This window comes from Gorilla gorilla, chromosome 15 (genome assembly GCF_029281585.2).
Source record: "Gorilla gorilla gorilla isolate KB3781 chromosome 15, NHGRI_mGorGor1-v2.1_pri, whole genome shotgun sequence".
Lineage (NCBI taxonomy): Eukaryota > Metazoa > Chordata > Mammalia > Primates > Hominidae > Gorilla > Gorilla gorilla.
In genome coordinates, this window is record NC_073239.2 from 73,532,030 (window position 1) to 73,663,810 (window position 131,781).

General features: G+C 40.1%; 1 protein-coding gene, 2 long non-coding RNA genes and 1 pseudogene across 6 annotated transcripts; 2 read left to right on the forward strand and 2 right to left on the reverse strand.

Moving 5' to 3' along the window:
- The first annotated feature begins 757 nt into the window (after positions 1–757).
- On the forward strand, positions 758–73,194 carry TMEM260 (transmembrane protein 260). Of its 4 annotated transcripts, none has more exons than XR_010130757.1 (17): positions 758–1,255; positions 6,189–6,220; positions 6,949–7,100; positions 24,683–24,860; positions 26,436–26,549; positions 29,975–30,154; positions 33,104–33,144; positions 36,787–36,870; positions 38,026–38,140; positions 39,450–39,619; positions 42,407–42,578; positions 46,255–46,403; positions 53,873–54,049; positions 55,748–55,801; positions 57,385–57,475; positions 68,531–69,240; positions 71,361–73,194. XR_010130757.1 is itself a non-coding variant. In XM_004055210.5 (16 exons), exons 1-16 carry the CDS (start codon positions 1,096–1,098, stop codon positions 68,783–68,785), a joined length of 2,124 nt encoding a protein of 707 aa, XP_004055258.4. In that variant the 5' UTR covers positions 758–1,095; the 3' UTR covers positions 68,786–73,194. The 4 variants fall into 4 exon arrangements, 2 of the variants coding, with proteins under 2 accessions (XP_004055258.4, XP_018865665.3); XR_010130758.1 differs by lacking the exon at positions 71,361–73,194 and adding an exon at positions 56,022–56,125 and having other exon boundaries at positions 963–1,255; positions 68,531–68,548; XM_004055210.5 differs by having other exon boundaries at positions 68,531–73,194.
- On the reverse strand, positions 52,721–59,562 carry LOC129526745 (uncharacterized). The gene is made up of 3 exons (XR_008671484.2): positions 59,442–59,562; positions 54,229–54,355; positions 52,721–53,167 (listed from the first exon to the last, which is right to left on the reverse strand). It is a non-coding gene; the product is annotated as an uncharacterized lncRNA (long non-coding RNA).
- Positions 73,195–81,940: 8,746 nt separating the features above from the next.
- On the forward strand, positions 81,941–84,580 carry LOC129526746 (uncharacterized). Its single transcript, XR_008671485.2, has 3 exons — positions 81,941–82,031; positions 82,518–82,699; positions 83,797–84,580. It is a non-coding gene; the product is annotated as an uncharacterized lncRNA (long non-coding RNA).
- A 14,131-nt stretch (positions 84,581–98,711) lies between these two features.
- On the reverse strand, positions 98,712–99,032 carry LOC109023277 (large ribosomal subunit protein eL42-like; annotated as a pseudogene).
- Positions 99,033–131,781: the final 32,749 nt, after the last annotated feature.

A 131,781-nucleotide genomic window follows, 5' to 3' on the forward strand; every position in this document is an offset into this window, starting at 1 on the left:
CCATGACCGTCAAGGTAGGTATATGTTACTCTATAGTCACTGTGTCTCTATCAAATTGCGCGTAACACGTTTGAGATTGTCACTGGTTTTCAGTGTGTCTTTGAGATACATTTTATGGGGGTTGCTCTCCTCCCCTCCCACTCCAGGATAATTGCTTTAATAATAAAACATAAGCTTAAAAAGCTTAACTGCGCTGTTATGTAGTTGTCCTTATTAACAGCTCCGATTCTTTTTTTTGCGTTACAGCTCATTGTAAAATATGGTGATTCAATTTCATTTTCCACTTTGCTGTGTTGAAAGCTCCAGCAAAACACTCCTCTTCATTAAACTAGGAGACACCTTTATCATGGTTTGAGTTATCTGCATGAATACAGGAACTCAAATTTCCCGACTCATCTACAGAGTTTTCATTATGCTATGGAATGAAAAAAAAAAAAAGACGCACTAGCATATTCTAATCTCTCTAAAAATTACTCAGTGATTTCATAAGTAGCACACAGACTTATTGTAATTAGTCATAGTAACGTAGTAAATCGTAATAAATACATAATTGCGATTAATGTATTTATTGGCTTACTTTGCACATACGGTAAATACACCACCCTTTTTTTTTTTTAGCACAGGTAGGGGCTCCTGGCTGATCGTGGCCCTTTTGTGCAGTTCCACCCCGCACCGTAGGGGGCAGGAGCAGCCCTTCCTCTCTCGCGGTTTTCGACGCTGCTTTGGTCTCTGTCAGACCCAACCAAGTCAGTATAAAAGGGGGGAATAGCCATGGAGACGGTAGGCCTGTGGCCGGGCTTGCTTTTTAAAGGGAATGCTCTCCTGGTGATTAGGAACCTTAAATCACATTATAAGTAGGTGAACGCTAATGCGTGGTGCACTGCGGGAAAACTCTCAGGGCCTGGCTCAAGGGAGGCCTGGCATTTTCTCCTCCCCGCGCTCAGGCGGAGAAAGGTGCGGTCCAACCCGCGGAGGCTCGACCCGGAAGCCGCCGTGGCCGCCGCACAAGCTGCGCTCGTCTCTCGGCTGGGGAGCTCCGTGTCGCACCGGGTTCTTGGGCCGGCCGTGTCCTCCTCCCTCGGTCGCCACTGGCCCATGAGTCCCCATGGCGACGGCAGGGGCCAGGCCCGGGGGCGGGCAGTCCGAGTGGGGCTGCGGCGCTCCGGAGGCATCCGCGGCGGCGTGGCGGTGTTCGCCGCCGTGGCCGCAGTGTTCACCTTCACCCTGCCCCCTTCGGTACCGGGGGGAGACTCCGGTAAAGTACTCGCAGGGTTGCCCCTTATGTCCCTCTCCCCTGGTCCCAGAACGGGCAGGGTCTGCGTCTGGCCCCTGCTCTTGGCATTCGGTCTGGTCAGCTCTGGGCGTCCATCCACCCGCCTGTGCACAGCGCACTATTGTGTGTTCCAGAGCCCACTTCTGTTTCCATTCCTGTCGTTGTGGTTTCTTTAGTTCTCAGGCTTTCGAGATGGGGCGTATTGTTGGTTTCGCCTGGTGGGGCTTATCGACCTCTCCACTTCCCCAGATCTTTTATCCTGGTCCTGAGTATTTACTTTCAGTGTTTTTTAGTCCACAGATATTAGTCACGGAGTCCTTATTATGTTTCAAACAAAAGAACAGTAGTGGCGAACAGATAATTGCTAGTGTTCCAGTGCGGTTAGACAATTCACAAGTTAATGAATAAACAGCATATTCACTGGTGATAAGTTACGGAGACAGTAGGAGGGAAATATGATTGAGAGTGGGGGTAAGTAGTGGGTCCTTCCGAATGGCTATTCAGGAAAGACCTCTGAAGAGGTGGTGTTTTAGTTGAAACCTGAATATTGAGAAGGAACTAGCCATGCAGAATATTTGCAGGAGAACTCTTAAAAAGGTGGAAGCCAGGTGCGGCTGTTTCTATGAAAAAGAAAAGCATGACTCATTGGCCCTTAAATCACACTAATTGTTTTGTATTTGATGCAAGAAACAAGATCCATGTTTTGTTTTTGGATTCCATAATGCCATATCATGGCCAGTAATTTTGTCAGAGTAGTGCTGTGATTTCAGGTAGTGAACCTATGGACTGAAGAAGCAGTTTTTGCTGCAAGACCAGTGATCCCCAAATTGAGCAGCTTAAACAGCAAACGTTTATCGTCTCTCGTTTCTGTAAATCAGGAATCTGGGTGCGGTTTAAGCTAGATGCTCGTACTCAGAACAAGGTTGCTGTCATGGTGAGCGATGGGGCTGCGGTCTTCTCAAGGCTCAATTTGGGGAGAAACGCAATCTGGTTCTTTGCTATGTGGGTCTCCATAAGTTAACTGACTTCTGTCAAGAAAAAGATGAAGGACACCTCTCTGTCTGACACCTCTGTCATTTTGTAACCTAATACTGTAAGTGATATACCACTTCTGCATTTTATTCCTGGAACTTCGTCAGTAAACCCAACCCATATTCAAGGGGGAAGGATTACACAGGTGAGAATACCAGGAGTTGGGGATTAGTGGGGATCATATTTAGGGCTGCCTACCACATTGAAGATCCTTGATGTTCCATCTTCAAATTGTTACCTTTCTTCTTTCAGGTCCTGTTGCACAAGTAGGGATAGTGTTTCATTCGTGTAGTAGGGAGTTTCTGTACCATGTTACCAAGATTGGTATTTCATAGTGGAAGTAACTTTATAGTTGTGAGAGTTTTGGTGCTGGAGAGCATTATTCAGAGGTTAGGTAGTTCTGTTACTTGTAAAAAAATAAAAAGATTGACAGCTACTTATGGTTGGTTGAGTGTGAAGGATGGGAGTGAGGTTTATAATAACTGACGTTTGTTGGGCACTTACTATGTGCCAGGCACTGTTCCAAGTGCTTTATATGGGTTGTTGTTTTAACCCTCCCGGCTACCCTTAAAAGTAGGTGCAATTATTATTTTCCTTTTATAAATGAGAAAACTAAGGCTAAGCTATGCCCAAAGTCACACAGAGTAGAGAAATCAGGAAAAGTATATTGACTTCAGAATATGCCCCCTTAACCTCTACTTTTCGTCAAAACATTTCATGAAATTCTTTTCTAAATCCACCATCACATATGTAGTGATGTTTAAAATTTATTTAAAATCATGATTATTGCCTTGCCTTTATTAATACTGTATTTTATTTTTTCCCAAAAGAATAAAGTTGTGTATTCACCTTGAGTTACCAAACTTTAGGTGCTTTAATTTTGTTTGGTTTGATGTTAAATAGTGGTTGCTTCTAATATTTTTATGTTCATTTTTGGGAATGATAAACTGTTTTCCAAGTATATGCCAATATGGAAAATTTGCTTTATCGTATATTTGATAATTGTGTTTACATGTTGAATGCACTATTCTTGAATGTTTATGAATTATATTTTCATCAATAAACAGAACACATCTCAAAACCAGTATAACGCATGTATTCTTCTTCCTGATAAGTCTTACATTTTACTCCATAGATTCATCACATTGTGTGGTCTTGCCAAAATTATTTTTTGTACCACTTGACACACAGTTCATTTATGGGCAGGGTGCTTGTGGTGCTTTTCGGGGAGGGGGTAGGAATCTGGCCTTCACTAAATTAGTTTGTACGTGAGTTTATTTCAAAGATACTGTCTTTAACAGATGTGATGTGTGACAGTCTAGTCTAATTAATATTGAGAAGTATGATATAAAGGGAGCTGGTTTTTGTAAAGGTTAAGCATCTGCTGACAACTCTGGGCTTGCCATTAGTTTGTATTGCAGACAACAAAGCCGTGGTTCTCAGACAGGAACGTACTTCAGAATTACCTGGGAAACTTGAGCCCCCAGTGCCAGTGGGTCTTAGTAGATTATGGAATTTGGAGGTGTGGGCAAGGAGTCTTCATTTTTAAAAAGCAGGTTAATTCTGATGCAGGTAGACACAACTCTGAGGAACCTTTCATGTAAAGGGTTGGGAGAAAGCCAAGACTCGGGAAGCTCGAGGTTTTTTTACTATTCACTTCCTCTTTTCTTTGTCACAGTCAATTTAAGAGTAGTATTTCCCTTTAGATCTTTATCAAGGTTACATTTAGAGGCTTTGAATGGGGACATCTTTTCTATTTCGATTTTAGTTTAACATTTGATAAGAATTGATGAAAGTTTGTCACATTCCAGATTTATCTTTATAGCAGCAGAAGTCTGGCAAATAATAACAGCACACTGACTTTTCCATGGTAAAAAGAAGTTAGAGAAAAACAGCCTATTTTTCTTAATGTTAAATGTAATTCTGAATACATTTTAAATGGAGGAGAATGAATATTGACCTTTGAAATTTTGAATTTATGGTGGCTTCGTTACAAAAAGATTACAAGAACAAAAAAATCGAAAATAGTTTGGAGCTAAAGACTTAAGAGCTAATCCATTATGGAGTAAACTATAAAATCATATCCTTTACAGTAGTTAACAAAGGGAACAGTTCTTTGAGACATTGTGAGACCATAAACTATTTAAAAAGAAGCATTTAGGATATAAAATGTGCTGGTTTCTAAGGTGCTCTTGAATATCTCTTAACAAATGTCCTTAAGTAATTGACTTAATCTGTCTTCAGGTGCCCTTGTAAGGCGTCCGTGATGCAGTCATCTAAGACTGGGGTGTCTTAGTAGCAAGGATGACAATGTGATGTGTCTTTTTGTTAACCTCTGTGTGTATGGCTTGAATTGATGCTTTGTGTGTGGCCAGAGGGGAGAGGTGGTGGTATCCTGGCACGATCGTGAAATGGATAGGATAATGTTTTTAAACTTAGTGGGAGAGAGAAATGAAAACCAACCAGAATATAAGGCCATCTAAAGTGCTAAATAGACTCAAGCAGGTTCTATGGAGGAGGAAGAAGTGATTAATTCTGATGGGGAGGCTGGAGAAGCAGGTGTCTAAGGAAAGGTTACCAAGAAGGTGGCAATTTAACTTGGCCTTGAAGGATTTAGGGGGAGAATGCTAGGGAAAATATTCCAGGGTGAGAAAATGAGTGAGAAGAGGTGCAAAAGAGGACCACTCCAGAGAAACAGTGGGTAATAAGATTTGGCTGGAGGGAACATAGGTTTCATGGATATAAGCCTAGAAAAGGGACCTTGAAACCATAGAAAGCTTGAACGTCATGCTGAGGAATCTGAACTTCAGTAAGCAGAGAGCAGCCACTGAGAAATTTTAAACTAGGGATGCAATCCAGCCTTTTATGTGTGTGTGTGTGTGTGTGTGTCTGTGTGTGTGTGTGTGTGTGTGTATGTGTTTAGGGGCATGGGGGAAGACAGGTGTTGATTATAAGTGATTTCAGTATGAAGATGAATTGAAGTAGGATTGGTCAAGTCTTTTGCCATAGTCCAGGCGAGAGAGTAAAGGTCTAAATTGTAGCTGGGACAGAAATTAAATGCAGAGTATTGCATCTATGAAAGGATAGGAAGTGGACAGTAGTACATTTCCTAATAGGTACTAGTAACTTTCATGAGTCATTCATCAATATTGATTCCTTACATTGTACGGTACTACAATGTACAGGGATGAGTCAGAAATAGTCCCTGTGCTCTGAATACATAAAAGTTTAACAAATAGGCATCAAATTACTGCATCATAATTTTAGAAATAGTCACTAATGGTGAGGAACTATAAAGGACTATGTAAAGAATATTATTTAATGGTTTGAAAAAATGTCTTACAGTGAACCTTACCAAAATAACCTGGACTTAATAAACACTTGGAAATCATTTAAAGATATCCAGTGCAATTAATGTGGAGAAGATACCCAAATGCCAGTTTTAGGGTAGTATGGGACATTTTATGGAGTGTCCAAACCTCAGATGTCTGCACATTTTACCTTACTGTAAGGTTGCATCTTTATAGACTTTCGTGCTAATTTCTTGAGGGATAATAAAGCATATTACACTAATGCTCCAACAGTATTTGTATATTTGCAAGTGGATACAACTTTCAAGAGGGAAAATAAGCATTTTTTAAAGACCAGAATGTACCTATATTTCCACTGACCACTTCTTAAAGGCTATCAAAGATAGTTTGTTCAATAAGACCTCAGGGAGAAAATATTCTTAGACTATTTCATGCTGTTAGATCTCCACAGATTTACAGTTTTATCCAGTCAAATTAATGCAAAACCCCAATGCAAGCATTTGGATTTTGAAAACTTTGGAGGAGTGTCATTCTCTAATAGTAATTATTGCTTTTACATTATTTTTTCACAGGGGAGCTGATCACAGCCGCACATGAGCTTGGAGTAAGTATTAGTTTTATTGTTTAATCAATGCTCTCATTAACAGTTTTAGGAATTAAGAAAGTTTAATTAAGCATGGAGTAAAGTAGATTAATTTATTTTCAAACCCCGGTTTTTAGTAACTTATAAGTACAGTACGTGACAATTTACTTTAAGTTTTAAATCCAATTAAACTAAATTATAAAGCAAAGCCTTTACTGTATATACAGTAGCTGCCTTATTATCACCCCAAATTTTGTATAAGCTGTGGAGAATAAAATAAATCGGGTTAACAGTTTTAATAAGTTTATTATTTAATAAACTTTATTATGGTGCATGATCCCTTTAGGCAAGACCTTACGACTGTCAGCATGGTGGTAATCCGATAGCAGTGTGGTCTTTCAACTTTCTAACCAATACGATATTTCAGAACCTGCTTTTTTTCAATAGCCTTTTAAATGACCCTAATGTACTGTGAACCCAGAGAACAAACTGCTTAAGAACTGACAATGAAATATGTCACCCTTTCTCTGGGTGACGCACCATGTGATAGACGCTGCCAAATCCACTAAAGAAAATATTTATTTGTATTGCCTCAAGAGGATTACAATAGAAAACCACTATTCAAACATTTAGTCATTGGTGCCTAATCTTTATAGTTGCTTGAGAAAAGGGCTACTTTTCAATTAAGGCCTGTGGGACTCTTCCTTTCCTAGATGAAAACCTTCTAACTGTTGCTAATTTTTCCGTAGGTTGCCCATCCTCCTGGCTATCCTTTGTTCACGCTGGTGGCTAAACTGGCAATTACACTGTTTCCTTTTGGTTCAGTTGCCTACCGTGTCAATCTTCTCTGTGGCTTATTTGGAGCAGTAGCTGCATCATTACTTTTTTTCACCGTTTTCAGGTAAAGTAGTTGATTAGTTAAAATTAATTTTGAGCAGCTGGAGATGTAGATTTCTTATGGCTCAAGTACATACATTAAAAAAATCTTTTGTTGCTTGGTTTCCCTAACACATGTGATTTCACTTTCTTAATTTATAATAATTTCATATGCATTTGACCCCTCAAATGATTACACAGTTGGTTTTGTTTCATACAATGGAGTGAAGGTGTCACCAGTTCATTATCACAATTCTCTGATTAGGCAGAACTAATGAGGTTTGTCATTTTATGAAGATGCAGATGGACCAGTTTAATTCAACAATATGAGGTTCATCTTTTGGTAAATGGTAAATATCATTTAATTACAGTATTGCTGACGAGCAGCTGCCTATCAGGTCCAGGGCTAATATCTAATTATATTGTATTCTAAATATGAACATGTTGTATACTTTCTGAAATAAGGATCTTAACTAAGGAAATCAATTTGGGATGTGGTTTTAGTAAGGTTTCACTCTGCTCCGTTATGGCTGTAGTAAAGGTAGGCAAATTAGATCCCAAGTAATTCATTGATAGAAGACTTTCTTAGGTTGGAAGGCTACCCTGCTTTTAAAACATTGGTCATTAGTTTAGAATGCTGGTAACCCATTTGTCTTTGATGTTTCTGTCTCCTTCATTCTTAACTCAGTGCATCCTATACCTAAGAGGATTATAGTGAAAAATAAAAATTACACTTTCTGCAAAAGGAAAAACCAAATTAAAACACTTTTTCTAAAAACTTTTGCATATCTTACTATAAAACAAATGATTTCTGTAGGTAAATATAATTTGAATAGGTACGATTTCAAATGTTTTTTTGGAGACCAATATTTTTATTTGTGTTAAAGTCATAATACTGCCCTTTAGCTAAATTCTAAATTCTTTTAATGATTTATAGAAAGATAAGAGTTAGTATAACTATAACTCTGAAGTTTACTTTTGATCTGTATGTGAAAAAACTTTCAGATTCAAGTATTATAACTGTTGATCTTTTCCCAAATTGTTATATTATTAAATTTGTTATTTTAGTCTTTATGAAATATTTAAAATAATGTTTCTGCTTAGATTCATTAGTACTATTAATATTTTTCTTTTTCTCAGTGGTTAGGATAATTTTTATTAGAATTGTTCCTTCTGAGTCTTTTGTAATTAAGAATCTGTCAGTATTTCCACTGAGAGAAAAAGTGTTTTTTTGTTTTTAAATATCTAGGCTGAACGGGAACTTCCTTGTTCTGTATTGAATGAGTATATTATTAATTTTCACAAGATACTTTAGAACAAAAACATTTAAAGAAGACTAATATATTCATTTTGATAGTCTGTATTTTAGATCATTTATGTAACATACATATATTTAAATGTTATGTAGCTATAAATAGCTCTTTGTGCAAGTAAAGGGATTCATTTTCTAAAACTTTTCCATGTTTTTCAACATTATTAATTGTTGATACCATTCCATATGAGAACCACTGTAAAAATCGTAAATAAAAATCTTAAAAATTTACAGAATCTAGATAGCTCTGGACAATACTTTTCTTTAAAAATAGCTTTTATTAATTATTATGATTAATTATAATGGTTTAGATTAGCATACTAGCCTATAACACTTTTCTTTTAATATGCATGGCTAATGATATATTTTATACTTGCTGACATGTGCTTTAAATTCAATCTCTTAATATGACTAAATTAGGTATTTGAGTGGTTTTAATAATATAGTATGTGCTTTGGAAAAGTTGCTTTCTTTCAGAAAAGGGATCTAACAATATTATCTCTTACATAATTTTAATATGAAAATACTTCATTATTTTGAATACAAATAATTGACAAGGTACACGTCCTTTGGGAATAACCTAGTTCAAGTGGCAAATCTGTTTTGTCAAACAATAGACACCCTTCAAAAAGGAGAAGCCATCTCTATGGTAATAGGACTAACAGTAGCCTATTGATTGAGTGGAAGAAGACATTATACAATGTCAGCTGGCTTGTTACAATTTCATTTGTTGTATGACCTGAACTTAACCTTTAAAACCTTTCTTCTGTGAATATAAACCCAACAGCAGGACACAGTTTTTGTACAACCATTACAGTGATGGCTTTTTTCCTGTCCCAGTGTACAGTAAATGTGTTTCTTTGCAGGTTGACTCCCTTATCAGAATTTGTTTAGGAGACGTTTCACTACTTTATTCATTTACAAACCAAATCATCATTCCATTTTGTTGTTGAATATTGAAGGGTTTTGATCCAGGAAACAGTTTTATTCTTTCTTTCCCCCATCACTTAAGAGACCATTACTGTACATGTAGGATTAGTGCTGACTGGTGTGCAGTAAATTAATTCTTTTAACAGGTTTAGGTTTTTTTCAGGTAATTGTTCACATAGCATTCACTATATTTAGCTCTTGGGGTGGACATAAAGACCTTCTGTACCTTTTAAACAAAGATTTTATTTCAAAAGCAAATTTATGTTTAAATGTGTTGATGTAAAAAGCTCCATTTTTTTCAGTAAACATGACTTAGATTGAAAGACCAATTTATTCGTTGTTTCCAATTACTATGTAATTTTTGCTTTTCTTGCATCTTTCTCTTGCTTTTAAAAGCTGTAAGATGTCATTAACACTGCATTTTTTGTCAGTCTTTCCTAATGGTTGGCAAGAACTCATTTATATTTGCTTTGCTCTAATGTAGAAAGCATATGAGTAAAACAGCACATTGAAAGCCGTATGTGTCACTGTAGTTTATTGAATTAAAAATAGTAAGATTGTGGCAGTTGTTTCTGTAAGTATTTATTTATGTATTGTCCCCTTAAGGAGTATTTTTAAGCATGCATTATGTTAGGGGAGTTTAATCTAGTACATTTCATTTATATGAAATAGTATTCATTTTATTAATGTGTACATCTGTGTTTCTAAGGCTGTAATATAGTTAGTGGTTTCTGGGAACTGGGGTTTTCTTTTTTAAGGCTATTAAAGTAAATGATTTTTAGATTTAATAGCATAATATTTAAAATGCCCTATTCTATTTGAAATTCACAAATCCTATTAATATAAAATTTTAAAGTTATAGGTAATATAAGTCATTAACATGAACACCATTTAACATTATTTAATGCTTGAATTTCAAAATTATTTTCTAGGAAATGTCAAACTAGGTCTTATTTACTGAATAAAGAAGGAGTACTGAAGTCACTATCATTAAACATCTATATTCTCATCCTTCATATGTTCCGGTATCACTAAAAGAGAAGGGAGCATGTTGATAGCATTGTATAAAAATTCTTTACCTCAGGGAAGATTTACATTGCTTATGATATCAGAGGAGGGTATATGTCATGTCATTTATTTTGGTAGTTACAGTGCAGGGGATGTATTTTCAACAGGCCTGAGAGTCAGCCTATACTTTTCAAACTATTACCGGCCAAATGGAACTATAGAATTCATTCCACAATATTTGTTGAAGACTCATGTGAATTGAAAGTAAAGCTCTTATTTTTTATAATCAAAATTCAGTGCTTATTTTAAAGAAAGTAATACAAAGTTACCATTAAATAGGCAGTTTTTCAAATATTTTTTCAAAAAGGTGTAGTTTCAGGAAACTCACATAAAAATACTTCCTAACATCATTAATATTGTGCAGTAAGACATCAGATCTCTTAACGTCAAGTAGATTACCTAGAATATAGGAATATTAATAATATTAAAGGTATATTGAAACTTTGCTTACTACAAAGAACGTACGATCAATTTCAGTAATTCTTAAATATCTTCTGGCAGATTGTTTTGTGCCAGTATTTAACTCATGGATTTTGTAATTTTATAACTTATATATTTTTAAACATTGTGTTGCTGCTAAAAATTAATTTGATTAAATTTTAGAAGGCGAAGACTTGATTCTGAGCACTGTGTCTGCTATTCTTAGAGCTTCAGCTAAGATTCCATTCAATAAAGAATAGAAAATTAAAATGCCATACCTTAGAGAATGCAGAATCTCTTGCTTAAGGGACATTTGGATTTTCCAGCTCAAAGAGTATTTTAGATTATTGCCATAGAGAATAATGTGAAGCTCTTCCTAATTTCAGAAGTAACTATGCATAAGTAACAAATAGTTACCAAGTTTTTGTAGTTGAAGAAGAATGGAAAGTACTGGAGCATTAATTTCCATTCAGGAGAATATCTGTCTTGATCCGTGGTTAATTGATCATATATTTCTCTCATACTTGTATTAAAATTGCATTGACTTAGACTGCTTAAGCATATTAAGAGCTTGGTTCATTTGCATTTTCTTATAAGTAGAGGGACATATTAGGCTCAAATAGCAGCGCTTCATTTTGAAGGGGAAAAAAGCAGGGCAAAAACTCTTTTTTAAGACTGTAGAGTCTTTTCTGACAGCTAGTCAGAGTTAGAATTAGTTCAAGGAAATGTTAATAATGCACTGCCTGGCCTAATCCCTTTGATATCACCAGGTATCCTCCTGTTCATGGGTTAATTGCTTTAAAAGCGAAGGCAATATTCTGAGCGGTGGGCCGCTTCACCTTTTCACAGCTGTTACCATTGAGTGACAACTAAATCCCATGTGTAAGATGAGGAAGAGCTCAATCTCCAATTGGGAGAAAATTTATGTAAACCACAATCCCTTCAGAATGTGCGGAAGTCATAGACTTTCTTGATTTACTCTGCTTTTCCCAGAAAGCTCTATTGTTCACTTTCCTAAGTCCCATCAACCCTTTGTAGCAGAATATCACAGCGGCAGCAGATAGCTTGAAATATATAAATGCTATCATAGCTCTGATTAATAGCAGTGCTTATGAGTCAAGTCTGATAACAGTGCAGCTCTCCACTCAATTTCAGATACTGCTAATGGAATCTGTCTTCTCCAATTGTAATATGAGAAGGCCTAATTTGCCATGGAGCTTGGAGCTGTCACCAGTAGGGGATTGTGGGGTCAGATGGGAGCTGCCAGGTTTTTGCCCTGCAGCTTGTATCTCTCACTTTGAATAGAGCAGCCCCCTGCCTGCCAGTTAGCTGATAGGCCGCCGTGGGGTTTATGCCACTATATACAATAGGAAAGGGCTACATAGGCTGACTTTATAATTGTGAAGCTAGCTCATATTTGCACAGTTACTGTGCTGCATAATTTCTAATAAGTGGTTTTAACAAATGTCAGATTATGAAAAGTTTCCTCAATTACAAAAACTTATAAAACATTTAAATTGCTAAATCTGTTTCCTGCCGAGATTTTGCCACTGGAACTAGTCATCAGTTATTATGGTTGTGATAATAAATGCACACATTTCTTTAAATTACAAATAAAATTATAGATCATAACTCATATAGATTTGGTGCTTTTCAGAGCCATAAAAATAGAAAATAGTCTTAATGAATTGAGATATTAAGATACACTTCATAACTTTGCATAAGACTACTTAATATTAAATCTGTATTGTTTATTAAGTTGGTTAGTATTGCTGATGAAAGTAGTTTAATACCCTCATTCTGTTGACTTCAGTTATTTGGATGTTCTACCTTGACTTCCTATACTTTTAGTATCTTAACATTCTAAGAATTACATAGCATCTTCTAAGTTTTCAGTTAAAAAGGACTTAGCGTGATGATATGCCTTGGCCGGTGCCTTTGAGAATACTCTGATGGAATATCCTTTTAACCAATTTCAGTCTTGCTCCTGAATGCAAAATACATTTTGAAGATTGAGTAACAAACTAATCTTGAGGTTTTATATGTTTTTATACATTTTAAACAAAATTGACTAGAATATGTAATTGGGGAGTTATTTTAAACCAGGCTGTACCATTGTGCAAGTTACCTGGCATACTGTGAAAACTTAGTAAAATGTGAAGTAAATTGCGGTTGTTCCTATAAAGCCTAGTTGAATGTTTTCTTCCACATATTCAGGAATAAGTTGATGGAGTATAATAAAATGAATTGTTTTAAACTTTAAATAGCTTCATCATTTAATAGCTAATGCACAACTCTTAATTCTAATGGAAATTGTGTGATTACATTTTATTTATGGGAGCTATTCCTAACCTTACTCCCTGCATTTTAGTTGTGCTTTTTTCCTTTTTGAAGGCTTTAAATTTTTTACTCTAATTTTATGTAGTGGTTTTGAATCAGGAATAATACTTTATACTTTTCCTTTTAGAGTACTGGTAGTGAATATTTATATAGATGAAAATTTTGAGTAAAACAGTTCTCCTTTTGATTAAACCTCATGAAGTAGAACTAACCTTAGTAAGTTTTTATCTGGAATGACAGTAAATTTTTCTAAAATGTGGAAGAAAGGACTTATTTGCAAATTCATTAAAGATGGAAATATTTCAAATTTTTTTAGGTTCAGTGGTGATGGCTTCACAGATGTACCTTTTATATCATGTCCTAAATTATTGATTTATGTTCTTAGGTCTAAACTTGACAATGAAAAGATTTATAATCTACTGCTCTTTCAGTGGCCTCATTATAATTTTCCCACAGAGTACCTGGCACGTGTTAGATACCCAGAACATATTTGTTGAAAGAATGTTGAGTGAGCTGCCACCAAAAGAAGGAGGCTTAGCAGAACTTAGGTTTTCAGTGACTTAGCTCCCTAGTTTCACCATTCTCCAGGTAGACTGGAGAGAGAAATACATGGTGTTGATTATATGAATAAGCCTGAAGGGAACTTTTATATCATTTTCATGACTAGGACCCAGAAAGATAAGAACGTGGAAGGATAAGGGTGGTAGATTTGCTGTTCATTTTATCCTCCTTTATCATACTTCTTCCCTGTAGTCAGCTGCACTATTTTAGTAGTCACTATGAATTGACACAAATAGTAATTTATTAAATAATAACGTTCAGATGCTGCACTGTGGTCTGCCCAGTCAAATTCCACTTCAAGTAGGAATTCTCAGTACACTCAGTATAGACGTAGGGCAGTGTACCTTCCGTGTTGGATTCTTTGCATGCAAGTAGCACTGAAGACAAATATATTCATTAATTTTATGAGGCATGTCAAATGTGTGTTCGGAAAGAATTTCAGGTTTCTGTTATTTGCCTTTTGATTAAGGGTTAGACAAACATGTGACTACACATGAAAATCAAATACTGTGTAGTGGAAAGAAAAATATACCTTATCAATAGCAAACCTGTGTCAATGGTGTAAATTGTAACCTCGTGATTTATCCATTGTGTCAACAGATGAATAGTATTCCATCAGTGAGAAAACTACTATGCAATCAGTACCTTTCTTAGGAATCTTATCTGGGTCTCATGAATTTTGTGGACCAAAAAAAGAAGACAGTTATGTTTTAAGCAGAGAATTCTGTTGCTCACATTTGATGCTTAATAGCATCACATCATCCTTACTCCAGTGGAGAATTTCTGTCATTTGCATGATCTGGGTGAGATTTTAAACACTTGACTGCCCTTCCCATACTATCTGTCATACTCTTGGTGTGTCTTTTTTTGTTGACTAAACACTGTGCTCTCCTGGAATGTGAATTACATGGTTTTATTGTTAACCTAAGTAAAAAGCAATCAGGAAGATTTATCTACTTCAAATATACTGTAAAGTATATTTTTTATATAAAGTATAAAATTATTTATATAAAACAAAATGTACTTCAATGACTTTTGGATTTGATATTTTGAATAATCTATATCAGTGCTTTCCCCCGTTATTATGAGATCTTAGAATTAAGTTTACCGCTCTAACAGTGTCAAAACTTGATTTTGATTATTGGTATTGACAGGTGAGTGTCTTTTATAATACAAGGGCTGTGTTATTAAAATTATCATAGTGGTGGTGGTTGAAGATTGTGATCTTTTCCTCATATGACCTAATATGATTTTTATCTTTCTGTAAGTCAGATTAGATGATTAAAATATGTATTTCATTTGAAGGAATACCTCATTTGACCTTGCTCTATTGAGGCTCTGTAAGAATTAGATTGAGAATGGAAAACATTTTTTTCTCATATCTAATTTATCATAAAGTGTTCTCAAGTTAAAATAGAAAATAGTTTAAACTATTAGCCATATATCTGTGAGTTCTGGTGAAAAGAGTTCTCATTTATTCACAACCTCATTTGAATTTCTCTTTTGCTTTTAGTTTGGTTGAAGTAATAATCAATTTCAGTTGGGAAAAAATGTCTTTTCACTTTAATGGGCTGATTTTAAGATTCTACTTTAGCATGTTATTAACTCCTTAGTTGCTTTTTAAAAATAATAAGCATATTTGTTCAAAAGAATAAAATGGAAATTGAAAACAGGTCTCCTGGATTGCCAAGTGAAAATACAATCATGTTTTTGATTATGTCATTTTTATTTGAAAAAAATCATCAGACTTACTCTGCGGGTAGATGACAATGGTTTGTCTGTCTTATTTTGGGTGTAGTTTTATTTACAGTTCATCTGCACTTTAGACTTTATGGAGTATACAAGATAGCTTGTTTTGTGAGCTCAGATTAACAATTTCATTTAAATCTCCTATTTAAATAATGTCAGGTTGGACATTCCTTCCATTTATTTTTAAAAGAAAGATTACTTAAATCAGAAATTTGGACTACCAATTCATTTAATAGTATTGTATGCAAAAGATTTATGAATAATATTTTGCTCTACGTGTATAATTTAACTCTGCCAAAAAAATTTTAAATATATGTTGTAGTCTTTCCAGGGGAAAAATTTTTTATAGAGTATGTCTCCTGATTAGAGTTATTCCCAAAAAGAGATTGCAACTAACTTGTCTGATCACTCACTCACAGGTTCCCTTCATTGATAGCGATGATAATTGGCCAGGATCATAAGATAATAAAGGCCCCAGTGATCAAAAAGGATAGTGGATTAATTGGAAGCTCTAGGAATTCTGTAAACTCATAGGAAAATTGCTTTCTTTTAAACTCATAATAAACAGATGATAAAAGTGCTTCTCAGTAATCTCTCTTAGCAAGTGTAAGACTAGATATGCCTTCAGATATATTTGCAGTTATGATTTTTGTAGCATCGCAACCTCATTTGAATTTCTGCACAGGTAAAAAAGCCTTCTGCACATTCAACTTTTTTTTTCTAGCTCCAATATATAGTGTCTTATTGATATGGAGGGTTCATTGTTGTTTGGCTCAATAAAATATAAAATGGGAAATTTGATGTGTTTTATTTGAAATTTCACAAAAGTTTGAGAAAATTAAGGAACTTTCTTTACAAATCAATGTGTGAAAGGCAATATGAGTAACTGTGAACCTATATTTAATTTAATTTTATTTTTTGGAGTCAAGGGTATCACTCTGTCACCCAGGCCAGAGTACAGTGATGCTATCATAGCTCACTGCAGCCTCAGCCTCCTGGGTTCAAGCCATCCTCCTGCTTCAGCCTCCCACATAGCTGGGACTACAGGCATGTGCACCACGCCCAGCTAATTTTTATTTATTTTTATTTTTTAGTAGAGATGAAATCTCACTATGTTGCCCAGGCTAGTTATGAACCCCCAAGCACAAGCGATCCTCTGCCTCAGCCTTGCAAAGTGCTGGGATTACAGGGATGAGCCACCATGCCCAGTCTATATTTTATTATTCTCTTTGAAAAATTTATTTTATAGACAAGGAATAAAGTAATATGAAAATAGAAAGTTTTTAAAAATAAATTATTACTTCTATACCCTTGCCAAAAGAATATTTAAACACTTGAATTAAGGTACAGAATGATAAAATAATATCCCTTAGTTTCTGGAAGATCTATCCATACAAACATCATTTTATTTAAGAAAAAAAATCAATGTAACAAGTTTAAAATGAATTCTTTAATTTTTCCCTTAATAGCATTTGTTACCAAGACACCATTTATATAGTAGTAAAAGACAGCAATAATAAAGGACATGGCTCTTAAACAAAATTTACCCCAAGACCAAAACATCTTTTGTCTTAATTTTTTGCAGTTTAAAAAAATATTTCTTTCCAAATAATGGCGTAAGTAATTTTATCAAGCATTATTTGAAAATGTTTGGACCTACATTGAGGTCATTAGAAACCATTTCTACTTGGAGGGCATTAAAAACTACAAATAAAGTATGTCTTAAATAATATATATATGGGAAACAATTAGTTTTTCAAAAAATCAAATAGTTTTTCTAGGGACACACACACATATATATGTGAGTGTGCGTGTGTGTGTGTATATATATATATATATATACACATATACATATATAGAGAGAGATATATTTTTAATTAAAAAATATATCAGGCCGGGCACGGTGGCTCACGCCTGTAATCCCAGCACTTTGGGAGGCCGAGGCGGGCGGATCACCTGAGGTCAGGAGTTCAAGACTAGCCTCAACATGGAGAAACCCTGTCTCTACTAAAAATACAAAATTAGCCAGGCGTGGTGGTGCATGCCTGTAATCCCAGCTACTTGGGAGGCTGAGGCAGGAGAATTGCTTGAACCTGAGAGGCGGAGGTTGTGGTGAGCCGAGATCGCACCATTGCACTCCAGCCTGGGCAATGAGCAAAACTCCGTCTCTGTCTCAAAAAAAAAAAAAAAAATATATATATATATATACACACACACACACACTAATATGCTGATAGGTTATCCAATATTATCAATAGTCCAAAAATAATTTTTTGACTTTGTAATACATTATATAGAAGATTTTAAGTTCTTAAAATCTGGTTTCTTTATAGTGTTTTGATTAGGTTACAGTTAAAAATTTATATTCCTCTGGGTCTTTTTAAAATAAATATAGAAAGATCTATTTCATACCTATTTATTGCGTTTAATTGGATGAGAACCTAGAGAAGGGGCAAGTATCCTAGTCTTAGAGAAAATATTTCAGAGAATACTTGCAAAAGACGATGCTTATATTGAGTTGTAAACAGTTACGTGGGAGTTAGCAAAGTGAAGGCAAAACAGTGTTCCACATACAGGTTAAACATCCCTAATCAAAAAATCCGAAATCTAGAATGTTCCAAAATCTGAAACTTTTTGAATACTGACATGATGCCCAAAGGAAGTGCTCATTGGAGCATATTGGATTTCAGATTTTCTGATTAGAAATGTTCAACTGATATGTGTTCTTCAGATATTCCAAAATCTGAAAAAATCCAAAATTTGAAACACTTCTGGTCCCAGGCATTTCAGATAAGGGATCCTCAACCTGTATAGAGAACCTCATTTGCAAAGAAACCCCGAAGTGGAGAAACAGCTTTTAAGTATAGGGACTTGCAAGTCATTTACTGTTGATGAAACATAAAGTTTGATGTGTTACGTTAAAAGACCAGATCATGAAAGGTTTTTTATGTCATGATGAGGGGCTTATATTATGTTTTATCATTAAAGGAGAGGTCATTAAAGGGTTGGAGTCAGAAATGTGAGGTCAGATGTTTTGAATCTCTTAATCTGTTGGCAATGGCGGGCATAGGACTAGGGGCAGATGGCTTACCATGTTGTTGGATTGATTTGAGTCTGAGGTGATGATAATAGCTAAAATGGGATGGTGGTGGTATGGATGGAGGGAAGATTAGCTTTAAAAATTATTATGAAATGAAATTGGCAGGATGTGCTATTTTCAACAGAGAGAGAGAGAGAGGGAAAAGAAGCTTGGATGATCACTACCAGGTCTCTTAATTAACTAGGTAGATAATGAAAGTCACTAAGATAGAGAATACAGGAGTAGGAAATCATTTTTAGAAAAGAGAATGAGAAATTAATTTTGTACGTGTTGACATTGAGGTTCTATGGGGCATCCAGAGTTGTACTGGCATTGGGGTGTACCATAGTTGGTTGGAAATATTTAAGTCCAACAGTACAGGAGAGTGCAGTGCTGGGAACAGATCTGTTTTTTTCAGTTTGTGGTTAGCAGTTGAAATCAAGATGGTGGATAAAGTGACTCTAGCCACCTAGAGTGTGTAGAGTGAGAAAAGCAATTGTCTGAGAATGAAATATGGGGAAATAACCAGCTTTAAAGAAATTAATGGAAAAAGAGGAGACATTCAGAAAAAAAACACAGAAGGAAGATCAAGAGCCAAAAAAGGAAAACCAGGGGGATATGCAGTCCCAGACATCAACTCAGTAAAGTGTGTCAAGGGGAGTGGTCATCAACAGGGATCAACACAGCAGAGAGGTCCAGAAAGCCTGTTGTCACTGGAGACCTCAGCAAGAGCAATTTCACTAGAAGGCTACAATGAGAAGAGAGGTAGAGGCTGCAGATGTGAACTTGTGAGGCTGATACTGAGCCTAGCCCTCACCCTGAAATATGTCTTCATGAAATCATCCCTGATGCCAACCTGCTTTGTAGTCATTTATCTTTGTCTCACTAAGGTGAAATGAAGCATGCTCAGATAATGCATAGGAAATATGACTTGAGCAGTATAATGAGACTATCTTCTTACAGAATCAATGAATTAACTGAAGACTTTCAAAGTCTTCAGAAAATCATCATCCTTATCACTACTGGCATCATCCTTTGATGTGTCAGCACAAATCACAGACATAACTTGCTGTGTCCTGACGGGGTCAACGGCTCCTTAGTAGCATGCATGTGAAGCCATGGCACTGGGCCACAGACCTGTGTTTCTACATTGCACTCAGCCTGCAGACTTACTAGTGCACATGTACCAACTACTGGCAGACTTTCAGGACAAATACTTAGTTTTATTGAAAATGTTAGGATTTTGAGAAAAGCTTTTTAAAACTCTGTTCCATCATTGGCTGCTTTCAACAGTAGAGTCTAATCTTGCTTAACTGGCCTGTTCCATCCACTAACAATTTGATGTTCCCTTCCCCAACCCACTTTTCACTCCCTGGTATGACTTTAGCTTTCATTTCACTCATTTCATTGATGGCTCACACTGTCTGCGGTGTAATTGGCACCCACAACCCTTTAAAGGCTCATCCTTCTTACCTCCTCCATTAGCTCCCTACTGGCTTTACTTCCTTTTCTATTCAGTCTAGGCCCCATGATTCATTACTTTAACTCCCACTCTTGACCTTCTGTCCTTTTGCCCTCCTGTCCCTCTGACCTAGTAAAGCCTCAAAGGATGGCTCCATCCAGCTTCTCCAGGATAAAATAATATTTTATTTTATTATTATAATAAAGCCTGGCTCAGGCTACTGCAGACCTATCCACAGCCATGTGTACTGATGCTGCTGCTCCATCTCCACAGTCTCTGTAGTCTTCAAACTCAGCTGAGCATTAATTGCTACCTACAAAGCCTTGTGTGTATCCTTCTTGAGCTGTGGAATTTTTCCATAACAGATGTTTCAAGTTATCTCAACTTCTTCATCCACTAGTTTGTATATGTTACATGGCAAGTAACTGTTGATTGATTCTGAGTCTTAGCATAAGGTAAACTTTAAAAAAAATTTGTATTAGCAGAGGAGTCTTCTTATACATGTAGCTCTTATAAACTGGCTCATGATCTTCATGATCTTCAGTATGTTTTCGTTGCTGCATAACTGGATAAGGTGTGAAGGGAAAACAAAAACAAACGAAAAACCTCCTGATTTGGAAGACTTAGCTGAACCTATCTTTGGAAACAGAATCAATTAAACATGTATGTGTTACTTGGACTAAATCCAACATAAGCCCATACAAAATGGTAGTTCAAGCATCTCAAGTTTTTTAGAGAATGTTAGAATCTATTGTTTAAATTGTCTGTCATCCTCTTTGCAAAAATCCAAAGTCATTTGGGTCTTAAAAATTATTTGGATAATTTTTCTTCCAAAATGAAAAGAGATGATGATTAGTCAGATACAGTAGACAATTTGGTCAACATTTAAATAAGCAGTAAATAGCCCACATATTAACTGTCATAAACTTTTAAAGGCAGTGTGTTGAAATATGTGCATTTTAAGGAGCATTCAGAGTTTGACTTATAAAAATCCTATTGAAATCAAAGAAATTCATACAGGCTTATCACATATAGATTATTGTACGAAAACATGAATACTGGGTCCTCCAAAACATTTCGTGTTCTGTATATCCTATGTATGGACATACACATGACTTTCTGCTCTTAGAGGCATACCTCCTCTCTTCTGTTTTGCGCAAGACTAGGAGAACAGGAGCATTTTATTTTCAGAATTTTTTCACACAGTTTTCCTTGAAAAAATAATGAGAAGTATACTAAAGAGGGAAGACAGTGTGTTTCAGTCAGGGTTCTTGGTTGCAAGCAGGTGACTCTAGCTGTGGTTAGCCGAAAAGAAACATAGTAAAATGAAGTCGGAAAGAACTCTACAATTCAATAATAAAAAAGCAAATAATCCAATTTAAGAAATGAGCAAAGGGTCTGAATAGACATTTCTTTAAGGGAGATATACAAATGGCCAGTAAACACAGAAAAAGATGCTCAGCAGCATTAGCCATTAGGAAAATGCAAATCCAAACTTCAGTGAGATGCCACTTCACACTGACTAGGATGGCTAGAATTAAAAAGCTAAATAGTAAGTGCTCACTAGGATGTGGAAAAATCAGACTCTCTTACACTGCTGTTGGGAAACAAACAAATTGAAAGATCCACTACGCTTTTGTGTGCAGTACATTAGGACTACAAGGCAAATTCCTGTAGACTTAGTTTGATTTCCAAGCAAGTTCATCTGATGCTAAAAAGGTTGAGATTTTAGATTTGATTTCCATTACTGGTTTCATAATCAGTTACCTTGTCTTCTTCTATTTTACTCAGCGGTTTCACAAATTATTTCTGTAATGCCAAGGAAAATCAGGTGAAACAGTACATGGATTGCAAAATCATCTTGACCTTAGTGGGGAGATGGAGAGAGAAAATTCAGATTATAGACCTTGCTGATATGGGATTAGTCTTCAGTAAAATACTCATGTACCTAACTTTGTGTAACAATCTGAGGTAACCAGATAAATGTTATCATCGAAGTCAAAAATTTTACTTTACATTCTTCAATTTTTAAAACCTTATGAAATATTTGAAAAGGCAGTTAATGTAGTTCATAATTCTAATATTTAATGTCAACAGTTCAAATGCTTTAAGATGCCTTTCTGAGTGTAAGAATATGTGTTAAAAATCATTGTAGATTAGTGAATGTTGAGTTTTCTTCCTGAGGATTCATTTATATCAGGATTTTATTCTGCTTAGCTTCAGGTAACACATTTCTGCAGGAATGTTATAGAAATGATGCTGTATTCTTTTCACTAGAATAGATTGGGAAGCATATGATGTTTGTCCTATTACTAATGCTGTTAATTTTGGTCCTGTGGTTAAGATTGTGTCTGACAGGTTTCACCACCGTAAAGTTACCATTTTTCCCTTGGTAATTCATCTGTTTATAGGAGGTACCTTGAGAGACTATACATATTCTGTTACTCCAAAACTTTTACCCACTAGTTTTGGTATTCATTGATTATTATTAAGATGGCTGCCAAAGGGTAATTTCTAATTCCATCATTTCTTCTACAATTATTAGTGACTTTCTATGGAAAGGCCAATGATGTCCTTCTCACCTATTTATTTATATCACTGGATTCATGGTTTCTTATGAATTAAGTGATTTACAAGCTGTTACTATAATTACTTTTGATGCTTAAATTATCCCAGATTTGCCCAGTGGGAGCCTCTTTAAGCTGGCTCCTGTGTCCTTCTGTCATGCCCCCATCATTCTTTGAGCACTTCTTTACTTTCTGGCACAAGATGTTTCAGACTAATTTTGTGCTAGAGCTACCCTGGCTCTAGAATCAGCCATTTCTCCAAGGATGCTAATTTCGGTTTTAAATAGAGGAAGGAATATTGTATCTTATGCTGACTTGAATAATATTGATATATGAAACATAGAAGTTCCTTTATAAATGTTAGAAATACTTTAATTTGTTCTTTCGTTCAGTAAGTTTCCTTTGTGTGTTTGGGGCTAGATACTTCCAATATAAATGAAATTTAACTCCAATTCACATTTCAAAAACAATGTTAAAGTAATTGTTACAGACAATTAAATACTATAGATGTACAGAATGGGCTAAAAACCTAGGAATTGAAGAAACATTTGAGAAAGAAGTAGGATTTAAATAAATAGAAAGGAGCAGGGAGGACTTTAGATTCAGGGGTACAGAATGAGCAAAGGTATAGTGCTAGGCATAGGCGTGTCTTATTAGGAAATTTTGATGAGCCTGACTAATTGGTGGAGAGAATAATGTTGATCATTAGTGAATGGGTGGGATCCAGTTTATTGGAAGCCTGGATTCTAGGCTGACTGATTTAGAACTTATCCCTCAAGCAGCGGAGAGTCCTTAAGGTTTTGGGCTGGGTAGTCATAAAGAATATGTTTTAGGAAACTTGATGTGATGTTATATTGCAGAATAGATTGAAAAACAGAAGACAAATTAGGGAACTCTTAAAATGATTAAGTGTAAGGCAGTAAAAATACAAATAGGAATGAGTAGACAGGAGAGTAATTTGGAAGGAAGAAATAATAATGTGTTGAATCAGGATCGCTGGAAGAACGGGAAGCTGAAAGAAATGGGAAACTGCTGATTTTTTAAGAGAAAGAAAACAGAAATAAATTGCAAACAGAAACTCAAAGTAAAAACAGGTTTACTGATATTGAGATTTTTATTTAATCATTTAAAAATAATGATTGACTAAAGCCATAGAACTACCCTGTAACTTTTTATACAAAAGGATACAGTTGAAAATCAATGGTTTGGAGCTATAGAATATGATAATTGTTGGACGCAGTAATGCTTGCTGAATTTTCTAACACTATTAGAAATAGGCATTTCATAATAGCTTTCATTTTCATAGTTTTAGATTAATAAGGAAATAGAAAGTTGTTTTGGTTTGATATGCCTAGTAAATTCATCCACACTACCAGTCTCAAATCAAATCTCTGAACTGAGATCCAGATTCCTGATTGTTTTAAGTGGTACGGGTTTTGTTGGCATTTGTGGGTGAGAAATTTGTTTCTGAGTGTAGCATCTGATTCTTCTGGTGTTACTGAAATTCACATTCCCATCTTCTTCTTTAGAAAAAAAATTAGTTTTAACTTCACCGTTGTCTAAAGAAAAAAAACGATTGCAAAGTAAGAACTGCACTGTATAAGATATTGAAATCATCAAATATTGTGATCAAGACATTCTTTGCCATATGCTGAGAGATGAAAATAGAAGGTACCTAGGTCCAAACATTCTACCTGAAGTGAGAATGCATTTTTCTGAATAAATATTTTTTCATTTCATTAATTTTTACAATCAAACATTTAGGTCTTAACTAGGCCATCCTTCTTCATGGATAGAGCAAGAAAATGACACAGGTTTGTTCTCTGTAGCTACTGTGTCTTCAGGTTTTCTGAACTGGCGTGAATCCTAGCAGTTAACATCTGAGGACTGAACCTCATTCTAGCCATAGGTTAGTTTATTTGTTCATTAATAGGTTAACATATGAACTTCCTAATTAAAATCTGTTGAAGGAAATTATTATATGAGGTAATGTATTAACCATATAATGTGTTGGAGTAGTGCTGGGTGACTATCATAATTTCTGCTGGTATAGTTTACCAAAAGGAAAATAAAGTTCTTTTTGTTGGGAAAGAAGATTTCATGTTATCTGTGTTTGCAGGCTTTCTGGCTCATCTGCTGGAGGAATCCTTGCTGCCGGGGTGTTTTCATTTTCTCGTCTAACATGGCAGTGGTCCATTGCAGCAGAGGTTTTTAGCTTAAACAATCTGTTTGTGGGGCTGCTTATGGCTCTTACTGTACATTTTGAGGAAGCAGCAACTGCTAAGGAGAGATCAAAGGTAACCTATTTTGATCAAAGTGAAATCAGTTTTTGTTTTAATTTTTAGACAGATGTATTTCTTTTTAACGTTGGCTTAAATACCTTTTATCTATTCTGATTACAGTCGGGATAATCTAGCATGCTGAGAGAGAAAATGATCTCAGTCTTTTTTATTATGGATGGAACCAGGATAGCCCTTATAAAACATGGCGCTTTTCTTCCCTCAGAGTTCAAAAGTTTTTTGGAGAATTAGAGGATTATAAAATCCCCTGTGTGTCCGGTGGGAAAGATAGGCTTGTTGGTTAATTCACCATCATTTGTTTGTGTATATTATCAGAAGGTGCCAAGCTCTACCCTGGCCCCCTTAAATTAGGATGCATTGACTCACTCCTTAATTGCCAAAAAAGGTCAAATTTGTAATTTACTAACTAAAAGAAGAGTATCAAATGTAAACCATGAAGTAGTTCAGAAGAGATTACAATGAATTTTAAGACAAACACTATTATCAAAATCACTTGACATGTGAAAGAACCCTATCTTCTAAGAACTTGCAGTCTACACATTGGGAAATGCCAAATCATCTTAGTATAGGCAGCTTTGTGTTGTTAAAGAGTGTAGAAAGAAAAGAACATCATGGTTTATATGTGGTTTCCTGTGATGCTATTAGAGGGGGTTTTTGGCTTAAAAATATCTGATTATGTTAAAAAATTATTCAATACACTTTTTAAAGAGTGAGAAGGCACACTGTTCAGGTTCAGGTATAGGGACAACTGCAATGGGGTTTTGTAGTAGGGGAAAGAAATCAGGCTCAACTCCAAATACAAGGAAAAGTGGGAATTTATAGCCAAGGAGCAGTGTGGGAGTCAGTGTATGGAAAATTACTGAGAGGAAGCATCAGCGGTAAAGGGAGATTTGACTGAATTCTTGCTGAAAGCAAGCCAGGGTGATCAGACATCACCTAGGGAATGGTAGTGGATGAAGAACTTGATCAGATATTGAGAATTAGTGTTCTGGCTAAACTGACTTGACAGGATTGATGCTAAAACTGGACAATGCAGAGATGAACATGGAAACTCAAAAGTCAGGACTTAATTGGGAAGAGTTCAGAGGAGCCTGACTTGAGTTTGGCCAACGAGAGAATCTTTGCCAGTTATGAAACTAACACATGTTGGAAAAACTCAAAACCAACACCCAGAGATAACCAGATTTCTAAATAAAAGAGGCTATATTTCATTTGTTTAATAGGAGAAAAAACAATTGCTGAATTTCAATTATAGATTTTACTTGAATAAGCATTACACAATACCCTATTACTATTACAACTTATCTATTTATCATACAGGATTTTCTAAAAGTTGGGTTGAAAACAGTTATTTAAGATCAAATTGCAATTATTTGATGAACTTGGAAAATATTAACAAAAATAATAGTAACAAATATGAATGATTATTAAAATAACTGCTTGCATCTTAGAGGTTGATTTTAACCTAACTTATGATACGAATGCTTGGTTTTAATATAAAAATGGCTTTTTATTATGTTCTTAGAGTTTTAGGTCAATTTTTTACTTAATTTTTTTTTAATTTATTTTCAGATAGCTAAAATTGGTGCTTTCTGCTGTGGCCTTAGTTTATGTAACCAGCACACAATAATACTCTATGTTTTGTGCATAATACCTTGGATTCTCTTTCAACTTTTAAAAAAGAAGGTACGTTTTTGAATTTTGTAAAAAAAATGTACAATATTTTACTTAGGTCTAATATAACATTTTTGTCATGAGAAAATTTCAGGCTTTAATTTTTCTTGGGTGTCATGTAAAGCATAAATAACCCTAGGGCCTAACAATATTGACTGAAAAAAATAGGATTTACAAAAATTATGCAGTATTGATTGCAGTGGCATCTGGCCTGTTCCATAATTTTATGACCGATTCTGAATAGCATCTTGATGAAAGTAGGCTGAAAGGACTTAAAGCAACAATATCAAATTTTCTTAATTATCGTTTTATACATTCTAAAACACAGAGTGGTGTGCCATCATACTTCATTTATTTAACTGTGTGCCGAGTCCTTGCCCTGTGCCATATGCTTGCTCCAGGTGCTGAAGAGTCAGCTCTCAACAAAACAGACATCGCTTCTATTGTGAACTAAATAATAAAATCTCTGGTAACAGTATTGTTTTCTCAAAACGGATTCCCTAGAATTAAAAATGATTTATTGTTATTTCTTCTTTCTCTGAAAGAAAAAAATGATTGTTAATTAAAATGGCAATATAAAGCAACAGGAAAATTACTTCATTAGGCAATGCGAGATTTAGGTGCCCAGAGGTTAAAATAGTCTATATACAAAGCCAGCACTAGAGTCTTTTTACCTTATTGTTTGTTTGTGCACAAACTCAGCTTTACTTATCCTTTTATTATTTGTTCATTATACCCAGCTATAATCAGAATTATAATAGAAAACATATAAAACAAAATTATTATCTAGAAATAGGGAAATAATTATACCAAAGCTTTAGATAACTATATTTACTGTACTTGAACACATTTTGCTTCTTAGCTTCTTAACAGTAAAGCAAAAAGGGTAACACGGAGGTTATAAAATTTTTACAATGTGATTAAAAAGTAAGTAAAAAGGGCTGGGTGCAGTGGTTCACGCCTGTAATCCTAGCACTTTGGGTGGCCAAGGCAGGCGGATTGCCTGAGCTCAGGAGTTCGAGACCAGCCTGGGCAACACGGTGAAAGTCTGTCTCTACTAAAAATACAAAAAAAAGTAGCTGGGCTTGGCAGTGTGCGCCTGTAGTCCCAGCTACTCGGGAGGCTGGGGCAGGAGAATCGCTTGAACCCGAGAGGCGGAGGTTGCAGTGAGCCGATATCGCACCACTGCGCTCCAGCCTGGGTGACAGAGCAAGACTCCGTCTCCAAAAAAATAAATAAATAAATAAAAAATAAGTAAAAGGGAAACATAGCAGTTGACAGGAAAGAACTTTTCCTTAGCACTGAATTTTGTGAAGTCAATCACGTAAGTCCTTATGTAAATCTTATTAAACAGCATAACAGGCAGTGTCTTTAACAGTGGTTTTATAGTGTATATAGCAAGTTCTTTATATGGCCTTTTATTATATAAACCTTGATTAAAAATGGAGATACGAAATATAACTCAGTGAAGCTTTTCTATGGAATACGAGAAAGAGGCCCAGATATTTCTCTTGTGAATCAGTGGGGGTGGATGGATACATCTCCCTCTAGTATCGGTCATCTTAGCCAGACTTCTGACCTGAGCAGACATCAGAGGGGTGCATTCTTAGCACATATTTCATGTTAATTGATTGAAAGGAGAGGCATATACTTTCTGTAAAACATGGAGGATTCAGAGTTGATAATTTCAGAGCCTGGACTAAGGGCCTGTTTTCCCTGTACTGAGGTAAGCTACCAGAGAGTGATGAAATTGTGAAAACTGTGACTCTTTATTTCCCATTAGTTAAAAAGCAGAGGCTAGAAAATAAGGCCTACCAATGAAGTAACAGGGTAGTTGGATCTCACTGGGAGATGATTGGAGACAGAGCAGAAAGTCCTGAGTCAGTTGGTTTCAACCCTGGCTGCTTACTTATCTGAGAAGCTTTTAAAAAGTCCGTGTTTGTTTGTGTGTATATATACACAGATGTACATATGTATATAGTAATGTAGGTACATATGTATATATCTGTATGTACATACATACATAGGGGCGTGTGTGTGTGTATATATATATATGTATGTATTTATGCTACAAATTGATTCTACCCCAAAATAATTCTGATATAAGTGATCTGGGCTGAGGCCCAGACATCGGTATTTTTAAGAAGCTCCCCAGGTGATTTTAATGTGCAGTTAGGATTAGGAGCCACTTATTCCCCAACTCTGCAATAGCTCTCATGCAATTGTCTCCCTGTTTATTTCTCACACAAAAGGAAAATTCTGCAGCAACTCATCTTACCATTCTAAATTCAACTGTATAATATGCAGAAACTGTGCAAAAATAAGCATTTACTTTTTTAAAAACTAATTTTAAGAATAGAAAAGGCATGTTGTTAGATTAGTTATTTCTTACGCTCCTTTCATGCCATCATTTTTTATGCATCTCATTACTGCTATAGAAATCTCAAATGAAATCAGTACTGTAATAAAACACTTCATTTTCAATTAAGAATGTTTATTTGAAAATGCTAACATAAATCAACTGCTTGTTCTACTTTGGTGAATGTGAACCTTGATTCTTACATTCATTCTCACATATGAATTTCTCTTTTTTTGTAAAGGAAAAATTGGCAATTTCCAAATACGATATTTGTGAGAGACTACCTTTCCCAGTTACTAAAGTAAGCAGTATTTGAATCTTGGTTCAGATACACAGGAATTGATTGAATATATCAGAATTCATATTATTTTGGATTTAATATTTATAAAACTTTGTCGATATTGTCCTTTAAGAAAAGTATTTTACAAATGAGAAATATATTTTCCCAAATAAGGTATATGAAGCAGCATTGTTATAACAACTAATTTTCTTTAATATTCTATCCTATATGTAAATTGAGGAGAAAAAAAGCATTTGCATGAGCTTGGAGTTTATATAAAAGCTAGTTTCATTTATGCCAAACATTTCTGTGAAATGTTCAAAACGCTTGTAGAAATAATTGTCAGCATATAATCATAGTAATATATATAGTTGAAGTCTACTCCTAATGATGATGACAAAGTGAATTGGTCTTAGAATTGTATTTTGGGCATATTCAAAATCAGCCAAACAACACATAATCACTTCAAAGCAGGTTATCTTAGCTGTGCAATGCTGCTTGTCATGACATGGTTTTAAATGTAAGTGATGCAATAAACATGATACTCATGAGCCTTTGCTAATATTATTTGCTTCACTCAGCTTTCACCTGCCATGCGAAGGAGTTCAGGCTGATGCAATTTTCTAGTAATCTGTAGTAATCAGAAGGTTTAACATAGTATTCTGTGGTGACTTAATATAAATTGGGAGATCAGCTCTGAGTAAACATATTTGATGTTTTCCTTGATATGTTCTTGAAGTTCCGGGATGAATCTACTAAAATAAACATTGTTATACCACCCAATGTGCTCTGATGCAGGAACTCTCCCTGGGCTCTTTGTTGAAGTTGAGCCTGTACTTCTCTGCTGGTTTGCTGCCCTATGTCCACCTTCCCATCTCATCTTACTTTAATCACGCCCGGTGGACCTGGGGAGACCAGACAACACTGCAAGGATTTTTGACACATTTTCTCAGGGAAGAATATGGAACCTTCAGCCTGGTAAATTCAGATTTAAAGCCCTTCTAAGGAAACAAGTGGCAAAACTTCAGTGCTCTGCCTGGGTCTTGATTAAAGAAACAATATTTATCAATGACAGTAGATCAAATGTTTGTTTTGGTTATTTATGTAACAAACTTGCCCCTTAGAATATGGCCTTTGATATATGTTAGAGAAAAGTCGGAATCACTTAATTTAACATCATGTAGTTGTATATCCTGAATATACTTTTTAGGATAGCAGTCATTAAAAAGTCTTCCACCTACAGTCGAAACATTTCAGTCTTGTTAGCAGTGAGTCACTATGGGTACTTGATCTGTGAATAAAACTATTTGGAAAAGATCGAAGGAAAAAAAAATCCTCAATTTAAAAAATTTTCCTTGACCAAACCACTTCTTCTTCTTATTTATTTTTTACATATTTCATGAACAGTTTTTATGTTAATGTCTAGTTTTTGAAACTCAAGACATATCTGTAAATGCCTCATGAGTTCACTAAATGGAAACAGTGTGCTCCAAAGAAGTTCAAAAGGCCTTGCTTTTCCTAAGACATATTAGAGGAACACATTAAATATAGTTGCAGTAAAGATTATCTGAAAAATGAAAGGATGAGCAGAAGATTTTTTATTTTCATATAGACAGTTATATCAGGTTTTTCTTTCTTGGTTTGTACTTTTGTGTCCTACTTAAGAAGGCAAGTCTCAGAAGAGTATGTAGTATATAATACCACTTATACAAAACTCTAAACCATGAGAAACTAAACAATCTATTGTTCAAGGGTACATACAAAAGTAGTAGAACTATATATTTATAAAAAATAGGGAAATAATTAACACCAAATTCAAGGTAGTAGTTACTACTGTGGGATAAGGAAGAAAAAGTCTTTGAGGGCTTTGGGAGATACCTTATGATATTGATGAGGTTTTGTTTCTTTTTAAAAAAAAGAATTTTTTTTATTTTATTTTGTTTTGTTTGTTTGAGATGGAGTCTCACTCTGTCACCCAGGCTGGAGTGCAGTGGCGCGATCTCAGCTCGCTGCAAGCTCCGCCTCCCGGGTTCACGCCATTCTGCTGCCTCAGCCTCCCCAGCAGCTGGGACTACAGACGCCCACCACCACACCCAGCTAATTTTTTTGTATTTTTAGTAGAGACGGGGTTTCACCATGTTAGCCAGGATGGTCTCGATCTCCTGACCTCATGATCCACCCTCCTCGGCCTCCCAAAGTGCGGGGATTACAGGCGTGAGCCACCGCGCCCGGCCAGTGAGGCTTTGTTTCTTAAATGAATGTTGGATCTGTAGATTTTTAAAAAGCTCTTTGACCCTTAAAGATGTATTATATGTTTTTTATATGTAGGAGATATTTCATAATGAAAAAGTATTAATTATTTTGACTTAGAGAGTTTGATACTTTACATTTATATTCTGCTTTAATTATTTTGGTTATTCCAGAAAAATATTGTCTGAAGACCATTCTAGATTTCAAATTTATGTAATTCATACATAATTGTGAAATTATAGGTGAACAAGTTATAATGAATTTTAATCAAAGTGCTCATAAAGAGCTTAAGGAAAGTCTATAATGGAAGTATAAAAAGGTTATTTATTAACATGTAAATCATTTTTGCTGGAATAGTTTAACTGATTTCTAGCCAAATATTCTTTTCTTTCTTTCTTTCTTTCTTTTTTTTTGAGACAGAGTCTCACTCTATCGCCCAGGCTGGTGTGCAGTGGTGTGATCTAGGCTCACTGCAACCTCCACCTCCTGGGTTCAAGTGATTCTCCTGCCTCAGCCTCCTCCTGAGTAGCTGGGATTACAGACATGCACCACCATGCCCGGGTAATTTTTTGTGTTTTTAGTAGAGACAGGGTTTCACCATGTTGGCCAGGCTGGTCTTGAACTCCTGACCTCGTGATCCGCCCACCTCGGCCTCCCAAAGTGCTGGGATTACAGGTGTGAGCCACCGCACCCAGCCTGCCAATTATTACTTCTAAAATTCTTCCTAAAGGGTGTCCAAATTAGTTTTCACTGACTTCTGTTTAAAAATTCAATAAGACTCTGAACTAAAGACTTTGAGTGAAGAGAAATGATACATTGTGCATTTAAAACCTGTGTCTTTTAGACATACAGCCAAAAAGCATATGAAAAAGTGCTCAATATCACTAATCATTAGAGAAATGAAAATTGGAACCACAATGAAATACCATCTCACACAAGTCAGAATGGCTATTATATGAAAAAGTCAAAAAACATGCTGGTGAGGTTTTGGAGAAAAGAGAATGCTTATACACTGCTGGTGGGAGCGTAAATTAGTTCAGCCATTGTGGAAAGCAATGTGGCGATTTCTGAAAGAACTTGAAACAGAATTACCATTCAACCCAGCAATCCCATTATTGGCTATATACCCAAAGGGATATAAATTGTTCTGCTCTAAAGATACATACACACGTATGTTCATCACAACACTATTCACAATAGAAAAGACATAGAATCAACCTAAATGCCCATCAATGGTAGACTGGATTTTTTTTAATGTGGTACATATACACCATGGAATACTACACAGCTATAAAAAAAGAATGAGTTAATGTCCTAAGCGAACTAATGCAGGAGCAGAAAACCAAATACCACATGTTCTCATTTATAAGTGGGAGCTAAACATTGAGTACACATGGACACATGTGTACTTAAGGGCAGAGGGTAGGAGGAGGGAATGGATTAAAAAAACTACCTATTGGGTACTATGCTTATTACCTGGGTGATGAAATAGTCTGTACACCAAACTCCCTTGACACGCAGTTTACCTGTGTAACAAACCTGTAGAGGTACCCCGAAACCTAAAATAAAAAAATTGTTTTAAGAAAACCCGAATCTTTTAAGATTATTAAAATTCAGTAGCCTAATAAAGCGTCAGTTTAATGCTTGTGCAGATAAACTTTTGTCTTTTGTGTTTAGGCCAAATCTGAAATAGGATCCAGTATGTCTGAAATACTGCTGTGAGTATGAAATATTTGAAACTATTTTAAAATGAATTCTCTATTAGTTCCTTTAAGTGATTTTAGGGATTTCTGAGTTCATCTCTTTGTAACAAAGTATGTCTGAGAAGTAGTTGTTACTTCTACAGTTAACAGTTATTTGTGTTTACAGTTGTCCCTCAGTATCCATGGGGTATTGGTTACAGGAACTCCTAAGGATATAAAAATCCATGGGTGCTCAAGTCCTGATATAAAATGGCATAATATTTGTATATAACCTACGTACATCCTCTTGTATACTTTTAATCATCTCTAGATAACTTATACCTAGTATAATGTAAATGCTATGTAAATAGTTGTTATGCTGTATTGTCTAGGGAATTATGACAAGAAAAAACATCTGTATATGTTTGTACAGACAGTTTTTTCCCCAACTTTTTTTTTTTTTTTTTGATTTAAGGTTAATTGAATCCATGGAGGCAGAACCCGTGGATACAGAGGGCCGACTGTACTGTCAAATATTTTTAGCACCTCCTTCAATAAGATAGAGCTTAAAATGAGCAATAAACACAACGGTGAATATTAGAATACTATATAGAGCATTTATAGAACTAAAATGTTTCAACCTTCAATTGAACAACTATTTTCTTGTTATTTTGGTTTTTAGTATTTCAGAGTTTAATTTATGTAATGTCTCCTATGACTTCTTTAGGCTATCCTTGCCATAAGCTCTATCTTTGGCTTACATATTTTTAACATCCAACCTTATTAGAGCTGGCTTAAGCAAATATATTTTCATGTATATTATTTAATAGTGTTCTTTGAAAACTGGGTTAATATTTGCTTTAAAACCTACAGATTAAGACAAGTGGAAAGATATCCATACCAACTTGATACAAAATTTTGGAAGAAAATAGGTTTCTACAACACTAAAGTGATGTCCTAACTAATTACTAATTTGGAACTCTTGGGGCTGTTTGAAAAAAAACTATGAGGAGAATATTTCAACTTTATATGTGAGGCAGTTTATGAGTTTTCACAGTTTTGGTGTAATTTACTTACTAGCTTGCTTTCTTCCAGCCATCTTTCCTTGCTTTCTTTTTAAACAACTTCTTTTTTCTACTTCAAAAAAGGTACATAAGCTTTATAGAAAACTTAGAAAATACAGGTAAGCAAAAATAAGAAAATTAAAACTACCTATAAATCCAACATGCAGAGATAACCACTGTTATTAATCTGTTAATGACTATATTTTTCTAATTTTTTAAGATTTTTATTTCTTTTTAAAAGTAGGATCATAGTAAACATACTGTTTTATTAGCCTGCTGTTTTTCACTTTACATTATATCTTGGAAATATCTCCTTGCCATCAGTTACTTTCACATAACCTTTTGATGGTTCTCACCATTGATTTTAAATATTTCTTTTTATGTGTGAGACTTTTGTGGCTTTCTCATTTTCGCTGGGGGAATGTAACAAGAAGCTTAGTTTTCTTTTCAAATATAAAAATGGCACTGAGTGCGGTGGCTAATGCCTGTAATCCCAGCACTTTGGGAAGCCAAAGTGGGAGGATCACTTGAGCGCAGGAGTTTCAGACCAGCCTGGGCAACGCAGTGAAACCTTGTCTCTGCAAAAAAAAAAAAAAAAAAGATTTTTTTTTTTTGAGATGGCGTCTTGCCCTGTCACCCAGGCTGGAGTGCAGTGGTGAGATCTCTGCTCACTGCAACCTCCGCCTCCCGGGTTCAAGTGATCCTTCCACCTCAGCCTCCTGAGTAGCTGGGATTACAGGTGTGTGCTACCACGCCCAGCTGATTTTTGTATTTTTAGTAGAGACAGAGTCTCACCATGTTGGCCAGGCTGGTCTCAAACTCCTGACCTCAGGTGATCCACCTGCCTTGGCCTCCCAAAGTGCTGGGATTACCAGAGTGAGCTAACACAAACAGCCTACAAAACATTAAAAAAAAAAAAAAATAGGCATGGTGGCATGCGCCTGTAGTTGCAGCTACTCAGGAGGCTGAGGTGGGAGGATCGCTTGAGCCCAGGAGGTCGAGGCTGCAGTGAGCCATCTTCATGCCACTCCAGCCTAGGCAACAGAGTGAGACTCTGTCTCAAAAAATAAGAAAATAAAGACAGTCAAATGTCATGTCAGTGTCTCTGAGCTTTCATTTTATTCTGCTTTGCTCCATGCAGGACTCACTGCCTGCTCTTTTCTATCTACCTTCCAGAGATTGTTACAGCATTAAGGATAACTGGTATATTTTGCCTTAGCAAACCCTACATGAACTCCAAAGAACTCTTGAGAGTAATCCTAGACCATATGTCTAACTTTTATTAGTTGCACATAAAAGTCATCTATTGGTACCCTTAAAGGCCTCCTTTACATTAAAATAATAGCAGGCTGTATACCCAGAAAAAAGACTTGACAAAAGTGATGACCACTCACACCCACACTTCTGTGTGGACCAAGTCATCATGTAGAATGAAGGCATAATCTTAGCACTCCCTGAATGAGAATGTCTAGTCTTTAATAGTTTCAGGTGGGCAGGAACATTGAAAAAGGCAACTCATAATTAACTTATGAGAAAATCCTTCAAAATGATAGAAGCTAATCATCTACCCTTTTCCAGTCAAGCAAATTAAATTTTTTCCCCATGCATATCTCTAAATTGCAATCCTGTACAAGGAAATTATTGAATCTAACCTTAGGCAGTGACCATCTTTTAGCGCTTACACTTAAGCAATAGATCTCCAAGAATAATTTTGAGACTGACTTCATTCCTTTTGAAGAATGGTTTGAAATGGGCCTCATGCTGGAATCAGTTTTTTCAAGTGTATTTGAAAATGAGTAAGGGTATCTTCTCATAGTAGATGAGTCTTCATTAGTAAAATACACATTGTATGGTTTCTATAATTATGGTATCACATTTTCTCCAGTAAAATTGCCGCTAGGGAGAAGAAAGTTCTTTGAGATGATGTATAGAGTCATTTCTTTTTTAACAATTGGAGACAGCTAGAGCAGAAGCTATTTTAGAACTCAAATTTTAACACCTGAAAATGCATATGAGTTAATGGAAGAATTTAGTTTATTTGTAGGAAAAAAACATAATACGTTTCTCTGAGATTGCTTAAATGTTTTTTGAACCAAAACAAATAATATAGAAAACAAGGAAACCAATTAAGGAAGAAGATAACCCACAAAAGAATGGCTGGGAATTATCTCTCATGGCCTTTATTTTCTTCATATTAGATCTCCAGAAATCTATTTGAATTAATTTTGTTATCATTTGCTAAATCACTGGAGGCCATGTCTACACTGCCAAGAGAAAAAAGTTCAAAAACTCATTTCAAACAGCTTCCTACCAAACCAGTCGGGGATATTCTATACAGTATACCAATATAAAAAATACAGAAGAATTATTTGTTCTGATCCTATTCCAAATTATATAAGTTGATAACCAAATGTTACCATTGGAAAACGTCTTGGAACTATTTAAGTCTTTTTATTGCACTTTTTCTTCCAACTTTAAAAGACAAAATTTTAAAATCTGACCCCAGCCCTTGTGATTGTTCAGTATATAATCAATGATATCTTACAAGGACTATTTTATTTGGAATTAATCAAATTTGTTTCCTGCCAACAATAAGTTAGGTTGTTTTTTGCAGTTCTCAAGTAACAAATATGAGGACCGAACTCTCATTCAACATCCAAGCCCTTGCAGTTTGTGCAAATATATGTTTAGCAAGAAAGTAAGTAATACAATTCCTTTTTCTGTTATTTTTCTATGTTCATGAATTGAATTAATGTTTTCAGTATGTCACTGTAGGACATTGCCAGTATTATTTTATACTCCAAATAAATGACTCTCCTAGTTGTCTATTAAGATAAGTGTGTATTGCTTTCTTCTATTCTGATTCTAAATAAATCAATGATTTCAAGAAATTAAGCATTATATTACATCTAAGTAGACAGTCATTTGATGTCCTAAACTTCAGGTTTGATCCCTTAACTCTGCTATAACCGATTATTATTGCTGATTTTAAAAAGAAGCAATAATTTAAATTCCTCTGATGATAACAGTGATCCCTGATGACAAAAGAAACCCTGAAAAATGTAGCACTGTAAATCTCCATTAATTTATTCATTTATGATCTAGTCTGTTGAATGTATTTGTATGTAAATGTATATTTGTACATTTATCTATAGTTTTGTTTACTTGACACAAACATTGTGAACATTTTCTCATACTATAAAAATACTTAAAATCATTTAAATGTCTATATAATAGAACATTCTATGACCACAGGAGAATTAATTTAACTGTTCTTCTGTTGAGAGGTCTTTAGATTGCTTCCACTTTTTCCACTATTATAAGTAATACCAAAGCATTTTTATGGATTAATCTTTATTTACATTTCTGGTTATTGCTTAAAGATTTATGCCTGCATGATAAATAACTGAGTCGATGATTATTAATATTTTTAAGGCTTCCGATATAGATATTATCAAATTAAATTTTCTGAAGGATTATACTAACATATATTGTCATACCACTGCACACCAACATTGAGAGTTATCGTTCTTAAATCTTTATTATTTCAAGCATGAAAATATTTGTTTTGCCTGTATTTGATCACTTCTGAAATTTAACAAAATCAGTAGTTTGCATCTCTTCTGTGAATGTTAGCTTTATATCCTTTACTGCGTAGTCCCAAGTTGTAGTTCAAATTTATTATTATATTTTGGTTATTTGTTTCAACTCAGATTTTAAAAACCGAAATCTCTCTTTGCTCCTAGTTAAAAATGGAAAGTTTTTATAGATCTAATAGTTTAAAGTCCTGTGATATTATATTTGACATTCATGTATCTAAATATTTTAGACATATTTTTATTATTTTTTGTAGGGACAGACAGAATCCATCATTAGTATGGCTTTTTACTGGAATGTTTTGCATTTATTCATTGTTCTTTGCTTGGAGAGCAAATTTAGATATTTCAAAACCACTTTTCATGGGTGTGGTAAGTTTTACTTAGATATATCCTTTGACCAGAAAGTTTGTGAAGAATGTGCAAATTTGCATTTCATAAATCTTGTAGAAGGGCAAATTACTTGAGGAATAGTTAAAATTTTATATACATTTTTATAAATCAAAGTTGAATTATTGAGTCAATACAGCTAAGGCCTCTTTTTAGGATAAAAAGAATGCAGTGTTTAATTAACACAGTTGTTAAATAGAAAAGTAAATGTAAAGTAGATTTAAGTCAGTCATTGTATGTGTGTGTGCTTGCAAATATAGGTACAACTGCATTTCTCCTGGAATTTTTTTAATAGCAAAAGAAATATGAATTGTAATTGAGGGCACTTAACAACATATTTCCTTATTTCTTACCTCCCCAGCCCCAGGCCTAGGCAAAAGAGCAACCGTATTTCTGTTTTCTTTGGCAGCAGTCTCTGAGATTAGAGTATTTCTTCTACTTACAATAGAATCTCTGTAAATGTCAATAGCACTTTTTTGACAGCTGAAACCAAGTCTGCGTATGTGTGTGTTCAGAAAGCCTAATAAATAATACCCTACTTGATCACCTGAGTTCTGAATCAATTGAGAAACAAGGTAATACAGTACAACGGGTGGGAGAATCACTTTCATTACTGATAATACTGAGATTGGAAATGCAGCTTATATCTGTAGCCAAGGGGGCTTCCTCTTCCAGCATCCCAGAATAGACAGATTTACCCACTAGTCATAGGCAGTGCTGTGCAGGTCAGGCCTCTTCCCTGTCTCCCCTACCCCACTGGTGCCACAGAGATAGACTCTAGCCCTGGACAAGTGCTTCCTGTGGGTAGCTCACTTCCAGGAGAAAGTGAGATGAAAAGGGAGGACGCTGCAGGCCCAGTCCCAGCTCCCAAACTCCCCAGTCAGATCAGTCCCTACATCCTACAGGAGGAAATACGTGAGGGGTCAGAGACAGGCCAGGACAGTGGAACTTCTCCATGTGGAAGGAAACATCAGGAGTAAAGCAAAAGCATTTCTCTAACTCCTTCAGCCTATATATTACTGGAGTTCAAGACTAAGGCCACAGTATTGAAATGAATGTGTGGATCTGAAAAGGGAGATGCACCTGTCAAACTGGGAAGGAAGAATGTTTGAAAATAGAAAAATAAAATGACCTGGGCTTGGATTGGGGAAATCAGTTAACAAAACCTGAATGACAACAGGCACACACAACTAGAACTAGGTGCATGCAGCATATTTAAAAAATATATGAGGAGCTGATTAATAGCATAAAATAGTCAACTGGACCCACTGGTTGCATGTCTCTTTCACAGGTGGAACGATTCTGGATGCAGAGCAATGCAGTAGTGGCCGTCCTCGCTGGCATTGGTTTGGCTGCAGTTGTGTCTGAGACTAACCGAGTGCTGAATAGCAATGGGCTTCAGTGCCTGGAATGGCTTTCTGCAACTCTTTTTGTAGTTTACCAAATATATTCTAATTACAGGTAACACGTGGTTATTTTTATGAAAAGTAGCTGTCAAGCCAGAGATACCTGAATATTTAGATTCTAACACTTTATTTCATTGTTAACTTCTACTGGTTTTCAAGACTCAAAGTGAGACAGCTTGGTTGAATGCAGTAGTTCTTTAACTTTTAGGGTCGTTAAACCTCCTGAACCAGAATCTCAGCATGGGCGATGAATGGTTTCAGGCCATTGCAAACAAGGGTTTAGGTGGTGCGTGTAGACAATTTGTATCTTTTTCTCTTAAGAACCCAAGAGATACTTTTAGAATCCCTAGTATCGGTAAAATTCCATGACCTAAAATACCACTTAGATGGAGAGTAAAATGATTTAGAGTTTTTTGTGTACCCTAAAATAATTCACTTTATGCTTCCCTTTATGTCCAGTTTACTCTGTAGTAGTAAATACTAATTTTTTTGAGACAAGGTCTTATTCTGTCCCCTAGGCTGGAGTACAGTGGCATGATCGTAGCTTACTACAGCCGTGAACTTCTGGGCTCAAGCAGTCCTCTGCCTCAGCCTCCTCAGTAGCTAGGACTATGGACACATGCCACCATTAGCATGCCTTTTTTCTATTTTTTTGTAGAGACAAGGTCTCACTATGTTGCCTAGGCTGGTCCTGAACTCCTGGTCTCAAGCAAGCCTCCCTCTTCAGCCTCCCAAAGTGCTGGAATTACAGGTGTGAACCACTATACCAGCCTTAATTATTTTTAAGTTCTAAAGTTTCTTAACTCATATATTATTAGTATTACATGTATTTTTCAAAAAATCTGTTTAATAACCATTACAATAAAAATCTCAGTCTAACATAAAAGACGTCTAAGTCTTAGACTATAGTTCGTTTATTTCCAGCAATATCAAGTACACATTATGGAAATGGAAGAGAGAGTCCCTTGGAATTTTGCTATAGTGAGATTGGACTGGTATTATTTTAAAGGATTAAGTTTTCTCTTTTAACTTAACTTGAAAAACCAATGTTCTTACCATTCAACCCTGCAATCTTATTACTGGGTATATACCCAAAGGAATATAAATCATTCTACCATAAAGACACATGCATGCGAATGTTTATTACAGTGCTATTCACAATAACAAAGACATGGAATCAACCTAAATGCCCATCAGTGGCAGATGGGAAAAAGAAAATGTGGTCCATATACACCATGGAACACTAGGCAGCCATAAAAAGAATGAGATGTCCTTTTTAGGAACATGGATGGAACTGGTGGCCATTATTCTTAGCAAATTAACAGAGGAACAGAAAACCTAATACTGCGTCTTCTCACTTATAAGTGGGAGCTAAATGATGAGAACTCATGGATACAATGAGGGAGAACAACAGACACTGGGGCCTACTTGAGAGTGGAGGCTGGGAGGAGGGAGAGGATCAGAAAAAAATAACTATTGTGTGCCAGGCTTAATACCTGGGTGACGAAATAATCTGTGCAACAAACCCTGTGACATGAATTTACCTTTATAACAACAAACCCACACGTGTACCCCGAACATAAAATAAAAGTTAAAAAAACCACAACATTGTTCTTTATAATACTGGGGTAGAGCTGGTGTTAGGAAGGCCACCAGGAGGCCTTGAGAGAAGGGGCTGCGTGTCCTGGACACAACATCATCGCTAGCTCAAGAAGGTGCACCAAGCCCACAGTGTGTTTCCCAACCTTTTCTTATCCCAGTCATCTCCTGGCTCAGGCCATTAGGGCAGTCCAGGTTCGACACCAGACATATTTGCACAGGCTAGGTGTTTTTATCTTGTTTTGATTTTTTTTTATTTGTCCCAGGGGAATGGAATACATAGCACTTTTGCTAGGTGGCAAAATGTGCCTCATCACTCTGCAACATAGGGAATCAGGTAGGAAACAGTAATTTTTACATCAGTTATAAAGGCAGGGATAATATTCTGTTCCTAGAGGTGTTCATTTGCTTTGTGATACCCCAGATATTCAACTTTAGGCTGTGTTTCTCAGCTCCATCAAATGTGTTGGACTTGGTAATAACAGAAAGGACATTGCTTGTCTCATTTTTTGATACTAATTACTGTTTTGTCATCTTTTTCTTTTTTCATAGAATGCTGTCAGAATTCATGCCAGTTTTTCTTTGAAGTTAGAAAGTTCACTTCATTCTTGAAAAGAATGAAGTTATTGGCAATAGCAAATAATGCCTGGAGAGAAGTAAACAACTCAGGAAACTCATCCTCCCCTTGCTTCTCATTGGTCTCATTCCCTAGCAATTTCTTGATCTCCAAAGGCAGAGAGGGACACAGGAGGCCTGTGATTCAGGGGAGAAGTGGAAAGGATCAACCTCTGCATGCAAGAAAATCATACAAATGCCATACAAATTCAAGTCAGAAATGGGCAGATTTCCTTTTGCATTTCTGAAAGTTTGTTTGAGTAAATGGAATGAACATAAAATTGCCTTAAACTCCAAGTGGAATCAGAAATCTTACTTTCTAAAAATAAAATTGGATTGCACTTAGGGGGAAAAAAGGACCTATTCTTGTGTACTGATTCCCTTTTTCTGGAAATGATTATAAACTCCAGAAGTAAGCAGTAGACTGATTTTTTTTCAATTGCACAATTAGCTGCTGCTTATCAGATGATAGTATTCTCTCTTCAAATATACATATTATTGTAGAATGTATTGAAACACTAAATGTTGATTGTATGATGGGAAAAGAATGGCATAGAAAATAAGCCTAGTCTGATTAAAACTGTAGCAAAGTGTTGCTATTTTAATTTTTTTGGATCCTTTTATTTAGTGTTTGTGACCAAAGGACCAACTATGTGATCGATAAGTTCGCAAAGAACCTTCTCACCTCTATGCCTCATGATGCAGTTATCTTACTCAGAGGAGATTTGCCAGGAAATTCTCTCCGTTACATGCATTACTGTGAGGGGTTGAGGCCTGACATTTCATTAGTGGATCAGGAAGTAAGTATATGAAAAATATACTTAGAATATAGCGATGATTTAAAAACATGTTTTGGAAAAAACATCTTTTTTAAAATGGTGGATGGGTACAGTTTTCATGATCACTGTTAGGTAGAATATATATGACATTCTACCTGTTAGGTAGAATATATATGGGCATACTTTTTTTTAATTTTAACTAATAGTGTAAGTCACACTAGTTGCTTCTTTCTCATTTAAAAAATTTAAACTGAATGTTTTAAGAATTAATGTGTTTCATGTTAGATCCATAATGTTTTAGTCTCTAGTTCATGTGACAAACCATAAAAGTGTTTGTTGTATGGTAAATCTATTTTTAAATTGTTATTTTACATTCAGGCCGGGCGCAGTGGCTCACGCCTGTAATCCCAGCACTTTGGGAGGCTGAGGCTGGCGGATCACGAGGTCAGGAGATCGAGACCATCCTGGCTAACATGGTGAAACCCCATCTCTACTAAAAATACAAAAAATTAGCCAGGCATGGTGGCACACGCCTGTAGTCCCAGCTACTCGGGAGGCTGAGGCAGGAGAATGGTGTGAACCTGGGAGGCGGAGTTTGCAGTGAGCCGAGATCGTGTCACTGCACTCCAGCCTGGGCAACAGGGCGAGACTCCGTCTCAAAAAAAAAAAAAAAAAAAAAAAAATTGTTATTTTATATTCAGCTAACTCAGCCATTCAAATTTACCTTGCCCATTGGTCCAGGGATTAAAATAAATTATATTGAATATGAAATAAATCATACTGTAGGTAAGTAAACATTTCACTCAAAATAGAAATTATTAACCATAATTATGCTATAGAATTTTTACATAAACTTTGTTAATGCTGTGACAAAAATACATTAAGAGAGGACTTGTGAAAATTTTGAGGGCTATGAAAACTTTTTTTTTCATTGAAGAACTATTTAAACTGTAAGATTTATTATTTAAGCCATAGATACATAAAAGGGAAGAAACCTGTCTCTGGTGTTTTTAGAGCAGTCATTAGGAAAAGAGAAATTCTTAATCTTAAAAGAATAATATGATGAAATCAGTTGAACAAATTATTAGGCATAGTACTTAATGTACTTTGTTGAATTAATGAATAATTATAATTTTTGGAGAAAACTTTGTAAACAGATTTGTAAATATACAATTTTACATTTTTATAAGCAGTTGCATTTATATCATGGATGCCGATTGATTAATTTGAACTTCAGTCTAGATTCTGACAAAAGCTATATTATTTGTTAATAACATGGTTCCACACTATGATTTTAAACACTGTTTAGAATGTCAGCTCCTGTAGTTGAGAAGCATGGATTAGAAAGTGAATTAGACCTAAACTCAAGTCCTCATTCTGTCACTTCCTGGATATGTGACATGGGGCTAATGATTTTTCCTCTCAGAGCTTCTGTTCCCTTATTTATGAAATGTAAGTCATCATTATGTAAGTTAGGGTGCATTTGAATGCAAGAAACAGAATACCTGACTTAAATGACTGAGTTTTTAGCCTCACATGAGACGCAGTCTGGAGATAGGTGATGTTAGGATTGATAATATGAGCAGTTCAGGGACGTCACTTTCTGAGGCAGTTTTTCTGCCATTCTCTTGACTTTTCCCTCCCAGTCACAGGATGCATGCCCAGTTCCAAACATCACAACCTAAAACAAAGCACAGTGCTGCTTCTGGGGTATCTCCCTCTCTCTATTTATTGGAAACAACATGTGCCCCAGAAGCCCCCCAGCAGACCTCCACTCAGGCCCCACTGACCAATACTGAGTCATATACTCACACCTAAACTGCTCATTAGCAAAGGAGAATGACTAGACTGAGAACATTGCAGCCTGAGCTACCTGATCAAAATCAAGATTGCATTAGTGAAAAAGAAGAAGGTATTCACTGTTGAGTGGGCAATCAACAGTGTCTGATACAGTTATTCTCACATAGCAAGGTTATTTTGAGAACCAAATGAGGAACAGTAAAGTCCATAGCACACAGTGGGTATGTAATTAATATTAATATCCTCCAGAACCAGAACTATTGGGTAATAAAGTGTAATTCAGTAAGTATTTCTTGAGTATTTACAGTTTAGACTTAGATTAAAATTAATTTGTCATTTGCTAGGTAATGTCTTACATAAGACAAGTAAAACATAAGCACAATTTCTCAAATGATATCCGAACATAACAAAGCTTTGGTGGTGTAAATGGGAGTCTCTTCTTTAAAAAGAGGGAATGAATACATATCAAAGTATAGAGTTAAGTATGTGTTAAGTATAGAATTAAGTAAAATGATTTTTTCTAATGTAAGTAAATTATTTAAATCAAAAGAATGTGTAAACTTGTAAGGATATGTAATTAATATAGGGCTACTAATAAATTCAGATAATTTGAAATGCCAAAAGAGTTTTTAACTTTGAGGCCTAGATTATTACATGATTGAGCTTCTCCAGGGCAGGGATTATATCTTATTCATTATAGATGAGCATACTTGATTTTTTGAATGAATAAAATAATGGCTGTTTTGTCTAGGTTGTCTAGTCTGGCCATCAAAGGCATTTCAATTTCAGCAAACATGATTTGAGAACTGGCCAGGCTTGGTGGCTCACATATGTAATCCCAGAACTTTGGGAGGCTGAGGCAGGTGGATCACTTGAGGCCAGGAGTTCGACACCAGCCTGGCCAACATGGTGAAACCCCGTGTCTACCAAAAATAAAAAAATTAGTCGGGTGTAGTGGCATGTACCTGCAATCTCAGCTACTCAGGAGGCTGAGGTAGGAGAATGAACCCAGACGGCGGAGCTTGCAGTGGGCTGAGATCATGCCACTGTACTCCAGCCTGGGTGACAGAGTGAGACTGTCTCAAAATAATAATAATAAATTTGAGAACTGTTCTATGCCAGGCAGTGTGCTAGGTGCAGATACACAGAGATGAAAAAATACAGTGCCTTTTCTCTAGGAGCTCACAGTCTGGTGAGGAACAGGCTCTGATAGAGGTGAGTACAAAGTACTAGAGGATCATGCCATTCTGGCTATGGAGACAGAGGAGGGCATCAGAGGAAGTGATATTTACACTGGTTCTGAAAGTTGAATACACGTTCTCTAGGTCAGTGGTCCCCAATCTTTTTACACCAGGGACCGGTTTTGTGAAGGACAGTATTTCCACAGACTGGGGGTTGGGGGTGGGGGTGGGGAATGGTCTCGGGATGAAACTGTTCCACCTCAGATCATCAGGCATTAGATTCTCTTAAGGAGCATGCAGCTTAGATCTCTCACATGTGCAGTTCACAATAGGTTCACACTCCTGTGAAAATCTAATGCTGCCACTGATCTGACAGGAGGCAGAGCACAGCAGTAATGCTGGCCCCTGCTGTGCGGCCCAGTGTGGGGACCCCTGCTCTAGGTATAAGAATGGGGGAAGGTCCTTCTGGGGAGTCAAATGCGGGAGGTAAATTGGAAGAAGGTACTGATGTGACTGATGATAGTCATAATAAAATCCAAGGTTTACATCACTAAAAAAGTAATCAGTACCACATTCTCAGTTGTGCTTATATTTTTCAATTATATATATATTAGGTTGGTGCAAAAGTAATTTAGGTTTTTGCCATTACTTGATAAACTTGATTCTTTTTAAGAAATATATTAAAAGTCTGACATTATGTGTGACTTTTCTGGCAGATGATGACTTACGAGTGGTATTTACCCAAGATGGCAAAGCACTTGCCAGGTGTCAACTTTCCTGGGAACCGGTGGAATCCTGTGGAAGGAATATTACCTAGTGGAATGGTCACATTTAATCTTTATCATTTTCTTGAAGTAAATAAACAGTAAGCATTCTTTTTATATAATAGCTTTTCTAAAATCTTAAGCTTTTCTAAAATTGTTTCTGTAGCAGCTGTGCATCATCCAAAAGACCAATTTTCTATACCTATTTCCCTGTCACTGGTGAGATTATCTTTGTAATTAAATTGAATATCTGTGCATAAATGAGGCCAGGCAGAAATAAATGTTATTGTTTTGGATAAAGGAAAAATACAGACAGATTAGCAAGAACAGCAAATAAGATCTTAGTACAATTCACAGAAATTGGAGATGTGCCTGCCTACTTGAAATCATTGCAGGTGGATGGCAAGCAATTATAGTTCCCCCGATCAACACTATGGCCCCCCTTTTAAGTGTAAAGCAAATGTTTTCAGGAATAATCACTATATAAAAATAGCTTAAGAATTTTTATAAAGGATAAGACATTTTTATAAATAAGAAAAACACCTACAGTTTATGCTAGCTGAGATAAAATATGAGAATTGTGAATTCTATACTTGAGAACATAAAATTATTTGTAGTTAGGTCAAGAATAAATAATTCCTCCGATGGTATAGTGTTGAACATTTCTTCTGCCATGAAGTGCTTGAGATTGTCCAGAGCTTGAAGAAGAAACACTTACTTCATGATTTATTTTTTCTTATAAAGAAGACTTCAGAATGTCTTTGTAAATCCCAAAGTTAAATTATCCCTTGCTAAGAACATAATAATGTGGTATTTTGGGTGTTTAGAGCCTGAAGTTTATGTGGCTCGTGGAGTAAACGACAGTAATGGTTATAAATGCGCTGTGAGAGTAACATTTAATTATTCTATTCTAGATAAAATATTAGGAACCATTAACATCTCCAAGTTGGCATTTTTGTGAATTTTCGAGAATTCAATCCCATAAGCATTTACTGAATGTCTACTATGTTACAGCTTGTATTAGGCTCCAGCAGTAGAAAGATGAATGGGACTCAGTTCCAAATCCAAATAGAACACAATCTAGTTGTATACATACATAGATGTGAATACAACTAGCCATAATTTGGTGGGATAAGTTCTATACTATCAATGCCTTGTAAAGTGTCAGACATAGTAAATACTCAATAGGTGTTTACTGAATAAATAGATGATTTAACTGACAACATATGCCAAGTATTCTGGCAGCATGGATAAGGAAGCCATTAATTCTGTTTGGGGACATTCATTCAGCATTTATTTAATAAAAATTGCATGTCCAAAATGTTCCAAGAACAATATGATGGAAGTATCGTATGCTCTTTGAGGAAACTCTAAACAACACGGAAAAGTGTGAAGACGATCAGTATCATCTGTCTCCCAAGGACAGCTGCTGTTAATATTTTGATAAATATTGTTGGATTCCACTCATCTTTAACATAAATGACTTATTTTTAAAACATACACATATTCATACATACTGTATTATATATAGCTGAGATATCATTTTCTGTCCAATTTTTTTAACCTACCATTATATCATAAGCATTTCCCCATGTATATTATTGTCATTGTTGGCTAATATTCTCATAAGATGCATAATAATTTAACAAATACTCTATTTTTGGGATATTCTCTCTGTTTCTAGACTTTTGCTCTTATAATATACAATTATGATAAACATTCTGCCCCATAAAGTTTTGTTAATGTTTTTGACTAACAAAGATCGCTGCATAAATATGACTTATTTAATATCAGTTTTTAAAATAGTTTTTAAATTTAAAAGTTTCATGAGCTTGTTACAGAATGAGAAATGTTTTTAAAAACTGGAGGAAAACATGGTCCTATTCACTCAGAAACAATACATATATAAAAAATGCATATTTTTTACAAAGGTGAAAGCATAAGTGTCCTGTTTTTTATATTTACTATCATAAAACAATTTCCTTATGTTTTTACAAACTTTGTAAATACATGTACTGTAATTTAAAAATAATAAGCAAATAAAACTATTAGGAGATATTTAACATGATCTAATTTTAACTATAATAAAATTGTACCTACAACAACTGCTTTTGTATATGTAGGGTTTTTTGTGGAGGGGCAGAATTTTAAATTATTAGTATAGATTCTCAGAAGTAAAATTACTAACTCAAAGGACATGCATTATTTAAAGGCATGTGATAGAGATATTTTCCCCCCCAAAGGGATGGACCATCATCATATGAAAGTTATCTAAATGCATACCTCTGAAAGGAAGCTAGCTAATGTTTAGTGAGCACCTATTATTTTAACATGCAGTAATATTTACTTTTCTTGTTAGGGGGTGTGGTATACAATTCTATGAATTTTAACCCATGTATACATTTGTGTAACCACCACAGCAGTCAGGACACAGAGCAGTCCATGATTCCATAAATTTTCTTGTGCTGCTCCCGTATAGTCATACTGTCTCCTCAGGCCTAACCCTGGCAACCACTGATCTGTTCTTCATTATTATAGCTTTACCTTTTCCTGAGTGTCATATAAATAGAATCAAAGTATGTAACCTGTTGATATTGGCATATTTCACTTAGTGTAATGCCTTTGAGAACCATCCTAGTTGCTGTGTATATCAATAGTTTATTCTTTTTGTTTCTAAGTAATATTTCATTGTATGGATGTACTGTAGTCTGTTTATCCATTTACTCATTGAAGGACAGTTGGGTTGTTTCCAGTTTGGGGCGTTTATAAATAGAGCTGCTATAAACATTCATAAACAGGTTTGTGTGTGAGTATGTTTTCTGCATAGGGTTGGGATTGAGTTGTTTTCTTATTGTTGAGTTTTGAAAGTTCTGTATATATTCTAGGTACACAACCTCTGTCAAATATGCAGTTTGTAAATATTTTCTCGCAGTTGCTTGTCTTTTACAAGTGTCTTTTGCAGAGCAAAACTTTTATTTCTTTGAAACTCAAATTCAATTTTTTTCTATGAATTATATTTTTGGTATCATATCTAAGAACTCTTTGCCTAATGCCAGATCACAAAGATTTTCTCATGTTCTATGAGTTCTATAGTTTTGTTTTTGTGTTTGGATGTCAAATTGTCCTTATACTCTTTGCTACAAAGATTATCTTTTCTTCATTGCATTGTATTTGCACTTTTTGCTGTCTATACAAACGAAAAAAAATCTTCTGGGGTTTTTTATTGGTTTTAACTTAATTCATGTTTTTGTGGTTTATCTTTTTTCATCCTTTTGTTTCTAACCAACCTATATCATATTTAAAATAGGTGTTTTATAGACAGCATATATTTGAGTCTTATTTTACTATCTCAGATCTCTATTTTTAATTGCTATGTCTACACCATTTGCATTTAATATAAATATTGATATGTTTAGATGTATGTCTATTATCTTTTTTTTAGATTAACTGACTTTTTGTATTTCTTTTTTTTTTTTTCTTTTGAGATGGAGTCTCACTCTGTCACCCAGGCAGGAGTACAGTGGCACAATCTTGGCTCACTGCAACCTCCACCTCCCAGGTTATAGCGATTCTCCTGCCTCAGCCTCCTGAGTAGCTGGGATTACGGGCATGTGCCACCAAGCCCAACTAATTTTTGTATTTTTAGTAGAGATGGGGTTTCACCATGTTGGCCAGGCTGGTCTTGAACTCCTGACCTCAAGTGATCCACCTGCCTTGGCCTCCCAAAGTGCTAGGATTACAGGCGTGAGCCACCACGCCTGGCTGACTTTCTGTATTTCTTTTAAAAATGTTTATTGAGATTTTTTACTATATCGCTTGGTAAAGTTTTTGTTTTTGTTGTTTTTTTTTTTTTTTTTTGAAGCTGGTTGCTGTTGAGATTACAGCATCCATACTTAACTTTTCATGGTATACTTAGGAGTAATAATTTACCACTTCAAGCAGAATGTGGAAACCTTACTGCCATATAAGTCTTTTACTTTTTGTGTTATATATTATGTCAGATAGGGTCGTTTTTATTTCAGTTGTCATACATATATTAAAGAACTTAAGAGAAAAAAATATTCTACAATATTTATCAGATACTTACCAGATCTGTTGTTCTTTCTTCAATCCTGATATTACACATTTTCCTCTTGTATGATTTCCCTTCATTCTGAGGATATTCCTTAAGTATTTCTTTTAAACCAAAACTATTAGCAGTGAATTCTCTTAGTTTTCCTTTATCTGAAAATGTCTTTATTTCATCTTCCTTTTTGAAGGATATTTGTGGAAATAGATTCTGGGTTGATAATACTGTTTTCCTCAGCATTTTAAAAATGTTACTTTAGGCTGGGCACAGTGGCTCATGCCTGTAATTCCAGCACTTTGGGAGGCTGAGGCAGGATTGCTTGAGCCCAGGAGTTCAAGACCAACCTTGACTACATAGGGAAACCCTGTCGCTACAAAAAAATAAAAAATTAGCTGGACATGGTGGTACACACCTGTGGTCCCAACTACTTGGGCAGCTGAGGGGGGAAGATTGTTTGAATGCAGGAGTTTGAGGCTGCAGTGAGCTATGATTGTGCCACTGCACTCCAGCCTAGGCAACAGAGCAAAACCCTATCTCAGAAAAAAAAAAAGAAGAAAAAAAAAAGTAAGTTAATTTTTTTGGCCTGTGTAGCTTCTAATTAGAAATCCACAGTAATTCAAATAATTGTTTCCCTAGGTGAAATCTATTGTTTTTCTCTGGCCATTTTCAAGACTTTTTATTTGTCTTTAGTTTTCAGCAGTTTGATTATGATATGTTTTAGCATGGATTTCTTTGAGTTAACTTGTTTGGAGTTTGCCAAATTTCTTCAACCTGTAAGATTGTATCTTTCACAAAATTTGGGAACTTTTCATACATTATGTCTTTAAATAATTTTTCCTGTTTCAGTCTTTCTTTTCTCCTTCTGAGACTGATGAAATGAATTTAGACCTTTTGGTATTGTCCCACAGATGCCTGAACTCTGTGCTTTTTTTCAGTGTTTTTCTTTTTTTGTTTAAATTGTATCTATCTTTTTTTTCTCTCTCTTCAAATTCCCTGACTTACTGTCTTGCCAAACTTATATTAAGCCATTTGGTTCCTTTTTATATATTTTACTTTTTTGTTGAGCTTCTCCATCTTTCCTTTTGTTTCTAGAGTATTTGCCCTTCCTTCTTGATGCATGCTTACAATAGTTGTTTTAAAGTCTTTGACAATTCTAGCATTTGTGTCATCTTAGAATTGACATCTATTGATTGTTTTTTCCCTTATGAGTTGAGATTTTTCTGGTTCTTCATATGCCGAGTAATTTTGGATTGTATCCTGGACATTTTGAATATTTGGGTCTTATTTAAATCCCAAGGAGAATGATGACTTTTTGGTTTGTTTGTTTAGCAAGCCCTTGGCCAAGTTAATCTCAGGTTTCAAATTCTGGCCTGCCTTCTGTGAACTGTGGTTGCAATACCGGTTCTGTTTCCAAAGCATTTGCAGTGCTATTTGGATTAATCCCATGTGTGTGCTACTGTTACTGGCGGCTAGTGTGTGAGTTACTGGCAGCAAACCCATACAGGGCTGCAGCAACCTCAATTCTTGCCACCTCAGAAGAAAGAATTCAACTGAAGGGAATAAGACAGAAGGAGAGACCAAGGCACATTTTAAAGCAGGAGTAAAAGTTTATTAAAAGCTCTAAAGCAGAAATGAAAGGAAGGAAACTACACTTGGAAGAAGGCCAAGCAGGCGACTTGACAGACAAGTGCCCCATTTGACCTTTGACTCAGGGTTTTATATGTTGGCATACTTCTAGGGTCTTGCATTCCCTTCTCCCCTGATTCTTCCCTGGGGGTGGGCTGCCCAGATGTGCAGTAGCCTGCTAGCACTTGGGAGGTGAGAATGTGCAGTGTGGGCCAGGTGTGGTGACTCACGCCTGTAATCCCATCACTTTGGGAGGCTGAGGCGGGTGGATCACCTGAGGTCAGAAGTTCAAGACCAGCCTGGCCAACATGGCAAAACCCTGTCTCTACTAAAAATACAAAATGTAGCCGGGCATGGTGGTGCGTGCCTGTAATCCCAGCTACTCCGGAGGCTGAGGCAGGAGGATTGCTTGAGCCTAGGAGGCAGAAGTTGCAGTGAGCTGAGATTGTGCCACTGCACTCCATCCTGGGCTACAAAGCAAGACTCTTTTTTTTTTTTTTTTTTTTTTTTGAGACAGAGAGACTGTGCAGTGTGTTTACTGGAGTTGTATGCATGCTCACTTGTGTTATTCCCTCCCTGGTGGTTTGGCCCTAGAAGGTCATACCGGTTAAACTCTGCTGTTTTGTGTCTTAGTGCACATGCTTGAGCCCAACTCATTCAACTCCTGAGATCTTTTCGGGAAGCTGCTGATCACCAGTTTCAGGTGTTTCTATCTATTGGGAAACTGCCTTTTCCTGGTGCTGACTGTGACCAGTTACTATTTTAGAGAAGCAGTGTGACAACTGTCTGACCATCACCTGATGGTTGTCTGAAATTCCTGGTGGGGTTGGGGCAGGACGGCAGAGAGCCCTCTCCTGCCCTGCTCATGCCTGACTAGCTACCTATGGTAACACTACCGGGTACCCAGTCTGGAACCTGGGTGGTGGTCTGTCCTGTGGTTAATTTTACAAACTCTGTTTAGGGTCAGACCTGTGCGTGCTCAGCTCAGAGATAAGCTGAGGATACAACTTTATGGCATTGCTCTCTGCATCTCTCTCCTTTCTGTGGTCACCCCATTACTTTCCAGCTTGCTGGGGCCTTCCTTTTTTGTTCTCTAGCCAGAAAGCTGGGGCTTTAATTTCTTTCTTCTGCTGTGCCCTTCCTGTGACTGTGTCTGCATCTGGAGCCAGGCTGAAGGACAGAGAGAGAGAAAAAGCAATGGAGATTTGCCCCACACTCTTGGAAGCACAATGCCTCTGCTTAGAGAGAAGGGTTCCCCTTCCTCAGAGTTTTGGGTGCCTGCCAACCCACCACTACTATCACTATGCTGCTGCCTCTGCTAATGCCACGATGTTGCCTGGCACCTGGGAAAGGAGAGAAAGAAAAAGACCTGGGGTATTCCCTCCACTCTCTTCAAACCTTGGTCCCCTTTTCTACTTCTTGGGCTGCAAAAAATGGGGGGACTTTTCTTGGAGCTTTTTTTGTCCTTATTTGAGACATACTTCTGAGTTTTAAGCTTCCTTTTTTCCCCCATGAGATGGGGGTCTTGCTGTGTTGCCCAGGCTGGTCTCAAACCCCTGGCCTCAAGCGATTCTCCCACCTCAGCCCCAAAGTGCTGGGATTACAAGTGTGAACCACCATGTCCAGCCTCTATTATGCTTTGAGACTGTTAATTATATTAGATATCTCGTTAGTCTTCAACAGTTCTGAAAGATAGTTGCCATACCTCTTTCACAAGTGAGAAGACTAAACACAGGTAGTTAAGTAATTTTTCCAAAATCATATAGGTAATAAATGTTGGGAAAAAATCTAAAAATGATCTTTCATGAATTATATTTACTTAACATTTAAAACTTTACATTTTAAGTACATCATGTATTTTTCTGTTTCCAACAGAAAAGAAACATTTGTTTGCATAGGAATTCATGAAGGCGACCCAACCTGGAAAAAGAACTATTCACTTTGGCCATGGGGGTCTTGTGACAAATTAGTTCCTTTGGAGATTGTATTCAACCCTGAGGAATGGATTAAACTTACAAAAAATATCTATAACTGGACCGAAGAATATGGAAGGTATGAACAGCAGTTGCATTTTGATGCATATAAACATAGCAGTTTTGAATACCCAAAAAAACTACATTTTGAGATGCCTTCTAATTTTTTTTTATTAATTGTTAATATTGTTACTTGCTACCCACAAAATACCATAAAACAACAGAAAGAGAACATGTCCTTCTCGTTCTCCTACTTACAGAACAGTGGGGAGAGAGGAGGGAAGAGGGTGCTGGTTGTGTGGATACCGTGATGGTTAGATGCATGGCACCTTCTACTTCCAAGTCTTTGAATGCTGCATCGTCTACCATCCTATAGCTCATTACCCTAAAAGCAGAAGAGGTTCATTAACTGCAGTTAAACTTTAAAAGGCATTCTGTTGTTTATGATAGTTTCCATATGCACAAACTTGTCATTTTTTTTTTCCTTAAGAATGGCAGATAACTTCTCTGTGAGCAAAGACTCAGCTTTGAGTAGCTTTGTTTTCAGCGTTTCTTGGCATCAATCTGGTTATGTTGTTGGGGCATTACTGGCCTTCCATTAAGCATTTCTACATAGAGCTTAATGTTTCCTATATAGAAAATGAGTCACTATCTAGGCTGCTCTATCTATGGAGTAGCGATTCTTTTACTTGATTTCACACACACACACAGAGTCACTATCTAAAGAAATGTGCCTCCATTACCTACTTTTAAAGTTATGAATTATTTAAAGATTATATAATCTATTGCTTATAGTTTAAGAGCAACAGACAAGATTATATTTTAAAATACTGTAAAGGTTTTTTGAAAAGTCAGTATGCGCAAATACAGACCACGTTGTACAACACTCTGCAGCCGTCCTAAGAAAAAGTCAGAACAGCTGACAACTAGTACACATACATAACTTTGCTCATTATCCCCATTCTATCAAATATATACATAGTAAGAAAATTTTTAAGAGAAAGAAAAATCAAATGGCTTGGCCATTGTTCTTTGAGCGGCATCAATGCTCCAGCAGTGATTTTCCAAGCCGGGAGTCCCCTCTCTTCAGGCTGATCCCCTTGTTTCACAGCTCTTTGGCTCTTACCTCTGTCCATAGAGTGACCTACACCTCACCTCTGCCCTATTGCCATCTAACATGTAGTTCTTATGAACGGCTGGCTCCCCAGATACTTTCAATGTCTTCCTGTTAATCTTCTGTTTGCTCTCTTGAGGCATGGGAGCTAATTATGCAGATTAAGAAGATATTTACCAAAACTCAAACTTCCTTAAAATTCAACTTTTTTAGGAGAACAAGTTTATTAATTTGATCACTGTCAGTATTTCAAGATTCATCTTATTGGCCTTGTCAGATGATAAAACAGTTATGATGTGTCCATTGCAAAAATGTAGATGATGGCTGGGCATGGTGGTTCACCCCTATAATCCCAGTATTTTGGGAGGCTGAAGCAGGTGATCACCTGAGGTCAGGAGTTTGAAACCAGCCTAGCCAACATGGTGAAACTCCATTTCTACTAAAAATACAAAAATTAGCTGGGTGTGGTTGTGGGCGCCTGTAATCCCAGCCACTTGGGAGGCGGGGGCAGGAGAATCACTTGAACCCAGGAAGTGGAGGTTGCAGTGAGCCAAGATCACACCATTGCATTCCAGCCTGGGCAACAAGAGCAAAATTCTGTCTCAAAAAAAAAAAAAAAAAAGTGGGTGACAGAAAGATATTACTGTTTTCTTGTAACTACAGGTTTGATCCATCTTCTTGGGAATCTGTGGCCAATGAAGAAATGTGGCAAGCGAGGTGACTATTCTACATTTTTGTGTGTGCAGTCTATTTTTAATATGGCAGGGAAGTAGCCTGTGGCACTTTTAATTTTGAGAGTAGGGGTGAGTAGTGATAATAAAAATAGCATTTATGAGCAATTATGTTTTTGAGGCACTGTACTAATCATTATACATGAATATTTCAGTTCATCCACACACTAACCTCTGAGGTTATTTTGATCCCCATTTTATAAAAGAACAAACTGGATGTGGAAAGGCTACTTGTCCAAGGGCACACTGCTGCTAGTGATGGAGTCCAAAGTTCACATCTGTCTGCCTCTGGAACACTCATCTAACCAAAGTGAGTGTAATCGATTGAGTAGAAATTAATCATTACAACCTCGCCTCCATTTGTAATGTGCCTGTTAATTAGTTAAGCACTTATTCAGTACTTACTGGAGGCCAGGCACTGGGCTAGGCATTGAAGCTACACATATGAATATGACACAGTTCCTACCCTCATGAAGCTCATAGTCTAATGAGCAGACAGACGTGTTAAAGGAGATTGAAATATTAATCTGATAGAGCCTATACTTTCGTGTAGTTCAGAGAGGACAGTGTAGTTCAGAGAGGACAGCTGTCATCCTGTCCTGTATGGAACATTTCATAGTCATACAACTGCTTCTTTTGGTTCCTGTCATTGTTTTGTTTTGTTTTGTTTTTAATCAAAATAACACTAACAAACTTTGGCCTAAGTATTAATGTAAAAGTCCTAAGTAGTGCAGACGGAGTATCTTGTACATAAGGAGTGCTTCCTTCAGCAAAAATGTATTGATGTCCAGTCTGAGCCAGGGACTGTGTGCACTGAGAACGGTTATGATATAAAGAGCTTATATAAGTTTAAAGAGGTTTTTAAAGAGTGGTCAAGAAATACAGCTGCAAAATAATGATTGCAAATATATATATATGTATGCTATAGTTTATGCAATAGTATTTTTGAATAAGTCAGAAAATAGCATATTTTAAGTTGTCATTGTAGTCATAGGGACAAATTCTTACTTTAAGGAACTGATCAAAGATATACCATATGTTTGCATAATTCACTGTGATTGAATGTGGGAAAGCGGGGAAGAAATCACATAAAAGAAGAAAGAGGTCATTATTTGCACAGGTATTGATTTAATTGGCGTTCTGAATACAACTTGGATGAGTTCATGGGGTCTAAGGGTCTGGCCACCTTGGTGGAAGAACTGGGCACACATGGCATGAGCTTCGTGATGGGTACCTTCAGGGATGTGTTGGCAAACTCAGCAGGTTTCCCTTTTCCTGGATTCTCTTGCGTAACAGTAACATACATTTGGAGGATGAACAATGTATAATAGTGATAAGTGTAAGCTTTTTTTCTAAAATATTTGGTCATCAGTGTGAATGCAGCATCTTGGTGGGTGGGTGGAGGAATTGTTGTTGGTTCAGAGCAAATGTCCATGAATATGAGAGAATTGAAAATAATGCAGTAAAGGATTTTGTACATCCCTTATCAGTGGAGAAGCCTGGAAGATTTAGCCCTGAATGTGCAATTGACTGTATGATTTTAATGAAGATTCCTATCCCCACCCCCAGGATGAAAACACCATTCTTCATCTTTAACCTGGCAGAAACTGCTCACATGCCTTCAAAAGTGAAAGCTCAACTCTACGCTAAAGCATATGACGTATGTTATACTTTTATAATATGATGTATGTTATACTTTTTTTTTTTTTTTTTTTTTTGAGACGGAGTCTCGGTCTCTCGCCCAGGCTGGACTGCAGTGGCGCGATCTCGGCTCACTGCAAGCTCCGCCTCCTGGGTTCACGCCATTCTCCTGCCTCAGCCTCCCGAGTAGCTGGGACTACAGGCGCCCGCCACCACGCCCGGCTAATTTTTTTTAGTATTTTTTAGTAGAGACGGGGTTTCACCGTGTTAGCCAGGATGGTCTCGATCTCCTGACCTCGTGATCCACCCGCCTCGGCCTCCCAAAGTGCTGGGATTACAGGCGTGAGCCACCGCGCCCGGCCGTATGTTATACTTTTATATGTAGATATATTTACTTTTATATGTAGATATATTTGGTGGGAAGGTGATGGTGATTGTTCGGGATGGATAGAGGGTATATCACATTAGAATTTTTATTCTTTTATTTCTCTCAATTTGGGTGGTATAAAGCAGCACATATGAACAAATCCTCAGTTGTATCACAATATCCAAAGTAAATGGCTGTGGTAGGCAGAATAATACCTCCCACCCAAAAAAGATGTCTAGTCCTAATCTCCACAACCTGTGAATATGTTACCTATGTAACAAAGCAGGGGGTGGTGGGGATTAAGTTAGTTAGGTGTCTTGAGACGAGACAGGGGGTTAGCCCAGATTATCCAGGTGGGCCCAACATAATCATAAAGGTCCTCATGAAAGGGAAGCAGGCAGGTCAGAGTCAGAGAAGTATACATGATGCAGAGGGCAGAGAGAGAGAAACTTGAAGATTCTACATGCTGACTTTGCAGATGGAGGAAGGAGCCAGGAGTAAAAGAGTGCAGGCCACCTCTGGAGGACGTTGGAAACAGAGTCTCCTCTAGAGCCTCCTGAAGGAATGCAGTTATGCTGGCTTTATGACTTCTCACCTTCAGAAGTGTGAGATAATAAATGTATGTTGTTTATTTGTTACAGTGGCAATAGGAAACTAATATAATAGCTTCATTTAAAACAAGTTCTAGCTGGTTACTCTCTCTGCGAAGGTCATGACCCTGGCTACACTTGAAATGATAGGGCCTTGGCTTGTTGAGATTTCACAAGAAGAGATAAAGAGTCATGGAGGTGGCTCTGTCTTTTAACTGTGGCCCCAGGAAGCCAAACTAACCTTCGGAAGACACAGCCACACTGAAGGTCTTGCACAAATCGGTCCTTTCTGATGGGAAGTGGGAGCAGATACAAGAGGCTTGCTGTGGCACTACTGTAGCCAAGTCTCTGCTTTGCTATGACTTACAGCACTGGCCACTTCAGACACTTGCAGAGTCTGCTCTGTAGGAAACTAATATCCTGACAAGGGCCAATGAAAACAGAGGGTAGGACCTGTATATATGAGCAGCGGAGATATTTCTGCCATCTTTAGACTGCTGTGGTTCTACTCAGCCAGGACAAGTGTTTGGTGCTAAGACAAAATAGCATGGTGTCCAATCAGTATGACTACTTTTACTCCTCAATTGTGATCTCTGGTTCCTTATTTATTCACTTATTCACTCACAAAGCATTTCTCAAGCACCCACTCCATAGCAAATAGTGTGTTGGAGACAACTAAGTCTTATCCCTGCTATCAGAAAGGTGGCAGGCTAGAGAGGGAGATGGAAGATCAAGTCCTCAGTCACAGTTCAGTCTTGTGAGTGCTGTGAGAGGCACACAAGGGTGCTACAGAAACCCAGAGCCCTGGACCAGAGCAAGCTGGGAAGTAGGCTGGTGAGGGAGGGAGGAAGGGAAGGCTTCCAGAGAGGATGTCATTGGAGTGTCATCTTGAAAGATCAGAAGGAGCTAACCAAACAGATGGTAGGGCAGGGCAGCAAGAGAGGGAGGGGAGAGTAGTCCATAAGGAGCAAGCCATGGGGGCAAAGGCAGATCCCTCCGAGACACCCCACTTGAGGATAGCAAGATACCTGATTATAGAAGGCAGCACCCTGGAGTTCTGTCTGGCAGTAAGGAGGCCCAGCTTCTAGGCCCACTCTGCCATTAGTTGTCAACTGTGCATCAGTGAACCTTTCCAGGCCTTGATTTTTTTTTCTAAAAAAGAAAAAAAAAAGGGCTTTAAACTTGAAAAGATCTCCTTTCACTTTCATATCCTGTTCATGTAATAATCCTGTTTATCTCTAATACCTTGTAATTCTATGAAAAACAAGTAGTAGTTAGTTGGGAGAAAACTGAGACTTACTGATACTTTATATTCTCATCAGTGACCTCTTCCATGGTCAGTTGTTAGGCTACTACTAAAGCGCATTTGTGGATTTATTGTCCCTTTGGGTCAGAGAGCTCTGTTTTTTTTTCAGTGAATACAGATTATTGGTATCTCCTTTGTACATAGTCTCCAGATGTGTGACAATGTTTACAAGACAAATGAGGCCAGTTACTTCATGGTAATTACTGAATTACCACCCCCCAGTGCTAGTTTTTCAAGAATGTTCTTCTTAGGTGTAAAGAATATATTTTTGCTGTTTATATTATCCTACTCAATAGCTCATACAGAATATTTCAATAGCTCATACAGAATATTAAGTTCAGGTGACGTCAGGGAGCAGGGCAGGGAGTAGGCAATGCTATAGGAATAAATTGGATAATTTGAAGGTGTCCCCAACTAACAGAATACATCCACCAAGACTAATATCACAGCAACACATGTACATAGAGGAGGAAATATAATTCCACATAATGAAGAATGATGGGCTTCTTAAGATATGGTACATGTGACTTAATAGGACATCTAAAATAAGTTGATAATGTGTCAGTAACAAAATGTTCCAGAAAAAGGTAGCACAGTTGTCCTGCTGCCTGCAGACTAGTAGGTGGGTCGTGAATGAGCCTCCATTCTCTGGAGCAGTTGGGGAAATGCTCCTGGAAGTGCTGGCATCTATTTTGGACTTCAACAACTTAGTGCAGGGTGGTGGGTTGGGGATGGTTAATAGGTACAAAAATATAGTGAGACAGAATGAATACAATCTAGTATTTGATAGCACAACAGGGTAACTACAGCCAACAACATTATGATACATTTAAAAATAACTAAAAGAGTATAATTGGATTGTAACACAAAGAAGGGATAAATGCTTGAGGTGATGGATACCCCATTTACTCTGATGTGATTATTATGCATGGAGGCCTGTATCAAAATATCTCACGTACCTTATAAATATATACACCAACTGTGTACCTGCAAAAATTAAAGTAACAAACATCAATCTAACAGGTCTATATTTGTATAGAAATATGTATTATAGATCAATCTAACAGGTCTATATTTGTATAGAAATATGTATTATAGGAGGTGGAGCCAAGAAGGCCAAATAGGAACAGCTCCAGTCTACACCTTTCAGCATGAGTGACGCAGAAGACAGGTGATTTCTGCATTTCCAACTGAGGTACCGGGTTCATCTCACTGGGGAGTGCTGGACAGTGGGTGCAGTGCACCATGTGTGAGCCGAAGCAGGGCAAGGCATTGCCTCACGCAGGAAGCGCAAGGGGGTAGGGAATTCCCTTTCCTAGTCAAAGAAAGGGGTGACAGACGGCACCTGGAAAATCAGGTCACTCCCACCCTAATACTGCGCTTTTCCAATGGGCTTAACAAACGGCACACCAGGAGATTATATTCGGCACCTGGCTTGGAGGGTCCTATGCCCACAGAACCTCGCTCATTGCTAGCACAGCAGTCTGAGATCAAACTGCAAGGTGGCAGCAAGGCTGGGGGAGGGGCACCCGCCATTGCTGAGGCTTCAGCAGGTAAACAAAGCAGCTGGGAAGCTCGAACTGGGTGGAGCCCACCACAGCTCAAGGAGGCCTGCCTGCCTGCCTCTGTAGGCTCCACCTGTTGGGGCAGGGCACAGACAAACACAAACAAAAGGCAGCAATATCCTCTGCAGACTTAAATGTCCCTGTCTGACAGCTTTGAAGAGAATAGTGGTTCTCCCAGCATGCAGCCTGAGATCTGAGAATGGGCAGACTGCCTCCTCAAGTGGGTCCCTGACCCCCAAATAGCCTAACTGGGAGGCACCCCCCCAGTAGGGGTGGACTGACACCTCACACGGCCGGGTACTCCTCTGAGACAAAACTTCCAGAGGAACGATCAGGCAGCAGCATTTGCAGTTCACCAATATCCACTGTTCTGCAGCCTCCGCTGCTGGTACCTAGGCAAACAGGGTCTGGAGGCTGGTACCTAGGCAAACAGGGCCTGGAGTGGACCTCCAGCAAACTCCAAAAGACCTGCAGCTGAGGGTCCTGACTGTTAGAAGGAAAACTAACAAACAGAAAGGACATCCACACCAAAAACCCATCTGTACATCACCATCATCAAAGACCGAAGGTAGATAAAACCACAGAGATGGGGGAAAAAACAGCAGAAAAACCAGAAACTCAAAAAATCAGAGCACCTCTCCTCCTCCAAAGGAGTGCAGCTCCTCACCAGCAACCGAACAAAGCTGAACAGAGAATGACTTTGACGAGTTGACAGAAGGCTTCAGAAGATCAAACTACTCCGAGCTAAAGGAGGAAGTTCGAACCAATGGCAAAGAAGTTAAAAACCTTGAAAAAAATTAGACAAATGGATAACTAGAATAACCAATGCAGAGAAGTCCTTAAAGGACCTGATGGAGCTGAAAACCACAGCACAAGAACTACGTGACAAATGCACAAGCCTCAGTAGCCAGTGTGATCAACTGGAAGAAAGGGTATCAGCAATGGAAGATGAAATGAATGAAATGAAGCGAGAAGGGAAGTTTAGAGGAAAAAGAATAAAAAGAAACAAACAAAGCCTCCAAGAAATATGGGACTATGTGAAAAGACCAAATCTATGTCTGATTGGTGTACCTGAAAGTGACAGGGAGAATGGAACCAAGTTGGAAAACACTCTGCAGGATACTATCTAGGAGAACTTTCCCAACCTAGCAAGTCAGGCCAACATTCAAATTCAGGAAATACAGAGAACACCACAAAGATACTCCTCGAGAAGAGCAACCCCAAGACACATGATTGTCAGATTCACCAAAGTTGAAATGAAGGAAAAAATGTTAAGGGCAGCCAGAGAGAAAGATGGGGTTACCCACAAAGGGAAGCCCATCAGACTAACAGCAGATCTCTTGGCAGAAACTCTACAAGCCAGAAGAGAGTGGGGGCCAATATTCAATATTCTTCAAGAAAAGAATTTTCAACCCAGAATTTCATATCCAGCCAAACTAAGCTTCATAAGTGAAGGAGAAATAGAATCCTTTACAGACAAGCAAGTGCTGAGAGATTTTGTCACCACCAGGCCTGCCCTAAAAGAGCTCCTGAAGGAAGCACTAAACATGGAAAGGAACAACCAGTACCAGCCACTGCAAAAACATGCCAAATGGTAAAGACCATGGATGCTAGGAAGAAACTGCATCAACTAATGAGGAAAATAACCAGCTAATATCATAAAGACAGGATCAAACTCACACATAACAATACTAACCTTAAATGTAAATGGGCTAAATGCTCCAATTAAAAGACACAGACTGGCAAATTGGATAGAGAGTCAAGACCCATCAGTGTGCTGTATTCAGGAAACCCATCTCACATGCAGAGACACACATAGGCTCAAAATAAAGGGATGGAGGAAGATCTATCAAGCAAATGGAAAACAAAAAAAGGCAGGGGTTGCAATCCTAGTCTCTGATAAAACAGACTTTAAACCAACAAAGATCAAAAGAGACAAGGCCATTACATAATGGTAAAGGGATCAATTCAGCAAGAAGAACTAACCTAAATATATATGCACCCAATACAGGAGCACCCAGATTCATAAAGCAAGTCCTTAGTGACCTGCAAAGAGACTTAGACTCCTACACAATAATAATGGGAGACGTTAGACAGATCCATGAGACAGAAAGTTAACAAAGATATCCAGGAATTGAACTCAGCTCTGCACCAAGCAGACCTAATAGAGATCTACAGAACTCTCCACCCCAAATCAACAGAATATACATTCTTCTCAGCACCACATCGCACTTATTCCAAAACTGACCACATAGTTGGAAGTAAAGCACTCCTCAGCAAATAAATGTAAAAGAACAGAAATTATAACAAACTGTCTCTCAGACCACAGTGCAATCAAACTAGAACTCAGGATTAAGAAACTCAAAACCACTCAACTACATGGAAACTGAAAAACCTGCTCCTGAATGACTACTGGGTACATAATGAAATGAAGGCAGAAATAAAGATGTTCTTTGAAACCAACGAGAACAAAGACACAACATACCAGAATCTCTGGGACACATTTAAAGCAGTGTGTAGAGGGAAATTTATAGCACTAAATACCCACAAGAGAAAGCAGGAAAGATCTAAAATTGACACCCTAACATCACAATTAAAAGAGCTAGAGAAGCAAGAGCAAACACATTCAAAAGCTAGCATAAGGCAAGAAATAACTAAGATCAGAGGAGAACTGAAGGAAATAGAGACACAAAAAACCCTTCAAAAAATTAATGAATTCAGGAGCTGGTTTTTTGAAAATATCAACAAAATTGATAGACCACTAGCAAGACTAATAAAGAAAAAAAGAGAGAAGAATCAAACAGACGCAATAAAAAATGACAAAGGGGATATCACCATCAATCCCACAGAAATACAAACTACCATCAGAGACTACTATAAACACGTCTATGCAAATAAACTAGAAACTAATCTAGAAGAAATGGATAAATTCCTGGAGACATACACCCTCCCAAGACTAAACCAGGAAGAAGCTGAATGTCTGAATAGACCAATAACAGGCTCTGAAATTGAGGCAATAATTAATAGCTTACCAACCAAAAAAAGTCCAGAACCAGATGGATTCACAGCTGAATTCTACCAGAGGTACAAGGAGGAACTGGTACCATTCCTTCTGAAACGATTCCAATCAATAGAAAAAGAGGGAATCCTCCCTAACTCATTTTATGAGGCCAGCATCATCCTGATACCAAAGCCTGGCAGATACACAACAAAAAGAATTTTAGACCAGTATCCTTGATGAACATTGTTGCAAAAATCCTCAATAAAATACTGGCAAACTGAATCCAGCAACACATCACAAAGCTTATCCACCATGATCAAGTGGGCTTCATCCCTGGGCTGCAAGGCTGGTTCAACATATGCAAATCAATAAATGTAATCCAGCATATAAACAGAACCAAAGACAGAAACCACATGATTATCTCAATAGATGCAGGAAAGGCCTTTGACAAAATTCAACAACCCTTCATGCTAAAAACTCTCAATAAATTAGGTATTGATGGGACGTATCTCAAAATAATAAGAACTATCTATGACAAACCCACAGCCAATATCATACTGAATGGGCAAAAACTGGAAGCATTCCCTTTGAAAACTGGCACAAGACAGGGATGCCCTCTCTCACCACTCCTATTCAACATAGTGTTGGAAGTTCTGGCCAGGGCAATCAGGCAGGAGAAGGAAATAAAGGGCATTCGATTAGGAAAAGAGGAAGTCAAATTGTCCCTGTTTGCAGATGACATGATTGTATATCTAGAAAACCCCACTGTCTCAGCCCAAAATCTCCTTAAGCTGATAAGCAACTTCAGCAAAGTCTCAGGATACAAAATCAGCATGCACAAATCACAAGCATTCTTATACACCAATAACAGACAGACAGGCAAATCATGAGTGAACTCCCATTAACAATTGCTTCAAAGAGAATAAACCTAGGAATCCAACTTACAAGGGATGTGAAGGACCTCTTCAAGGAGAACTACAAACCACTGCTCAATGAAATAAAAGAGGATACAAACAAATGGAAGAACATTCCATGCTCATGGGTAGGAAGAATCAATATCGTGAAAATGGCCATACTGCCCATGGTAATTTATAGATTCAGTGCCATCCCCATCAAGCTACCAATGACTTTCTTCACAGAATTGGAAAAAACTACTTTAAAATTCATATGGAACCAAAAAAGAGCCCACATTGCCAAATCAATCCTAAGCCAAAAGAACAAAGCTGCAGGTATCACACTACCTGACTTCAAACTATACTACAAGGCTACAGTAACCAAAACAGCATGGTACTGGTACCAAAACAATATAGACCAATGGAACAGAACAGAGGTCTCAGAAATAATGCCACCTATCTACAAATATCTGATCTTTGACAAACCTGACAAAAACAAGCAATGGGGAAAGGATTCCCTATTTAATAAATGGTGCTGGGAAAACTGGCTAGCCATATGTAGAAAGCTGAAACTGGATCCCTTCCTTACACCTTATACAAAAATTAATTCAAGATGGATTAAAGACTTACATGTTAGACCTAAAACCATAAAAAACCTAGAAAAACCTAGGCAATACCATTCAGGACATACACATGGGCAGGGACTTCATGTCTGAAACACCAAAAGCAATGGCAACAAAAGCCAAAATTGACAAATGGGATCTAATTAAACTTAAGAGCTTCTGCACAGCAAAAGAAACTACCATCAGAGTGAACAGGCAACCTACAAAATGGGAGGAAATTTTTGCAACCTACTCATCTGACAAAGGGCTAATATCCAGAATCTACAATGAACTCAAACAAATTTACAAGAAAAAAAAACAACCCCATCAACAAGTGGGTGAAGGATATGAACAGACACTTCTCAAAAGAAGACATTTATGCAGCCAAAAAACACATGAAAAGATGCTCATCATCACTGGCCATCAGAGAAATGCAAATCAAAACCACAAGGAGATACCACCTCACACCAATTAGAATGGCAATCATTAAAAAGTCAGGAAACAACAGGTCCTGGAGAGGATGTGGAGAAATAGGAACACTTTTACACTGTTGGTGGGACTGTAAACTAGTTCAACCATTGTGGAAGTCAGTGTGGCAACTCCTCAGGGATCTAGAACTAGAAATACCATTTGACCCAGCCATCCCATTACTGGGTATATACCCAAAGGACTATAAATCATGCTGCTATAAAGACACATGCACACGTATGTTTATTGCGGCACTATTCACAATAGCAAAGACTTGGAACCAACCCAAATGTCCAACAAAGATAGACTGGATTAAGAAAATGTGGCACATGTACTCCATGGAATACTATGCAGCCATAAAAAATGATGAGTTCATGTCCTTCGTAGGGACATGGATGAAGCTGGAAACCATCATTCTGAGCAAACTATCACAAGGACAAAAAACCAAACACCACATGTTCTCACTCATAAGTGGGAATTGAACAATGAGAACACATGGACACAGGAAGGGGAACATCACACTCTGGGGACTGTTGTGGGGTGGGGGGAGGGGGGAGGGATAGCATTAGGAGATATACCTAATGCTAAATGACGAGGTAATGGGTGCAGCACACCAACATGGCACATGTATACATATGTAACAAACCTTCACGTTGTGCACATGTACCCTAAAACTTAAAGTATAATAATAAAATTTTAAAAAATTATAATTTAAAAAAATTGATATCTGTAAAACAACAACAAAAAACTTAGTAGGATTTTGAAAACTGAACAGTTCTTGAATGCCTGCTTTGTGTGAGGCAGCATGCTACAGCCTTTACACCCGTGTCTTATCAGAGGAGGGCTCAGGAAGAGAAACCACTGGAGAAAAAAGGATGATGACAAAAAGGGTAAAGCAACTTTGAATATTTTACCAAGAGGATAAAAGGGTAGGAGTCTGACAGTAACCTTGATGTATATGAAAGTGCGTGGTGATTCTTTCCCATTTTTTCTTTCTTTTTTATTTATTTTTTATAACTAGAGATGGGGTCTTGCTTTGTGGGCCAGGCTGGTCTCCAACTCCTGATCTCAAGCAATCCTCTGGCCTCGGCCTCCCAAAGTGCTGGGATTGCAGGCATGGGCCACCGTGCCCAGCCTCTTCCCTATTGTATAAAATAAAGGGAACTAAGGGGAAATTTGCTTTAAAAGGAAGCTGGACAACTGAGGGTTATTAACTATTGAAACAATGTATCAAACATGAATTGTGGAATATTTCATGAGGGTGCTATTTAAAAATAGGTATGCATTTGTTTGCCGTGGAGTAGGAATTGGAAAAATAGATAATATGATTGGGTTTCTTTTAACTAAATTATGTAATGTCTAATTCAAAAAGCACTTGTCCCTTGGAGAAAGCACTATTGTTTTTCTGTGCACTCAGAAAGTCTACAGGTAACTCCTGTGAATACAGTTCTAACTTGACAATCTCCAAGAAAGCTGTGAGATTCCCAAGTAAGCAACTATAATATTCCATTTTGCAGATTTGTATCTGCGTTTTTATTTGTTAAATTTTTGATGTTTCCTGTAGAAAACTCAGTATAAAAAAATCTAACTCTATCCAATTAATACTGTCTCTGATGTTGAAAAATGAAATTCTAAATTCCTATGGGCAAAGTTTTAACTATCAAAATTGTAAATTACAGGATACTGTGAAGCTTTTCAGTATCTCACTTTATGGATATCTCTTAAATTCTATCACACCCAGCCTCTATGATGATGAATTTGTCTGGATTGTTTTATCGTTGCTACTGTTACTAGCGTTGTTTTTAATGTAGAGAGAAATTTCTGTCAGAAATGTGGGACAAAAATTTAAATTCCTTCAAGTTCTTTTTCCAGGCAGTCTTCTAAAGAAAGCTGTTTTTTTTTTTTCTCCAACAGCTAAATTTAGAGTTTCAACCCTTCTGCCTGTTGAGTAAATAGCTTTCCATGAATTAAAACTAAATCCCTTCCCCAGAACATCATTCTGGAGGAAGAGCATTTTGTCCTAACACAGTGTGTCTTAGGTTTCCCCTGCAACATCTGAAAACCTCAGAAGCAGTTTTAGAAGCAGCATATTTGCCTCCTGCTACTGTAATAATTACAGTAACATTCTTGGATTTTCTGCATGGCCTAGCAATAGTTAGATTTTTACTGGAGGCTGCTTGAATTTTTTTTTCTTGTTATTAATTCCTCTGTGTTTTTTTGTTTTTGAAAAAAAGAAAGTCAAAGAGTAACAATGGAATACCAACATTTCTGCTGTTTTCTAGCTTTATAAGGAGATTGTCTATTTACAAAAGGAGCACCCAGTGAATTGGCACAAGAACTATGCCATCGCCTGTGAGCGGATGCTGCGTCTTCAGGCAAGAGATGCAGATCCTGAAGTGCTGTTATCGGAAACCATCAGACATTTCCGTCTGTACTCTCAGAAAGCACCGAATGACCCACAGCAAGCTGATATTTTAGGTGCTCTAAAGCACCTAAGAAAAGAACTGCAAAGTCTGAGAAATAGGAAAAATGTCTGAGACAGCAAAATATGAAAAACCTGTTCATCGTTCAGCTTCCAAAATTCTGAAGTCTGGAAGTTTTTCCTTCAAGAAAAGAAACTGCGTAAAAAATTTGAAACTAAGTCATCTCCCAGATATAAGTATCATGGTCCAGCAGTACTGTTTAATGGGGTATTCAGTGACTAAGGTCTGCTATTTATGCAAAATTCTGTTTATCCCGTGTTACCAAATTACCATTTCAGTGAGAAGCTTTTGAAAAGTCTTCTGACTTCCAGTCTTTCACCAGATGACTGCACTGGATTAGATTCTAGAAGAGAATGAACCATTTTCATATAACTAAATATTGGTTATGAACTGTGTAAGGGCCATGCTTATTGGGATCAGTTTTAAAGTTAAATTCTTTTGATATTAATACCAGACCAAAGACATTTTCTGTTTTGTGGAAAAAAAAAATGAATCATGTTAGGCTTTAGGTGAGAGTACATTTTTTACAAAGTAGCTATAGTTGTTACATAGTCTTACACTTCAAGCTAAACACCAAATGGGTGATATTTTGAAAAAAGTTTGTGTTTTACTGTCTTAGATCGTTCTTGGAAATCACTAAAAAAAAAAAAAGTTAATTTGATGTTTGCTTATTTCAGTTGCAGAAACTGGCGAGTAAAAAAGATTTTGCATTTACTTAATTAATTTTATATTTATGTTTTATTTCTATTTGGACTCAGAGATCTAGGCCCAATAATTAGTAGGCTCCTGCTGCCAAAATGCAAAGGGGAAAAAAAAGGCAGGGATTGGGGGGGATGGGGAAGTGGCCCAATAAATTCATTTCTGTTACAAGCATCTTTTATACATATTACTAAAGAGAACATAGTAAGAAATGCAAATAATAGTTCTTTATTTTATTATGACAGTTAATTAATAGCAACCTGTTTTAATGAATAAAGTCACTCAGAGTCCTTCAGCACTTCCTAAGTAGAGGCCAGAATCTGTAGGGCTTCTTTTCCCCCCAATTGTATAGCTCCTAGACTCCAAGCACTATATAGGCCCCTGTATAGAAATGCTCACTAATGAAGAGGGAGGGCTAGAAGCTTGTCTGCATTCAAAGATCACTGGTGAGTCATTCAGCAAGAAAAGGCCCCTTACCAGGAATAGTCACAGTTCCGTGGCATTGTACTAGCAAAAGGGTCTGATCAAAGGTCTCCTGTGGAGCTTGCATGGTTCCCTTTCATACTACGACCATAATTAAAACCACTAATTCTCTTTTAAAATGCTGCAGGATGCCATGTAGGCATCTGTCTGGAGTGTCCTTTGTGATGTCATAAGCTGTTAAGGACCAGTGCCGAGGGCTTTTGAGTGAAATGCCAGTCATGAAGGTGCTTCAAGACAAGGGTGCCTCTAAAAGCTTGACAGGGCCTTGACTGCACAATTCGAGCTGAATTTGCCCCTTGTCAGCTGCCAGTAAATAAATCTCAAAGGGGGAAAAGCTGAAGTTTCATTACCTGATCCATGGGGCTTTGTTGGTTTTGGCATCACACAGGGGAAACTCTTGCCCCTCCATTCTCTGGATTTGAAGATGTCCATTGGAGCCTGCAGTGCCTGGACAGGGTTCAGAGCGGAACCTTTTGAAGAGTGTCAATAGTTGTAACAGTTCAGCTGTTAGGAAGACAAATAAATGGAGGAGCTCATTAATCCGCTTTTGGCTCTCAGTGCCTTTTGCCCTTTTATCACAGCCTTATTAGGCTCCTACTCATCTTGAACCAGAAAAAAATGAATTGAAGTTGTTGAGTACTAATTGGCAAAGACTTTTAATCATGGGCCAAGAACTTTCACTGACTTGAAAGTAACTTCTCCACAGGGAAGGACCAAAAACCTGGTTTACCTTAAAACAAAAACCTGTTGGAGTTCAGCGTGGTGTAAAAATGTAAGGAAGCATTGATAAATTGTCTAAGTTTATCCATTTGAAAGAAATTGTGTAAGATTATGATATTCTCTTTTCTTTAAAAAAAAAAAGTACGATAAAATTCAAACATTCCTTAGGAAAGCATTGTCTATTGGTTCAGAAAAGAGATTGCACGTATGCGTGGTGGTTGTGTTTGTTTCTGAACATCTATACACAGGTATGTGAATATTCATCTCTGCATCTACATACGCGTGTGGTGTTTGAGGAACCTTATTAAAAGTTATACTTCCTATTAGTAGCCTTAAGAATGGCAAATGAAGACCTCTTTTTGAGACTCTCTGCTTTAAAAAATTTTTTTAAATATGTGTCTGTACTATAGAGATATGTGTATGGCTGAATGTGCTTTGTGTATAGATTATTGTCAGATGGTACCTAGATTATTTTGTATGTGTGCAACAGTGACTTTGGGCCACTCTCTCTTTGAGAAACCAATGATATGATGGCCCGGAGTAGATAGGATCATAATGATTTAAGTTTCTAAAAACCACTGGTAAATGAAAAACTAGTAAACTGAGCTAAGATTTACAGATGTTGGGCTTCATTCCCAGATCAACTACTTTGGAGAATCCTTTCCTTTCTATTAGATGAGGTTAAACAAGTTGCTTTCTTTTTCTTTCTCTTACTTTCCTTGGCTAGTGTACAGACACCATAAAATCTGATAAAAGGGGTTTCCTGCAGTCTGACCCCCGACATTGAGGAGACTGTAATGGAGGTGACTTCTCATGCAAGATTTGGCCAGCGTTCTAGCAGTGTCCCGGGAGTGCCATGGTTTGGCAGGACGACAGGAACCCCACAAGGCCAACTTCTGCCTGGACTTCGGCCTGAGGAGCCAGTGGGAGCCAGTGAAACTGTCTGCCTCTCCACATTCGTCAGGGCCCTGCCGCCCTGGCACCAAGGCTGGCACGTACCAGAGGGCAAGTGGAGAAGCGGATGGTGGCTCCCATGTTATCTGACTAACCACTGGGTGGGCTACGCTCCCTGTGCCCCCGCTGTTGCCTCTGATAGGAGTAGGCTTGGTTCTTGGTATTGACTTGCCTTTTTTTGTTGTTTTTTAAAAGCACCCATTTTGTTCAATGCTTCTGTTGTATTACTCAAAATGTAGCCAAAATAGAAGGCAATCAATTACTAGTGTATTATTTTGAAAGCTTCAAACAGAAATTATGAAATGTTATTTCTGCTCATATTCTTAGTGTTTTCTCTTGGTAGAATCATAATGTTTAGCCTTTATGATATTTAAAACCCATTTTGAGTGTTAGGTTTATTTTTATGATACTCTGCCGGTAACTTTTAAGTCATCAGGCTAGGATATGAAGAGTAGTTTTTTAAGTTTATGTTTTAAAAGTGAAATATTGTGAATCTTTCATCATAGTTCTCATCAATATCCCTCAGAATTTTTAAATGTTAATGCTTTAATATTTAGGAAAAATTTTATACCAAAGTTGAAAAAAAATAGAATCCTGTTACTCCCGACTTCTGGTGTGTTTTATAAATGCATCAACACAGGATATTACCTAAAATTCTGTTCTAACTGGCTTCGAGTCTTATGGTTAGTTAAAGAAAACAACTTCAACCCAGTAAGAGATTCACATTTTGTTGTGAATGCAAAACCATTCTAATGCTGATACTCACAAACAAGTAATGTTTCCAGGGATTCTGGGAACATCTAAAGGCCAAGCTCTTGGCACAGCATTACAGAGCAAACAAGGAGCTAAAGCTTTAGCAGTGATCATATTCAATGAAGACATCATTGTCAGCACCCTCTAAAGGTCTGTTTGATTTGGATCAGCACAGACAGTATTTTTAAAACAGCCCCAGGAATAGTACAGTGTGCTTACCCAGCTATAGAAAATTAAACAGGAATATATCCTGAAAAAGGGGTTTTTCAGGAAAAAAAAAAATTCTGATTGCTCTTCAACAATGTAACATACATTTGATGGAAATTGTATGTACTAGAAAGATTAGCTCATGCCATATTGGAAAACAAAAAAAAGGTGGTGATGCCACATGGGAAGGACAAGTAGCGTTTCCAACACTGTAAATGTGAAGCCAACAATTATTGGCCTGAAAGTGGAGTTCTCTGACTCTTTGCTGCAGATCCAAAGTTAGATGTGAGGGTTAATTTTCAATACAGACATTGCAATGATATTAAAAAAGTTGAGTTGACAAGGTTGAGAAAGTTACAATATAAAGGTCAAGACACAAAGGCACAATTATGGGGCCATACTCCTATCCCAGTGATCCAACCTCACAGAGCAACTGCAGAGTTGCAAGTCTTCTGGTACATAGTTGCCATTAGATGAGGATAAGTATAATAAAAGATACATAGAAATAAGCCAAATCTAAGGTTTAACCATTTCAAAACTTTAACTTTAGCGTATAAGTAGTATAGGGTGAAGTACAATAGATGGAAATGGCATAAAATTTTTTAATCATTAAGTTCATTGTTTAATAAACATTGCAAACTAATAAACGGAGATTATGTCCTGTTTTAAAAATAACAAACCATAATCATCTTCTATTTAGAAGTGTTATCTGAAAGGGTATTTTTTGAAATGTAACCTTTTAAAGAAGGCACTTGATATTTCTCTCAGCTAAATGAAATATTCCCTTAGATAGTTGAACTGTTGAAGCTATCTTTAATACCAGTGGTGGTTGTTCACATATAAAAGTGTGTGTGATTAAAACTGAAGGGGGAACACTGCTTGGAAAATCACACCCAGTTTTCTCATCCTTGGATTATGGACCTAAGTGAATCACCCATTACCCTGGATCCTTGAGTATCAGCTAAGACACAGGAATTCAGGGCCGGGAGTGGTGGCTCATACCTGTAATCCCAGCACTTTGGGAGGCTGAGGCGGGTGGACCGCTTGAGTCCGAGAGTTTGAGACCATCCTGGGCAACATGGTGAAACCTGGTCTCTACAAAAGAAATACAAAAATTAGCAGGGCAAGGTGGCATGCACCTGTGGTTCCAGCTACTTGAGAGGCTGAGGCAGGAGGGTCCCTTGAGCCTGGGAGGTGGAGGTTGAAGTGAGCTGTGATTGCACCACTGCACTCCAGCCTTGGTGACAGAGTGTCTCAAAAAAAAAAAAAATATTATTATAAAAACTCAAGAGCTTTTAAAAATTACTCTTGCAAAAGCTACAGAAACTTTAAAGAGGATTGTTTATAAATGGAAAATGATCCATTTATCAAAAAACTAGGGTTCCTTAGTCTGACAGGTGAAAGTTTTCAAAACAGTTCGTTCTTAAAAGCATAAAAAACTAGAGTTCAATTATGCAGAGCTTAAAACAAGCAACTTCACTGATATAGAATACTCGTACTTAGTGTTTGTTTTCACTTAGAGTGTCATAATTTTCCCCTAAAATTACAGCATATTCATTCAATATGTGGCTTGTATCTACACAGATAAGTTTCTCTTTCAGTGATCAGAATTTTAGCCATTAACCTATGCAGTCGCCTGTATCCACCTGGAGGCAGTTCCTCCAGTTGCAGGATTGTGCTTCTTTAAACTGATTGTCAAACTGTGGGTCATGAAGTCAATTGAGTGAGAATTGACCAGCTTTTTCATAATGAAATAGAATTAAAAACACCACAACGGGCTGGGCGGGGTGGCTCATGCCTGTAATCCCAGCACTTTGGGAGGCCGAGGCAGGTGGATCACCTGAGATGAGGAGTTCAAGACCAGCCTGGCCAACGTGGCGAAACCCCATCTCTACTAAAAAATACAAAATTTAGCCAGGCATGGTGACGGGTGCCTGTAATCCCAGCTACTCAGGAGGCTGAGGCAGGGAAAATTGCTTGAACCCAGCAGCAGAGGTTGCAGTGAGCCAAGATCGTGCCACTGCACTCCAGCCTGGGCAACAGAGCAAGACTCTGTTTCAAAAAAAATAAAAAATAAAAAAATACCACAATGCATTCAAGGTAACAAAGGTAAGTATTGTTTCATGGAACCTTCAGTTTCATTTAATATGCGTATGCACATATGCATGTGTGTATAACATATATGTCATACTTATATATGTGTGTATGTAAAAGAAATTGATAAATGTGTATAGAGTCAATATAAAATATACTCATTGTAGGTCATAGTAAAAAAATAAATTTGAAAGTCACTGGCTTAGAAGAACTTAACACCAGGCCAGGCACGGTGGCTCACACCCATAATCCCAGCCCTTTGAGAGGCCAAGGTGGGTGGATCACTTGAGGTCAGGAGTTCGAGACCAGCCTGGGCAACATGGCAAAACCCCATCTCTACTAAGAATACAAAAATTAGCTGGGCGAGGTGGTGCGCACCTTTAATCTGAGCCACTCAGGAGGCTGCTGCTCGAGTTTTGCTTGAACCTAGGAAGCAGAGGTTGCAAGTGAGCCGAGATCACGCCACTGCACTCCAGCCTGGGTGACAGAGCAAGACTCTTGTCTCCAAAAAAAAAAAAAAAAAAAAAACAACAGGACATCAAAAGGGTTAGTAAGGGATCATCCAGTGTTAACTATCACAGCTAATCTAGTTGAATAAATGAAGAAACTGACATCTATACTAAACAAGTGACTTGATTATGGTCACACAGCTAGGTAGTAACAGCACTGAGACTAGGACACAAGCTTCTTGGTTCAACCTGGTACAGTTTCCCTACTCCAGTCCCAATTACATGAAACCAGCTATATTCCACCATCAACTCTCTGGCACATTAAAGTCCTCAAATAATGCAGCCATTTTAAAATTAGCATAAACTTGTCTAGGGGTAAATGGTATGTGAAATCAACTATGTTGCAGGAAATTAAAAGCTATACGTTGAACTTTCCCCCTCTCCTTCAACCCTCCAGAATGTAATTTTTTTCCCCTTTCCTTTTAGACGTGGATAGTTATATCCCTGGCTTTTGACTGAAAATTTCCTTGCCCTTTCTGGACTTAGGAATATATACCCAAATTAAAAGGTTTTAGTGTGACAAGAAAAAAGTCACTTTGAAATCCAGGAACTTATTAGCATAAATTACATTCCAGCTGAATCAGCTGCTAGAAGCTCAATTTGAAAAATGTTGCACTAGTTTATATATTTCTTACCCCTCTTAAGTAGACATCAAAACACAATCATATTTCTGTATTTTGGAGAAAGAAATATGTCCCAGCACCACTGGAATTAGACTTTACCTCCCAGAAACGGACCCCACCTACCACTGGTATTCATAATTCTTCTATTTGGTTCAGCCACTTTTTAAAAAATATTGAATGTCAGGCGGGTGCAGTGGCTCACACCTGTAATCCCAGCACTTTGGTAGGCCGAGGCAGGCGGATCACCTGAGGTCAGGAGTTCGAGACCAGCCTGAGGTGGTGAAACCCCATCTCTACTAAAAATACAAAGTTAGCCAGGTGTTGTGGCACAAATCTGTAATCTCAGCTACTTGGGAGGCTGAGGCAGGAGAATCGCTTGAACCCGGGAGGCAGAGGTTGCAGTGAGCCGAGATCGCGCCATTGCACTCCAACCTGGGCAACAAGAGTGAAACTCCATCTCAAAAAAAAAAAAAAAAAAAGTTAAATGTCCACAAGGCAGAAACCTCTTTGAAGACCTAAGTGTCTGATATCCTAAATATGAACCTTATGTATTCAGTGTGTAGGTGACAGTGATTTCTGCGAAATTTGACTCTTGGTTTATATGTATGATTTGTGAAAATATAGACTGTAGTAAAAATAGTAATAATAGATGTTATTATAACAATCTTGGTGACATTTGTTAGCCACTTAATTGCTTCACCTAAATTTCCTTCATTTACTCTCAGAATTAGAAGTAATTTGGCCCTGCCGGGCGTGGTGGCTCACTCCTGTAATCCCAGCACTTTGGAAGGCTGAGGCAGATGGATCATGAGATCAGGAGTTCGAGACCAGCCTGGCCAAGGTGGTGAAACCCCGTCTCTACTAAAAATACAAAAATTAGCCAGGCAAGGTGGCAGATGCCTGTAATCCCAGCTACTCCGAAGGCTGAGGCAGAAGAATTGCTTAAACCCGGGAGGCGGAGGCTGCAGTGAGCTATCACGCCACGGCACTCTAGCCTGGGCAACCGAGCAAGACTCCATCTCAAAAAAAAAAAAAAAAAAGTAATTTGGCCCTTCATCTTCGGAGGCAAATAAGTTTGGCACCCCTCAAGAAACGAAAATCCCCTTCTGATGTGACCACACAAGCCATGCTGCATGCACTTTGCGCGTTTGATAAAGATATAAAGATTATCTATTTCACAGGGTTCGCTTTTACTAGGACAAAACTTTTCTCTTTCACTTGTCCCTTGCTGAACAAATAAATAGTTGATTTAAAGAGCCTAAACCTGGTAAATATGTGAGCTCATTTGTACCAAGAAAATGTGTGAACAAGACTAGAACTTTATTTTATGGGATCCCATGAAATCCCTTAATAATTGTGCTTATATTGTCATGTGAAACGTGACCTGCTTATAATTTGGATACAATAGAGATTCTATTTTCCTATTTCATTATCATGCACCTGGATGAAGCCTTCATCTCATCTCTTAAAGCTCCCATAGCCGTGTGCTATCTCCTGTGGGAAGTCACTGTGACTTCCCTCCCAGGAAGAGGGGACAACTCTAGTTCATATTGCTTGCACAAAGAAGCACTTGGAAGGATGTGGGTCTGGAGTGTTCATTTTGCCCCTAAAAGAGCAAAGAGCAGAAACAGAGTTCTTTCCAGAACATAGGATTTTTCTGGATTGCACCAGAAGCACTGTATAGTACAGTGATTAGACTCCCAGCTCTGCCACTTCCTCGCTTTGTGACTTGGAGTAAGTTTTTAAAGTTCTGTGTGGGCCAAGCACAGTGATTCACACCTGTAATCTCACCACTTTGGGAGGCTGAGATGGAAGGATCGCTTGAGGCCAGGAGTTTGAGACCAGCCTGGGCAACATAGTTGAGACCTCATCTCTACAAAAAATTTTTAAAAATTGCCAAGCATGGTGTCGTGTGCCTGTGGTCCCAGCTACTCAGAAGGCTGAGGCAAGAGGATCGCTTGAGCCCAGGAGGTTGAGGCTGCAGTGAGCTGTGTTTGTGCCACTGCACTCCAGCCTGGGGCAATATAGTGAGACCTTATCTCAAAAAAGTAAAAAAAAAGTAATAAAGCTCTGTGTGCCTTAATTTCCTTTTCTGTAGAATGGAAATATAATAGACTACCTCATGGTGCAGCTATAAAAATGAAAAAGGTTAATATTTATAAAGTGTATTGAACAGTGCCTATATAGACCAACTACAAGTCATGTTGGCTGTTTTCATTAATATGTCAGTAAAAACAGTTCTTCTCTACTTCCTACTCAGTAAAATAAATGTTCAAAGCCTCCTGGTACTTTGCTTGTCTCTCTAGTATGTTTAAAAACGTCTTTACTAAATATGCATCTGGAAAATTTAAATAATTCAAATAAATTACAATGATAATTATAAATATAAAAACGTTATTTAAATTATGTGAGTATCTGGGAATTAGAAGAGAGTAACCAAAAAGCACTAAGCAGTTGAAGAAATGAAATCAGTCCCATTAATAAGAAAAACACATCTCAATCTGTGCACACGCATGCACACACACAAGTAAAAATCGTGTGCACAATTCATTTTCACGAGACCCCATTACCATGACCGTCCTTCCCTCTTTCTACTGGTTTCCCCAAACCATGGCCCACCTGGAAGCAGGCATCTACATTATCTCCTCTTCTTCCCAAACTTAGATTTTACCATCTATATATTTGATCTTAGTCTATTGTCCCCTGCATTCTACCCCCCAGGGACTTCTCAGAGAACAGTCTCCTACCAGGACAGCTTCTGCAGGCGCTTGGAGGACTGGCATAGGTCAGAAAGCTTGCAGTCCAGAGCATAGGGGCCCTGCTGGACCTTCAAAACCATCCTGGGGGATAGGGTCATAGATTGCTGAGCTGGAATGAGTGGAGTGGCCAAGAGTATGTTTTGTAAATGAGCACCCCATTTATTCACTTCTTTTTTTTATTACTTTTTTAAAAATAGAGGTGAGGTCTTCTATGTTGCCCCGGCTGGTCACGAACTCCTGGGATCAAGCAATCCTGTCACCTCAGCCTCCTAAAAGTGCTGGGATTACAGGCATGAGCCACCATGCCCAGCCCATTCACTTACGTTTACTACATTTAATCAATAAACATTTTTTGAGCTTCTGTAATGTGCCAGGTCTGAATACAACATTTTCAGAGGGGAACCAGACAAGGGCCCTGTCCCCGACAGAGCTTCCATTCCAGAAGGGGAGAAAGCCAAAATGCCAAACTAAAAATCTGCCCAAGGATCTTTGTTCACCACTACTACATTCTACCCAAACAAGGAATCAAACTTGCTTTCTCATTGTTAAAAGTGTTGCTTACGAAATGTTTACCACCACCCTCTCAACCCAAGTTAACAAGTTTCCCACCTGTTGAGATGTCTGCATCTCATTCTTGGGCTATCTGGAGCTTTGCTGAATCCACAAAGGGCTTCACTGGACCCACAAATGGTCATTAGACCACACTTTTATTTTGGCACATCTCTCCCCACCTTCTTTCCCACACCAACATGAGTAATTCTCTGCTTTCTTTGGCTACCCTTTATCCTTCTGCTGGTCTCAGCAACATTGGATTAAAAAAACATTCATGCTGTCTATCTGTGGCAAAGAAATATTCCCACCTCTCCCACTGCCACCCGTAGTAACAGAGAAAGGAAGCGAGAGGTAATAAAAGTGTGTCACCTGCTCTTAAGCTTGGTGCCTAACTCTCCTTAAAGCCACCACGCAAATTTCTAGAGGGATGTTGATCTCATTCAGGCTCTTATCCCACGCCCTTGCTTAGCTTCGTTGCTAGGAAAGCAGGCCCTGCTTCCACAAAGCAATGAAGGGAATCATTGCTTCTGTAGCATTCTTGCCAAAAATGTATAATCTCAATTTAATTTTTTTGTTTGTTTGTTTTTGAGACGGAGTCTTACTCTATTGCCCAGGCTGGAGTGCAATGGGGCAATCTCAGCTGACTGCGTACTCCACCTCCCAGGTTCAAGTGATTCTTGTGCCTCGGCCTCCTGAGTAGCTGGGAATACAGGTGCCCACCACCATGCCCGGCTAATTTTGTATTTTTTGTAGAGACGGGGTTTCACCATGTTAGCCAGGCTGGTCTCGAACTCCTGACCACTCGCCTCAGCCTCCCAAAGTGCTGGGATTACAGGTCTGAGCCACCACACCCGGCCTTAATTTAATCATGAGAAAACATCTCAGAAATCCAAATTGAGAGACTGTCTACAAAATACCTGACCAGTACTCTTCAAACATGTTAAGGTTATGAAAGACAAGGAAAGACAAGAGAGTGTCCTAAATTTAAGGAAACTAAAGAGACATGACAGCTACGTGCAATGTGGGATCCTGGATTCAATCCTAGGACAGAAAAATACTATTACTATTATTAGACAGTCTCACTCTGCAGCCCAGGCTGGAGTGCAATGGTATGATCTCAGCTCACCGCAACCTCCGCCTCCCAGGTTCAAGCGATTCTCCTGCCTCAGCCTCCCAAGTAGCTGGAATTACAGGCATGTGCCACCATGCCCAGCTAATTTTGTATTTTTAGTAGAGACAGGGTTTCTCCATGTTGGCCAGGCTGGTCTTGAACTCCCGACCTCAGTTGATCCGCCCACCTCAGCCTCCCAAAGTGCTGGGATTACAGGCATGAGCCATCACGCCCAACGAAAAATACTATTATTAGAAATAGTGGTGAATTCTGAATTTAAGTCTATAGTGTGGTTAATAGTATTGCACTAATGTCCCAGTTTCTTGGTTTTGATCATTATGTAAGATATTAAGGTGAGTGAAGTTGGATGAAGGGTAGACAGGAACTTTCTGAACTATTGTTGCAACTTTTCTGTAATTCTAAAACTATTTAGGAATAAAAGAGGGTTTTTGTTTTTTGGTTTGTGTTTTTTTTTTTTTAGTTTTAAAAGCAAGGCACTCCTTTTCCCCCTTTACTCCTTGTCATTCTTTGTTAACTACTGCTTTAGGCCTCAAGACAAACAATAGATAGGACAGTGGTCTTTATGACTTGGGTGCACCAATGATCAAAGAGACACAATCCCTAAGGCCAAAGGCCACAGGCCTGCCACCAGCCCAGTCGTTAGGGTAGGTAGCTCTCGGCCCTGGGCCTGAGCCTCTTCCTAGTAGCTGTCCAGGTGGAGCTGGGTGAGAACTGGGCAGCCCCAGGGAGCCTGAAGCTCTGTTTTCAGCACCTTGGTAGGCTCCGGAGAGTTCCGATGGGATTAAATTCCCCTCAAAGCCACTGGGCTCACACCCAGCTTGAAGACAGCAGGATCTAGCTGGGGATTATTCTTCCAGCCCGGGTTTCTCTCTTCAGGCAGCCACTACGGAGAAGAGGGAGTGGAGGCGAAGCACCCTTAATACCCTCATTCTTTCAAAAGATGAGTCAGGTTTTGGTAGCTTCATTAGCATTTGCAGATAAAAATACATTTTAAGTGGCATTATGCTAAGTAATTATTCTTACAAGATGTGAAATTAAACACATTTTACTCAGCATGAAATTATTCCTGCCACGTACTGAGTTTTGTGACAGCTTGAGAGTTTGGACAGTGGGTTGCAAGAAGGGGAGAAGCAATCTATGTACTTTAAAAAAAAACCCAAAATATTTTACCAAAGGTAAGTCCTTGTAGCGAAATGATTTGGCTGGATGGAATATTAAACCTGCTACTATAAATTTCACGCCTTGCATTCCTAAAGCAGATGCAGAGTGATGATGCCAAAAATTAATTGGAAATAATGCGACTTGCCTTGTGTACTCTATCCAGTAGAGGGCATAGCAGATAAGCATTGTGTGCGTTGGTGACTTAGCAGCAACTGATAAGGCTTGTTTGTAATTGCTTCTGTAAAGATATGTAGCAGCATGCTTGGATGCTTATTTACATTTAGGAATGTGGCTCGGAATAGGAGGTGTAGATTTATAACTTTGGTTTTGTCTGTCAATACGTGGGAGACTTTTGGTTGTTGCGAGCATTATATTTACCAATGCGCAATGTTAAATTGCTGGATTTAATTGTTACAGTACAGTGAATTATTCTATTATTTCTTACTTTTTTATCCCAAGGAAAATTCAAACTTTCCAGGCTTAAGGGCAGGATAAAATGGCTCTGAGCATGTCAACGTCTCAAGAGCACATTATTTTCTTATTGGATTGTATTAACTTTACAGATGGAAATTTGGAGGAGAATTAGAAGGCTTAGAGATGGGACATTTGGAGAAGAAAAGAATAATGTCCTAAGATTTCTGGAGGGGCTAACTGGTAAGTCATTTTGAAAGCTGCTGATGCTAATTCTCATAGCAAAAGACATAGCAGACCCTAAAATTATCAGGAATGAGGCATGAGGCACAGAATTGCTAAGAAGGAAGTGAATCTTGTGTCACACTAAGAATTGCCAAAGGATTATTCAGGTTCTGTCTGTGTCTCTGTCTCTCTTCTCTACCTGTTACAATTGGCACAGATTTTTCTTATGTAAACTCTTAATAGTGCACCTGTCCACAAGCTGGGTGAAGGGTGTTTGGCAGTTCCACTTAGTTTAAAAACCAAACACAGTCTCCTTCCTCAAATACACACATTTGTTCTGAAGGGACAGCAACATGACATATGTAAACAAACATTCATCCATAGGCACTCTGGTTTGCAGCTGAAGGAAAAGCTGGAGGCAGGAGTGGGGACACAACATAATAAAACCAAACAGACAACCATGCTCAAGAAAAAGGCACCAGCCTCCCTCCCACTACTGCCCAGGTGTCAGGTGGCTGCAGGGGGCAACCACAGACTGTCCTGTCCACGCTGGAGGATCCAACCCTGGGCCAGGCACCAGCCTAGTGAGTCTGGAATCCTGGTGGTCACCACCCCTCCTCCTCCTAGACTCTGCCTCTCCTCTGGAATTCTTCCCCACAACTGTGGATGCTTCCATAGGATCTGAGGTGAGAGGAGTGGGAAAATGAAAAAGGGGAGAAACCACAGAGCCTGCTTCTGGGTAGGGAACCAGGAATGCCCTCGGGGGTGGAGCAGGAGACTTGCTTTTCACTCTATGCCCTTGTTAGCTTTGAATTTTGTACCATGAGCAAGTGTTACCCAATCTTAAAATGGATAGACAGACAGGTAGTTGGTGAAAGAAAGAAAAAGCAAGAAAGAAGGAAGGAAGGAAGGGAGGGAGGGAGGAAGGGAAGGAGGGAGGGAGGGAGGGAGGGAAAGAGGGAAGGGAGGAAGGGAGGGAAGGAAGGAATTAAAAAAGGGAAAATTGTAGTGAAACAGGACCTGGCCTAAAGGAATGACTAGCCAATTCCTAGACTTGTTCTCATGGTCAGCCTCTCCCTGCCATGTGAGTGAGTTTCCCCTCTTGTCATAGAGGAATAATTGTCCTTTCTCACAGGCATATGTTCTATTGCAGATTTTGTTATCTTGTCTCCTTTGAAACTTGAGTTTGTTGTTTATATGACACTGTTACTTTACAAATGGCCTTCTCCCGCCCACACATGTGTATGTGGGGGTGGAGTGGGAGTCCTTACTCCTGTGAGAAGGGGGAAAAAGAGGCAGAGAATGGAGAGAGGCTATTCATCATTAGAAAGGTTGTGACAGAAGAATTAGACCCTCAGGATTATAAGTTTAGGTCTCAGGGTGAGTTCAAGTTTAGCGTGAAAGTTAGGGCCCCCAGAGGTCTGCCTTTCATTCGCTCCTCAAAATCTGATTGCTGTTACTGCCACAGAAAGTTGTACATGCACCCCAAGTGGCAAGAGCCATGATTTGGCTTCTACATAGCTGCAGCTATCAAGAGAAAGTCTGAATCTTGTCTGTCTTCTCAGATAGCTACTTTTCTTGTCTAAACATCTTTCCAACCAGAAGCTATATTTAATATTGCAAATAACTACTCCCGTGGTATATAGGTCATGGATTTATTGCCAAGAACAGGATCCATTCCACCTAGTTTAAGCATTAAATGGCTGACAGAATTATGAGGAGGGTGAAGAGACAGGCTCTAGGTTTAATCTTCCCAAAGATGACTCTCAAAACTTCTCTGCAGAGCCCGGCCACCAACAGAACTGCGGCCTTCCGCAACCGGGAAGCTCCCTAACAAGATGGGAAGCTACTGCTTTTGTCCCAAACTCCAGAACCATGACACCCCTGCTATATCTCAGAAGCCACCGTGGTCAGGAAGTTACTGCAACTGCTACAACCAGAACCACCCCTGTGCCCACTAGAATCCACACAAATTAAATGGCTTCCCCAACGCTGCCTTTCAACACACACACAAAGCTACTGATTAGACACAGGGAAACTATCTCTGACTAGGCTTGCCCGCAAAAACAATAGAAAACGTAGGCTGTGTCTCACTGCCACCTTCTGAATCCCACATGAGTGTATCTGAATGGCCGAACTACGCTCACATCCAGAACCCTCACTGCAAGGGCATTTGGGAAGCACAGTTTTAATTGTCCAGCCTCTGCAGTGCACAAAACATTCTAGAAGGCAGTTGCATTGGCCGGGCACCGTGGCTACGCCTGTAATCCCAGCACTTTGGGAGGCCAACGCGGGCGGATCAGCTGAGGTTGGGAGTTCGAGACCAGCCTGACCAAGATGGAGAAACCCCCGTCTCTACTAAAAATACAAAATTAGCCAGGCGTGGCGCACATGCCTGTAATCCCAGCTACTCAGGAAGACTGAGGCAGGAGAATCGCTTGAACCCAGGAGGCGGAGGTTGGGGTGAGCCAAGATCGCGCTGTTGCCCACCAGTCTGAGCAACAAGAGCAAAACTCCATCTCAAAAAAAAAAAAAAAAAAGCAGTTGCATTAAATGTTGAGCATCGATACACTGTATTTGTCACTCTTTAACAATTACAGAAATGAAAATGTGGGTTTTATTTTGAAAAAGCATATTTACAAACTGTACACAAGAGTAAATTTTTTTTAACCAAAAACAAATGCACATTCAGAAGTGGGTAAATTAGTAATGCAGGAATTTTCAACAAGGGTTTATGGGTACTGAGATCAACCCAAAATAATGAGGGTTAAGAATTATATATTTCTGGCTGGGCATGGTGGCTCAAGCCTGTCATCTCAGCACTTTGGGAGGCTGAGGCAGCAGGAAGATCACCTGAGATCAGGAGTTTGAGACCAGCCTGGCCAACATGTATCTATTCATGTGACATCCAAAGCACACTAATCAGTACATTGATTAGAACATGAGGAAGAGCAAAAGATAGCCAGTTTTACCCAATAATGACATGAAAGCTAGGTGAAGACTTCTCTGAAGACTAGAACTGAGAAGGGAAACTATTATTTCATCAATAGAATGGGTTAAAGATACAGCGTGATCTTGCCAGTCTGCAGGAATTGGATCTGCATGCATGAGCAGTTGGAATCAGCATACTTCCAAAAAGATCAGAAGGCCTTCGTGTAGAAAAGTAATGCAAAACAGAAACCACAGCATCTTCTGTTCTTTTTTGTCATTTGAGAAGCCATTCTAGGACTACTTGGGTGTGAGTGGAAGCACATCCTTGGGACACTGCCCAAAGGCAGAGTAGGAAGTATGAGAACTGGGACAGTTATTTGTGCTACAAGAAAAGAGCAGCTTACAATAACAATTTCTGGGAATTCAAAATCAAATGACCGGGGAGACTCCAAGACACACTCTTCCAAGGCTCTCAGAAGCTGGATGAGCACTTATAAAGAAAAGCATTCCCTATGACCAAAACACAGTGATCACTGATTACAACAGAGACAGGGGGTGCAAAGGAGCAGAAAAACACAGCAGAAATTATCCTGCGGGGAACCCTCCCAAAGCCTCATGCAGTTCGTGATGGAAGTCAGAAGTCCAACTGAGAAGCAGAGCATGAAACAGGGGTCTGAGTCCTGGTGGCGGTGCAGAGTGCAGTTCCCTGATGTCCACCCCCCCCCCCCCCCCCCCCCCCCCCCCCCGCCGCATCAAGGTCAATCCCGTTGTGCCTCGAGGGGAAGCAGAACCAATTGTTTGAAAGCTTTGAGTTACTTATGACTTTCAGCTTATACTTTAAGGGGTTTATACTTTTATGAGGACCTAAGATAGGTAAAGGAGCAATTGCATTATAAGGTGTACTTGCTCTTATAAGGGAAACATAGAGGGTTGTATGGGAAACCTATCTAGACTCAGAGTGGAGGATGTCAAAGAAAGCTGGCTGGCAGAGCGGACTAACTGAGCTGCAAGGAGGAGGAGAGTTAGCAGGAGAGGGCAGATGACTGGGGAGTGCTAGAGTAGGAGGGGAAAGAGGATTCGGGAACAGGGATAAGCAAGTGCAAAGCCTTGAAGGGGAGAGAGGACAGCACGTTCAAGGAATTTATGAAGTAATTCTGAGTGGTTGAAATGCAGAATTTAGGACAGGTGTGGTGGCTCACACCTGCAATCCCAGCTCTTGGGAAAGATGAGGTGGGAGGATCGCTTGAGGACAGGAGTTTGAGACCAGCCTGAGCAACATGGTGGGACCGCCACCACTACCCCACCCCAGCCCCCACTCCCTGTCTCTGAAAAAAGAAAAAGAAAAAAACTAGCTGGGTGTGGTGGTGCAAGCCTGTAGTCCCAGCTACTCCAGAGGCTGAGGTGGGAAGATTGCTTAAGCCCAGGAGTTTGAGGGCACAGTGAGCTATGATCGCACTACTGCACTCCAGCCTGGGTGACGGAGCAAAACCTGTCTCAGAAAAAAAAAAAAGTGCAGAATTTGAGTGGAAGTGGCAAGAAATGAGGCTAGTGAAGCATAAACCAGCTGATAACGATCTTGAGAGCCACAGTAGAGTTGGGTTTTATCTGGAGGGCAGTGGGAAAGTAGGGGAAGGACTTTAAGCTGGAGAGTGATACCACGTAAACTTTGAATGACCGTGGTGACAGCAATGTGGAGAATAGACCGGGTTGGGGTGGGGGTGAGGCACGGTGGGAAGAAGAGAACCCAATCAGAGGTGGTTGCACTTACACGGGGTGATGATGTGGCCTGAACTAGGTCGATAACAGTGGGGAGAAAGAAAATTGAACATATTCTAGAAACCAAACCCTGAACAGACTCTTAACACTGCCCAGCCATCCTGGCAAGCATGACTTCTCACTCTCCAAGACAAACATCCCAAGCTTTCTTCTCTCCACACTTCAGCTCCCACTCCTCCACCTCTTAGCTATCTAATGTAGTCGAGAAAATAGAAGCCTTTAGAGAGGATTTCCGTTTTCCCTTACATCATACCTGTGTGCTTCTGTGTCTATCTTCCCCTCCTCTGCTCCTGAACCACCGCCTTCTCAAGGACTCTCTCTGTTCCTTCAGTTCTCTCCTCTTCTGTATCCTTTCGTCGCTCTCACTCTCTGTCTCTTTCTCCATATCACACACCCTGGTGTTCTCCATCTGGAGAGACGCTTTTCCTTACACTTCAGCCGTTTCCTATTATACCCTATTAATCCTTCATACCCTGGGGCTGCCTCTTTCCCAGCTCACCTGGGTTCATTCTACTCCTTGCGCCTACACTTCAGCCACACTGGCTCCAAACACTCCAAGCCTTTTCACCTGAGGGCCTGTGTAAAAACTGCCCTGTATGCCTGTAAAAGAGTGTTCCTTTGTACTAGGTTGAATAGTATCTCCCCAAAATTCTGGCCTTATTTGAAAATAGTGATTGACAGTGATATAGTGACAGTGATACAGTGACAGATCACTATTTCAAATAGTGATTTGAAAATACAGATTGACATCTGTAGGTGTCAATTTGTCAAGGTGAAATCACACTGGATTAGGGTGAACCCTAAATCCAATGACTAGTATCCTTGTAAGAGGAGAGGACACACAGAGATAGAGACATGGAGGGAATGTGACCATGTGGAGGTGGAAACTGGAGTGATGTGTCCATAGGCCAAGGAATGACAAGAAGAGTCAGTTTTGATTGAGGAGAAAGGAAAAAAAAAAAAAATGGTTAGGCAGACAGGGTGGCTCTTCAGTTGAATCCTTTCAAACAAAAGAACAGCCGGCAGGGACAGATAAGGGAATTTGCACAGGAGGGCTTACCTGAGACATGCCACAGCCATATAGATAAGAAAGGCTACACAGGTGACTTGCCCAGACATGCCCGCAATGGAAAATTCCATTCCCTGACACATGTGCAGTAAGGGGAACAAAGCAATATGGAATAACTCAAGCTAAGGGCCCACATGCGCATTAGGAAGATGGGGTGGAGCTACCAGAAATTCGTGCCTTAGGCAAATGAGACACCCAGCCCTCATCGATTTCCTATAAAAGCCTTTGTACGCAATTGTGAAAATGGCAGCCCTCTTCTGGGTACCCTCTCTGCAGCAGAGAGCTTCTTTCCCTTATTAAACTTTTGCTCCAACCTCACCCATTGTGTCCACCGTCCTGAGACAAAGAACTCTGGATGATACCTTATAATGAGAAACTGCTACATTGTGGTACATTGGTGAGACTGTAACAGTTGGAGGGAATTTGTTACTGCAGCCCTAGGAAATTAATACATCATTCTTCACCCATGACTCATCCCTTCTCAGGCATCTCTTCCTAAGGAGGTCCTTCCCTGGCCAGCTTACATAAGAGTATTGCTATTTTTCTCCTTTGTTAAAACTAGTTTATTTTCTTTATAGCCCTTAGCATGAGTGGAAGTCATACAGGTATTGTTTCATTTTTAGTTTTGTTATCTGTTTCACACGCTAAACTGTAAGGTCCCAGAGGGCAGAGACCATTATCTACCTTTCTAGTACAGGCCTGAAACATGGTCAGTATCCAGTAAATGTTTGACAAACTAGTGAAATAGTGAATGAATGAATGAATGAATGGGATATTGAGAAGCTAGAGTGGATAGGACTTGTGACTGGTTTGATGTGAGGGGAAGGGGCTGCAGGGGCAGAAATTCCAGGTTCTGGCTTGAGTCCTTGGTGGATTTGGGTGTCCTGAGCACAAGAGGAAGAGCAAGTTTAGAAGAAGGATAATGAGCTCAGTGTTGGAGTTTCGAGTCTCAGGTGCCCATGGGACATTAAAAATAGATGTCCAGTAGCTGGTAGCCCTGTTCTTGCCTTTCTCTGCTCTCACTCCTACCCCCTCCTCAGTCTATCTGCAACACAATAGCCAGAAGGAGCCTTTAGAAATACAAGCAGATCACATCGCCCTCTGCTCATCATCGTCTGATAGTGCCAACATCTTATTTATGTATTGTCTGACCTCCCCTATTCTAGTGACCTCTGTGCTTCATGAGGATGGGATTTTTGTCTGTTTTGTTCACTGCTTGTACATCCAGCACCTACAACAAGTGTCTGGTACACAGGAGTGGTCAGCAAAATATTTGTGTAATAGATAGATGATACTCCAGTAGGAATCTGGATTATGGGTCTGGCACTCAGTAGTGAGTTCTGGTCTAGAGATGAGGACTGGAGGCCACCAACAGATAGATGGTACATGAAACCCTTGCAGTGGATGTGACCTCCCATGGGAAGGACATAGAGTAGGAATAAATAAGGGGCAAGGAAAGGGCCCTGAGAAACATCAATCTTTAAGAGAAAGGCAGAGGTGAGGCCAGGTGCGGTGGCTCATGCCTGTAATCCCAGCAGTTTTGGAGGCCAAGGAGGGCAGATCACTTGAGTTCAGGAGTTCAAGACTAGCTTGGCCAACATGGTGAAACCCCGTCTCTACTAAAATACAAAAATTAGCTGGGTGTGGTGGCACACGCCTATAATCCCAGCTACTCAGGAGGCTGAGGCAGGAGAATCTCTTGAACTCGGGAGGCGGAGGTTGCAGTGAGCCGAGATGGTGCCACTGCACTCCAGCCTGGGCGACAGAGCGAGATTCCATCTCAAAAAAAAAAAAAAAAGAAGGGCAGAGAAAGTGATGTCCCCAAAAGAAAGAAGAAGCCTGTGTGATACCAAAAGACCAAGAGGAAAGGGCATTTCAGAGAGGGGGTGATCCAAAGTCAGAGCCACTGCGAAGAAGCAGTGTAAGAACAGAGATGCGAGGGTGGTTTCCTAGGATGACAGTGGAGAGTCCGATTTCAGTCTGGAGGAATGAGTGGGAAATTAGGACGTGAAGACAGGAGCTGAGCCACTGACATGGACAACTCACCAAGAAATCAGACTGAGAAGGAGAGTGAGGGTGATTACCGAAGGAGAACTTGGGGGTCAGTGTGGATGTTTTGGTTTAATGATTGGAGCCCGTGGAGCCAGCTTAAATGTGGATGAGGAACAGGTGAAGGAAACAGCTTTCAGACACAAGTGAGGGATGGAGATGCCTGACAGAGTGCAGAGAACAGGATATAAAACAGGTAAAGCAGGGGAAGCCCTTTTGTGAAGCAGAGATACAGAAAGATGGGGCAGTAGCATATGACAACGAGCACTTATTTCTTACTTACACACCTGTGATAAGACTAGAGTTTGGCCGATCCAGGTTAGGCACAGCTGCGCTTGGCTTCAGGCTATTTAGAATGTCTCATTTCCTGGGACTGGCCGAGCAGGATGTCTTTCTCATTGCCATGACAGAAGCCAAGAGGGAAAACCCAACTATGCAAGCACATCTCTATGCAGTGTGTTTGGGCAGTAGCAAGTAGGTCTGAGTGCCTCATAAATAGGAGTGAAGTCTACAGTGATGGGGAGAGTGTGGGATGGCTGGTGGGGCCATCTACAGAAGGGCGTTGTACGCCATGCTCAGGGCTTTGAACTTTATAAGAGAGTGGAAGCAACATGAGGCCAGAGGAACATATGGGTTTGGGGTATTCAGGGTTACCCAATGTGTATTTAGCCCTCCAAATAGCAGCCAGATGCCAAACAAATAATGAGAACCTGTTCCATTGACAGCATGTTTCCTCTTTCAGGATACCTTGCCCAAACCTGAAAGAGCGATCTTTTGAGATGACTTTGCAGTTGCCCTTTCCCAGACGATCGTTGGCTTCTCTCTTCTAACCAGCTCCAGGGTATTGAACAGTGACCTCTCCATGCTGAGATAGGGCTGCATTAACATCTTCAAGGCCCTCTTCACTCCTGCCTGTGGCAGCCAAGGAGTGGTGTGTCCCTGTAGCCCCCCTGCTAACTTAGGCTTGGTCTTCAACATGACCTTCAATTTATCCCTGAATTGGAGTGGAGAGGATTTTGCCTTTCTCCATATACCATCTGTAGGAACCTGAGTTAGCCTGGCAGAGAAATACACATGATCTCTTTGGAATGCTTGATGCCCTTGGAGGCTGGTGATAATGGCAGTCCCCAACGTTGACAGGGTCATCTCTCAACATCACTGTGTGTTCTGGATGGTGTTTGATAACCACCAGGAAAGAGAAGGAGACCTCAGCATCATGATGCTGTTTCTTCCTGGATTGTTCATATGCTCTTGCCTTTCCTTCCATAACTCAGAGCTAGTGCAGGGGTGGGTGCCTGTGGTTCAGACAGTCCCTCTGTTCCCAGATCCTTTGTGCCCTGGCATTGTGCTTGCAAGATGTGACATTGCTTTCCCCCATCTCATATGCTGGCCAGAAGCAGGACATCCCAGCATCCCAAAGTTCCATAGGTCCACATGAGAAACACTCCATTTACTACTACTTTTCGGCTACAATCTTATTTCTTTGCCTTTGGAGAGTGGCATAAAGCTTCCCACATCATTCTCTACCTACCCATTCAGAATGAAGTGTGTAATTTTTTGGTAAATTGCGATGTTTCTAGGGCAGTGCAGTGATCCACACTGAGCTTTCAGACATTCCTCACTAAGCCTGTTGTCCAGCACGCCTTTGCATTGTACTGACATAACCTGTTTGCTTTCTTGAGATGACTGAGTGTTTCCCTGGTTATTGAGGTGGAGCTTGGCCAGCCCACTCCAGCCTTCTGAATGTGCAGAGCACTTGCTTTCTGTATCTTAAGGCATCCTTCCAGGAGCACTAGCCTTGGGTGAGGAGCTAGGGTGTGGCATGTGTTTACGAGTTCATGATCCCATCTTTCTTTCTCATTTGGGAGACCCCTGCAAGGTGTTGGACCTGACCTCTCTGGGCATCAGCTTCATCTAGAAAATGTAGGCAATAATATTTCCTCTATAGGATGCTGAGGGGATTCGATGACATAATAAATGCAAACTGGCCCATGCTAAGTGCTCATTCAGAATCTATTGCTGTTATTATACCACAAACCAGGACTAGGCACTGGTTTTCCCCTGACTGTTATTCCCTTCTGTCTTATCCATTTGGGATGCTAGAACTGAATAACATTGAGTGACATATAAGCAATAGACATGAATTTCTCAGGAGTCTGGGAAGTCCAAGATCAAGGTGCTGGCAGACTCAGTGTCTAGTGAGGGCCCGTTTCCTGGTTCCTTGAGGAGTGCCGTGGCGCAATCTCAGCTAACTGCAAGCTCCACCTCCTGGGTTCACGCCATTCTCCTGCCTCAGCCTCCCAAATAGCTGGGACTACAGGTGCCCGCCACCACGCCCGGCTAATTTTTTTGTATTTTTAGTAGAGATGGGGTTTCACTGTGTTAGCCAGGATGGTCTCGATCTCCTGACCTCGTGATCCACCCACCTTGGCCTCCCAAAGTGCTGGGATTACAGGTGTAAGCCACTGCGCCCGGCCGGGAGTCCTTTTTATAAGGGCACTAATCCCATTGATGCGGGATTCCCCATCATAACCTAATTACTTCCCAGAGGCCCAGTCTCCAAATACCATCACCTTGAGGATTAGGATGTCAACATAGGAATTTGGGGGAAACACAAGCATTCAGTCATAGCACCTTCCTTCCCTTATTCCTGGACAATTTATTTCCCTTCTGGCTCAAACTCTGTTAGACTCAGCCTGTGGGCCACTGTGTGCTGCCCTCCCTTTCCAGCCAGAGTGGCTGTAGTGACAGCTTGACCACTCCCAGGGTCATGGATCCAGGTCACTGCTGCTGCTGCTGTCACCCCAGCAGACAGAGGAGTCCACTGGCTGGATTGTTCTCTCAGGCGGGGGCGCTGGCCTCCCCAGTGGCTGCACAGAGACAGGTAATGCAATCCACAGTGCAAAAAGGTAAATCACTTATGGGCCAGACTCTAGCCAATGGAAGACAGGGATGGAAGGCAACTCTTGGGATCATTTATCTCCCTTTCTCCTCCTGGACAGACTGTGATGCAGTTCACATAGTCTTTCTAATGAACCCCACAAGATTGAGCAATCAGTGGCACCTGTTTCAAAGCTGAGACCAGCCCAGTAACATGCTCCCATATTTATCTCACTGCTTCTCTGCCTCACTTGATTTGCCCCTCACTTCTTCTTCCCTACGATTGTACCCTGCACCCCAGTAAAGGGTAACCATGTAAACTGTTGCCTTTGACACTGCCTTTTAGAGGACTTGGGCCAAGATGCACAGATATTTTTTACCTAGCATACCTGGTAGGTGATCATAAATATGAGACAAAGACATGGGAGGACAATGATGAGCAGAGGATAAGGAGCTCACCATGTCATGGCCAGTCTTTCCACCATGGGTTTGAGCACTCTTTTCTCTGTGAGTGGGTTTGCATTCATGTATGTTGGTTTTGGTCTTTCTTCCTGGAACACATGGTGTGAGTCCACTACTCCTCTATTAATAGTACTTTTCATTTTTTATCCACAACAATGACCTTCCTCAGTCTTTTCCAAGTTAGACACAGCTAATCTCTTCATTCATTAAAAAGTGGTTTCCAGGCTCACACCTCCCATTGTTGTCACCTTCCAGGGCCACGGTGTCCAAGATCAATGTTCCTCTTGAAAGGCAGCTTCCAAAAAGAGATCCAATGTTGCAGGTGTAAACTGAACAGGACAGAGGCTGCGTGTGCTGTACTTTGCCCCCTCCCTTTGCTGACAACTGCATTAGATTATCCATCAACTCTCACCTGATCCACTGCATCTGAAGCATTGTGATCACCTCATTAAATAGCAGAGGGGAGCCAGTTTTCAAAAAAAAAAATATTTATTACATAACACCCTTTCAAAGTTTCCTAATCTAGAAAACTGGGCAGTACATTGACATCATAGAAAGAAAATTCATGAATTTTGGAGTCCAGTGAAATTGGACTTGAATCTAGGCTCTCACTGGGAAAATTGGATAGCCAAATGCAGAAGAATGAAACTGAACCCCATCTCTCCCCATATGCAAAATCAACTCAAAGTGGATTAAAGACTTAAACATAAGACCCAAAACTATAGAAATACTAGAAGAAAACCTTAAAAAAAAACTCTCCCAGACATTGGTCTAGGCAAATAATTTGTGACTAAGTCTTCAAAAACACAGACAACAGAGACACAAATAGATAAATTGGACTGAACCAAAAAGCTTCTATACAGCAAAGGGAGCAATCAACAGAGCGAAGAGAGAACCTGTTGAATGGGAGAAAATATTTTGCAAACTATTCATCTGAAAGAAACTAATATCCAGAATATACGAGGAACTCAAACAACTCAACAGGAAAAAAAGGTCCTATTAAAAAGTGGGCAAAGGAAATGAATAGATAGTTCTCAATAGAAGACATACAAATGGCCAACAGGCATGTGAGGTATATTTTTTGAATGCTCAATATTACTAATCCTCAAAGAAATGCAAATCTAAACCACAATGAGATATCACCTTAACCCCATCAGAATAGCTACTACTAAAAAGACAAAAATTAACAGATATTGGTGAGGATGTGGAGAAAAGGGAACTCTTACACATGGTTGGTGGGAATGTAAACTAGTACAGCCACTATGGAAGACTGTATGGAGATTTCTCACAAAACTAAAAATAAAATTACCATTTGATTGAGCTATCCCACTACTGGGCATCTACCCAAAGGAAATGAAATTAATATATCAAAGGGATACCTGCACTCACATATTTATTGCAGCACTATTCACAATAGCAAAGCAATAGCAAAGATATGGAATCAGCAGATGAATGGGTAAAGAAATGTGTTTTATATGCACAATGGAATACTACTATTCTGCCATAAAAATAATGAAATCCTGTCATTTGCAGCAGCATGGATGGAGCTGGAGGCCATTATGTTAAGTGAAATAAGCCAGGCACAAAAAGACAAGTATTGCATGTTCTCACTTATGTGAGGGAACTAGAAAATTTGATCATATGAAGGAAGGAAGTGGAAAAATAGCTAATAGAGACTAGGAAGGATGAATGGGGTGAGCGAGGAGGAAGAAGAGAACTGGGTCAAAGGGTACAAACATACAGTAGTAAAACAGAAGGAATAAATTCAATGTTTGATAGCAGAGTAGTGTGACTATACTTAACAAAAATGCATTGTACTTCGACACCCTGAAAACCCTGACTTGATCATTATGTATTATATACACAGAACAAAATTTCTCATGTGCCCCATAAATTTGTATGAATAACTAGAAAACAAAGCTTTGTGACCTTAGGCAAGTGACAATTTCAATGAGCCTGTTTTCTGTTCTTTAAAATAGCAATATTGAAATCTACCCCACAATACTACTGTTAGCATTAAATTAGATAATATAATAGTGAGTGTTCAATAAGTGGTGGACTTGACCATCCCAACTCACTGAGCCTCTGCTTCCTTAAGGGTGGCTTTGAGACACAAAGTGCTCTGGACTGGACGTGAAGAAACTTGGATGCTGGTCCCGATTTTCTTTCTTCACATAGCGTGAGGACTATGATTTCTGTTCTACATAGTCTTTAGGGCTAATGTGATATCAAAGAGATAGTGCAGATGGAAGTGACTTAAAAAGGGGTAAGGTAAACATAGGGACCTTTATTTTATTTTTACTTAGCTGATATTTCAAGTGCATTTGCTGTGGGTCAGGCACTGTGCTAGGCAGAGTGGATACAGTAGTGTAAAAACTAACCACAACCCATCCTCTGCCACATCGCGACTGTAAGGAGGCTAGGGCTAGTGTCTCCATTTATTCATGAGGTTGGAGGATGTTTTCAAGCCTTCTTTTTATGAATAGGCCCAGCTAGATTTCAGCTTGGCTTTTCAGGCAAACCAACCTCTAATCTGAAATAAGTTACCTGCTAGGGCTACTTTCTGGATTGTGTGGGGTGAAGCCACCAGCAGATGGTAATTCTGTTCTTGCAAAGCACTGAGTTTGCAAGAACTGTGCAACCTTCTAGTTCAGCAACCTTACCCAAATTCCTAACTTCCCTGAGCCTCATTGCTACCCTGTAGAATGGGCACATTCCCTATGTGGGAATATACTTTGGTAATAAACATGACAGTTGTTACTCCATCTATTTCATTCCTTCACCATTGTATAATGGCAGAATTACCATCTGAAGAAACAGAGATGCTTCCAGAAGCTATTTTAAAACAGGAGGGTAATTTTGATACTGTGGATTATAAACAAGAAAACTGGATGAAACTAATTACTGCAGTAAAAAATTCATGATGGGGCAGGCACAGTGGCTCACGCCTGTAATCCCAGCACTCTGGGAGGCCAAGGCAGGCGAATCACGAGGTTAGGAGTTCAAGACCAGCTTGGCCAACATGGTGAAACCCTGTCTCTACTAAAAATATAAAAATTAGCTGGGCGTGCTGGCAGATGCCTGTAATCACAGCTACTCAGGAGGCAGAGGTTGCAGTGAGCCAAGATCACGCCACTGCACTGTAGCCCGGGTGAGGGTGCAAGATTTTCTCAAAAAAAAAAAAAATTATGATGGTTGTTTGAGTTGTTTTCTTTCCAATAGACTGTGGGCTTCTCTAGGGTAGGGACTTTGATAGGCCTGGCACATGGTAGGCATGCAGGCAGTGCTTACCTTGATGCATAGAAGTTTGTCAGTCAGTGAATAAAGAAAGCAGTATTCTAAGCAAAGTGCAATGTTCTGGACCCAAAAAAATGGCACTGCGTGGTTAGGAAAAATGAGAAGTTAAAAAATGCAAAGGATATAGGCAAGAATTTGTGGAGCTAAGTTTAGGGTGAATGATACCATCTTGACAGTGAAGAGTCTTTTATGTCATAGTAAAGATTTTTTTAAATTAATAGACTTTATTTTTTTGAACAATTTTAGATTTATAGAAAAATTGGTCGGAAAATACAGTTTCCACCCTCTCTTACCCCCTTTCTCTTCCCCCCTAGTTCTCCCCATTAATATCTTGCATTAGTGTGATACATTAGTTACAATTGATGAATCAATATTGATACACTATTATTAACTAATATCTATAGTTTACATTAGGGTTCACTCTTTGTGTTGTTCAGTTTTACGGGTTTCGACAAATGCACAGTGTCATATACCCACAAGTGTGAATCACACAAAAACAACTTCACTGCCCTAAAAATCTCCTATTTTCTACCCATTAATCCTCCTCCATCTTCCCTGAAACCCTTGGCAACCATGGATCTTTCTACTGTCTATATTTTTGCTTTTTACAGAATGTCGTATAGTTGGAATCGTATAGTATGTAGCCTTCTCAGAATTACTTTTTCTTTTTTTAAAAAAAGATTTTATAGAGACAGAATCTCGCTTTGTCACCCAGGCTGGAGTACAGTGGGATAATCATAGCTCACTGCAGCCTTGAACTCCTGGGATCAAGAGATCCCCCCACCTCTGCCTCCTGAGTAGTTTGGACTATAGATGCTGGTTACCATGCCTGGCTAATATTTTTATTTTGTAGAAACAGGGCCTCGCTACATTGCCCAGGATGGTCTCAAACTCCTGGCCTCAAGTAATCTTCCCATTTCATCCTCCCAAAGTACTGGGATTACAGGTGTGAGTCACACTGTGCTTGGTCCAGACTGGCTTATTTTACTTGGCAATGAGCATGTAAGGCCCCTCTAAGTCTTTTTGTGGCTTGATAGCTCACTTCTTATTACAGACTAATATTCCATTATATGGATGTACTTGAGTTTGTTTATCCATTTGCTTATTGAAGGATATCTTGGTTGTTTTCAAGTTTTTGACAATTGTAAATGTCAGGTTTTTGTGTGCGCATAAATTTTCAACTCATTTGTGTAAAACACCAAAGAGTGTGATTGCTGGGTCATAGGGTAAGACTATGTTTAGCTTTGTAAGAAACTGCCAAACCGTCTTCAATAGTGGCTATACCATTTTGTATTCCCACCAGCAATAAACGAGAGTTCCTGTTGCTCTATATCCTCACCAGGATTTGATGTTGTCAGTGTTTTGGTTTTTATCCATTCTAATAGATATGTAATGGTATCTCACTGTTGTTTTAATTTGCAATTCCCTAATGTTGAGCATCTTTTCATGTGCTTATTTGCCATCTCTATATCTTTTTTGTTGAGATATCAGTTCAGATCTTTCACCCATTTTTAAATTGGGTTGTCTGTTTCCTTACCGTTAAATTTGAAGAGTTCTTTGTGTATTTTGGATACAAGTGCTTTATCAGTTAGGTGTTTTGCAAATATTATCTCCCAGTCTGTAGCTTGTCTCTTCATTCTCTTAACAGTGTCTTTTGCAGAGCAGAAGTTTTTAATTCTAATAAAGTTCAAATTTTTAATGTTTTCTTTCATGAATCATTTTTTTGTGTGTGTTGTATCTAAAAAGTCATCACCCAATCCAATGTTGTCTAGATTTTCTCATATGTTATCTCTAGAAGTTTAATAGTTTTGCATTTTACTTTAGGCCGATGATCCATTTTGAATTAATTTTGCAAAAGGTGTAAGAATTACATCTAGATTCCTTTTCTTTTTCCTTTCTTTGCATGGTCCAGTTGTTCAAGCACCATTTGTTGCAAAGAATGTCCTTTCTCCACTGAAATGCCATTACTCCTTCGTCAAAAATCAGTTGGCTATACTTGTCTATTTCTGTGGGTCTATTCTGTTTCATTGATTTATTTGTCTATTCTTTCACCAATACCATACTGCCTCGATTACTGTAGTTTTATCATAAGCCTTGAAGCTGGCTAGCGTCAGACCTCTGACTTTTTCTTCAATGTTGTGTTTAGTTTTCTTGGTTTTATTTGCCTTTCAATATGAACTTTTTTTTTTAAACTCAAGATTTTATTGTCTTCCTAATCAAACAAAAGATGACACTTAGAACTGGATCACTTGGCCCTCACTCTTCTTACCTCCTCCCCATTCAAAACGCTTGCATCTCTTCATAGCCAGCATTCTTTTAGGTCTGCAGATGGGCTCAATGCACTCAAGCCTTAGCACAATCTTCTTTGTAGTTTTAGCCTTTTTCCAGAAAATCGGCTTAGTCTGCCCACCACAGCCACTCTCCTTCCTGTCGTAACGCCGCTTTCCCTGGGCCTACAGAGAATCCTTGCCCTTCTTGTACTGTGTCACTTTGTGGGGTTGGTGTTTGCCTCACTTCTTACAGAAAGTCCAGTGGGTTTTAGGAACATTCACCATGTTTGCAGGAGTGCTATCGGTAAGGGAAAAAAAAAAAAAATATATATATATATATATATATATATATATATATATATATATATAAACTTTCCAATCAATTTGTTGATACTCACAAAATAACTTGCTGGGATTTTGATTAGCATTGCATTAAATCTATGGATCATGTTGGGAAGAACTGACATCTTAATAATATTTAGCCTTCCTATCCATGAGCATGGAATGTCTTTCAATTTATTTAGCTCTAAATTGATTTCTTTCATAAGTTTTTTAGTTTTCCTAACATAAATGTCATACACATTTGTTAGCTGTATACCTAAATATTTTATTTTTTTGGTGTGTTAATGCAAAGATGTTTAACTTTGTATTATAGGTGATAGCAAGTCAAAGAGGTTGCTACACAAGAGAATAATATTATACATTTATTTTTGAGAAGATGGTTCCACTAACAGTGTGGAAGTTGGACTAGATCTGGGTAAGATTGGAGGTAGGAAGACCAGTTAAAAGAATTTTTTTTAATGTGTACAAACAGAAGTAAAGGCTTTAACCGAGGAATTGGCAGATATGGATAATAGTAAGTCTCATTCAAGAAATAAGGCAAATAGTAAGGATTTACTATTTAGTAAGGTTCTTTTCCTGAGAAGCCTAGGCAGACAGACATTCCAACAGCCTTGATGACTCTACACTAATCTTCACATCCCCCAAGGGGTTGGCATTTTAAGGCCAAAATGATAGTGTTAGCTGTCTGCCCAGCATCCGCTTCTGCCCTGCCCCTTCTTCCTTTCCAACACAACCCCAACTTTGCTCGAGTGTCTTCCTTTCACACCTGGCCAAGTATTAGAAGGGAAGCCAACTCCAGGAGTGGCTTGGTTGGTCTAAGAGTGACCCCAGCCTCCTTGACAAGATGAGATCACAAATTAACATGTGGGCCCTCTGGCCAGTGAGACAAAAGTAGTCTGCTGGAGGAGGTGGAGACATGGGCTAGACCATTTTTCCTCCATCCTAAGAGAAAGCAACAGGAAGAAATAGTCTTCTGTCTTGCTCTGCAGCTTGTTCTTTTTGTGACTCCCAGAACTTCTGCAGCCGTATAGCTATGAGTCCAAGGATGGGGCCAACAGTGAAGATGGTATAACCCAGAGAAGGCATTGTTGAGCCACTGAATTTAAAAAAAAAAAATCACATTTCTTTATTATTTTAGGCAATTTGAGGTGAGATTTCTGAGATCTATATCTGAAAGCACTCTATTTGTTACACCTGCTCTTACTTAGCAACTAAGCTCCAGGAATCTTGCCTGCTATCCACCCACTCCTCTGGGGATTTTAAGTTCTTTCTTGGCATCAGATGAGATCATACCCTGAGAGTAGGACTTTGCCCACTGCTCTGTTTCCCTTACTAGAGCCTGACACTTAGTAGGCACTTGATAAATATCAAATGCACCAGTGAATAAATGAAGTACCCCAAAGCTAAATTTTATTTCTTTTTTTATTTTTTAGAGATGAGTTTTGCTATGTTCTGGAATACAGCGGCTATTCACAGGCATGATCATAGTGCACTGTAGCCTCAAACTCCTGGGCTCAAGTGATTCTTCCAACTCAGCCTCCCCGGTGGGACTACAGGCACTTACCACCATGGTGGACAAGAACTAAAATTTGATTCACATTTGTGTAGCTACCCTTCACCCCACACTTTGCTTTATCCCATTAAGATTTACCATTATTGAGTTGTGATTGATATACGCCCTTTGCAAAAGCCAAAGATTATAGCAAGAAAGAGCAATATCAGAATTGCCTCTGCATTTACTATACAACAAGATTGATAGACACACTGTATAATGTTTTCAAAGTTTCCTGTGCAAAGTCTCCTAAAAGAAAGTTAATGCACCGGGCACAGTGGCTCATCCCTGTAATCCCAGCACTTTGGGAGGCTGAGGCGGGTGGATTACCTGAGGTCGGGAGTTTGAGACCAGCCTGGCCAACATGGTGAAATCCCGTCTCTACTAAAATTAAAAAATTAGCTGGGCGTGGTGGTAGGCACCTGTAATCCCAGCTACTTGGGAGGCTGAGTCTGGAGAATCGCTTGAACCTGGGAGGCAGAGGTTGCAGTGAGCTGAGATTGCGCCACCGCACTCCAGCCTGGGCAACAAGAGTGGAACTCTGTCTCAGAAAACACACACACACACACACAGAGAGAGAGAGAGAGAGAGAGAGAGAGAGAGAGAGAGAGAGAGAAAGAAAAGAAAGTTAATGCCAGAAGAAAAAACAAAAAAATCTCTCTTAGAGGATTGTCCCGCTTCCTTCTAATAGGTTGTATGGACTGTCTCATTGGGTATCCTTTCTTGCCCTGGCTGCCAGGAAGCTCAAGGCCTAATCTGATGCTAAATCACAGTAATTCTATTATACTTCCTAGTCAATGCTTGGTTCTTCCTCCTTTCCATGGCTTTGCTTTTCTAATTTTAGTTGAATGACTTTATTGTGTTTGCCTTTTTGTAAGTTGCTTCAAATCCTTTTCAGAAAGAGGTGCATATAAAAAAATTTAACAGCTCAATTCTAAAAAGCCATGGTTGGCACCACTTGCTCTTTGTAATAGCCTGGGAGGGCCCCCAAAGTAGCCTGGTGCTTTATCTTTACAAACACATGTCAGCCAGAGCAGCGGTGCTCACCGGAGATCTCGGGAGACAAGGGCAAAAATCACCCGTCATTTTCTACTGAATGGGTGTCTGGAGGACCATTCAGGCTCCTAGTGGCTGGATTTGGTGGGGAGGATTAATGTGGAGAGCCCTTGGAAAATCAGCATTGCTCCTGCCTGCACCGGCTATTGTTCCAGAGGTGAATGTTCTATTTTGAAGATAGAATCTCTCTCCTGCCTGGCTCCCAACCCTGCAAGCTTTGAATGCAGGGTGCCGTGCCCTTTCCGCTGACTCTGGGCCACAGGCCTCTCCAGCCAGCCCTCTGTGCCAACTGGCAGAGGGTGCTCTTGTATAGCAGATCTGACTCCCTCCCCACGCCTGAGCGCCTGAGGCCTTTCTGCTCCAGCCTGCTGCCTCGACCTGCTGGGGGCCCAGGAACCCTGCAAGCATAGAGAGGGGGAAAACTCCTATTTTTCCCCAAAACCTGGCCCCATCTCTCCCCAAAATCACTGCTGAGCTGGCCTCATTTACCTTGAGGCTTGTATGCCCCTCTCTATACCCCAGTTTCCCCCAGATTGCACAGAGGCTATATACGTGTTGGAGGACTTGGGAATTCGGCTTGCTTATAGTATATCATACATATGTGTTCACAAGTGGAGAGGAGGAGGCAGAGAGAGACAGAGAAAAGAATGGGAAAGATACTGCCTTCTTAGAACTCCGTGATAGCAGATTTCATGATTTAATTGGAAATTTAGTAAATCTGCTAAAACATTTAGTGGTTTAAATTTTTCCTGTTCTGCAAAGAAACAAAGGCTTCTGGTTTACTCTGTGTCTTTCAACAACTTTAATTTCATTTGTAGATTATGGATGGAAGTAGCATTTCCACTCGATTGCATACTGGGCATTAAGAAGACAAAAACCTTCATTGTTTGCAGCCCTCAGAATTTTTTTTTCCAGACATTAAGCTGTAGGTGGCATTCTTTATACCTGACATCAGAGCACTTTTGTCAGGCGTTTAGTTGACAGGATTTACTGCAAGCCCGTCCTAGGTGTGTGAAGCAGGGAAAACAAGAAAATATTTCATTCAGGTGGACAGAGAGGAGTGCAGAGCCCGATCAGGCCGATCGGGTAACCGCTGCTTTTCAAACTGTGTAATTAAAGATCTTTAGAGTTCTTCGAAGGGAATTAATTAGTAGAGAAAGGCTGTTTTGTTTACAGTCTTTATCATCAACATAATCAAAAGCAAGCCTTGATATTGGTGGCAAATTGGACTGAACTCTCCCGAAGCCAAGAAGGCCTCCTGCAGCGCTTTTCTTGTTTTTTGAGGTTAGTTCCATCTGCAGTTAACTTGCTGTTGGGTGTCGGGGACAGAGTGGGATGCAGTGCATTGCAGATGGAGTAGGGGAGGGACACACTCAGTATTGTCAAAACACCCTCAGCCATGTTCCCATCACTAATCGCCCACCTGTGCGTGGTGCAGCAGTGGGTTGGGATTAATGTTTAGGTTCAACTGTCTAGATGGCTTGTTCATGACTGACTATGTTTTCAGGTCTGAACCATGCACCTGGGAAGCCCTAAAAAGATCATCCGGTAACATGTCACAGTGGATGTCACTGTCCCTGCCTGGTGGCATCAGAAATACCTGCACTGCTTCAAAATAAATGCAATTTTTGAGTCGCACCTAGTCTAGGACCTCCTGGGATAGGGCTCAGGAATCTGTTATTAACTCACTGCCCAGGTGCTTCTGATATGCAGCCAGGTTTGGGAACTACTGATCTAAATTATTTGGTAACCTAGGACATGAACATGAAGAGGGGAGAAAGGCAAGGGTGCCCAGGAGATGACCTCAGGCCAGAAAAGGCCGGTCACAACGCATTAGACCCATGGCCTCCGAATAGAGACTAAAGCTGCTGGGTGGCAGGGCCAGCTGGCCAAGTCCAACAAAAGACTTGAAGGACTATCCTGTGCACCTTGACTGAGCAACAAGGGCCAGTCCCCAAGCTGAGAGAGCCTGCAGGACAGCTCCAGCCCCATTGCCCATGTTCCTCTCAGGATCCCGTTTCATGGTGCCAGGAAATGTTCCAAAGGACCCACAGATTTAAAGGAAGGAGCTCTAGTTGATCATGTGATTATCCAGTGTGTAAGAAGTAGGTCTCAGTGGAGTCTGGGTTTCACAGGCCCAATGTGATCTGATGATCTATGTGAGAATATTCTGGATCCTATCTTGTCTTAGTCATGATAAGTGCTCAGAGACTTTTTCCTCAGTTGTTCCCAGTTGGTCCTTACTTGGCCACCTATGCAATCCTTACCCACCATTTCCTCTGGATTTTATAGGAGATCTAGCCCTAGCCCCTGAGTTTCCATTTCAATGAAAAGTTTATATTGTACAAGTAATACAATGTGGTGTTTAAAAAATGTTTTTAAACAAGTACAGGTGTTTAAAGTGAAGAGTGAAAGTTCTTCCTATAATCTCATCCTTCAGAGATAATCCCTGGTAATGGGGTCAACTACTTCATTTAAAGATGTGGATACTAGGCTTCAGAGAGGTGAAGTCAAGCAGTCATTCTGTAGCAGAGCGAGGGCAGGGGTCCCTGACCCCGTCGCCAAGTGCTCTTTCCACCCCCTCCTCTGTGCAAGAGGCCTCTCCCAGCACCTCAGGCCATTAGGAGCTTTTTGATGCCATCAACAGGGAGGTGACTAACCCATTCCTCATGTTCCCAAAACCTGAAGCCACACCTCAACCCCAGATTCTTCCAGATTACAGGGAACACATCCTGTGGCTGATTCTTCCTCCGCCTCCCTGGTCTTTATAGCCATCCATTCATCATCACAAGGCTTCACTTTTCTGAATCTGGTTCTCAATGAGGAAAGCAGAATGGTGTGGGCTTCATAACTGTTGGCCGGCTGCAGTCAGTGGGAGGAGCAACTGCAGCCATCTTGGAAAATGCCTTAGGAAGAGTCAAGAGGGTGAAGCAGGTTGGGTTATGGCCCTAGGAGAGCCTACTGGGCTATTCTGAGAGTTCTCCTAAGGGCCTTTTCACTTTTCCCTAATATTTCTGGAGACTCAAGCCTACCGGTGGTTGTCATATCTTTCTATAACATACAGTCTAATGATGGGGTGGGGAGTGGGTAGAGTTGTAGAATTAAATATCCTCGATTTCCAAGCAATGGGGGAGAATCCCGGAGCAGTTTGGTTATAGAGGCAACACTAACAACAGCACCCACAGCAGACTTAGAGGTTTAACAACAAAGGTGGAGGGTGAAGCTTCAGGATGTGTTTTGTTGTTCACTAGTGAAGAGTCTCGCTTAGCCCCTTCACGGTATGCGCAGAGTCCTAGTACAACAATAAGTATCATTATATTATCCGCATTAAGCATCAAACATGTGCCAGGCACCAGGATTGGTGTTCCACATAAATTACCGTATCCAATCTACTCTAGCAGAAGGTGTTATTATCATCTCCATTTTATAGATGAAGAGATTGAGGCCACCAGGCATGGTGGCTCACACCTGTAATCCCAACATTTTGAGACTTTGTAAACCCAGCCACTTTTGGGGCAGGAGGACTGCTTGAGCCCAGGAGGTCGAGGCTGCAGTGAGCCGTGTTTGCGCCACTACTGTACTCCAGCCTGGGTGACAGAGCAAGACCTGTCTCAAAAGAAAAAAAAAAAAAAAAAAAAACAGAAAAGAAATTTAGACTCAGAGAAGTTATCCAAGGTCACACAGCCAGTTGCTGATAGAGGCAGATTTCCAATCCAGGTTGATGTGATTGCAAAGTCTGAGAGTTTGTAAATATAAATGCAGGCCTGGTGTCAAATCTTGGCCTATATTCACCACATTCTGAGACGCGGCTTGTTGAGGAAGGTGAAGACAGCTAAGGTGAGGACTGGTTTTCCACTCTGCACCCCAGCAAGTGGAGGCTGAGCAGGGCTGTCCACGGCTGCTATGTTGGGTAGACCTTGTGGGGATACCATAGTCCCTGAAAACATGACAAGTGCAGACTCAGCTGGGTTTGGGAGTCTGTTATTCAGCCTGGCTGATTTATTTATCTTATGTTTAATCCCCTCTTCCCCTAGAAAAATGATCTCCACCTTTTATGAAACCCTTTGCCAATAGTTCTGTTGACTGTAGTAATGTATACTGACCACAGCAATTGATAAAGAAATAAAGGTTTTTGTCAGATCTCAGGGTGGAAGGAAGCTGAGGGGCTAGGAATCACTAAGAGAGACCCAGCCAGCTGGGAAGTAATTCCAGAGTAGCCAAGAGGCCAGAGTGGTTTTTGTTTTTTTTTTTTTTTCTTTTGCCATTTTAAAATTCATGTCAGTAAAGCTAGGTTCTCCATGTGCCTCTCTGAGGAACCTCTTGCTTTTTAAGCTTAGTCTGAATCTCCTCTGTATTTGCCATGCCATTGTTGGAAGAGACCTTAATTTTAATTCTTTTCTTTTCTGTGGGCCCCTCCCTCCTCCCCAAATGTTTCAGCATCTGTTAATCCCAGCTGGAAACCTCAGCAGATAAAAGTCGTGTTCTATGTAGATTGCTTCCAGAACAAATACAGCGTGGTAGATAATTCAACGTTCAGTTTCAGGAGGGTTTAGCGTGGGGGCTGCAGAGGACAGCACCTCTTCCTCAGAAGACATCCGGTGAAAGCCGAATTCCCAAGCTCAGATGGAATGCATGTAGATCAGGTTCATTTCCAGAACCGCCGCTGCCTGCATTGAGGTGATATTAGAAGCCACCATGACAGCAAAGTCGTTTTATGCATAGCGGCTTAGTGGATACTTTGAGAACTAGTTTAGTGAAGCTATCAGGTTGAAAAATACCAAGTCACAAAGTTTTAATGAAACTAAGTGTGGATCAACGTATCATAAAGAGCATCCAGGACGACTTAAAAGATCCTTGGGTGGAAATTAGAATGGATCTTTGGGATTTATTTGGCAAAGCTGTCTATTTTGACCTTTTCCCGTTTCATATTAAGGCTACTGAAAGTGTGTTTTGTTTGGCTGAGGCTGGAGGAGGACAGCAGCCACTGGTGCCGTTACACTGATGCTGCCAGTGAAGTTTAGCTGCATTAATTGACTGATAAGAGCCTGGGCCTCAAATAGCAGAGAGAAAGGCCATCGGAGATTTTCTTGCTTTATTTCTCTCTGCACTTCATTTACATCTTAAGCCATATTGGTGATCCAGATTTGAATAAAGCCACAGCTTAAGCAGTGATTAGATCTCAGTAGCTTGGATTTCTATGAAATTGCTGCATTTTTACTAGATGTATTTAGAAATACTGGTGAAAACTGACACCTTGGGTAACTTTATCATTTAAAACGGAGCTCTGAGTGGATAAAACCCCCAGCTAAAATGGGGGTATTAGTTGCCAGGCCTTTGACTCAAGTAGTGTCAGGGGTTAGAATTAGACAAAAGACAAGCTCAGCATGACTTGAACAAGAAAGAACGCAGATAAGTCAACCTACCACCTTCTTATAAGCCTCCTCTCCCCAAAAATGTTAATCGAAGCAGTGATCCCATCACCTGAAGAAAAATAAGGAAGCTGCAACGAATATATAATGCAACAAGGAGCTTTTTTTATTGTGAGATTTTTTTTTAATCATAAAGCAATATTTTTAACTCTAAGGTTAACCTGCTAATCCTTAAGCTGGTGATATGACAGTGTCAAATGTGATGGGATTTTGTGATTCTCATTATTGTTATGTATTGTTCTTTCCCTGGCATTCCATATTAATATTTATAAATGCCCTTTTTATAGAAACAAGAGGACCAAACCCCATTATTAAATTTTTAAAATGGACAAACCTCGCATCCAATATAGTTGATTACAGTTTAGAACAAAAAGGATTTCGTTCGGTAGTAATCCACTTCTTGTTTCTCATTGTTGTTGATTTGTGTAGACAGCAGAGCTCCTGATGTTATTTTTTTTTAAACTACTGTTTGCACAAAGTAACATCCAAATGACAGAGAATAACAGAATATTGATTGCGCTCCACAAGGAGGAGGCAGAAAACCACCCTGTGCAGGTAAGAGGGCATAATGGAGAAAAGGTGAGTGTTTCAAGTACGAAAGTCACCCACCAAGAGCAACGGCAAGATGAAAGAATCGATTAAAATGTTTAAAAGAGGAGGTTGTTCATTCAGTTGTTTTCAAGTGCCTCATTTTACTTGACAAGTGGCCTCAGAAGGATTCAGTGGGCATCCATGTGTGTGAAGGAGGAAGTCTCCATAATAAAGAGAGGCCAATCAATCATTCCATGCCCTACCTATAGAGGAGAGTCAAAGTTGATGCCTAATCTACCCAGTCCGTTCTCTTTTAGCACCATGGGATGCAGTCCAGAGTCAAAAAGGAGGAAAAAAGTCTCTTTGCTTAGAGACATTACTACATTGCAAGATCTGGGTAGCTGAAGCCTTTAGCCCCAGTGAGGAATGTTTGTGGAAAGAAGATGTTTTCTGGCTGACTGGCCTCATCACTCCTTCTGTCTCCGAAAGGACCTGCGTAACTCGTAATTAACAGGAGTGTGTAGGAATAATTGGTTGTGGTTTTGGGGAGGAGGTGATTGGGTGGCCTGGTTTTGCTGAAGAGAAGTCAATGAGGAGAAAAGATACTATTTCTGCTCTTGAAGCCAAGAACTCAAAGCAGTGATAACAGATTATTAGAAATATCTCAACTCATCCTTTTGGAGAGAAGATGTTTTCATAGGGGATATTTTTATTCTTATTTATACTTTTTCCCCCTACTCAATACCTAAAGCCAGGGCTTCGGAATCAGATCTGAATTGAGTTCTGGCTCTTGCCCTTCAAACTGTATGATTATGAGCATGGTTTTTTTGTTTTTGTTTGTTTGTTTGTTTGTTTGAGATGAAGTTTCTCTCTTGTTGCCCAAGCTAGAGTGCAGTGGCGCGATCTCGGCTCACTGCAACCTCTGCCTCCCGGGTTCAAGCGATTCTTCTGTCTCACCCTCCCAAGTAGCTGGGATTATAGGCATGCACCACCATGCTCGGCTAATTTTGTATTTTTAGTAAAGACGGGGTTTCACCATGTTGGTCAGGCTGGTCTCGAACTCCTGACCTCATTGTCCGCCCACCTCAGCCTCCCAAAGTGCTGGGATTACAGGCGTGAGTCACCGCGCCCAGCCATGGGCATGTTATTTGATCAAGTTTCCTTGATTATAAAATGTGGAAACTAGCACCTACTTCACACTGTTATGAGGATCAAATGAGATAACTCTATTTTGGACAGGACCTGGCACACAGTAAGCATGCAAGAAATGGTAGCTGTAATTAATACATTTATGACTTGGAGGTTTGAAACTCTGTTTCTTTCTGGATAATTTCCTCTGTTTCTTCCTCTCCTTATTTGGGAATTGCAGCCCATGCATGTGGGTCTTTGGAACTCTAGGTTTGCACATGCAAAAAATAAACCAAGTGGGATATGTGGGGGCCTGGGTTGCTTGAGGAGTTCCAGGCTGTGTTTGGCCTTCTGGAATAAAGCACTTGGGCATTTGGTTTTAAACATATTGAAGGTGTTTTCCAATACCAATAAGGAAAGAGGAGCCAGAATTGATGGCTAGTGGTTCTGACAGTTATTCTATTAGAGTGCAGAGTTACGGCCACAGAAGGTAGTGTCTCAGCTCCCAGCTGAGTAGGATTGTATGTTCAAAGCAGCAACGGTGTAATCCAATTCCAATGAAACCCAAGTTTGGTGGAGCAATGAGAAGGCTATTCATCATGACCAATCTTTATAGAAACTGGCCTCGCCTTCTGGGGAAATGTGTCTTATGTTTCAAGCATGTGTAATGGCCTGGGTTTGCAATGTGGCCGTAGTTCAGAAAATATGCTAAGGATGAAGGCTTTCAGACTTCTCGAAAACTTGTCAGTCTCCCTCTCCGTGAAGCCCTGAGTGCCCTGCTGTCTTTAAGCATCTTCATTTGAGTTTCTCCTAGAGGGACTCCTCCTGAGTGCAGCTGGAGAGCTTTGCCACAGGCGCTTCTCTCCTCCTTTCCACAGAGGACCTCTCAAGCTTCCTTCACACTCTCCTCAGGCAGTTGGTGATCTGAGTCAGTCTCATGGGCTTTCCTTGTTTTCCCTAGAAAAAATCCACCACCTCTCACTGCCCCAAAAAGGTTCTTCTCCCACTGACTTATCGGAATTTGCCTGTCCTCTGGTCCCTTTCCTCGGGAGGACCCTGAGGGAGCAAACCAGACCCTGGAGTGGAAAGCCCAATAAATGCTTGATCAGAATTGAATATGCATGCTCGGTAGCTGGCACTAGCCTAGTGGAATGGTAACTTTTCCTCCGATAACATTTCCTTTCAGCCAAGCGCCTTTGATGACCTTTTGTCCATTGACTCAGGCCACCGTGAGCTCCTGCTGTTGCTGCAGCAGCCTCCTGTGCAGTTGGAGCCTGACAGCCCTTCCTCGGCTTGTCCTTCCTTTCTCCTGCCCCCACTCCCAGGCTTCTGTCTCCACAGCCCTGGTGCATGCACACAAAACCCAGGAAATGTGAGCGTCAACACTCCAGAGCGAACTTTGACCAAAGGATGGAAGAGCCAATAGGGGAAACCTCCCCTTTCCCATGCCTTTCAGTGGTTCCTCAGAAAGCCTCCCTGGGGAAACTCTCCCACTTGCCCATGGGAGTAACCAGCTCTGTAGCTCTGTAATGCTCCCCTAAGTTGGCTTTCCCTCCCTCCTTTTTTTTTTGAGATGGACTCTTGCCCTGTTGCCCAGGCTGGAGTGCAGTGGAGCAGTCTGAGCTCACTGCAACCTCTGCCTCCCGAGTTCAAGTGATTCTTGTGCCTCAGCCTCCCAAATAGCTGGAATTACAGGCGTGCACCACTATGCCCGGATAGTTTTTATATTTTTATTAATAGTAGAGATGGAGTTTCACCATGTTGGCCAGGCTGGTCTTGAACTCCTGACCTCAGGTGATCCACCCACCTCAGCCTCCCAAAGTGCTGGGATTACAGGTGTGAGCCACCAAGCCCAGCCCTTGTTTGGTTCTTCTTGATTCCCTCACACCAGACCCCTAGGATGGCTTATCAAAATAAGCCACTGACACACAGGCCCTCGGCTCAGACTGCCCTTTTTGGGAGAAGCCAAGGTAAGACCTTATTTTAAACGGAGGACTTCTTAAGAGGGCTTCTTGTCTCCACGGGTGGAATTTCCATACTGCAGGATACATGTTGGCATAGTGCACTTCCCCGAAGCCCCCAAAGCTACCAAGGCACGATCTCACATGGCTTTCGTTCTGCTAGATTGTCAGGGCCTGCTTATTTGTTTATCTCCCACTTTATACTGAATTCAAGAACAGTGTCTTTGTTTTTTATTTTTCCGAGATGGAGTCTTGCTCTGTCTGCCCAGGCTGGAGTGCAATGACATGATCTCAGCTTACTGCAACCTCTGCCTCCTGGGTTCAAGCAATTCTCCTGTCTCAGCCTCCCGAGTAGCTGGGATTACAGACGCCCGCCACCACGTCTGGCTAATTTTTGTATTTTTAGTAGAGACGGAGTTTCACCATGTGAGCCAGGCTGGTCTCGAACTCCTGACCCCGTGACAGTGTCTCTTCTTTCTGTATCCCTGTGCCTAGTACACTGTCTGGCAAGCGGTAGATCCTTAAAAGTATTTGTGATGGATGAATGAATGAGGTGAATGCAAGCGAACCATGACTGTCCCCATATAGGATATCACAGTTAACTATTTACTCTACTTAAACCCCACCTACATCCCCAAATAATTTAAACATAATACAACATAAAAATAATATAACAGAATTACACTTGATCTTAGCCAAAAGGCCGAGAACTGATTATAACAGAATTAAGTTAAATTTCAAGGGAAGAAAGAAGAGACACACTATCTCCTGGATATTTCCCCCAACACACACAAAGAACACTCAGTTTTGTCACTGCATATCCACATCAATGACACCCTCCAGTATCATCATGGTTGAGCCCCTCACGGCGGCTACTGAGTAGTTGCACTCGCCTTGGTCCCTTTCTCCTGCTTTCCCAGTGACCCTTTAGAGATCTGCATAGATTTTCCCTCAGAGATTCCTCTAGGGGAAGTGTAAGGGTGTCTTTTTTTTTTTTTTTGAGACAGGGTTTCACTCTTGTCACTCAGGCTGGAGTGTAGTGGCATTATCTTGGCTCACTGCAACCTATACCTCCCGGGTTCAAGCGATTTTCCCACCTCAGCCTCCCAAGTAGCTGGGAGTACAGGCTCACGCCACCACGCCTGGCTTTTTTTCTATTTTTTGTTAGAGACACGAGTTTCACCCTGTTGGCCAGGCTGATCTGGAACTCCTGAACTCAAGTGATCCACCCATCTCAGCCTCCCAGAGTGCTGGGATTACAGGCATGAGCCATCATGCCCAGCTGGGAGTCTTGTATCAAGGATATGAAGATAGAAAGGATATAACCTTTCTATGAGGCTTTAGGACCATTCAGATGCAGAGTGAGTAGGCACACAGTGCCCATATTTCACCTGAGCTCCCCATAATAGGAGACCAAAATCATCTTGGGAAGCTGGCACCAGAAGAGACTTATAAGTTGTCCTGGGATGCCGAGAAGCTCTTTTCAGGTTCCCTTACCCTCTGAATCATCACATGCAACTGCAGTATCACATGGCAATATTTTTTCCACAACCAGATGCTAAGACAAGTGGGCAGGAGGCAGGGCCTGTGGGAGAATGCAGGTCCAGGGACCGAGCTCCCTCCAGAGCCAAGAAGGTGCCACACCTCAGTGCTGTCCCCACAGTTGGGAGCCAGATTCTCTCACTGGCTTCTGTGGGGTCTTAAGGAGATAAATACTATAAAGCAGTCAGAACAATTGGAAGTTTGTTTTTTATTTTTATTTTTGAGATGGAGCCTCACTCTGTTGCCCTGGCTGGAGTGCAGTGGTGTGATCTCTGCTCACTGCAACCTCCGCCTCTCACTGGGTTCAAGCAATTCTCCTGCCTCAGCCTCTGGAGTAGCTGGGATTACAGGTGCCCGCCACCACATCTGGCTAATTTTTGTATTTTTAATAGAGAGGGTGTTTTGCCATATTGGCCAGGCTGGTCTCAAACTCCTGACCTCAAGTGATCCTCCCGCTTCGGCCTCCCAAAGTGCTGGGATTACAGGCATGAGCCACTGTGCCTGGCCTGGAAGTTTATTTTAAATTTAGTTTCCTATTTAATTCAATTAGATTTTATTTATTTATTTTTTTCAAGACAGAGTCTTGTTCTGTAACCCAGGCTTATGCAGTGGCACAATCATTGCTCACTGCAGCTTTGACCTTTGGGGCTCAAGCAATCCTCCCACCTCAGCCTCCTAAGTTCCTGGAACTACAGGCATGCGACACCATGCCTGGCTAATTTTTAAGAAATCTTTTGTAGAGATGAAGTCTCACCATATTGCCTAGGCTGGTCTCAAACTCCTGAACTCAAGCAGTCCTCCCGCCTTTGCCTCCCAAAGTGTTGGGATTACAGTAAGACACTGTGCCTGGCCCTAGATGAGAAATAGAGCTTTTAGCAACATTTCTGCTACAAGAGTAGTATTTGCAGAGGAGTGAAGTTAAGTTTAATCTTGTATTGCCAAAAGCTATGATTTATCAGTTAAGATGCTTTTGATTGAAAGTAACTGTATTAGGGTTCTCTAGAGGGACAGAACTAATGGGATATATGTATATATGAAGGGGAGTTTATTAAGGAGAATTGACTTACACAATCAAAAGTCCCACAGTGAGTAGTCTGCAAGTTAAGGAGCAAGAAAGCCAGTGGTGGATCAGTTCAAGTCCCAAAACCTCACAAGTATGGAAGCTGACAGTGAAGCCTTCAGTCTGTGGCCAAAGGGCTGAGAGTTCCTGGCAAACCACTAGTGTGAGTCCAAGAGTCCAAAAGCTAAAGAACTTGGAGTCTGATGTTCAAGGGCAGGAAGTATCCAGCATGAGAGAAAGATGAAGGCCGGAAGACTCAGCAAGTCAAGTCTTTCTACGTTCTTCTGCCTGTTTCATTCTAGCCACGCTGGCTGCTGATTAGATGGTGCCCACCAAGATGAGGGTGGGTCTGTCTCTCCCAGTCCACTAACTTAAGTGTTAATCTCTGTTGGCAACACCCTCGTAGACACACCCAGGAACAGTACTTGGCATCCTTCAATCCAATCAAGTTGACACTCAATATTAACCATCACAGTAACAAACTCCAAATCAAACCAATTTGAACAATAAGGAAATTTGTTATATCACACAGCAGAAAGAAAAGAGATACAGTAAGTTCCAGAGTTGTTGATTCAACAGCCCAAAGATGTCACCAATGATCCAAGACCTCTCTGCTCTCCCATCTTAAGTAGCCTCACCCTGGGGCTGGGAGTGAGATGGCTGTAGTGGTCCCAGCCTCACACCCAGACCTAAAATCCAGAGGGAAATGACAAACTACCTCTTCCTGTGGTTTCTTTTAGGAGAGGAAACTTTCCCCAAAAGTGCCCTCGTCAGATTTTTTTTTGAGACAGAGTCTCTCTCTGTCTCCCAGGCTGGAGTGCAGTGGTGCAATCTCAGCTCACTGCAACCTCCACCTCCCGGGTTCGGGTGATTCTCCTGCCTCAGCCTCCTGAGTAGCTGGGATTACAGGCGTGCGCCACCGTGCCTGACTAATTTTTGTATTTTTAGTAGAGACGGGGTTTCACCGTGTTGGCCAGGCTGGTCTCAAACTCCTGACCTCAGGTGATCTGCCCACCTTCCTCAGCCTCCCAAAGTGCTGGGATTACAGAAGTGAGCCACTGTGCCCGGCCACTCATCAGATTTTATCTAACATTTCATTATCTAGAATAGGGTCACAGCTTAAGCTAAATTATGCTCTAGTAGGAAATAATCCTCAACCCTCAGCAGTTTCAGACTGCAAAGGTGTGTTTCTTGCTTCATGCAAAGTATGTTGTGGTTCCAGAGACTCTCTGGGGCAGCTTGCTCCATGAGTTGGCTGGCTCAGAAATCTTGTGGACACTTGCATCTCCATTCTTCCACATTCCTTATGGCAGAGGGAGAGTAGCAGAGGGTCTTGCACAACTGTTTAATGCTGAATCCCTAAGTGATACTTTTCACTTTCGTTCATGGCTTATTAGTCATATGGCCCCATTCAATTGCAAGTATATGGAGAAGTATTGTCTTCCTATGTCCTAAGGAGGGACAGTAGAATCAGATGTGGAGGACACTGGAAAGTCTCCACCACCATGCCTAATCCTGACCAGTCACCCGAGAAGGTGGTGGTAGCAGGGCAGTGGAATAAGATACGGCTAATCTTCTAAGGTGGGATGAATGTTGAGGAGTAAATCATAAATCCACTCCAGGTGGTCTGACAATTTCTCAAAATGAAACCCGGCTTCTTCTTCTCTAAAAGGTAGACTCTGCCACATGCCACATTTGAAAAAAGCTTTTTTTTGGTCTTGGCCATCCAGTGACCAGCTGCATCAAAATTCCCTGGAGAATTATAAACGTTCCTTCCTCACCACCACCACACACACACACACACACACACAGAGTAAATAAATAAATATAAATCAAAGAAGCTGGAGCCTAGAGATTCTGCTTGAGTGGCTCCAGTATGTGGCTCAGGAAGCTACACTTTAAAAAAGCCTCTCAAATAATCATGATGTGCTGCTGGTTTTACATCACAGTTGTCTGTCAACAGGTAAAGGGCCTCCTATTGACAGTTATTTTCTTCACCTGATGGTTAGTTTATCTAACAAGTCATGGCTCTCATTAGGTTGTTAGGGCAACAGAGTGATCTTTATTGAGCCTAATAGAATAATAAATCCAGCTGGTGTCACTTTATTGTATGTAAGTCTAGGTGTTTGTTTCTTGACACTATTCTGACGGGTCAGATGATATTTCTGAAGGAAAAACAGATCCTTCCTTCTGGTTTAACTTTGTACAGAATGAATTTTAATGTAACTGGGCCCACCTTTAGTATAGCTTTTTCTCATTATAAATAGAAGTGGTTGCCAGTATTCTTGCTTGCCTTTTAAAGTAGCAAACATTTAGTGATAAAAACCTTGTTCTGTTCTCTGTATGTCAGTTTATTCATCTGTAAAGTAGAGACAATAATAGCATCTATTTATTACAAGCAATTGTTAAAATTAAAGACAAGCTGGGCGCGGTGGCTCCCGCCTGCAATCCCAGCACTCTGGGAGGCCAAGGTGGGCAGATCACCTGCGGTCAGGAGTTTGAGACCAGCCTGGCCAACATGGTGAAACTCCATCTCTACTAAAAATACAAAAATTAGCTGGGCGTGGTGGCAGGTGCCTGTAATCCCAGCTACTCGGGAGGCTGAGGCAGGAGAATCACTTGAACCCAGGAGGTGGAGGTTGCAGTGAACAGAGAATGCACCACTGCACACCAGCTTGGGTGACAAGAGTGAGACTCCATCTCAAAAAAAAAAAACAAAACAAAAAAGAACAGAGTACCTGGAAATAGACCCACATACAAATATATCCAGTCGAATTTTGACAAAGATGCAAAAGAAATTCAATAGAAGAAAGAGAGCCTTTTCAACAAATGGTGCTAGAGCAATTAGACATCCGTAGGCTGTTCCTTATACAAAAATTAATTCAAAATAGATCACAAACTTAATAAATGTACATGGGAAAACTTCTAGAAAAATATAGGAGAAAATCTTTAGGATCTAGGACTAGGCAAAGAATTCTTATACTTGACACCAAAAGCATGATCTCTTAAAAAAAAAAAAGATAAATTGTACTCAATCAAAATTTAAATTTTTGTTCTTCATAAGACCCTATTAAGAAGATGAAAAAACAAGCCACAGAGTTGGAGAAACTATTGCAAATCTCTTATCCTATAGAGGATATGTAATATTCTAGTATCTAGAATAGAAAAAGAACTTTCAAAACTTCACAGTGAAAGCAAACAAACAAAAAAATAAAAAAACCTTCACCAAAAAGGAGAACATTACAATAGAAAATGGGCAAAAGACATGAAGAAACATTTCATCATACAGGATACACAATCATCATACAGGATACACAAATGATAAACAAGCACATGAAAAGATATTCAACATCAGCTATTAGGGAAATGTAAAATAAAACCACAGTGAAATATCAGTATATACCTATCAGAATGACTGAAATAAAAAATAGTGGCAACACCAAATGCTGGTGAGGTTGTGGAGAAACTGGACAGATCAGACATTGCTACTGGGCATAAAACAATTTGGCAGTTGCTCAAGAACTTAAACATGCAACTATGATACAACCCAATAATTGTATTCTTGGGCATTTATCCTAGGGAAGCGAATACTTACATTCACACACAAACCTGTACACAAATGTTTACAGAAGCTTTATTTATATAGTCAAAAACTGGAACAGGTGGATGGTTAAACTGTGGTACTTCTGGACCATGGAATGCTATCAGCAATAAAGAGGAATGAACTATTGATACATTCGGCAATCTTGATGGATCTCCAGACAATTATGCTGAGTGGAGAAGGCGGGGAATCACGCATTACTTGCTGCATACTTCTACTCATACAACATCATTGAAATAACAAATTCATAGACATGGAGAACAGACTAGTGGTTGCCAGGGGTTAAGGAGGGATGGGGGTGACAGGGAAGTAGGTGTGGCTATAATAGGACAATATAAGGCAGTGGTCCCCAACCTTTGTGGCACCAGGGATCTGTTTAATGGAAGACAATTTTTCCACGGAGTGCAGCGGAATGGTTTCAGGCTGATTCAAGCACATTACATTTATCAGATTCTCATAAAAAGCATGCAGCCTAGATCCCTCACATCTGTGGTTCACAATAGGGTTTGCACTCCTGTGAGGATCTAATGCCGCCGGTGAACTGACAGGAGGCGGTAATTTGAGTGGTGGGGAGCGGCTGTAAATACAGATGAAGCTGCGCTTGCTCACCCTCTGCTCACCTCCTGCAGTGTGGCCCCGTTACTAACAGGCCACAAACCAGTACTGGGTTGGGGACTTCTTTTATAAGGGATCTCCGTGGTGATGAAAATATTGCGTATCTTCACTGTATCAATGTCAACATCCTGGTTCTGACTTTGTTCTATGGTCCTGCAAGATATTACTATTGGGGGAAACTAGGCAAAGGATACATAGGATCTTTTTATTTCCTACAACTGCATGTGAGTCTACAGTTATCTCAAACTAAAAAGTTGAATTAAAAAATTAAATGAGGTTGGGCGAGGTGGCTCACGCCTGTAATCCCAGCACTTTGGGAGGCCGAGGCGGGTGAATCACCTGAGGTCAGGAGTTCGAGACCAGCCTGACCAATGTAGTGAAACTCCGTCTCTACTAAAAATACAAAAATTAGCCAGGCATGGTGGCGTGTGCCTGTAGTCCCAGTTACCAGGGAGGCTGAGGCAGGAGAATCACTTGAACCTGGGAGGCGGAGGTTGCAGTGAGCTGAGATCACACTACTCCACTCACGCCACGCCCCAGAGTGAAGGGGCTGACTCTGTAGATATTTTAAGAGTGACAGAGCAAGACTCCATTCCCCCCCACAAAAAAAATTAAATGAGATAATATCCATGGCGGATTCATAGTAGACGTTTAATAGGTTTTAGCTATTATTGATTGCACTCTCCTGCACTCAGTTAATATAACTCCTGTTCTGTTCCTGTGTCCCTTCTGAAACACCATGAAGCAACATGATACAGAGGAAAGGCAGTGCTAGCTGGTAGACAAACTCAAGTTCTAATCATAACTCTGACACCTATGAGTCAGTTATATGACGTTGGGCAAAATAAAATCTTTCTCTAGCCTTATTCTCATCAGTAAAACGAGGATAATTCCTCTTTGTCCTCATCGCAGGCCTTTTGGGTTTGTTTGCTTGTTTAAGAATCAAAAAACATGATTTCAGGGGGAAAAAGGCTTTGAAAACTGTTAAGTGCTGTAGAAACACGAACATATTGAACATACATTTATTAAATCCCTATTACTCATCTACCACCGCTATTACTAATAAATATGACCATTTACTCGCTTGAAACCCATGCTGGAATTTGGCATGCAAATATCCTGAGTGTTGCTCATTTGCATTGGAAAAAGGGAAAGAGGTGGGAGGCCTTTTGAAGCCTTTTAAAAATTGAGCTAGGGGGATGAATTCTTATCACTGGGCCCAAGGTATAATTGATTTTCTACACAATGGCTCACAGGTGCTACATTTAACACCCTGAGTAGTAGGAGGATGGAAACATATCCCAAGGTGCAGCTATTACTTAAAATATCTACAAAGTCAGCCCTTTCACTCTGGGGAAGGCAGAGAAGCCTTGGGGGTGGGAGGACCTGGTGGGGGGACTCCACCCAATTGGCGGATGTGCTGACAGAGGCACCTGCTCCTTACTTATCCCACTCGGAGAACTGGGCCTTGGCTTCCGTGGCCAGAAGCCAAAAAGCACCTCTTTTTCAGACCTGGATCACAAGGGCCGGGAAGAACACAGGGCAAACCCACCATGAAATACATATTAATATTATAACAACCCTTTCAGAATTCACTGTTGCTATGTCAACAAAGCAGCTGGGGAAATTGGGTCTTTGGGAAATTGGGAAATGAGGTCGGCTTTGGCAACCTGGCAAATGTTTCCTTCTCTCAGAACAATTGCTCTGTGACACCAGTCGGCCTTTTCCTACCTACCCTTTCTTCTGCTTATTTCTATGAAAATTGAGAAGCAAAACAACAGCCATTAAGGTTTGGGGTTAGGGAATTTCTGTGTCATGGAAGAAGAAAGAGAAACAAAATGATTTTTCTCTCCCCACCAACCTTAACCCTTTTCACCTGTTTATGCCCTTTTCTCAGTTCCAACCTGGACTCCACCAGACTGAAATGGATTCTGTAGCCATCTTTATGATTTTAGTTGAATTACTGACTTCATCTCAATTTCAATTACCTCCTCTTCTAAAATGAAAGTATATTCACAGGACTGACTACATAATTTGTGGGGCGAATACAAGATCAAAGTGTGGGGTCCCTTATAAAAATGGTTAAGGCCAGGCGTGGTGGCTTACGCCTGTAATCCCAACACTTTGGGAGGGAGGCCAAGGCCGATGGATCACTTGAGCTCAGGAGTTCGAGACCAGCCTGGCCAACATGGTGAAACCCTGTCTCTACTAAAAATACAAAAATTAGCCAGGCGTGGTGGCACACGCCTGTAGTCCCAGCTACTCAGGAGGCTGACGCAGGAGCGTTGCTTGAAGCTGGGAGGTGGAGCTTGCAGTGAGCTGAGATTGTGCCACTGCACTCCAGCCTGGGCGACAGAGCGAGACTGTCTCAAAAAAAAAGGTTAAGAATTTCAAGACAATGCTAGCAGACCATTAAACCAAGCACAGTGCCCTAAGCATGGAGCCACTTGTGAGGACACAGGTTGCATGCCCCTGAAGCTGGGCCTCTGTATTAATTAAGATTCTGGGTTTACAAATGAGAGAAGCCAAGTCATGCTTGTTCTGCAAAAATTACTTCACGGAAGGGTTACTGTGGTGTATGGAATCTGAGGGAGAGGTGATCAAGTGAGGGGGTTTGGCCTGTGCTGCAGACTCAGCTGGGATGAGCCCCCAGGCCCCTGTCCTCTCATCTCTGCCCTCCTCAGAGTAGCAGCTCTGTCCTCTGCCTTCGGATGTACACTGAGGATTGAGCAGCCCAGGCAACTCCTGAGTTTTCCATTTTAAGCTTCAGCCACCAGAGAGACTCACTGACACGCTCTTGGTCTCCTAAATGCAAAAAACCTGGGAAGGGCTGCCCTTCACATTAGCTCAGGTGCCCACCCTAGACCAATCAACCATGGATGGGGGCCCCCAGTGAGCTTCAGAATAATGGTGGGGAAGTAGGGGGCAGACTGGCAAATAATCCTTATAGGTGCCTACCTGTTATAAGAACATGGATGTCTGATTTCATCTCAGGGCTGCTACAGATCTATTGGTAGCAACTGCCTCGAGGAATGGATAGAGACTATGGCTGGGGCCATGCTAGACTTGGTAGGGCAGACCACCCTGCTGTCCATGAGAAGCGATTGCCCAGCTGCCTGCATCTGCCATCCCTGGACTAGATGCTGTTGAGCACAATGTTCTCTCACAGCCCTAACATTCTATGCGTATTGCCTCTCTCTGCTCATATTCATCCCCCAAATCAACTTTCAGGAAGCCTTCACGTGTAGGGATAATTTATTTCATTCAATAGATGTTGGTGCAATCTGATTAAATCTTTTAAAAATAAATGGATTTATTTTAAACACACAAGAGAAATGCGCTAGCTTAGGCAATCCCAAAGCGAATCCTTTTGTAAAGCAGACTCTTATTTAAATTGAATAGCCACCTAGCTCCTTCACAAATACGAATTTTTATATAGAGTGCTTTGCTTAACTGAGATAGACTGAGACTCCAACTTGCAAATGCAACCACTGAGGAAGAAGGTGGTGGGTCTGCAGCTTATAGAAAAATGTATCAATAGGCCTTGATCTATCCCACCCCCATCTAAGCGCAAGAGAGGGTTTCTCCTTCATTGGTACATCTTCTGGTGACTTCTCCCCTTCAAGGATGCCTGAGTGTTTATTTCAGCATGTGTCCACTTGTAGAGAAATTTTCCCTTTATGTGGTGGTGTGAGGGTGAGCAGCAGAGGCAAATAAAGGTGACAGCTTTAGATATGCACTGTCTAATTTGGTAGCTATGAGCCACATATGCTTTTTTCTCTTTCTTTCCTTTCTTCTTTCTTTCTTTCCTTTCTTCTTTCCTCTTTCTTTCTCTTTCTTTCCTTCTCTCTTTCTTTGTCTGTTTTTCTCTTTCTTTCTTTTTTCATTTTTTTCCCATTTCTTTCTTTCTCTTCCTTTCTTTCCTTCTCTCTTCTTCCTTCCTTCCATTTCTTTTCTTTCTTTCTTTATTCTTTCCCTTTTTTTTTTTTGACAGGGTCTTGCTTTGTTGCCCAAGCTAGAGTGCAGTGGTGTAATCACAATCACAGATCACTGCAGCCTCCACCTCCCACGTTCAAGTGATCCTCCCACCTGAGCCTCCCCAGCTGGGACTACAGGTGTGCACCACCCCACCCAGCTAATTTTTACATTTTTTGCAGAGACGGGGGTTTCATCATGTTGCCTAGGCTGGCCTCGAACTCCTGAGTTCAAGCGATTTGCCTTCCTCGGCCTCCCAAAGTGCTGGGATTACAGGCATGAGCTACTGCACCCGGCCCCACATGTGCTATGGAGCACTTGAAACATGGCTGTACTGAATAGAGACATGCTGTACATGTAAATACCACACAAGATTTTGAAAACTTCGTATGAAAAGAAACTATCTTAATTTTACTATTTATTAATTGCATGCTGATTTTTTTTCATACATTGGGTCAAATAAAATATATTATTAATTTTACCTGTTTCTTTTTAGTTTTTAATGCAGCTACTGAAAAATTTAAGGTGACTGACGTGGTTCGTACAGGCAGTCAGGAGGCCACGCTCAACTAACTGGCTGCTGCTTCTCCGTGTGGTCTCCAGGCTTCTCCGTGTGTTCTCTCCAGAAAAGGAATGGTGGCTCCATGGTGGCTCAAAGGTTTAAAGGAAGGAAGCAGAAACTGCCAGTCCTCTTAAAGCCTGGGCCCAGAAATGACAGAAAGTCACAGAGTCTGCCCGGGCTCAAAAAGAGGGGACACAGACCCAGTTCCTGGTGGGAGGAGTCTCAAAAGTTTGGCTGGGTATCTGCATCCCCCTCTGCATCAATCTCATAGAAGGTTCATGCCCCTGCACCAGCAGATTCTCCTCTGAGCTGAGTACAGTGATCATCAGGGCTGAGAAGCGCTGAGAAGGGTGACTGTGGGGCAGGGAACTCTGGTCACCCTGGTGGCCTCTGACTCTGCTCCTCACCCACCATGCAGACACAGGAAAGTTGCTGGCCCTTCTATAAAACAGGGATGTTTTCATCACTTAATGAGCCATAAGGACTGTGCCAACTCAAATCTCTGCCTGGAAACGATGGCCCTAGGGAAGGGCCCTTGCCACCAGACCTGAGGGACACTGCACATGGGGGAGAGGGCTCTCACAGGACCACATGGCGTCTTCTAGAATGACAAGCTAGTGCTCCCTCAAAGGAAGACGGGAAGGGATTCATGGGCATTCCCATTCAGCAGATGATGGAAAACCTCAGTGTCCCTCTCTTGCTCTTCCTTGATTCTGTTCTAACCTAAGGCTTATCCTCTAAAGGGCTGATCTTCTGCCCACTCTTTTCCTAATGACTGGTAGGAAGCAGCCCACCCCATTTTACTCATTGCCACATCGAACCTGAGCCCACCCTGCCCATTGTTTCATCCGCTTCCCTCCCCCTCCCTCCAGGCCTGTGCAAGAAGACTTATTTCCTGTGTGGGAAATGAAGCAGAAAGTGGCAGTGGACGAGCCACCGTCATTTCTGAGCCGCACTGCCCACCTAGCAAGGTTTGGGCTCTCAGAACAGCTAAGTGGCACCTTTGCTCCCCAGGGCAGTATTTGAAAGTAACGTCAGCTCCCAGTACCCAGTTAAAATTCACACCTTTTATCCTCCACAATCATTTGAGATTCATATCATTAAGTTTGATTGTGGGAAGATGCCTCGATATTCTAAATTATTTGTCAGCCTGGCACGGCAAATAAATATTTGTGAAATCCATTTCAAAAGATGTTAACACTGGTGAAACCCACATGCCCCCAGAGGGATTATACAAATTTCCATGTCAAATATTTGAGGCAAAGCACTTGTAGAGAAACAGTGTTTTTTTGTGTTTTGATGCCTTTCATTTCCATAAACTAGATTACTTTCTGAAATTACTTTCACACAGAGAACAGTTTCTATTGAATTCCAGTCAGTGAACTCCTCCGAGTGTGAGGTGAATAAAATATTTTGGGGCTGTGGGGCTTCCTTCATGCATATACACCCGTGTCATGTAAGGACAGCAAACCAAGTTGAGATGTTATCTTCAGCGCTCATGTACCCCGATCTGCTGTCTTACAGTAATTGCTAAACAACTGATTCATTTAGAGCCTAACAAGGACACTCTCCAGCTTTCTCTTCCCCTGTCTCTCCTACCTGGCTAACAATGACTCTGGCTCTGTTGTTAACTGCAGATTTGCTGGCAGGCAGCTGCTTGCTACAGCGAGGTTCTCCAACAGTCAGGTTTTATCTGCTTCTTGCAAACACTGATTCTGCCCAAAAAATTCATACAAAAAAAGTTGATCCCAGCAAACATTGTCCTATTGTCCTAGTTCTGTCAAACCCACAAAATTAAAATGGACTTCGTTTTGTTAAAGGGGGAAAAAGAAAAGAAAAAAGAAAAAGTAGTGGAGGAGCCAAGTAGAAGAAAGCTGCTGGGTTCAACGTTACTTGAAACAAACAGGCATTGCCCATAGGTGGGAGCTGTGAGCTGCTGTATGGAGACAGAATGTTGATTCCTATACAGGTGGGAACAGAGGAGACAGCCTGCTCTTAAAGTCACTTGAAGTTCTTATCTCCCAGGCATACCAGGGAGCGTTCTCAGAACTGGGAAATACTTTTCTTAGCAAATCTCACCTTGACCAACTTTAAAATGACCAACTAATGATCACGGGAGGGTAGCTCCAGCTGCAGCCAGAGTGTGGCCCTGAAGACATCAGAGAGCAGGGCACTCCCACCTGAGAGGGAGGGGGAACAAAAGGAGAAGCCTAGAGCAGGCAGGGCTTGCTTTGTTTGTTGGTTTGGTTTTTTTAGTTTTATTTTCTTTTTCAGAGACGAGAGTTTCAAGCTCTCCTCTAAGTAAGGTGGGAGCCACTGGAGGGCATGAACTGAGGTGTGAGATGATATGATTTACTAATGAACAAGATCACTCTGGCCACTGAGATAGGAGTGGGACCACAAGAAGGAAGGGTTAGAAGGCTGTTGGAATCACCAAGCCAAGAGATGATGGTGGCTTGAACTAGAGCGATAGCAGAAAAAAGGGTCAGAAAGGATTGAATTCTGGATATATTTGAAGGTGAGCCAACCCCTCCTGGGTGTGAGAATAAAGGAGGAGTAAAAGATGACCCTAAATTTGTTGTCCTGAGCAGCTGGACAAATGAAGTTGCCATTTACTTAGATGAAGAAGGCTGCAGATGGAAACCAGGATTTGGACATACCCGATGCTCATTCTGGGATGTCTATTAGACTGTCCAGTGGAAAAATCAAATAGGCAGACAGGGCAGTCTACAATGGAATATAACTTTGAGAGTCATCTATTCCTAGATGTATTCAAAGCCTTGGAACTGGATGAGATCACCAAGGGGGTGAAAGTAAAGATAAGAAGAGGCTCCCAGGCACTGCAACATTAAGACATATTTTCAGCCTTTCAAAATGTAAATACAATGCAAAATCAGTTAATTTTGTATGCACAAAAACTACCTGGTCACTTAATAGGCCCTAGAGGATTGAAACACAGAACGCGTGGCTTTGGAAGGAGACACAGCAAAGTCACAAGGATTTGGTTGACACTTAAGGGAATGGGAAGGAGGAAGGAGTGGTATCTATCAACTTCAGAGCAGGCTCACTCCAGAAAGCAGAGGTTTTAGCAATAGCCAAGGATGCAGATAGGGCAGCCCAGGTGTGCTGGGAGGTCACTGGACTGCTTGAAGAGAAAAGGAGACCAAAGCCCAAGGAACAACATCTGCTTTGCAAATTCGACTTGGTCTCCTTGTTTCTCCTTGCCCTTCTCTATTTCACCGCCTTCACTCCTCATGCCCATGCACTGCAGGTACGCATGCACATGCCCACATGCTCTCCCATATTTTCCCTCCCTTCACATCCAGGAAAGAGGTTGGTAACAGAGTACAGTCTATGGAAAGAGGCCTCCTGCTGGGTGGACAAATGCTGGAGACCAAAGTAGCCACCCCATCCCTTTCATTCTCCATCCCCTCACTCTGCTTCACTTTTCTGCATCTCCTCACCGCCACCCCAACATTTCATCATGGATTTGTTTATTGCCTTCTTAACCACTGAACAGGAACTCCAAGGGGGCAGAGACTTTGTTTGGTTCACTAATGCATCGTTAGTTTCTGGGACTGTGGCTAGTATTAATACATAGCAGGTGCTCAATAAAATTATGTATTGAATGAAATGAATGGTGTGCTGAAAGATACTGAGGGTTGCAATGCCAACACCAACGAGTTACGTGACTTTGGACAAGTTTCATCATCTCTCCTAGCTTCAGTTATTTGAACTACAAAATGGAAAGCATATCCACCTTGGTGGGTTGTGAGAATTAAATGAGATTGTTTTTGTAAAGCACATGGTCTGTAATGGGTACATAAGGAAACCTTTCTTCATCCATGCCCCCAACTTCCATCCAAAGAGATTCGCAGAGAATTCAATTCTGGTTTTAGTGATGCAAACTAGCTTTTGGCATCGTGGGTTCCCTCTACCTTTTTTAGCTTTCTATGAAGTAAAAAAGTTTTAAGTGGCAGAGAATGAGTTTTCATGGTAAGAACTGCATTTTATAAAGTACTTTAGGCCACGCATGGTGGCTCACACCTGTAATCCCAGCACTTTGGGAGGCCATGGTAGGAGAATCCCTTGAACCCAGGAGTTCAAGATCAGCCTGGGCAACATGATGAGACCCTGTCTCTACAAAAAATTTAAAAATTAGCTGGGTGATGTGGCATGCACTGGTAGTCCCAGCTACTCGGGAGACTAAAGGAGGATCGCTTGAGCCCAGGAGGTGGAGGCTGCAGTAAGCCATGATGATGCCACTGCACTCCAGCCTGGGTGACAGAGCAAGACTCTGTCTCAAAAAATAAAACAAGGTACTTTAACAATAATAACCTGTATGAGGGAATAATCTCAGAAGATAACCATACATTTTCTAAATGACAACTCTGTACCTAATAGACATTCAACAATATTAGATGAATGAGTAAATGCACAGTGAGATAAATAAAAATCCAAATTAAATGTAAAGGCTTTACTAAATCTTGCTCTCGATTATCACTACATTTTTTTTTTTTTAATGGAGATAGTGTATTGCTATGTCGACCAGGCTGGTCTTGAACTTCTGGCCACAAACTATCCTCCTGCCTCAACCTCCCAAAGTGTTGGGATTATAGGCATGAGCCACTGCGTGCCTAGCCTAAGTTTTATTTTTGTCAAAGTAGCCTATACTGTATTTTCTTTTTCTTTTTCTTCTTTTTTTTTTTCTTTGAGACGGAGTCTCGCTGCTCTGTCACTCAGGCTGGAGTGGAGTGGCATGATCTCGGCTCACTGCAACCTCTGCCTCCTGGGTTCAAGTGATTCTTCTGCCTCAGCCTCCTGAGTAGCTGGGATTACAGACGTCCACCACCATACCCAGCTAATGTTTGTATTTTAGTCGAGATGGGGTTTCACCATGTTGGCCAGGCTGGTCTCGAACTCCTGACCTCAAGTGATCCACCTGCCTCAGCCTCCCAAAGTGCTGGGATTACAGGCATGACCCGCAGTGCCCAGCCTATACTGTATTTTCAAGAGCTCTCATTTTGTAGGTGGGCTTTTCTTGGAGTAAATACTAAAAGGCAAAATTTACATTTCTGCATTGAAAATATTTTATATTTCATTCTAAATGTCTTTAATTTTTTCAGCAAAAAAGGTTAATTTATTAGTAATTATGCATGAAATATAAGCACTTCAAACACCCCCCCCACATTCTCCCCTGGCCTTTGTGTGTGTGTGCTTTCTATATTGTACAGAGGTTGTTCCTCTCTAGCTGTAAGATTCCCACTAATGCCCAAGGAAGTTCTGGGCACAGACTAAATAAGAGGAAAAGTTGCCAGGAGCAAGGTTGTGATGTTTGCCATCAATAAGAGAATAACAGTGTGCTCAGGAGAGGCTGTGGGAGAAGCTCCTTTAGGCTTAGGCCCAGAAGGGAGGATCCAGGACACCTGGAGAAGCTGTTGCTGGTGGTAGAACTCACCTCCAGAAGATTCAGAGAGGTGGGGGTGAGGTCTACTTTGAGAAGACTTTTCTGGGTTAAAATTGATTAAATGACTAATTCAAAATCTGTCAAAAAGAGAAAAACAAAAATAAAAAGCTTCTTCTTGGCTAAGACATCCCATGTCAGATTTCTGCCTGCAGCAAATTTTCATGGCAAAGGTAGGAAAACAGCGAACGAAAGGCAGTGCTATGGAAAATGACAGCCTGTGGCATGGTAATATAAACACAGCTTCGATGGGGAGTCAGATGGGGCGGGTCCTATCCAGAAACAGTGCCCACCCGGCCTGTCCTTGTTCCAGCCCTACGGGCACCCCTGCCCTCCCCTCTCAGGCTTCGAGTCAGTTCTACCCCAGGCCAGGCTTTCCAGGAAAAGCAGTTACCTGTTTTCCCCAGGGTGTCTGTGGCTGCAGGCATTGCCTCCCACATCTCAGGAGAACTAAAAGAACCTGGAAACTGAAGTGTTCCTGTGGGATGGGGCTGGAAGGGGTGGGGGTAGAATCATGGTAATATTATCTTTGAGGAGTACAGTTTCGCAGGCAGTGGCTTTGATTCTCTCTTCTGATTTAGTTAGGGCAGGAGCCAGGGCACCTGGAGAGCTTTGTGTGGAGATGGAAATTTTTTTTTTGAGACAGAGTCACTCCTGTTACCCAGGCTGGAGTGCAGTGGCGCAATCTCGGGTTGCTGCAACCTCCGCCTCCCAGGTTCAAGTGATTCTCCTGCCTCAGCCTCCTGAGTAGCTGGGACTTCAGGCGTGTGCCACCACACCTGGCTAATTTTTGTAGTTTTTTAGTAGAGACAGGGTTTCACTATGTTGGCCAGGCTGGTCTTGAACTCCTGACCTCAGATGATCCTCCCACCTAGGCCTCCCAAAGTGCTGGGATTACAGGCGTGAGCTACCTCGTCCGGCCGGAGACGGAAGTTTTGCAATGGCAGAGCCACTCTGGCTGCTTGAAGAGCACATTGCTTTGTTCTTTCACTGACAGAGTTCTAGTGGCCATAGTTTTGGGGATCTGGGGTGCTAACAGCTTAATACCAACAATTTTATATTCATTATCATTTAATCTACAAAACAAATCTCTGAGGCAAGAACTGCCCTTTCCATAGACGAGAAGACCAAATGAATGGAGACTTTCAGGTCCTTGTCCCACACAGCTAGTAGTAAGTGGTGGACGATCCCAGATTCCAAACATGATGCCAAATTCAGGCCCCGAGCCCATTTTCTGTGCTGTAAGTAGGTTTTTCTCTCTCTGTCCAGCAGGTAAGGAAACACAACAGACTTCTTCAAACAGAAGAAGGCTTTTGCTAGATCAGCGGGCAGCCCTGCACCATGCTTCTTTGGCTGCTTCAATTCCAACTCCAATACAGCTGGGGGTCCTGAAATTAACCTGAAGAAAACACATAGTATCATAGAGCCATTGTGGCTTGAACTTGCTCAAGGTCATAATGTGACCCTGACCTATACTTAACCCTAGTTCAGTCACATAGGCCTGAGAGGGACACCATTATAGGACTTAAAGTCGCCTGGTCCTCGCTACTCTTAAGGGAAAAGAAGCTATCTGAGCATTTTTCCACAAATGATCTCGGGAGTGGCCACTTGGTTAATCTTGATGGCCAGAGATATTGACCTTATGTGGGTTATTAGTTAACAGGATTGGTTTTCTCATTCCTAAGATACTGTGGATGCTTCTAATTGCTTTGTATGGATCTATGACCACCTATTAGAATAGACATCCCATATGTAGAGCATACAAACTTTTTCTGGTTAGGTTAACAATGGCAGCCGGGGAAATCTTAAACCTCTCTGACTTCTGATTTTTGCAGTCATATGGAAGACTTTTTTGACATAGAATAGCAAAGGCAGCCTGGATTTCCTGGGTAAGCAGACCACCTCAAAGGTCCACATAAAGTCACTTCCGAGCAATTTAACAGGTAGTACTCTACTGACTCAAAATGTCTTCTAAAACACCTAGGCATTTAGCTAACAGCAAGATAATACACAAAGCTCTTCTCAAAGGTAGATTTCCAGTGCATAGCTCAGTTTTTGGATGTTAGTAGTTCATTAAAAATGGTTAAAGATGGCAAGGTCCAGCTCAAAGACCTGGGCAAGGACAAAGAGTCAAATCTGGCAACTGGGCCTGGGTGGGTGTAGCCCTTGATTTCCCATGTCCTCCCTGGGTGGGATTATGCCTGCAGTACCTGCTCCATACTGGCACAGTTCCTGCAGCTGGGTCAGCTCCAGAAGGTCCCACCCTGTCACCTCAATCCCACCTCTGTTCCCCATCCCTACCCTGTCCCCTTGGTCCCACCAGCCTTGACATCCATCTTGGCTTCTGCTCTCCCATGATTCTTCCACACTTCCTTCCCCCATCTTCCTTCATCACACACCACCCTTAGTCCCAGCCTTGGAACCAGGGCCTTCCCTTTTCACTCTGCAGCAGGAGCGATACCTTAACAAGCTCTTTGCTTGGGAGAGGAAGTATTAGAATTGTCTTAGATCAAAAGCATTTGAGAGCCAGTGCCCTAATCACTTGCAAAAACTTTTCAACAAATGTAAAAAGGAGGAAGAGACCTTAGCTCTAGCCTGGGCTCCACCACCTACAGAAAGGAACCCAGGAATCCAATGGTGGGACTTCTGGCTCAGAAGAACCCCTGAGCCCATTGGTTAATGAGGTTGGCAGTCCAGGGGCTGCCTGCCGTTGCCTGTATTCCAGCAAAGCCTTCTTCCACAGGATCTCAAAGGAAGGGGTGACACAGGAGAGAACAGTGGGGTCGCATCTGCCCCTCCCTAGTGGCAAATGAGGTTGTGCACCCTGCCTGCCTGTGTAGGATTAAACTCACATCCCTCAGTAACGAAGCGGCACCCCCTTCCCAGGTAGCATGTGGTTGTCCTTTCCACACAGTGTGACATTTGGAAGCTTTGTCCATGTTTTTCAGGTAATTTGTTGTAAAAACAAATATCTAGAGAGAGCAAACTTTTCTCAGGGATGCAAATAACCGTGGATGTCCGTGTTTTGTAAAGACGGCGAAACACTGCTGGTTTCATGAACAGCTTTATTGCATGTGTGAACCATCAGAAATGTAGCCTCACTCCCAATCAACAGGAGCGACTTGTAATCACAAACTTTGTGACAGAAAGACAAATGCGGAAATCTCAGGACCAAATTAAGCATAATTAGTATCCATACAGGAAACTCTCCAGTAACCTGGCAATTTGCAGCCTGGGAAGGACACATGCAGCATTGTCTTAACAACAAGTTCATCAAACATGTAATTAGCCACCGGCCACCGGCCACCAGCCACCTTTGCAAACCAAATCTGAGCTGCTGCCTGGTCTGCAGATGCCTCTTGGCTGGAAACAATTTTGAGCAGAAGTTTAGGTGGGTGGATGTGCAAATTCAATGAGCACCAGTAGGGGCAAACAGCTACACCTCTCTGGCTTTTTATTTCATGGACTCACAGTATTTTTCCTCGTTTTAATGAACTTGGATTTCAGGGCTCAGTTTCGCTCAAGTTACTCTGAAGCAGGAAGTTCAGGGCATCACTTTATGTCACAGTTTAGCCACCACTATGAAGATAGTTGGCCTGTAAAGGATGACCTTGATTCAATTACATTTTTCATCATCAAGAATTGATTTCAAGCACTTCCAATAAAAAGAAATATTCAGAAAATGCCAGGATTCACAGCCTCATAAAAACCAGTACAGTAAGAAAGACCTCAGGATCCCCACCTTTCAATTCCAGCATTACAGAAAGAATTAACTGAAAAATATTGTCTCTGCAAATAAAAAATAATAGTTCATCCAATTAAGCATGACCAATAAAGATTAAAGTCAGTGGCTTTTCTTTCTGGACATATCTGTCAATTCACTCTAGGACCAATATAGACTATTTCTCTCAGGAGGTAAGATTACAAAGGAAGAAAAATGTTCTCAGAGCTCAGCTGGTAATTAATCTTTGCATATGACTTCCTCATAGTTCCCACTAATTATCAATATTCAATCATGCATTAAAAATGGATTTTTCTTTGACAGAATTTAGCTGTTTATAAGACGATATCAAACTAACTTCTAATATAATCATAGAGCTTGGCCTTGCAAACCTTCATTACATTTTTTACAAATCTTTTAGTGAAAGGTTACATACAAATAGATTAATAATAGCCATTTCAGCAAAATCAATGTGCAGAAAAACAATATCAAAAG

Coding starts and splice junctions, on each gene's coding strand:
- TMEM260 (XM_004055210.5), top strand. CDS start 1,096: ATGAGTCCCCATGGCGACGGCAGGGGCCAGGCCCGGGGGCGGGCAGTC. Junction 24,861..26,435: donor CTGCTAAGGAGAGATCAAAG/GTAACCTATTTT, acceptor ATTTATTTTCAG/ATAGCTAAAATTGGTGCTTT. Junction 36,871..38,025: donor AATATATGTTTAGCAAGAAA/GTAAGTAATACA, acceptor TATTTTTTGTAG/GGACAGACAGAATCCATCAT.